General features: G+C 45.1%; 1 protein-coding gene across 1 annotated transcript; it reads left to right on the top strand.

Moving 5' to 3' along the window:
• Nucleotides 1-62,035: 62,035 nt before the first annotated feature.
• Nucleotides 62,036-135,023, top strand: LOC135874640 (pyroglutamylated RF-amide peptide receptor-like). Its single transcript, XM_065399527.1, has 6 exons — nucleotides 62,036-62,378; nucleotides 118,289-118,447; nucleotides 122,733-122,794; nucleotides 127,194-127,429; nucleotides 129,286-129,383; nucleotides 134,617-135,023. The coding sequence occupies exons 1-6, from the start codon at nucleotides 62,036-62,038 to the stop codon at nucleotides 135,021-135,023; spliced, it is 1,305 nt and encodes a 434-aa protein (XP_065255599.1).
• The last annotated feature ends 9,156 nt before the right edge of the window (nucleotides 135,024-144,179 follow it).

The following is a 144,179-nucleotide window of genomic DNA, read 5'->3' as shown; positions in this document are numbered from 1 at the left end:
TGGTGACCCCATTAAAATGGGGTCATGGCCCAATTTGGGGTCCCGACCTACAGTTTGAGAACCCATACTGAAATTATATCCTATTACCTTTAGTAGTCACACTTTGGATTCAGGGCATATTTTTATATATAGTTTATTAAGTGTTAATAAATGATTAATAGGTGTTTCGGTAAATGGTTAATATGTGGTATCAAGTCCAGCATATCAACATGTTGTTGATAACTATTTAACACATTCTAGTGATATGCTGATAACCATCTGTAACACATACTACCATATCTGTAGCATGCTTGTAACATCTATTAAGCATTTATCCACCTTTTATAAACCACTCATAAATGTAGCTATACTATAAAGTGTGTTCTTCTTAGTTAACCCCCCTTGTGCCATAAAACAATTAATCTCCGTCCTTGGCATCTTTAGCCTTTAAAAGTGTAAAGACAGACAGTTTTTATGTTCCGTTAGAGGGAAAACTGGCCCCTGTTACCTCTGAGAAACTGTAGCTCCAGTAAACATCTTCCCATACTATGACTTGGCATTTCCAATGAGAAGACAAAGGGTAAAATAAGGCACAGAAAGGTTAAATGAGCCACCCACGACCACACAGTAAACCAGTAACAGAGCTGGGAATAGAACCCAGGTGTCCAAATTTCCAGTCCCCTACATTAATAACTAGAGAGTATTAGACTGCTGGTATGGACGCAGCATTTCAGAACAGGGCCGGCTCCAGGGTTTTTGCCGCCCCGAGCGGCAAAAAAAAAAAAAAAAAAAAAAGCCGCGATCGCCAGCAGCTCCACCGCACCGCTTTCTTCTTCGGTGGCAGGTCCTTCCCTCTGAGAGGGACCGAGGGACCCGCCCCCGAAGAGCCCGACGTGCCGCCCCTTCCCCTTGGCCGCCCCAAGCATCTGCTTGCTGGGCTGGTGCCTGGAACCGGCCCTGTTTCAGAAACATTTGAACTATGGTTATTAACCTGAGTCACATTAATTCAAGTCAGCTATAGGTTTTTATCACAGGTTAGCTAATGTGAATAAAACACACACCATTTTTCCTAGTGAAGACAATGCATGGGGGTGTCCTGGCAGGACATCTTGGTTGAGATAACAGGACAATTTGTAAGAATCCTGAACTCTCTCTCTCTCTCTCTCTCTGTTGTGGATAAAGAGAGGTCATCAGTTTCCCGAGCTGGCACCTGCCACAGGTATTTAAAATAATAAAATAATTAGAAAAGTTTTCTAATTAGAGAACTCCGCTAATGATGTCATTTATACTGGAGATCCTACTAGCCTGCTTTAGCTAATTTTATTCAGGTTGGAATGGCAGGGTTTATCTTTCTCTGGTGGCTTTTCCTATACTTTGTGTTCAGTGGACATTTTGTTTAATAGAGTCATTTTAAGTGCCAGATTTAACTGAATTTACATTAATTACTCAGACATCAACTGTTCACACTTGGAGAACAGTGGAACTAATGGCCAGATTGATTAATTATGTGTCTAGAGCTCTGGTTAGTTTTCGAGAGCCGATTTTCCTCTCTGGGCACGGCTCATGCCTCTTGGGACAGACTGACAATTTCCTGCAATATCCCGAATGAATTCGATTGCATTAAGTTAAAGCGTATTGAATTAGGGCTAATACCTTTGGGGGGTCCATTGTATTAAAAATGCAATTGTGTATGTGTTACTGGGGAATTATATGCATCTCTCTAGTAGGAAGGGAATGCTAATATACTTCCTCCGTTAGCAGCTCTTTAATTCCCCCACCCCCAACCCCAGGAGAGGTGCACCAGGACCAACAGCCAAAGAAAGGGTTTTTGGATAAATGGCCTGGTTTTAAACTGGCTCATGGCCTTCTTCCCGATCCAGCAAATGGACAGGACCCCTGGTCCACAGAGGGCCCCAATTGTTAGGGTGTGGCTGGAAGGACTGGGCCTGCTGAGGCCCCATAAAACTGGGTGCTTGTTCAGAGCTGAAATTGTGATGAACCTGAAACCACAAGGAATCTTCTTGGGTGGGGATCTGAAGGACTGCCAGAATCCATGGTAGGGTTGGGATGAACCCTACCCTGGTAGGCTTATTAGCAGGCGTCTAGGTTCTTGTATTGTTTTAAATATGTTTTCTCTGTAATGCTTTTACCTTAAGAATCAAACAGGCTTGCATAGGAAGAGCTGTGTGGTAACTTGTAAGTGTTGACAATCACTCTGTTATCAGACTCTGAAGAGAAAACAAGCAAGTGTGCTCGGGCAGCCTGCCTCTGCTGGGAATAAAACAGTCAAGGCAGGGAACTGTGCACCGGAAGATACCCCAGTGTGAAGGGAGTGAGTCGTAGATCTCCACCCAAAAAAGGCAACCTCTGGAGAGCTGGCAGCCTGAGAGACAGAGCCCTTGCTCGACCAGTGAGGGGAAACATAGGCGCAGTTGCACTGACACCTGTCATGTTTTCTAACACAGCCAGCCAGCTGAGAGTATCTTCCTTGTAAGTATGCTGAAGGCTCTGTACTTCAGGAACCCAGAGTGAGACCAGGGACATTAAACCTTAAACCACCACACGACAGGACGACAAGACGGCTCCAACAGACACTGCCTGAATCATCAAAGAGAACCTTCCCAACGGGAGGCCCTCAGGTGACTAATTTTAAGGAGCACCACAATACACTACAATGCTGGACCCTCTCCTCTTGTTTTCACTCATTTCCTTGGGCTGAACACATCCGTGAGGCTAGAGCATTTCCTTTCTGCAACATGATCATTTAGGGCCAGCCCTACAACTAGTGTGACTTCATTGACCTCCGTGGAGCCACACTGATTTGCACCAGCAGAGGATTTGGCCCTTAAAGAGGCACCCTTATTATGAGGCAATGCAGATGTGGAAATTCATGGACTTGGTGTGCTAAATAGTTAGGTTTCACTTCCGCAGTTTTCGGGGTCTATTCATTGACGCTTATGCAAGAGACAAGAAGGGGTGTTACGTCGCATTCCTCATGAGACATCTTTGCAATAGCTTGGCACATCATGGTCACGAGTCACTAACAATTGGGTAGCATCGTTAACTAGCCTTTCCATGGTGGCTCAGTTCAAAAAAGGACTTAGGGAGACATTGTTTGATGACATTTGCCGGCACAGGTTGGGATCTAGAGAGCCAAAGAGATGCACAGAGTCTGTCCAGGGCCAGCAGCCTAATAGAGGTGGATATGAGAGTTTCCCTATCTCATGAGAATTTTCAAGATTTTAATACTTTTTCCCATCCCACATCGGGACAACGTCTCAAAACTTTTCACAAACTGATGATCCAAAAAAGAAAAAAAAATCAGTTTGGATCAATTCTACATGTTTTGAAATTAACGCAACAAATTTCTTTAGACTTTGACCTTTTAAAAAAATTATCCTGGTTTTGAGTAAAAATTAACACAAATTTCAGAAAGCCAGGGCTGTTCCTTACCCCTGTGTGGGAGGTCGGCTGGGAAGAAGCAAGCTCATAACAGTGAATCCTTCTAGACAGGGAGACTGGTGGAAATAGACACACTACTAGCACATCATGGGGAGCTGTAGCAGACAAATAAAATCTAATAACATGACTGGCTGCACATCCTCCCCTCTCCCTCTCCCGCCCCCCCCATGCCAGATGAGGCCTCCTCTTTTGTGGCCCAAACCTGCAAGATGCCCCTTGAGGGGTGCTGTATATCTCTTCAGCTTCTCTTGAAGTCAGTGGGAGCACTCAGCATGCCCCAGAATCCAGGCCTATATTTGCAAGGGAGCGTTTCTATTCAGCACTGGGGAAAGAGGTGAATTAAAAGGCATCCAAGCAAGAGCAGGACTGCAATGTGGGAAACTGAAAGGAGCTCATGAGCACTGGGGTAATGGAGTTTAGAGACTCATTAAGTGAACAGTAATGGGGTCAAAGCCTTATATCTGGGATTCCAGTATCGAAACAGCACCACGGCGGGGCAGCAGTGACAGCCGTACGGTGAGCAATAAGGCCCTGAAATCTGTCTGATAAAGGTAGTGACCAAGTCAGATGAAAGAAGAACCAACACGAATGAGCTTTGTTCCCCTCCCCCGCCCATCCCCACACACAGTTCAAGCAGAAGCTGAAACAAGCCCTTTTCTGCCTCTTTTCGCCCCCCCCTTCTTTTTTTTTTTTTTTTGTGAATTGGATTTTTTGTCCACAGAGAACTGGGGCAGGGATGATCTCTGTGCTGGCAAGCAGTGTGGTCCAGTAGTTAGGGCACTGGCCTGGGAGTTGGGCAGACTTGGTTTTTATTCCCATCTATGCTACTGGTTTATTGTGTGACCTTGGACAAGACACTTCCCCTCCTCCCCACTGACTGCTTAGACTGTAAGGTCTAAGAGGAACTCTCTCTTACAATGTGCCTGTACAGCACTGCAGGGCCCTGATCTCAGTTGTGGTCTCTAGGTGCTACTGGAATATAAAGAGATAGAACAATGTGAGACCTCAGTGCCATCTGGAGATATTAGGTCCTCCCTTAATATAAAGGTTTAATAATAATACTAGAGCAGAAACTAATCTATTCAGAGGCTTCTGACCAACCATTCCATTGTAATAAATTCTGGCTACCTCCAGCCCAAGCTCCATTCAGTTAATACCTGTCTAACTCCCTTTTATCTCCAGTGCTCCTACTGCTGCGGAATCGACTTCCCTGTTTCATTTCATGACAATTCTCTGTGTAAAGTTCAATAAAGTTCATTCTCTGTGTAAAGCTCATTTAATCTAAGTTCATTTTCATGCCTGACCCTTATGTGTTCATTAGAGCCTGGGAAAAATCTCAGATCATCTAGCCTTCCAGTTCCCAGTGGTTTTCAAACTGGGGAACGCAAGCTCTCATCCGGGGGTACATGAGAAAAATCCTGTAATGGCAGACAACTCACTTTATTTAGTAAGACTTGGCCAATCTATATTATGAACCTATCTGAGATGGGTGTTCACAGTGGACTACATTCAGACTACAAAAAGTCTGAAAACCATTGCCTTAAAATATTTGCTTCTCTCACACACAGCAATAGCAACGCTGAATGCAAATGATACAAAACAGGCTAACCTAGTGAGGAGGGCTTTAAACTAGGTTCACCGGGGGAAGGAGACCAAAGCCCTGAGGTAAGTGGGGAAATGGGATCCTGGGAGGAAGCACAAGCAGGAGAGCGCAAGAGGGGAGGACTCCTGTCTCATACTGAGAAAGAGGGACGATCAGTGAGTTATCTTAAGTGCCTATACACAAATGCAAGAAGCCTGGAAAACAAGCAGGGAGAACTGGAAGTCCTGGCACAGTCAGGGAACTATGATGCGATTGGAATAACAGAGACTTGGTGGGATAACTCACATGACTGGAGTACTATCATGGATGGATATAAACTGTTCAGGAAGGACAGGCAGGGGAGAAAAGGTGGGGGAGTTGCGTTGTATGTAAGGCTAGGTCTACACTACAGCGGGGGTCCGACCTAAGATACGCAACTTCAGCTACGTGAATACCGTAGCTGAAGTTGCGTATTTTAGGTCGGCTTACCTAGCGGTGAGGACGCGGGAAAGTCGACCGCTGCCGCGCTGCCGCCGACTCCGCTGCCGCCTCCTGCCGAGGTGGATTTCCGGAGTCGACGGCAGAGCGATCAGGGATCGATTTTACCGCGTCTTCACTAGACGCGGTAAGCCGATCCCCGATAAACCGATTGCTACCCGCCGGATCGGCGGGTAGTGAAGACAAAGCCTAAGAGAGGAGTATGACTGCTCAGAGCTCCGGTATGAAACTGCAGAAAAACCTGAGTGTCTCTGGATAAAGTTGAGAAGTGTGAGCAACAAGGGTGATGTCGTGGTCGGAGTCTGCTATAGACCACCAGATCAGGGGGATGAGGTGGACGAGGCTTTCTTCTGGCAACTAGCAGAAGTTGCTAGATCGAAGGCCCTGGTTCTCATGGGAGACTTTAATCACCCTGATATCTGCTGGGAGAGCAATACAGCGGTGCACAGACAATCCAGGAAGTTTTTGGAAAGTGTAGGGGACAATTTCCTGGTGCAAGTGCTGGAGGAACCAACTAGGGGCAGAGCTTTTCTTGACCTGCTGCTCACAAACAGGGAAGAATTAGTAGGGGAAGCAAAAGTGGATGGGAACCTGGGAGGCAGTGACCATGAGATGGTCGAGTTCAGGATCCTGACACAAGGAAGAAAGGAGAGCAGCAGAATACGGACCCTGGACTTCAGAAAAGCAGACTTTGACTCCCTCAGGGAACAGATGGGCAGGATCCCCTGGGAGAAGAACATGAAGGGCAAAGGGGTCCAGGAGAGCTGGCTGTATTTTAAAGAATCCTTATTGCGGTTGCAGGAACAAACCATCCCGATGTGTAGAAAGAATAGTAAATATGGCAGGCGACCAGCTTGGCTAAACAGTGAAATCCTTGCTGATCTTAAACGCAAAAAAGAAGCTTACAAGAAGTGGAAGATTGGACAAATGACCAGGGAGGAGTATAAAAATATTGCTCAGGCATGCAGGAGTGAAATCAGGAAGGCCAAATCACACTTGGAGTTGCAGCTAGCAAGAGATGTTAAGAGTAACAAGAAGGGTTTCTTCAGGTATGTTAGCAACAAGAAGAAAATCAAGGAAAGTGTGGGCCCCTTACTGAATGAGGGAGGCAACCTAGTGACCGAGGATGTGGAAAAAGCTAATGTACTCAATGATTTTTTTGCCTCTGTCTTCACAAACAAGGTCAGCTCCCAGACTGCTGCACTGGGCAGCACAATATGGGGAGAAGGTGACCAGCCCTCTGTGGAGAAAGAAGTGGTTCGGGACTATTTAGAAAAACTGGACGTGCACAAGTCCATGGGGCCGGATGCGCTGCATCCGAGGGTGCTAAAGGAGTTGGCGGATGAGATTGCAGAGCCATTAGCCATTATTTTTGAAAACTCATGGTGATCGGGGGAGGTCCCGGATGACTGGAAAAAAGCTAATGTAGTGCCCATCTTTAAAAAAGGGAAGAAGGAGGATCCGGGGAACTACAGGCCAGTCAGCGTCACCTCAGTCCCTGGAAAAATCATGGAGCAGGTCCTCAAGGAATCAATTATGAAACACTTAGAGGAGAGGAAAGTGATCAGGAACAGTCAGCATGGATTCACCAAGGGGAAGTCGTGCCTGACTAACCTAATTGCCTTCTATGATGAGATAACTGGCTCTGTGGATGAGGGGAAAGCAGTGGATGTGTTATTCCTTGACTTTAGCAAAGCTTTTGATACGGTCTCCCACAGTATTCTTGCTGCCAAGTTAAAGAAGTATGGGCTGGATGAATGGACTGTAAGGTGGATAGAAAGCTGGCTAGATCGTCGGGCTCAACGGGTAGTGATCAATGGCTCCATGTCTAGTTGGCAGCCAGTTTCAAGCGGAGTGCCCCAAGGGTCGGTCCTGGGGCCGGTTTTGTTTAATATCTTTATTAATGATCTGGAGGATGGTGTGGACTGCACTCTCAGAAAGTTTGCCGATGACACTAAACTAGGAGGCGTGGTAGATACACTAGAGGGTAGGGATCGGATACAGAGGGACCTAGACAAATTAGAGGATTGGGCCAAAAGAAACCTGATGAGGTTCAACAAGGACAAGTGCAGAGTCCTGCACTTAGGACGGAAGAATCCCATGCACAGCTACAGACTAGGGACCGAATGGCTAGGTAGCAGTTCTGCAGAAAAGGACCTAGGGGTCACAGTGGACGAGAAGCTGGATATGAGTCAACAGTGTGCTCTTGTTGCCAAGAAGGCTAACGGCAGTTTGGGCTGTATAAGTAGGGGCATTGCCAGCAGATCGAGGGACGTGATCGTTCCCCTTTATTCGACATTGGTGAGGCCTCATCTGGAGTACTGTGTCCAGTTTTGGGCCCCACACTACAAGAAGGATGTGGAAAAATTGGAAAGAGTCCAGCGGAGGGCAACAAAAATGATTAGGGGTCTGGAGCGCATGACTTATGAGGAGAGGCTGAGGGAACTGGGATTGTTTAGTCTCCAGAAGAGAAGAATGAGGGGGGATTTGATAGCAGCCTTTAACTACCTGAAGGGGGGTTCCAAAGAGGATGGAACTCGGCTGTTCTCAATGGTGGCAGATGACAAAACAAGGAGCAATGGTCTCAAGTTGCAGTGGGGGAGGTCTAGGTTGGATATTAGGAAACACTATTTCACTAGGAGGGTGGTGAAGCACTGGAATGCGTTACCTAGGGAGGTGGTGGAGTCTCCTTCCTTGGAGGTTTTTAAGGCCCGGCTTGACAAAGCCCTGGCTGGGATGATTTAGTTGGGAATTGGTCCTGCTTTGAGCAGGGGGTTGGACTAGATGACCTCCTGAGGTCCCTTCCAACCCTGATATTCTATGATTCTATGATTCTATGAAAACCAATAGCAGCAATAATCCTGCTTTGCAACAGGCTTGGTACTTGTTCCAGATCAGACATTTCATTGTATGGTTTTGATTGAATTCTGTTAAGGCACCAAGCCACTCCAGGGTTTGTGTTTCAGAAAAGAGGTATTAAATTCCTACTTATCCTTGTTCTCCTCCTACTTTAGCTGATGTGAATCAAGTTTCTGCATTGGAAAAAACCTGCCAAATTCTGTTCTTGGCTAGGCTGGTGTAAATCTGGAATAACTCCAGTGAAGTCAGTGGAATTACTATCTGAGGATCTAGTCCTCTGAATGTCTGGGCATTGAATCGTGGATGGGGATATGTATCGCATCATCACTGGTTTCACTTAGCCATGTTCCAAACTGAGTTCCTAGCTACATTTTCTGGAGTAGATCTTCAGCTGGTGTACATCAGTACAGCTCCCACTGACTTCAATGCTGATATACACCCACTGAGGATGTGGCCTTATGGCTTTTTACAAGTGATGGATAAACCTGCAAGGGCTCAAAGTTTGGCTTCTGTTGAGATGAGGATCCAAAAGTCTGCATGCTTTCCTGAACCTTGACCAAACTCCCTTGAATGTGGAGGGTGAAATCCTGGCCACACTGAAGTCAACGGGAGTTTTGCCATTGTGACTTCAGTAGCATCAAGATTCACTCAGATACCCAAGGTTCAAAATCCTCAGCTGGCGTAAATTGATGGAGCGCTGTCGCATTCAATAGAACTATGATGATTTATACCAGCTGAGGATCTTGTCCATCCAGCTTTTGAGGTGGAGTCTGAAAAAATAAAGAAACAAGGATCGAGATAGATTTCACGGGCTTGAATGTCCATGGCCTTGCACAGTCCCCTACAACCACCCATTCTGATCTGATAGCACTTTGCCCAGATATAAATCTAAGTTACTCATATGCCCCCCGCCACTGAGCTATGAATGCCTCAGTCTTTAAGGGATCTCCTTTTGACAGATGGGCTACCGAGGCATGGAGAGGGTAAGTGACTTGCCTGAGGTCACTCAGGAAGTCAGTGGACAGCTGGGAACTGAAGCTGGGTCTCTCAAGTCCCAGTCTAAATGGATTAGCCAAATCACTAGAGAATCCAGCCCCAAGACTCCAGAGGAGGATTCCACCAGAAATAATCTGGAGCCATGTCATAATTAACTCCTTTGTTAGGATTATGCCAATAGACTTTCTTATTACAGTTGGATTTCAAATATGAGACTACAAATACCAGACTTCCCTGTTTGCGGATTCGGCAATAAATCCATCGGAACCCTCTTCCATAAATGAATGAGGGGCTGAGAAGCCTCGCAACGAACTTTCCAATCATTAATCCTTTCAGGTCTTCTCAATATTTATTCAGTGGTGGTTGTACTTTAATTGGTAGTCTTGGGAGGTTATTTCTGAGACCTGCAGGAAACTCCTGCTTCACACACCAAACGCCTGAACGATTCCCAGGTGGTGTTGATTACCTTGTACTGCTTAGTGCCTTGCAGGGAGCATTCACCACCTGGCAGGACTGCGGTCCTGAATTGCTCATAAATTAGGACTTAATTGTGTGGCAGGATTTTTGGCCACTGACCAGGCAATTTGAGGTCTGTTTTCAGCATGCCCAAGGGAAATCAGACTCCACAGAAAGACTGGAGAGAATTAGCATTTGTTATATGTATAACACATCCCGATTTGCACAATATATACCTATGGCTGTTGAAAAGAAGTGAAACCACAGGCTATACCATAAGAGTATGGAGTAATACCAGCTCCATAGGGCTAGTACGTGTGGGAATGATAGCTTTTGTGAGATGTGAGCCCAGATGCAAGTAGTGCTGTAGCTAAGGCGCAGAGGTGGCTGCATTTCAGTGGCAGGTGGAATGACTCCATTACTTAGAGGGCCTGATCCGGAAAATCTTCCACATGCACAATCCTTATTGTCTTCAGTGGGAGCCATAGGATCAGAAGGCTGGTAGAATTCGCTCCCATGCTTTGCAAAGTGGGTAGAGATGCATTGAGACAAGAGCCTAAATTGAATGGTTCACTTTTTGTGACTGTGTTCTGAGACAACTCTGCTGGAGAAAAAAAACAAATGGACTGAAAGAGAAAGGCGGGTTTCTGTTAAATAGAATCTATCCAGAAACCTACTGATCAGTCGATAAACCCATTGATCTATCTGCCCATGCAGAACTCAGCACTGTAGTGACAAAATAATCCTCATCCCAATATAGAGGTAACACATGGGCTCAGATCTTCTCTCCTCCCCATGAAGCAGCTGGGGGATTCTATCTAAGGTATTTACATGGCACCCATCACCATAATATCTGGGCACCTCACAAAGCTTAATATGTTTATCTGAACACTCCAGTGCTATTATCCCAATATAACAGATGGGAAACTGAGCCACAGAGAGGCTAAATGATTTGCCGAAGGCAACTGAACTCTGGTCTCACAAGTCCTAAGCTGGTGTCTTAACAACTGGGCCATCCTTCCTCTCTGATCACTCTTCCTCCTCTTTGTTGCGACGCTAGGAAAGCGAAGTTGAAGGCGTGAGGTCTTCACTTTGTTCTGAACATGGTGAGATCTGTGGCTACATCCATTGCAAGGGAGTCCTAGAGCCATGTCTACACTACAGGCCCTCTGCCATCATAGCTTCTTAATGTAGGCGCTTGGGCAGCCAATGGAAGAAGTTCTTCTGCCGACACAGTAACAGCAACACCACTTCCCTGAGTAATGTTAGCTCAGCCGACAGAAGCACTCTGTCGCCTCACTTGCATATAGGCTGGGGGTTCTGCCAGCAGAGTTAGGTAGCCTAGGGGGTATGAATTTTCGCAATCCTAGCCGACATAGCTATGCTGGCACAATTTCCTAGTGTAGACCAGGCCCTATAGCCTGGGGCATGCTGCTGAGATGCATTGTAAATTAAAAGAAGAGGAATCCGATCACCGCCCAGCGGGGTCTCTCTCCCTGCCTTTGTTAGCACATTAATTGGATTGCTAGGGAATTCTTCTGGGTCCTCATCTAAGACTGAGACATGGGAAATGAAATGCCAAGTGTTTGACTAATAACAAACATTTAAATAAAATTCACCAGTGTATTAAGTAGCCAAACCTGACCTTTCGTAAATAGTGACCCAGTATTTACATCCAGTCCTTTGTTCCAGGCTCTACAGAACCAAACTCTTCTGTGGGATTGAGCCTTAGCAAGGGTGGGTTGGTTTTTTATTCCTTTCTGTTTGCATAAAGTTTCAAATGTCATCAGCGTTATTGCAGTTTTGCTCCAGATTCATTTCAAGGCTTATTTCATCCTGGCTGCCTGCTGTTCTCCCCCGGACAGCTGTAAATCAGCTTGATTGGTTTTATTTTATTGGTGTAAATTTATGGGGTTGAAACTTTTTCCCCCAAGTTTTTTTTTTATTTATTAAGGTGATAAATGCCCGTCTTATGTAACCCATTCCCTGGGAAGAGGAGACAGGAAATAAACACTCGGCAAGATCTGTAAGGCCCCGTTCCAGCAACTCCCTTAAGTATGTACTTAACTTTCAGCATGCGAGCCGTCCCATTGACTTCCTCCCATTCATTGTGGCAGTGAGAAAAGTAAGTTGAAGTTGTGAGTTCCCCACTTGACTTCAGTGGGATTGCTCATGTGCTTAAAGATAAGCATGTGTTTACATGGGAATGTACTGATTACAATTTACAGTCTCTGGGGATGGATGATTCCAGTCAGTAGCAGTCCAAGCAGTCCAAGGAGGAGGAAAAGCTCATCTTTAAACAATCAGGGATGGGAACAAGGGTTTCCTTTCTATATTTCATATGGTGCCTGATCCAATTTCCATTAAAACGAATGATAAACCTCTGATCGACAGCTATGGACATTGGAATTAGGTCCTAGGAAGCCAGAATGGGCTCCTAGAGTTCTTTTGATGGCTCCCCATTCTGGATTTCCTTCAAACAGAGGGATCCCAGGGTGCATTATGCACCAGGACATGCAAGAGTGGGGTGGACCAGAGTCAGAAGTCATGAAATCCCATCTATGAGAGCCTAGATCAGGGGTTGGCAACCTTTCAGAAGTGGTGTGCTGAGTCTTCATTTATTCACTCTAATTTAAGGTTTCACGTGCCGGTAATACATTTTAACGTTTTTAGGTCTCTTTCTATAAGTCTATAATATATAACTAAACTATTGTTGTATGTAAAGTAAATAAGGTTTTTAAAATGTTTAAGAAGCTTCATTTAAAATTAAATTAAAATGCAGAGCCCCCCGGACCAGTGGCCAGGATCCAGGCAGTGTGAGTGCCACTGAAAATCAGCTTGCGTGCTGCCTTTGGCACGCGTGCCATAGGTTGCCTACCCCTGGCCTAGATAATCTTCTCCCCAAAGAAGGGAAGATTCTTCTGTGTGGCAACTCTTGTGCTTGGCGCCAATGTACCTGCATGCCACTTCTTCTAAGAGCACCCACTGTAGACTCCAAGGGCCTGATTCTGATCTGACTGACACCGGTGTGACTCAGGAGTGACTCCTGTGAAATCAGTGGAGTTACTGTGATGTAACGGAGAGGAGAATCGTACTCAGCCCCATATTCCATTTGTCACTTGAGCTGTCAGGCTGGCAACAGTCCCCCAACATGGGTTCACAGCCCCTATTCCTGAGTTAATGATGTTTTCCCTGACTGGGGGCTTATGCTTTTTGCACTGACCTTGTAACTTTTTAAGCCAGATGAGTCTAATGGAGTTTGATCACCAGGTGTTATTCCCAGAGGGCCAATATCAAATAAGGAAAGGTAGGGTTGATGATTTAACAAGTGGAGCTAAAAGGAGAATGAAGCCAGACCTTCACTCACAGCCAGGGCCATCTCCTCAGCTGGTGTAAACCAGCATAGGTCGATTAAAGTCAGTGACTTACACCAATGGAGGATCTGGCACCTGATTCTTAACTGACACCAGAGGGAGTTCTGTGCATAGAATAAACGGCTTGTCCACATGGGGAAGTTCGTGTGCAGCAAACTTGGGTGTCAATTTACAGAGCACTTGCTACTCCACACTAGCTCCTTGTATGGACCCGTTTACTGGGCACTTAGGTATGTCTACACTGCCATGAGACACTCGCAGCTGACCCGTGCCAGCTGATGCAGGCTTGCGGGGCTCAGGCTGCAGGACTATTTATTTTCAGTGTAGATGTTCTGGCTCAGGCTGCAGCCTGAGCTCCGGGACCCTCCTACCTCGCAGGGTTCTAGAAGCCTGGCTCCAGGACTCTCCCACCTCGCAGAGTTCTAGAGCTCCAGCTCCGGGACCCTCCAACCTCGCAGGGTTCTAGAATCCTGGCTCCAGGATCCTCCCACCTCGCAGGGTTCTAGAGCCCCAGCTCCAGGACCTTCCCACCTCGCAGGGTTCTAGAGCCCCAGCTCCAGGACCCTCCCACCTCGCAGGGTTCTAGAGCCCCAGCTCTGGGACCCTCCCACCTCACGGGGTTCTAGAGCCCCAGCTCCAGGACCCTCCCACCTCACGGGGTTCTAGAGCCCCAGCTCCATCTCGAGCCTGGACATCTACACGGCAATTAAACAGCCCCCCGGCCCAAACCCCACGAGCCTAAGTCAACCAGCACGTGCCCGCTGTGGGTTTTTAATTGCAGTGTAGACATACGCTAAAGGGGCAAGCCACCCTGTTACACTACCCCACTACACTCTAGCTTTAATCAAAACAGTGCAACAGTATTACATGCATTAAGACTGTGCAGTGCAACAAATAACTCCCCGGTCAAAGTGCCTGCAAAGATACTGCCCGGCAAGACTGAACACCTGCGGCTCTGTGTGCTTCAGAAAGATGAGCTGTCATTGGAGGGGATAAAAATAAACTATAAAACTAGGGAGAAAAAGGATTGCTATTTAATTAGGGGTCTGAAATATTCTTCATGGCTGAAAGCCTCCATAACGAAATATATGCAATCCCCTCGCACTGTTCTCTCGACTCATATGTCCTGACACAGTTCTCCTCAGTCAGGTTTAACTCTGGCTTATGTCAGCAGAATCACATCCTAGTGTAAGTGAGAGGAAATTCTAGCCACATGCACTCTTGGGGCTGGTCTACACTGGGAAGGAGTTTGTGTTTTTCAGGGGTGTGAAAAACCCACACCCCTGAGAGATGAAGCTATGCTGACCTAACCCCCAGTGTAGAGAGTGCAAGGTCGAAGTGATGGAGTTTGGAATAGGGAGTATTAACCTGGGAATGTTGCGTGGGAGTTTTACTTGTTACTGTCTGAATTAATACTGATGGTGGTGGGATATCAGGGTGTGACTTCACTTGAGGGATGATACTTGAGCAAGTAATGTGAGCCCAGGAGGGGGTTGGGGCCAGGTGATACCTTCTGCCCCCAGAAACTGGACAAAGGCTGGAGGAGGAGCCAGGGTGTGTTGCTGGGGCAGATTGCTGGAGGGGGTTTCAGTTTGGAGCTGGCTTGGGAAACAGAGGGAGGCCCAGCACCAAGGTCTGGGCTCCCTACCCCCAAAATGGACCTGATTGAGGGGTCCTGTTTTCTGTACCTACAAGCTCTGTTTTGGACTGTGTTCCTGTCATCTAATAAACCTTCTGTTTTACTGGCTGGCTGAGAGTCACGGTGAATCGCAGGAAGTGGGGGGTGCTGGGCCCTGACTCCCCCACACTCCGTGACACCACCTCTCTGGGGGAGGTGGATTACCTATGCTAGTGGGAGAACCCCTCCCATCGGTGTTTGCACCTACACTGTGCCCCTGTAGCGTTTTCAGTTTAGACGTGCCTTTAGTAAAAGAGATCTGGCCAGCTACACCCCCAGGAGGAACTCCGTTTCCTCTAAATCCCTAACTCAGCGACAGCAGAGGAGCAGTCCGTGCAAGCTATCCTGGCACTGTCTTGCCAAGAAGTCTCAGGGTTGGTTCCTATCCTTGGTGTATTTGCTGCAAGTGCCAGCTGTGGAGAAGATTTCCATAACCTGACCACCTGTACAAGAGGCCCTGGATTGCCATCCAGCAAATAATCCTTCCCCCCGGGGCTGCTCAACCGCTGTCAGACAGCGGTGGCTTTCAGACACTATTGAACCCGTAACCTACAAGTGAAAGGATCCATCTAATTCCCAGGTGCCCTCAGCCATATCGTCCTCTAGCAGTATCACATTTATGTTTTCACGGGAGTAAAATGGCCACAGCCCAACGTTAATGTTGTTTCTTTCTCACAAACTACCAGGGGAAAGGCCTCAATAACGCTGGAGCCGTTGAACTTTTATTTGCTCGGCAAGTCAGCTACTGATTGGCTTGAGCCAGCGAAAAGTGTTCCATAGAGCGCACATGGACTCTGCGTGATGCCTGCCACACATCTTCATGTGCAACGAGGACCCATATAAACGCCACTAGCCTCAGAGAAATCAGGACAAGCCAACCCCATTATCTCTCAGACAAAGCATAATTAGAGATAAGCAAAACCCTGCTTCCCTGTATTGCTGAACTTTGGGTCTGGATGTGGTCTTTGTGCCTTTCTCTTCACTAATCATTTCCTTTGAATAGCTGCTCATTTGTGAGGCTGGTCAGAACACTGAGCCAGATCCTATTTAAGGTACTTATGTGGCCCCACATCACCATTGCATCTGAGCCTTTCACAACCTTTATCATCAAAACATTCCTGTGAGGTACGGCAGCGCTATTATCCCCATGCTGTAAATGGGAAACTGAGGCACAGAGGTTAGGAGACTTGCTGAAGGTCCCACAGGGCGTTAATGGCAGAGGAGGGAACTGAACTGCTGCCTCCCTCATCCCAGGCTAGTAGGTTAACCGCTGGACCACCCTTCCTCACCCTTCCACTGTCAACAGGTGTAAGTTGGTGCTGGCCATTGATTTCAGCTGAAGTCCACTAGCTGGACAAATCTCTTGCTTTGTCTGCACAGCCTGGTAACAGATACAGGTCCTGACTCTGGATTTACACCCGTGTAATTAAGAAGCAGAGTGATTCAGGGGCTTCGTTGGGGTCACAGAGTATGTCTACAGCTACAGCGCAGTAGCGCAGTACATCGACAGAAGGGGTTTTCCATGGATGGCGTAATCCGACTCTCTGAAAGGCAGTAGCTAGGTCAAAGGAAGAAATCTCCTGTCAGCTAGCTGCGTTTATAGTGGAGTTTAGGTCAACCTAACTATATCTCACAGGGCACAAAATTTTTCACAGCCCTGAGCAATGTTGCTAGATTGACCTAAATTTTGGGTGTAAACCAGGCCTTACACAGCTGTGACTCAGATCAGAATCTACTCTGTTTGGCCTGCTTCGCCTCTCATTCACACACGTTTTAGATCATGTAGCTCTGTGGGCATCCATGGAGTTACTCCTGATTCACACAGGTTTAAGTGAGAAGAGAGTCAGGCCCGTTACTTGAATAATATGGAAGTAATCCCATTTATGCAGCTTTCTCAGTGTGCTTACTTTACATATCTCTGGTAGGAAAGTATGCGATGTGGAGGACTCAAGAGGAGATAGTAGTAATAATATTCGATTACGTTATATAGCAACTATATACATCCCCAAAGCACTCTTAAAATGAGAAGCAAAACTTTCCAAAATGGACATGCCAACAAAAAGTCCCGGTTCCCCAAAATCCTCATTTGAATCTAGGTACTTATTACCCTAATATTAAAGTGTTGACTGACATTTGCATATGCAACAGCTGAACCCATACATTGCTAATTGCTTATATAATTAGATGATATGCATAGCCAAATGGCAGTGTGAGACTGTAGTATGCAAAGGCAGATCAAAGATACATTGTATTTGTAAGTGTATAGTGTAAGTAAGGCAGAGCAGCCAGTAGCCCTGTAGGGCATAATCCAAAGCCCATTGGAGTCAGCAGAAAGACACTTGTTGAGTTCAACAATCTGTGGATCATTGATATGATTTATTATTGTTTGTGTTCCACTAATGCTTAGTGGACCCAACCAGGTTGGGGCTCTATTATGCCAGGTGCACAACGAAGTGTGTGTCACAAAGAGCTTGTAGTCTCAAAGACAAGGCAGGCAAGCAAAGAGACACAGAACAAATAACTAAATAAGTGTGACTGTGAATAAGCAAAATGACTAAAGCTGTACTGATTTACACCAGTGGAGGATCTGGTCCTTAGAACTGTAACAAATTCATTCCAAATACAGGGGCCTAATTCTCCTTTCACTCACATCAGTTTTACACTGGCGTAACCCTCCACTGGTTTGAACTGAGTTACTTCTGATTTACACCAGTGCAGATATCAGAAGCAGCCACAATATGCTTTGCTTTAAAGCATGATTGTCATTTTGCGGATAGAACCAAGGGACATCTACATATAAACAACTAATTTGATCAATATATATATATATATATTTTCTGTTGCTGGAGTTATGCCAGAACAGTAACATTCTCCACGACTAAGCCTCACCTGCTGATGGCTCATGCAGGGAAGACAAAAATCCTTTGTTTATGACAGAACTGTCTGTGGTGTCACAAATCCAGTAGTCTGGCATCACAGCAGGATAGAATCATAGAATCATAGAATATCAGGGTTGGAAGGGACCTCAGGAGGTCATCTAGTCCAACCCCCTGCTCAAAGCAGGACCAATCCCCAACTAAATCATCCCAACCAGGGCTTTGTCAAGCCGGGCCTTAAAAACCTCCAAGGAAGGAGACTCCACCACCTCCCTAGTTAACGCATTCCAGTGCTTCACCACCCTCCTAGTGAAATAGTGTTTCCTAATATCCAACCTAGACCTCCCCCACTGCAACTTGAGACCATTGCTCCTTGTTCTGTCATCTGCCACCATTGAGAACAGCCGAGTTCCATCCTCTTTGGAACCCCCCTTCAGGTAGTTGAAGGCTGCTATCAAATCCCCCCTCATTCTTCTCTTCTGGAGACTAAACAATCCCAGTTCCCTCAGCCTCTCCTCATAAGTCATGCACTCCAGACCCCTAATCATTTTTGTTGCCCTCCACTGGACTCTTTCCAATTTTTCCACATCCTTCTTGTAGCGTGGGGCCCAATACTGGACACAGTATTCCAGATGAGGCCTCACCAATGTCGAATAAAGGGGAACGATCACGTCCCTCGATCTGCTGGCAATGCCCCTACTTATACAGCCCAAAATGCCGTTAGCCTTCTTGGCAACAAGAGCACACTGTTGACTCATATCCAGCTTCTCGTCCACTGTGACCCCTAGGTCCTTTTCTGCAGAACTGCTACCTAGCCATTCGGTCCCTAGTCTGTAGCTGTGCATGGGATTCTTCCGTCCTAAGTGCAGGACTCTGCACTTGTCCTTGTTGAACCTCATCAGGTTTCTTTTGGCCCAATCCTCTAATTTGTCTAGGTCCCTCTGTATCCGATCCCTACCCTCTAGTGTATCTACCACGCCTCCTAGTTTAGTGTCATCGGCAAACTTGCTGAGAGTGCAGTCCACTCCATCCTCCAGATCATTAATAAAGATATTAAACAAAACCGGCCCCAGGACCGACCCTTGGGGCACTCCGCTTGAAACTGGCTGCCAACTAGACATGGAGCCATTGATCACTACCCGTTGAGCCCGACGATCTAGCCAGCTTTCTATCCACCTTACAGTTCATTCATCCAGCCCATACTTCTTTAACTTGGCAGCAAGAATACTGTGGGAGACCGTATCAAAAGCTTTGCTAAAGTCAAGGAATAACACATCCACTGCTTTCCCCTCATCCACAGAGCCAGTTATCTCATCATAGAAGGCAATTAGGTTAGTCAGGCACGACTTCCCCTTGGTGAATCCATGCTGACTGTTCCTGATCACTTTCCTCTCCTCTAAGTGTTTCATAATTGATTCCTTGAGGACCTGCTCCATGATTTTTCCAGGGACTGAGGTGAGGCTGACTGGCCTGTAGTTCCCCGGATCCTCCTTCTTCCCTTTTTTAAAGATGGGCACTACATTAGCCTTTTTCCAGTCATCCGGGACCTCCCCCGATCACCATGAGTTTTCAAAAATAATGGCTAATGGCTCTGCAATCTCATCCGCCAACTCCTTTAGCACCCTCGGATGCAGCGCATCCGGCCCCATGGACTTGTGCTCGTCCAGTTTTTCTAAATAGTCCCGAACCACTTCTTTCTCCACAGAGGGCTGGTCACCTTCTCCCCATATTGTGCTGCCCAGTGCAGCAGTCTGGGAGCTGACCTTGTTTGTGAAGACAGAGGCAAAAAAATCATTGAGTACATTAGCTTTTTCCACATCCTCGGTCACTAGGTTGCCTCCCTCATTCAGTAAGGGTCCCACACTTTCCTTGACTTTCTTCTTGTTGCTAACATACCTGAAGAAACCCTTCTTGTTACTCTTAACATCTCTTGCTAGCTACAACTCCAAGTGTGATTTGGCCTTCCTGATTTCACTCCTGCATGCCTGAGCAATATTTTTATACTCCTCCCTGGTCATTTGTCCAATCTTCCACTTCTTGTAAGCTTCTTTTTTGTGTTTAAGATCAGCAAGGATTTCACTGTTTAGCCAAGCTGGTCGCCTGCCATATTTACTATTCTTTCTACACATCGGGATGGTTTGTTCCTGCAACCGCAATAAGGATTCTTTAAAATACAGCCAGCTCTCCTGGACCCCTTTGCCCTTCATGTTATTCTCCCAGAGGATCCTGCCCATCTGTTCCCTGAGGGAGTCAAAGTCTGCTTTTCTGAAGTCCAGGGTCCGTATTCTGCTGCTCTCCTTTCTTCCTTGTGTCAGGATCCTGAACTCGTCCATCTCATGGTCACTGCCTCCCAGGTTCCCATCCACTTTTGCTTCCCCTACTAATTCTTCCCTGTTTGTGAGGAGCAGGTCAAGAAAAGCTCTGCCCCTAGTTGGTTCCTCCAGCACTTGCACCAGGAAATTGTCCCCTACACTTTCCAAAAACTAGATCGAATTGGAACAGAAGATTGTTAGAAAGGAAGCTGCTATTAAACACAAAAGAGACAGATCTTCCACTCCAATGAGAATCTAGCTCAAATATCTTTGATCATTAAAAGACAAAAATAAGTATCATGTGACTGGAAGTGGATGTAAATTTCAAGCCTTGTCTGTCTGGAAGATTTTCTTGGGCTATGTCTGCACTGCACTTTTGTCATTAAAACTTTTGTCGGTCAGTGGTGTGAAAAAAACACCCCCTGACCGACAAAACTTTGAATGACAACAAGCACCAGCGTGGACAGTGCTTTGTCGGTGGGAGATGCTCTCATGCCAACAAAGTTACCTCCCCTCATTGGGGGTGGTTTTATTTTGCAGGCAGGAGAGCTCTCTTCTGCCGGCAAAGAGCGGCTACACTGCATACCTTACAGCAGTACCACTGTAGACATAGCCTTAGAAGAAATATGGAAGATTCCATTTAAGAGCTGATGGGAACTTTTTCCATCAAAACATTTTTTTAATAGAACATGCCGTTTTTGTTCTATTAAATTAGATGGAATTTTATTTAGAAACAAACTAAATGAAGCACTTTGATTTTTCATTTCAAAACTACTTTTTGAAACAAAATAAATTGCTTTTATATAAAACAGCATTTTAAAAAGTTTTAAAAGGCCCAGATCAGAAGGAAACATTTCAATTTTGTCAAAACAAAACATTGGCCTGAAACAACTTTTTTTTAATTCAGAATTTCATTTCACAGGAAATTTTCAAGTTTTTTGGGTTTTGTTCAGTTTCCCATGAAATGCAGAATCTCTTTCTTGCCCAGTTCTATTCCATTTTAGGCCACCGTCCAAAGTGAGCTCTGGAGTAACCAGTGGTGATTCCTAACAAAATCAACTGGTAATGAAATCATTGACATCAGAAATGAACCTGGCCTTAAACTCCCTTTTCAGATGGATGCTTATCTATTTTTGTACCTACCTCAGAATCCTGATTTGCAAGCATTTCCCTCCCCTGAGCTCCACCAGCTTTGATTTAATTTGTCATTTCCATGTTACTTTTAACAATGCCACATAAGGATATCAATTCCCTGTAGCTGCTTAAAATTTAGATTAAATTTTCCATTTACCATCCACGCAAATGAATAGTATGATAGACTTGTTTTCCTTTGGGGTTAGACACAGTAAATAAGTAGCTTGCCCCCTCGTTAATTTTTATTTTAAAAAGGTGGAAACATCGTCCAATTTCATTAACATTTCTTAAATGTTAAGAAGACCTAAGAACGAATTAAAAAAAGTTTTTGCCTTTTTTTTCCCTCCTGTTTTATGATTAAGATAACCTGAAAGTTTGTTGGTTTGTTTTAAAGTTTGTTATTTGTTTTATTTACACTATAAATTCAGGTCTTGTCTGCCTGGTTTTTCCTGGAAGACTCTAGGAATGACTGGAGAATTAGGTGGTTTATAACCTCGATAACATGGGCCCTGATCCAGCAAAGGACTTGAACTGTGTTTAACTTTAATCACAAGAATAGTCCCATTGACTTCAATGGACTAACTACATGCTTAAAGTTGAACACATGCTTATGTGCTCTGCTGGATCAGTAAGCAAGGGGGTAGAATCTAGTTAATTGAGAGGAGAAAGGATTTTCAATAAAAAAAATGTTTAAAACTGTTTCTTGTTTGTTTTTAACTCAAATGCCTCACAAGCAGCTGGTAGAAAAGCTGTCTGTGTCCATGATTCATCAATTCCATCCCTAGACCATCCAGTCCCCTTCTCTGGGTCATTCAAAAAGACCTCCAGCAAAAAGAGGGAGGAGAAGACTTACTTGTCCTGATATTTCTCAGGTAACCAAAAAAGGCAAACAAACTTTAAATAAAGCAAAATCTTCCTACCCTTTATACAACATGGAGGGACAAAAAAGGGAGTGGGCTTAAACCATTTGTTTGCCTATTAACTTTCAACGTACAAAGTCACCTTTATAGAGAGACACAAACCCTTTCCCCTGAGTTGTACTGTGCACACCTCAGCTTTGGCTGAAGCTCAGGGTCATCTGAAAATATATTGTCACCACTGAAAAAGAGGATTAAGTGTGGAGTCTTTGAAGACTATCGAAAACTGAGTCAGCACTCATACTCGGGCAGTTCCAATGAATGAATCTTTCCCTGACCACCCCCAAGCAGGCTGTAGGAATGCAGTGCAGACCTGGTTCTAAGCTATGCGTTAGAGTTATGTTCTATGTCCTTCTGCACCCTTTATATGTTGACTTTGGACCATGTGCAAACATGGCTCCAGTCACCTTTCTCTTGACTTACTCTCCAACCATGCTGGCATATTTAAAGCCAATGAAGAGCCCCCCCACCGTCTATAGTGCATCAGGAGTGCAGAAGCCTCCCTCTGCAGATGGTTTGCCTGTGCCCACTCTGCACAGCTTTGGCATGGGCCATGCGCCAAGTCTTTGCAGAGGGATGAGCGTCGCACATCAGGTATATTCTGTAAGATGCCAATGCAAAATAATGAAGATCCTGCTGCTATGTACAAACAAACGCTATGCATTCTGCGCTTGCTCCACTAGCAACCACAGCAAAATGGCTTTTAGCCACTGTGAAGATAAGGTTCTTGCAATTTTCGTTAATGTCAGTGATTGTCACAAAACACAGATAAAAGTGAGTGGAAATGAAATCTCTGCTAAAAGCCTTCATTCTAAAATTCTCGATGTAGCTGTTAATAGCAAAACAGGCTGCTAATTAACGGCTGTAGTTGTTTATCCTTTAAAAAGCTTAGGTCAGTAATGGGTGCTCTAGATAGATGGACAAGACTAGCTAGGTAGACAGAAGGCTAGCTCTCTGGCTAGCTAGGCAGATAGAAATCTAGCTTGCTTTCTAGATATATGGATGGATGGATGTCTAGAGAGATGGAAGTCTAGTTTACTGGACAGATGGATGGAGAAATGTCTAGCTTGTTACACAGATGGATGGATAAATGTCTAGAAGTCTAGATGGATAGCTAGAAGGTCACTACATTGATGGATAGATAGAAAGGTGCCTCGATAAACAGAAAAGAAAGACAAAGACGGTAGCCAGATTATTATATTTGTCTGTTTCCTCAGGTTTAGATTAAATCTGGACCACTTTTATTACCAACTGAAGGCAGCTCGCAGAGTACCCGGTTCTCTTATCCCACTTTCTCCTAGGGTTTTTATACTGCTGCCCATATAAAACCAATAGTGAAGACCCCAAATCCCAGGCTGAGATCTCTTTAGTGCTTCCCTCAGAAGGCATAATGAATAAGAATAATTTGTAAACCAGTAGGAGGGCCTGTAAACTTGATCTACTTCCATTAAAATAACTCACAAAGACTGTTCAATTTTTTGGGCCCGTAGTATTGTTCCTAACATAAAACCAAAAGCTGACTTCTGAATCTGCTTGGGAAAAGGCAACCTGCTTGTAATGCAAACAGCCATGTTTTGCCAAGGCTAAAACAAAAGAAGTGCTACCACAGCAATTGAGCTGCTGCCTAAGGAGATGTATTGCTGACTACGAGACAGTGAGATAGAATGTGCCTCGGTTAATTAATGGCTTAGCCTTTTTAGATTCATAGATTCTAGGACTGGAAGGGACCTCGAGAGGTCATCAAGTCCAGTCCCCTGCCCGCATGGCAGGACCAAATACTGTCTAGACCATCCCTGATAGACATTTATCTAACCTACTCTTAAATATCTCCAGAGACGGAGATTCCACAGCCTCCCTAGGCAATTTATTCCAGTGTTTAACCACCATGACAGTTAGGAACTTTTTCCTAATGTCCAACCTAGACCTCCCTTGCTGCAGTTTAAACCCATTGCTTCTTGTTCTATCCTTAGAGGCTAAGGTGAACAAGTTTTCTCCCTCCTCCTTATGACACCCTTTTAAATACCTGAAAACTGCTATCATGTCCCCTCTCAGTCTTCTCTTTTCCAAACTAAACAAACCCAATTCTTTCAGCCTTCCTTCATAGGTCATGTTCTCAAGACCTTTAATCATTCTTGTTGCTCTTCTCTGGACCCTTTCCAGTTTCTCCACATCCTTTTTTTTCTGTTGTGCTGTATTTGGTTGTTTACGTTTCTTATGGACAGTGGGAGGAAATTTGTTGGGAGCCAGTGCCATGAGTGCTTAAATAAAGTAAGAGAGCCTTTTAGATCAGGTTGATCTAAAAAGACTAGAATCATCATGTTTATTATTGCAATAAATAAGGGCCCCAGCTGTGCCACCCTTATACTGAAAGTACCTTTGTTCTAATAGTACCTAGTTGTCCCATCCAAGATCAAGACCTCATTGTCCTCAGCTGTTCATACTTACTACACACACAACGGAGTAAGGTACTATGAGTCATCACCTTGATGGTTAGAATTATGCATGCATACATGCTAGGAGGCACTGTGCTCTAATATACAATTCACACAGTCCAGTGAGTAGGCCAATGGTCTGGGACTTAGGAGAGATCAATTCTATTCTTGGCTCTGCCACTGTCCTGCTGCTTGACCTTTGTCAAGTCACTTTCTCTCTCACTTTCCCCCTCTTACTCTTGTGTGTCTCGATTATTTGGACTGTTCGGTGCTTGGAGCAGGGATTGTGCCTTACTATGTGTTTGCACAGCACCTAACACAATGGAGCCCTGATCTCAGATGGAGCATCTAGGTTCTATCAGAATGAAAAAGAAGTAAATAAACAATAGCAGCTTTCTATGTACTTAGTACCTTTCAATAGAGCAGGGGTCAGCAACCTTTCAGAAGTGGTGTGCCGAGTCTTCATTTATTCACTCTAATTTAAGGTTTTGCGTGCCAGTAATACATTTTAACATTTTTAGAAGGTCTCTTTCTATAAGTCTATAATATATAACTAAACTATTGTTGTATGTAAAGTAAATAAGGTTTTTAAAATGTTTAAGAAGCTTCATTTAAAATTAAATTAAAATGCAGAACCCCCCGAACCGGTGGCCAGGACCCGGGCAGCGTGAGTGCCACTGAAAATCACCTTGCATGCCACCTTTGGCATGCATGCCATAGATTGCCTACCCCGGCAATAGAGGATCTCCAGTCATACAAGCAAGCTCTTAACCTTCCCACTAAGGTTGATATATTATATATAAAATATAAAAATATTGATTAAATATATCCCATAACAGGAGGAAAACAAACAACAGCATTTTCTAACACATTAAATTTTACCATCCAGTCTAGAGTTGTAACCCAGAATTTATTAGAGTATCTAATCTTCTGAGATTCTCTGGACTCAGCACCCAGCTATGATGCAGCCAGCCAGAGAACATTAGTCAGGTAAACATTCACTGGCTGCTAGGCAAATCTGAAAAAACCTGTGCAGCCCTAAAAACAAACTTCTCATTAGGAAGTTGACAGAGCTCATTAGCTGATAACAGCAATGCAAATTGCTATCCTTCCTAATAAGTTCTGGTGGAATCCGTTCCAGGGATGAGTCAGAATGGAAACAGCTGTTTATTCTCCGAACAAGAAGGTTCACCTGAAAGTGATTAATCAAACACATAAAATGATTCTGACAACTAATGCACTCCTGGGGAAAATTATCTTCTCAGGCTGTGACAGGTTATAGGGCCCAACTGGAATAACTATAAGGCTGGTTGAAAATTTTCCACTGAAACTGTTTTTTGATGGGAAAATTGGGTTTGTTTGGGTTTTTTTGCGAAAATGAAATTTCATGCAAAAAACGTCTGCTTTCTGTGGAATATTTCACTCTTATGTCGAGAAACTGAAAACCAAAATACTTTGATCAAAACCCAGAGTATTTTGATTCAAATTGGCACCACAGTGCCTCATGGAGGTTGTAGTATTTTTGCTGAAAAGTCAATTTTCTGCAGGAACAAAAGAAATTATTTTCTGTCAACACTTGATCCTATTCTCCTATGTCCTGGAGCCATAAAAAAATCTCACATGCCGTGTAAAAAGGTAGTGTCTTTATTACAGAAACTCAGTGTCATTCCAAGGAATTGGCCACACAGGACAAGAAATCCTCTAAAAGACTGGTGCCTTATATTAAGCTATCATAGAGGGTGAAATTCACTCCTGTGCAGAGGGGCCAACACAAGCTACAAACACCCACTTAAATCACAGGCAAACCTTCAAAGTAGGACTTAAGTGGTGCCCAGCCCTTGTGTTGGTCTTCTACACAGGACTGAACTTCATCCATAGTCCTCAACAGTATTTACACATGTAAAACTCCCCACCCGGCAGATCAGCTATGCATTTATTCAGATGTAGGCTGCCTGTGAACATTCTTTGATCAGCGTGAGGCTGGAGTGCTAAGTTTTGTACTGACAAAATGCAGTGTCAGCGTAATACCTGCTGTACCTTTTGGCAGGAACCTTGTATCCTGCCCTGGCAGTTAGATGGGTATAACAAGCAAACAGATCTTTTCCATTGCTAATTACTAGAGGATCCTTATTAATTTCCATTGCTAGGAGATCTCAGGCTGATATGCCGGGTTCCACATCAAGTCTAGTCCTTTATTGGTACCAACAGCAGAGGCTTTTGCTCATGACAGTGACTCTCAACTTGCTAATCTTTCAGGGGACAAAGACACCAGACCCGAGAATCTGATGCTGAGAGATAATGGTTCCTTTCTAGTGTATTTCATGACACAAGATCAATGGGGAGCGTACATTCCAAGCTGGTTACTCACAACAGGTTCTATTTATCAGCCGCGGGCAGAGTCACCAGAGAACACGGGGTAACTAATCTCAGCTGTACCCTGCACAAGCACACAGCATGACCCGGTATAATGAGAAACAGAGGTGCTGAAGTTGTGGACCGAGTCGCGAAGTAGCAGAGTCTCAAGCGAAGTGGAGGCCCGGGAGCTCTCACTAGACGGGTACGCTGACAAAATGGCTGTGGAAGGGACAGAGGCATAGCACACCCCGTCATATCAGGATAGCTTTGTCTGTACTTGCCCAAATAGAGGAGTTTCTCAGGCCGTGCAACAGTCTCCCCCACTTAGGGTCTGACCTAGCACTCACTAACATCAAAGGCAAAAGTTCCCACTGAATTCAATGAGTGCAGAATCAAGCCTTTATCACTTCAACACTCGATGGAGAGCTGCCACTTATTATTATTTGCATTACAATTCAAGAGGCCCCAGCTGAGATTGGGACCCTGTGGAGCTAAGAGCTATACATGCAGGAGATGGTCCCAAAGAGATTACAGACTAAGCACACTCAGGGCTTGTCTACACTTACAGCGCTGCAGTGGAGAACTCCTCCGGTTGGCGTAGGTATTCCTTCTCCCTGAGAAGTGGTAGCTATGTAGACAGGAAAAACCCTACCATTGACATTGTGCTGTCTACACCGTGGGACAGGTCAGTATAACTATGTCACTCAGTGATGTAGTTATGCCGACATAAGACAGTAGTGTAGACCAAGCCTAAGATTGGAAGAAAGGAAAGGAAAGATCATTACCCCCAATTTATAGATGGGATCTGAGGCCCAGAGATTGAGGGTCGGATTTTCAAAAGAGTTCAGTAATTGCCTAAGGCCTGGTCTACATAACAAAGTTAGGCTGACGTAAGCTGCCTTGAGTCGACTATTTGTCCATGTTTCTACACTAAAATTTGTCCCCAGTTGATATAAGCCCCTCATTACCGTGATGCAATAAGGCCACCTGCCTGAGCAGCGTTGGGCCATGGTTGGCCTTCTGACGTTGACACAATGCAAGTGTAGACACTGCGTGACCTTCGTCGACCTTAGCAGTCCTCCAGTAGCTGTCCTCCACAATGCCTGACAATGACTCCTGTGGTCACAACTGTGAACTCCACTGCGTGGAGGTCATGGAGACCGCAAGCCACTCCCATGGGGCACTGCATTGTGCATCAACACATGCACTCCTGGTGAGTATGTGCAGTGCCAATGCAAGAAGCCAAGTGTGCACATGCACAAGTGATAGACCAACTGTGGCAGCTTTACATCTATGTATCTTGTGTCGAGGAAAGTTGGTCTAACTCTACTCACATTGATTTCAGCACCAAGTGCTTTGGAAAAATCCCATCCTAGGTGACTTGTCCAAAAATCCCACAGAGAGTCTGATAGAGAGGAATTGAACCCACAACTCTTAAGTCCCAAGCCCCTGTCTTAGCCACACACCCATCCTTCCTCTTGCTGCCGGATGTTGGGACCTGCAGGCTCCAAGGTAGAGTTTCACCACTTTTTTTTCAGCACACTAGGATCATTTATTATTTCTTTTGCAACTTTTTTGTTCACACCATGCAGCATGTTGAGGAATTCTCCTATTTTCCTCTTGCTGTAGCAGCCTGGCCCCAGCCAGGTGTTCCTGCAAAAGCTATAACTTGAAACTTGGTCTCTGCAGCAAAACCAATTCGCCCAGTGAGAGCCTCTCTCTTGTTCTCTGCAGCGGCACAGAGTATGAAATATTTAGCTGTGAAGAGGATTAGATGAAGTAATGTTTGGATAGTATTTGGAGCTGCAGTTTCCTAGCCCTACAATATTACCTTTAATTCAGCTGATGGGCTTCAGGGTACAAACTGTGCCACTTCAGGTTATTTTTGCTGTCCTATACTCTGCGGGCTAGATGTGTGAAGGTACTTAAGCACCCAAAAATGCCCATCATTGCTTCTGTATATCTCACTAGGCCCTGACATGAGTTAGGTGTCTAACTCCCATAGGCTTTCAATGGGAAGTTAGCCCAAAGCAATTTAGGGCCTTTTGGAAAATCTCAGTAGGCACCTGTCTGCAGCTAAATACCTTTCTAATTCTGGCCCTACCTTGTCTAGGGGAAAAGTCGGTTTCAACAATCTCAGTTTGAGCCTAACAACATCATATGACTCCTGGTTTCCCTGCCTACTTTCCTAGTGAGTTCAGAGCCTGATCCAGCCCTTGCAGAAATTCACGGGCGTCTTTCTATTGATTTCAGTGGGAACAGGATCAAACCATTTGCTCTTACAAGAAGTGCCATGTTGAAACTGGAGAGTGGAGAACTTTATCAGCACAGAAGCAGCTGTAGGCAATGGTGGTGCAAGATGAGGATCTAGCCCACTGCTAATAAATATCTCAAGAAATAGGCAACTGGGGACCTGCCATGCGAAAATGGTCATGCTGATTTTCACCTAGCTGAGGATCTGGCCTTGAACGTCTAGGTTCTGATTCTGCTCCCACTTGCACTGGATGGATGTAAATCAGGAGTAACTACAATAGCACAAAAAGGATGTAAGTGAGAGGAGAACCCCTATTAATGTATATTTCCCATCCCCTTACGTATCAACTATTAATCTGGCCCCTGAGTCTAAGAGAGTCTGAGCTGGTGTAAGTCCAATGGCTGGAACGGGAGAAAAGTGTAGCAAGAAGAATAAATAGCAGGAGGTGGTAAGAAGGTGTGAGGTTAAAGTAGGCCACTTCCTATGGGAGATTTGCCTGAATGAACTAAGTGAGGACCTCAGGATCTGGCCATTACTATGACCTGACCTTGAGTCCTTGCTATTCACACTGCCTCATGTGGGTATTTGTGCAGCCTGAATGGTTATACTTGACTTTATGTCTTTTAGCATGTTTGTTTGTTCTTCTTTATCTTACTCCTGCAGCGGAGTCAGACTTGTCCTTTCTCTTGATTTATTCATCTTTTGCCCAGATTTCAGCCTCTCTGGGGTTTGTCCATCAGTCTGTGGATGTATTCACCACATAGTTCCGTCCACTGGGTTTTATGACTTGGTTCCACTGCTCCTTGCCCTGGGGAAGTCTGCTATAGTTTCATGATGAGCTCATATGTGAGGTGTGGAGATTGAGTAGAGACCCTTCTGTGTCTGAGAGCAAAAGCAAAACTGCAAAGCCTCTCACTCTATCTTTCTTTCGGCAGCCTCTACAGCTCCTGACAGTGGATGGGGAGCTTTCCTGGACCTACTCACCTGTCACTTTCTTTGACCCTTGAAGTCAGCAAGTTCTGTAATTGGGTCCCTCGGCACCTCCCTTGACTAGATAAGTGGCATTGCTTCTTTCTGGCCTGAGAGAAAAATCTGCACAGATCTGCTGCTTGTTTCTCGGGATGCTCATTAACCATGAACCAGACCCCCAGCAGGTGTACATCAGCATCGCTCGATTGCAGTTCATGGAATTACACCAATTTACTCTAGCTGAGGATTTGGTTCAATATCTTAACGCCTCATTACTGTATCTCATTATTATGGAGATCAAGTTTATCCAGAATTGTTATAATTAACAACAAAAATTGTAGAATATTGTAGATCTTAAACCTCATGCTTCAGGACTTTAGCCTGTCTCCAAACTAATAGAGACCAGGATAAGATGTAATGTAAGGACTGTGTATCTGCCTCTGCTGCATTCTTACACCCTCTAAAGCATCTGGTGCTGGCCACTATCCGAGACAGGATAGATGCACCCCTGGTCCGATTTATTATGGCAGTTTTCCCGTCTAGACACTCCAGGAGAACAGGGGGTCTGAACCCCAAAGAATAAGCAAATGAATCAACTGGTTGTGTACAGTATTATTGTACTATACAAAAAGAACAGGAGTACTTGTGGCACCTTAGAGACTAACAAATTTATTAGAGCATAAGCTTTCGTGGGCTACAACCCACTTCTTCGGATGCATATAGAGTGAAACATATATTGAGGAGATATATATACAGATATGTATATAGGCAGATATGTATATATATCTGCCTATATACATATAGATATATATACGTATAGATATATATACATATCTGCCTATATACATATCTGTATATATATCTCCTCAATATATGTTTCACTCTATATGCATCCGAAGAAGTGGGTTGTAGCCCACGAAAGCTTATGCTCTAATAAATTTGTTAGTCTCTAAGGTGCCACAAGTACTCCTGTTCTTTTTGCGGATACAGACTAACACGGCTGCTACTCTGAAACCTGTACTATACAAGTGAATTGAGTAAGGTATCATAAAAAATGGTGACACGCTAATCATGAAATCATTGTGTGATGAGCATATGGATGATGTGTAAAGAGTTGTGTGTGTTCTGGAAATAGGTTCCTAAGATATATTTTGTGGCCAGACTTGATAAACAAGTTCGCCTAAACAAAGAATGTTGTTTTGCTTGTGTCTCCAGTGTAAATTGAACAAGGTGATGCTAGAGACAATGGAGGTTACATTTACATACGCGTCACCAGGGGGATAAGAAGTCAACAGGAAACAGCAATCAGCAGGGGAGAAGAACTTTATCTGGGGATATCCTTCAAAAGAATACATTTCAGAGGTTTGTTGAACAGAATGAGGTACACTTGTGCAAATCCAGTGTAAGCAAGAAGAGAATCAGACTCTGCTTTCTCTCACACCAGACAACAGATGTGTATTTTTGCCTGAAATCTTTTCAGAGCTCATTGCTGTCTGAAAGCCTCTATCTATATTTTAATTATTGCTGGTTGAACATGTAGCGGTAGCATCACATGAATGGATTCCTAGCAACCAGGCTTTTTTGTAACCACTGTCCACCTGCTCTATTAGTTAATGGAAAGGCTTCTTATTTTTGAAGATTTCCTTGCAGCAAGAGGATTGAGTAATCTCTCTCTAGCACTAGCCATTAACAGACACTGTACACGCAAGCAAGACATTTCTGCCCTGCTCAGTGGCAGGGAAGAAAACTGGGCATGAATGGAAGCTTTTTTAGAAAGAACATATACATTTGGGAAGTGACTGTTAATTCAGTGGGTTTAAACTGATTGGGGCCAAATTGATACCTTGTGTTATTTGGCATTGCTCCATTGACATCAATGGGCCAGAGCTTCAGATGATGTAAGTTAGCTCATTGACTTCAAAGGAGTTACACTAAGTGCTCAGTTGATGTAAGTCAGCATAGCTCTACTGAAGTCAATGGCTTGATTTACCCTAGCTGAGGGTTCGACCCATACTTCTCTCATTTCTATGATTCTGTTATAGATAGGAAGTGCACACTTCTCTGTAAGGCTATATTTTCTACAAATTTTGCCAGCTTTGTAAAAGGTTCCCACCTTCTAACGGCTTATGAATTCTGTGTAAATCATAGAATCATAGAACTGAAAGGGACCTCGAGAGGTCATCTAGCCAGTCCCCTGTGCTCATGGCAGGACTAAGTATTATCAAGACCATCCCTGACAGGTGTTTGTCCAACCTGTTCTTAAAAATCCCCAATGATGGAGATTCCACAACCTCCCTAGGTAATTTATTCCAGTGCTTAATGTCTCTGACAGTTAGGAAGTTTTTCCTAATGTCCAACCTAAACCTCCCTTGCTGTAATTTAAACCCATTGCTGCTTGTCCTATCCTCAGAAGTTAAGAAAAACAATTTTTCTTCCTCCTCCTGGTAACAACCTTTTACATACTTGAAAACTGTTATCATGCCCCCTCTCAGTCTTCTCTTTTCCAGACTAAACAAGCCCAATTTTTTCCATCTTCCCTCGTAGGTCATGTTTTCTAGACCTTTAATCATTTTTGTTGCTCTTCTCTGGACTTTCTCCACATCCTTCTTGAAATGTGGCACCCAGAACTGGACACAATACTCCAGTTGAGGCCTAACCAGCGCAGAGTAGAGCGGAAGAATGACTTCTCATGTCTTGCTTACAATACTCCTGCTAATACATCCCAGAATGATGTTCACTTTTTGTGTTATTTTGTGTTTATTGTGCTACAAGACTCAGACATTTCCAAGAATCTATTCAATCTTAATACCCAGCCAATTATTTGAATAGGAATGCTGTATTTAGGTAGGCCCCATAGCAATATTATTCCAGTAATTATTTCTTTGACCAGATGTTGACATTGTGAAGGCTCTTCCCCATACCTCCTTTTTTAACTTGGAGTGAAATTAGCATCTTCATGGAGGGTAGAAAATTGTTAACATCAGAGAGGGCCAGCCTTGGGTCTGATTCTTCTGTCACACTTGCTTTACACCATTGTAACTCCACTTGGTCAAATCCTCCATGTAAGTCAGCGTAGTTTCAGGACTCATTGACTTCAATGAAGCTAAGGAGAGTTTCAGCCCCTTGCTCTTCTCACTTTAAAGACCTGATTTTCCTCTCACTCTGTCTTCACATCATCAGCTATAGTGCATGTTCCTCCGATTTATACCACTGCATGTGAGAGAGGAGAAATGGGCTCTAAGGCTTTGCCGTCATAGAAACACTGCTTGATTCTCCTTTCTCACTGACTCCAATGTAACTCAGGAGTAACTCCACTGAAGTCATCGATGTTACTTAGGGCTTGTCTACACTTAAAACTCTGCAGCAGCGCAACTGTAGTGCTTCAGTGAAGATACTACCTGGCCTTAGAATCTATGAAAACAAACCCAGGAACTAAAGGCAGCCTAAATGTACCAGAAATCACCCAACATCCACGTGGGAGAGTCTGGCAGGCCAAAGTCCTTCCAACCCATTCACATGGTTTGGGACCTCCTTAGACAAAAGATGCCATCCATTGGCTGAATCAGAAAGAAGACCCGGACCGCATTCAAAACTCAGCTTTTTATGCCAACCATCTTGCTTTATCTCTTGGCTTCCTGCAACTGTTGAAAATGGGCCACATCCACCCTAATTGAATTGGCCTCATTAGCACTGACCCCCCGCCACTTGGTAAGGCAACTCCCATCTTTTCATGTGCTGTGTATTTATACCTGCCTACTGTATTTTCCACTCCATGCATCTGATGAAGTGGGTTATAGCCCACGAAAGCTTATGCCCAAGTAAATGTGTTAGTCTCTAAGGTGCCACAAGGACTCCTTGGGTTTTTTTGCTGATACAGACTAACACAACTACCCCTCTGAAACAGGTAAAATCAGTCATTGTCCCTTTCCCCCCAGGAGATCAAGCTTTATCACTAGCCTTGGGATTTTGCATTAATCACCTGTGACAGGTTGGATCATAGAAACCCCCTTGGGGCTGCCAACTGATGTGCCAAGACTACTTCTGCCTCTGCTTTCCTGCCCTGGCAGCTTAGGACTTCAGCGCCCTGTCTTGTTGAGCCAGACATGCCCGTCTGCTCCAACACAGACCCACGGTCTGAATTACTTGCCCCAAAGCTGCAGGCTTCACTGAAAGAAGCTTACAGAAGTGTTCTCGTCTTTAACACTCAGATGCTCAACTCCCAATGGGGTCTAAAACCCAAATAAATCCGTTTTACCCTGTATAAAGCTTATACAGGGTAAACTCATAAATTGTTCGCCCTCCATAACATTGATAGAGAGTTATGCACAGCTGTTTGCCCCCCAACCCACCCCCAGGTATTAATACATACTCTGGGTTAATTAAATACAGAAAATAGGATTTAAGTGGTTCCAAGTAGTAACAGACAGAACAAAGTGAATTACCAAGCAAAATAAAATAAAACATGCAAGTCTATGTCTAATACAGTAAGAAACTGAGTACAGATAAGATCTCACCCCCAGAGATGTTTCAATAAATTTCTTTCACAGACTGGACGCCTTCCTAGTCTGAGCACAGTCCTTTCCCCTGGTACAGCCCTTGTTCCAGCTCAGGTGGTAGCTAGGGGATTTCTCATGATGGCTCCTCACTTTGTTCTGTTCCACCCACTTATATATCTTCTGCATAAGGCGGGAATCTTTTGTCCCTCTGGGTCCCCCGTCCAATGGAAAAGCACTAGGTTAACGATGGATTCCAGTTTAGGTGACATGATCACATGTCACTGTATGACTTCATTACCCACTTGCCAGCACACACGGAGACTTACAAGTAAAACACAGCCATCTGCAGTCAATTGTCCTGGTTAATGGGAGTCATCAAGATTCCAAACCACCATTAATGGCCCACACTTTGCATAGTTACAATAGGCCCTCAGAGTTATATTTCATATTTCTAGTTTCAGATACAAGAGTGGTACATTTATACAAATAGGATGACTACACTCAGTAGATTATAAGCTTTGTAATGATACCTCACAAGAGACCTTTTGCATGAAGCATATTCCAGTTACATTAGCATATTTTTATAAAATCATAGAGTGCAATGTCACACCTCCACCTAATGATTCCAGATTCTTCAGGTAATCTCTCCACTGAGTCAGGGACACACAAATATATTAACATGCATTGATACAAAGGACTATGAATATTTCATGGGCTCATACCATCTGGCTCATCTCAATATAATAGTCTTCGAAGTCTTCATACTTTCAGTGTAAAATACAATAATGACAAAATAGGCCTGTGTTCATCATATCTCTCAACTACATAATTCCATCTGTTCTTTAATTTCGGCCATCAAGGGGGTGACTTTTACAGAGATGGGTCTTACTGGGAATACCAGGGATGACATAGAATTGCAATTCGAGGGACCAGTTCCTCAGCTGGTGTCAATCAGCATAGCTCTGTGGATCTATGCCAGCTGAGGATCTGGTTCAGTGTGTGCAAAAAACTGTGCCCGGTAACAATGTCTCAGGGCTATATGCAAACATCTCAGAGCAGTGGCTCCCCAGACAGTGATCCATGAACCAGTGATGGTCTTCGGAGTAGTTGCTGGTGTTCTGTGAAGAACTGGTGCCAGCTCACCTACTTCTACACGTCTCCAGGTGCTTCTTCAAAGAAGAGCCTGGAAGCCTGTAATTGGAAACGGAAAAAAGTGGGTGATGCCAGACTAGCTGTCTCTAGTAGGACTGATAAGGAAAGGGAAGAAAAATCATCTTGTGGTCAAAGCACTAGATTGGGACTAATTAGAGATCTGTCCCAGACCCTTGGTCAAGTCATTTAGGCCACCTATTTTCTTCCATGGGCTTTGGATCAGGTCTGACTGTGACTCAATCATTGTTCCTAGAGGGAATGGGTGAAACCTGTTTTTCTCTCTCCATCATTAACTCACATGGGTGTACAATAAATATTTGCTAAATATTATTTCATGTCAGCTAGTGATTGGTGATCAGTTGTTCAATGATGTATATCTTAATGCATATGCACATGGGGGAATTAGGGTGACCAGATGTCCCGATTTTATAGGGACAGTCCCGATTTTGGGGTCTTTTTCTTATATAGGCTCCTATTACCCCCCACTCCCTGTCCTAATTTTTCACATTTGCTGTCTGGTCACCCTAGGGGGAATGGCTACCCTAGGAACTTTATCTTATAGGTTTTTAACTTTTGTAGATTTTGGATCTCAGAATTAGAGTTCTCTTGAAGTTACAGGGGCTAGTCCCGCAATCTGAGCTAGCTGGGAGTTCCTTTACTCCACAGATGCCGGCTTTTAATTTTCCCTGGGGGTACTCAACCCCCTTCTCAGCCTCAGGCCCTCCTCACATTCCACCCCTCCCCCGAGCATGCCCCATCCTCGCTCCTTCCACTCCCTCCCAGCACCTCCTGCATGCCACGGAACAGCTGAGCCCTGGCGGGCAGGAGGTGCTACGAGGAGTTGATTGGCCAGGCCGCCAGCTGGTGGGAGTGGAGGGGAGGGAGGGGAGCTTGCTGCTGGTGGGTGCTAAGCACCCACTAATTTTTTTCTATGGGGGCTCCAACAGAGTTGGTACCTATGCTTTACTCTCACCCATAGCCAGTTGAAATCATAGAATCATAGATGAATTGGGCTCCTCCTGGGTGCAATGGTCCCTCAGCACAAATCTGTTTGCAGGATCAGGGTCACAGTTCGTTTCAGTTGAGACTAGGACAATTATTATTGGTGATCTGCTTACTCCCAGCATGGTACTGTCTGCTTTACAGGTATACAGGACACAAGGCCCACAGCTCAAAGAGCTCATCGTCCAAAGGCTGGATCTGAAAGCCCATCATGCTCAGTGGGTATTGTTTCATGGGCTTCAATGGGTTTTGGATTAGGCCATAAGGGCCCAGTCCTGCAAACACTTCTACCAGTGGCAGAGCTTACTACCATGGCTGTGGACTGTTCCAGAAGACAAATAATAATAATAATAATAAAATAATACTTGAAGTGCCTAGATCTCAGTGAGATTATGCCATATACAGACAGCAAAAAACCATCTCTGCCCCAAGGAACTTACAAGTTAGATAGGTAGGACAAACAAAGGGTGAAAAACAGAGACGCCGAGAGGGGAAGTGACATGCCCATGGCCACACAAGTGAATATGTAGTGGCAGAGCTGGGAATAGAAGCCAGGTTTCTAGCCTACTAGTCCTGAGCATTATCCACTAGCCCATGCTGCCCTCCTAGGTGCCTGGGAATAAGTGTTTACAGGATTGAGTCCTAAATAAGAGTAATTAATTAGAGTAGGGTGTCCAATTTAATAACCTCTTTTGGTTTTGGATGTGGGCCAGCACTATAAAGAGTTAGATGAATTAACAACTTTTTTGGAACGTGGAGCGTAAAGAAAGGCACCACACTTGGTCGGTAGTGTTTGCCAAACTGGGGCCTATCAGGCTTGCAAGCAGGCCCATTGTCTGATTGAAAAGGGGCACGCTGATTGAGCTGTTCTAGAGATACCAAAGCCGCCATCACGACAAAGCCACGCCCTTTCCCACTAGTTGGGGAAAGCGTTTTGGAAGTATTGAGAGAAAGCAGATAGCTCTCAAAAATACAGGAGGTTTGGCTGAAAACCAGAGTGTGGTTGTTTGCCTTTAAGAACAATGTGGGCTTTTTTTTAACTTCCATGGAAGTGTTTTGAATGAAAGACATATGTTTTTTCATATGCTAATTCAAACTTAGTTTCCCATTGTTTCTTAAATGAGGCAGCATCCCTTCATTTTTCAGTTCTTTAGTGTTGCTGATTAAATCTATCAGAAATAACATTACAGCAATGCAGCATGTCAGGGCATATGGATCTGCCTGTAAGGAAAGTAACAGAGGTATAAAAACATGCGTCTGAATCTCCTCTCATTTACACTAGTTTTATACTTGTGAAACGCCAGTAAAGTGACTCTTACTAGTGTAAATGAGAGGAGAAGCCGGGCCCTGGTAATATCTGTGTGGTACATACAGTTAGCCTCATTCTTATCTTATACAGATGTAATTCAAGAGAAACTTCCCTAAGGTTAATGCACTGGTGTGAAACTGGTGCAAATGAGGGGAAAATCGGGCTCAGCACAGGTACAGGTTGTTGTTCCTAGGTGACCAGACAGCAAATGTGAAAAATCAGGACAGGGGGTGGGGGGGTTAATAGGAGCCTATATAAGACCCCAAAATCGGGACTGTCCCTATAAAATCAGGACATCTGGTCACCCTAGTTGTTCCTCAGCTAGGGAGCAGTACAAAGTGACCTTAAAGCTGTCCTAAAAGAGACATGGGAGGATTTTCCAGGCACAAGTGAACCCTGGCATGTGGAAAGTTTGTTATAGTCATCTGTATAGTAGCCCCTCTGATGCAGGAGGACACTGGGGCCTATTGGGGAAGGGGAGGCTGTCATAACTATAAAGGGAAGGGTGGCAGCTCTCCTGTGTACAGTGCTGTGGAATCCCTCCTGGCCAGAGACTCCAAATCCTTTTACCTGTAAAGGGTTAAGAAGCTCGGGTAACCTGGCTGACACCTGACCCAAAGGACCAATAAGGGGACAAGATACTTTCAAATCTTGGGGGGGAAAGGCTTTTGTTTTGTGCTCTTTGTTTTAAGGGGTTGTTCGCTCTTGGGACTGAGAGGGACCAGACATCAATCCAGGTTCTCCCCATCTTTCTAAACAAGTCTCATATTTCAAACTTGTAAGTAAAAAAGCCAGGCAAGGCGTCTTAGTTTTACTTTGTTTTCTCAACTTGTAAATGTACCTTTTACCAGAGTGTTTATCTTTGTTTGCTGTACTTTGAACCTAAGACAGAGGGGATTCCTCTGAGCTCTTTAAGTTTGATTACCCTGTAAAGTTATTTTCCATACTGATTTTACAGAGATGATTTTTACCTTTTTCTTTAATTAAAAGCCTTCTTTTTAAGAACCTGATTGATTTCTCCTTGTTTTAAGATCCAAGGGGGTTTGGATCTGTATTCACCAGGAGTTGGTGAAAGGAAGGAGGGGGGAAGGGTCAATTTCTCCTTGTTTAAGATCCAAGGAGTTTGGATCTGTATTCACCAGGGAATTGGTGAAAAAGTTCTCAAAGCTTCCCAGGGTAGGGAATGGTGGCAGCGGACCAGAAGTAAGCTGGTAGTTAAGCTTAGAAGTCCTCATGCAGGCCCCCACACTTGTACCCTAAAGTTCAAAGTGGGGATACAGCCTTGACAGAGGCAATGCTGGGAGTAGGAGAGGGTGGAGCTAAAGCACCATGCTCTCCCCAGCCAAAGGAATGATCATTGTCTAGAGGCCCCCTTCTAGCTGGAATAAGTTACAACAGCCCTGTGGCTGCTCTAATTTGTTCCAGAAGCCAGCTCAGCCCTGGCTGCCCCCAGATCAGAGGAGATGTAAAGGTAGCTTTGCCTCCCCCACCACCACCTCAGACACACAAAGCATGAGATCAGCATGCCCTAGATCTTCCAAATATAAACATGAAGATGTGAGACTCAAAATTAAATTAAAACCGGATGAGCTTCTTGTGGAAGGGCACTGTAAAAATAATGGGCTTGATATGAGAAGCTTGCTGCAGAAGCAACCAGCTGCCCAAGCCACATTAATAGTTACATGGTTACAGCTCTGCCTATCAAGAGGCGGATAGGATCTTTGGCAAGGTTCCAGTGTCGGTGTCTGAAAGCAGCCAAATGTTTGCAGAGCCAGTAACGCAAGCAATGCAGTGTTACTAATAAATATGGTCTTGTATGGGGGTGTCAATGTTCCCATCTCCTGCACAGTGAGGAAAAGCCATCATGGGGCTGTGTGGGGTGTTGGGAAGGCTGCTACATCGGGTGCTTTCTACCCACTCCCCCTGCCTGCCGAAATAGCTGCACAGCCAGCCAGACTCATGACTAAGGCCAGAAAGGGAAGTCAGGGCAAGTTTCTTCTTCCAAACAACGTACCCCTAAATAACGTGGCATTAAACAACGCCTCTCTATTCCAGTCACTGCCATCGGGGGGGTCCTTAGACCCAGTTCTCCTCTCACTCATACCAGGATAACTCCATGGGTTTCAGTGGCGCCTTTTCTAATTGACACCTGAGCAAGTGAGCGGAGGAGGGGGCGGGTTATCAGAATGCCACCGCAGGTCCTCAGTTTTGTTGCCATTACAAGCGGGATCCTCGGAAGGGTGTAAAAGGAAAGATTCACCGCAATGTCTGGCTGGGGATCTGCACCAAACCCCAGCCTTAGCAGCAGGTATTCCCAGCTCCTGCTGCTATTGAGGCCTGCTCTACACTGCGGGGGGGGGTTCGATATAAGATACGCAACTTCAGCTGAACTCGACGTATCTTATTTCGACTTACCTCCCGTCCTCACAGCGCGGGATCAATGGCCGCGGCTCCCCTGTCGACTCCGCTACTGCCGCTCGCCCTGGTGGAGTTCCGGAGTCGACGGGAGCACGTTTGGGGATCGATATATCGTGTCTAGATGAGACACAATAAATCGATCCCCGATAGATCGATTACTACCCGCCGATCCGGCGGGTAGTCTGGACATACCCTCAGAGCCATGACTCCAGGCTGGTCTGCATCCCTGCCCATTGCAGAGTGAAACATGCCTCCCAATGGCTGCACTTCAAAGCCTGCATGGATTCTGAATGAATGTATTCCCTTCCGCATGTTTTAACAGTACAGGGGGGAAATATGGGCCATGGTAATGATTACTTTAATACCTAGCAAGTGTAATCATCAAATATTTTTCTAGAACATAACTATCATGTAGTTAAGTATCAGAGGGGTAGCCGTGTTAGTCTGTATCCACAAAAACAACGAGGAGTCCGGTGGCACCTTAAAGACTAACCGATTTATTTGGGCATCAGCTTTCGTGGGTAAAAAACCCACTTCTTCAGATGCAAGGAGTTATGCACTACAGTAGAACCTCCGAGTTACGAACACCAGAATTATGAACTGACCAGTCAACCACACACCTCATTTGGAACTGGAAGTAAACAATCAGGCAGCAGCAAAGACAAAAAACATACAGTACAGTACACTTTTAAACATAAACTACTAAAAAACTAAATGGGAAAGTTTAAAAAAAAAAAAAGAGTTGACAAGGTAAGGGAACTGTTTCTGTGCTTGTCTCATTTAAATTAAGATGGTTAAAAGCAGCATTTTTCTTCTGCATAGTAAAGTTTCAAAGCTGTTGTGGCACTCTGCTCCCCATATTCATCAGAGTGGTATGATTATAATGTAATTGTGACATAACTATGATGCACCTTGTACAGAATGTGCCATGTGAGGTATCAAGGCTGAATCCCCACTCTGTCACTCCAAGTGCAGAAGGGGGGGGGGCCCACAAGGATTCTAAAAATTAATACTTGCCACTCCAGGCTTGTATTAAACTCCCACGGTTACAGCTTTCTCTGACCTTGGCTTGGTAAACGCTGCCACCACCCAAATGCAAAAAAACCACCCCTTGGACCCAGGAAGGAGCACCTGGTAATTCCTCCCTGTGGGGTACCCTTTCCCCCCTCCTCCGGGGAAGAGCTGAGAAAGAAAACAAAGGAAATTAGCGGTTGCCACCAGCTAATGAAACAACATATGCCCAAAGGCATGTGACCAGACCACATGATACTGTACTCCATTTTGATACCTGTATTTTCCCACAAACTGGGCTGGGAACTTGGCTTGAAATAAAGGGGTTCCCACCATATGGAGAGACTATAATAGATGGGGAGTGACATCATCTCTGGGCCTCACTCCCCACACAGGAGAACTCCTAGAAACACCTGAGGGGAAAAAAACTGGGGGAAGTGTTGGTCCCATGCTAAAGGGATTTCTAGCCTGTGTATGAAAACTTGGTGGACTGCTTGTATCATAAGTCAGTGGTACCAGATGACAGAACAAGGAGTAATGTGTTGTCCATCCCATGGCCTACAATGATTTCATGCCATTACTGAAAGGGGTGAAACAATATGGCCTCTTGAGTGCCCCCTCATGGCCTTAGGTCACTCTGCAGCACACTGCTTCCTTTTCCCCCTCTTGGACTATTCAAATAAAATGTCACCCAGGCTTTTTGTGGTCGAAAATACCCTTCCTGACTGAGGAACTGGGTTTAATAATACAAAATAAAATCCAAATAAAACTCAAAATTCCAGAACAAAGTCCATCCCAAAGTTCACCCAAAACAATAGTTTCTCTTCTTCCTTTCCTGTTTTGGCAGGTCACGCCCAGGCCCTACCTGGTGGAAGTCTCAGGTCTAGCTCCCAAGACTCTCTGCTACAGCCTGATCACTCCCAGCAGTTTCTGATCCCTGAATATTCCATCCTTCCCCTTGCAGCTTCCTGCTGCTCTTTATAGAGAAATCACCTGATCACTCCCAGATCCATGCCTTCCAGCCTTTAGGGGCAAGCCACCCTGTTACAAATACCCACCTCTTACATAGCACTTTTCATCAGTACATCGCAAAGTGCTTTACAAAGGGTGTCAGTAGTATCATTGTCAAGTATCAGAGGGGTAGCCGTGTTAGTCTGAATCTGTAAAAAGCAACAGAGGGTCCTGTGGCACCTTTAAGACTAACAGAAGTATTGGAGCATAAGCTTTCGTGGGTGAATGCCCACTTCATCAGACGCAAGTAATGGAAATTTCCAGAGGCAGGTATAAATCAGTATGGAGATAACGAGGTTAGTTCAATCAGGGAGGGTGAGGTGCTCTGCTAGCAGTTGAGGTGTGAACACCAAGGGAGGAGAAACTGCTTCTGTAGTTGGATAGCCATTCAGTCTTTGTTTAATCCTGATCGGATGGTGTCAAATTTGCAAATGAACTGGAGCCCAGCAGTTTCTCTTTGGAGTCTGGTCCTGAAGTTTTTTTGCTCTAAGATGGCTACCTTTACATCTGCTATTGTGTGGCCAGGGAGGTTGAAGTGTTCTCCTACAGGTTTTTGTATATTGCCATTCCTGATATCTGACTTGTGTCCATTTATCCTCTTGCGTAGTGACTGTCCAGTTTGGCCAATGTACATAGCAGAGGGGCATTGCTGGCACATGATGTCATATATAACATTGGTGGATGTGCAGGTGAATGAGCCGGTGATGTTGTAGCTGATCTGGTTAGGTCCTGTGAGCTTCCTCAGCTCTCGTCCACTCACGCCCCTTCTCTACCTACGCTACATTGATGACATCTTCATCATCTGGACCCATGGGAAGGAGACCCTGGAAGAATTCCACCATGATTTCAACAGCTTCCACCCCACCATCAACCTCAGCCTGGACCAATCTACACGGGAGGTCCACTTCCTAGACACCACAGTACAAATAAGCGATGACCACATTAACACCACCCTATACCGAAAATCCACCGACCGCTACGCCTACCTTCATGCCTCCAGCTTCCACCCCGGACACACCACACGATCCATCATCTACAGCCAAACGCTGAGGTACAACCGCATCTGCTCCAACCCCTCAGACAGAGACCAACACCTACAAGAGCTTCACCAAGCATTCTCAAAACTACGATACCCACACAAGGAAATAAAGAAACAAATCAACAGAGCCAGACGTGTACCCAGAAGCCTCCTGCTACAAGTCAGGCCCAAAAAAGAAACCAACAGAACTCCACTGGCCATCACCTACAGTCCTCAGCTTAAATCTCTCCAACGCATCAGTGATCTACAACCCATCCTGGACAATGATCCCTCACTTTCACAGACCTTGGGAGGCAGGCCAGTCCTTGCCCACAGACAACCCGCCAACCTTAAGCATATTCTCACCAGCAACCACGCACCGCACCATAACAACTCTAACTCAGGAACCAACCCATGCAACAAACCTCGATGCCAACTCTGCCCACATATCTACACCAGCAACACCATCACAGGACCTAACCATATCAGCTACAACATCACCGGCTCATTCACCTGCACGTCCACCAATGTTATATATGCCATCATGTGCCAGCTATGCCCCTCTGCTATGTACATTGGCCAAACTGGACAGTCACTACGCAAGAGGATAAATGGACACAAGTCAGATATCAGGAATGGCAATATACAAAAACCTGTAGGAGAACACTTCAACCTCCCTGGCCACACAATCACAGATGTAAAGGTAGCCATCTTAGAGCAAAAAAACTTCAGGACCAGACTCCAAAGAGAAACTGCTGGGCTCCAGTTCATTTGCAAATTTGACACCATCCGATCAGGATTAAACAAAGACTGTGAATGGCTATCCAACTACAGAAGCAGTTTCTCCTCCCTTGGTGTTCACACCTCAACTGCTAGCAGAGCACCTCACCCTCCCTGATTGAACTAACCTCGTTATCTCCATACTGATTTATACCTGCCTCTGGAAATTTCCATTACTTGCGTCTGATGAAGTGGGCATTCACCCACGAAAGCTTATGCTCCAATACTTCTGTTAGTCTTAAAGATGCCACAGGACCCTCTGTTGCTTAGTACTATCATTATCCCCATTTAAAAGTAAAACCATTTGGGAGGGACTACGGAAATTAAGCCTTTCATATTTAGGCCATTGGCACGTTCAGACCAGACCAGGAGCATTGGAACAGGTAGGGGACCAGGGGGCCATGGCCCCATCACTTTTAAAGGTGGAAGGGCTATGCTCTCCCACTTTTTACCAGCCATAAAGGTGAGTGATGGGGTGGGAGGGGAGGAGAGACACAAGCGAGGGCAGGGCCTCGGGGGAAGAGGCGGCGTGGGGGCGGGACCACGGTTCAGGCACCAGTGGTCCCTCCACTTTTAGGAAGGTTCCACTGCTCCTGGACCAGATTGGTAGTGTCTGAAAGTTATTACCAGACAATGACTGGTTGATGGCCTATATGAACATAAGAATTGTCAATGGGCTTTGGATCAGGCCCTGAAGACTGTGCATTGCCATTAACTATTTATGTGCAAGTGCTTTTCTGGACCGGAGTCTAAAAGATTTAGAGACACTGTAAAGAAAACTTGAAAGCATTTCATTAAATTCTAGCATTCATGTTAAAAAACACAAAACAGCCTTTTTGTCTGCACACTTTTCCTAATTTTGGATTTGATTACATGCCTTGTCACAGATTCTGCTAGCCTGGGAGCTTGGCTGTCTGAGTTTTATGATGTACACTGGGGAAGTTAAATATCTTATTTGTGGAAGCACGAAAGCCAATATATTTCGAATGTACCCAGTGCTGTTTGCATGGCGGCTGGGATGATTTATTAGAACTACTGCACACAAGGTTTGTGTGTTTTTTATTGCTCCCATATCTTTTCGAATTACACCAGATCGCAAGACCATCTGCTCCTACCAAGGCGTCCATGTCTAAGTACACAGACTCTAAAACCTGAAATCTCCCCCTAGTCCATTGCCAACAGTAATTAACGTCAGTCAAAATGGTTTTATGGAAAATAGGTCTTGTCAAACAAACCTGACTTCATTATTTGTTGAGATTGGTTGATAAAGTTAACGTTGTCGATGTAATAGACTTTTGTAGACCTAGTACCACATGGCGTTCTGATTAAACAGCATAGCACAATACGGTTCCAATAAAGCATATGTTAAATGGATTAAGAACTAGCTAACCATGATCTCAAAAAGTAGCTGTCAATAGGGAATCATCATTGAATGGGGGTATACCTACTCATGTTTCACAGGGCTCAGGATTAGGCCTGGTGCTATTCAGCATTTGTATCAATGATCTGGAAGTAAATATAAAATCCCTGCTGATAAAATTTGCGGATGACACACAGGGCAATGCCTGCACTAGGAGGTTGGGGGATCGTTCCACAGCTGGTGTAGACATCTTCACGCTGGCTCTCATTGAGCTAACATGCTAAAAACAGTAATGGTAGCGCAGGCAGCTGCGAGCAGCGGCATGGCTACAAATCCACCTGAAACCCGTGGGTACTTACTCAGCACGGCTAGCCCGTGCCGCCGCTGCTAGTCCACGCCCATGCTAACCCTGGCTACACTACTACTATTTTTAGCTCAATGAGAGCTAGCGTGAATATGTCTACATGAGCTGGAATCACGCCCCCTCGCTCCATAGTGTAGATGTAGCCAAAGACTGACAAAGGTGAATAATGGGCAGGACAGGGCGGTCATACGGAGAGATCTGCATCACTTGGTAAGCTGGGCCCATTTAAACCACATTTATTTTAATGCAGCCAAATGCAAACTTATGCATCTAGGAACAAGGAATGCAGGCCATATCAACAGAATGGGGGACTCTCTCCTGGAAAGCAGTGACTCTGAAAGGGATTTAAGGATCATAGTGGACAAGCAACTCAGCTTGAGTTCCCAGTGGGATGCTGTGTCATAAAGGGCTAATGCAATCCTTGGATTACAAACAGGAGAGTAGCAAGGGGCAGAAAGGAAATGATTTTACCTCTGTACGCCGCATTGGTGAGGCGGATGTTGGAATACACTTGCAGTTCTGCTGTTTGGATTTTTGAAAGGACGTTGTAAAATTGTAGAGGGTGCAGAAAAGAGCCAAAAAAATGATGCGAGGGCTGGAGGAAGTGTCTTAGGCCTGGTCTACACTGTGGGGGTCGATATAAGATACGCAACTTCAGCTACGGGAATAGCGTAGCTGAAGTCGATGTATCTTATTTCGACTTGCCTCCCATCCTCACGGCGCGGGATCGATGGCCGTGGCTCCCCCGTCGACTCCGCTACCACTGCTCGCCTTGGTGGAGTTCGGAGTCGACGGGAGTGCGTTCGGGGATTGATATATCGTGTCTAGACGAGATGCGATATATCGATCCCCGATAGATCGATCGCTACCCGCCGATCTGGCGGGTAGTCTGGACGTACCCTTAGAGTGAGAGACTTAAAGAGCTCAGTCTGTTTTGTTTATTAAAATGGAGTCTGAGATGTGTCTTGATTACAGTGCTGAAGTACCTTTATGGAGAGAAAACACCAGGTACTAAAGGGCTCTCTAATCTAGTGGAGAAAGATTGAACAAGACCCATTGGCTGGAAGATGAAGCCAGACAAATTCAAATTCGAAATTAGACACAAACTTTTAACAGTGAGGGTGAGTAGCCACTGGAGAAAACTCCCAAGGGAAGCAGTGGATTCTCCATCTCTTGGTGCTTTCAAATAAAGACCGGATGCTTTAGTCAAACACAAGTTACTGGGCTCAATGCAGAGGTAACTGGGTGAAATTCTATGTTCTGTGAGATACAGGAGGTCAGACTAAATAATGTAACGGTCCCTTCTGGCCTGAAACTCGAATGTATGAAAGGGCCAGATCGCCAGCTGCTGTGAATCAGCATAGCTCCGTTTACTTCTGAATTACAGTGATTTACACCTGTCCTGAAAGGCCCTTAGGTCCTACTGGCATCTATGTGAATGGAGGGCTCTCAGCACTGTGCAGGATCTGACCCTACTGCCTGTTCAACATGTGCCTCTCCTCTCAATTCTCACCTAAGACATCCCTCTCCTGGTCTTAATTTCTCTTGCTCTCTGTTATTGGCTTCATTATGGCTAAATGCCTTATTTATTCATCACACAGTCTCTTAAAAGAATTGTTTTCTTCTAATGATGCTGCATGCCACCCTGCTGTTTTGCTTTAAATTTGTAAAGTGTTTTGGATTACAGTTTGCCTGAAAGACAGTCAGGCAAGCTGAGTGGTGAATCGTCCTTTCTGTTGTCCACTGGAGAGTGCACTGGATTTTGGACTCAGGAGATTGGAGCTCTAATCCCATCTCAGGCACCGACCTGCTGGGTGACCTTGTGTAAGACTTGCCCAGCAAAATGGGGCCCTGATCTCAATTGAGGTATCAAGATGCTACTGTAACATGTAAGCACCAAGCTCCAACAACATGTGACATCAGCCAACCTCCCAGATGCCTCATGATCAGGATTCAGACCAGGGCACAGCACAGAGATGGCTCTACTGGCACTAAAAGACAATATCCACACGACCATGGACACAGGTAAGATCTACTTACCTGGAAGTGTTATTTACTCCTTCTCATAATACAAGAACTAGGGGTCACCAAATGAAATTAATAGGCAGGAGGTTTAAAATAAGCAAAAGGAAGTATTTTTTCACACAACGCACAGTCAACCTGTGGAACTCCTTGCCAGAGGATGTTGTGAAGGCCAAGACTATAACAGGGTTAAAAAAAACCTAGATAAGTTCATGGAGAATAGGTCCATCAATGGCTGTTAGCCAGGATGGGCAGGGATGGTTTCCTAGCCTCTGTTTGCCAGAAGCTGGGCATGAGCGACAGGGGATGGATCACATGATGATTACCTGTTCTGTTCATTCCCTCTGGGGCATCTGGCATTGGCCACTGTCGGAAGAGAGGACACTGGGCTAGATGGACCTTTGGTCTGAGCCAGTATGACCGTTCTTATGTTTTTATACCGCTGGACCTCTCTGGACCACCAGGGGTTACTAACATCCTGACATGCCATAGCAGGAGTAGATAGCCCAGCACTACACTGGCTCCAATCATTCCTCTCAAACAGAATTCGGAGAGTAGTGACGGGTAACTGTTCCTCATCTCTGAAGGCTCTAAGCTGTGGGCCCTGCAGGGATCCATACCATCCTCTCTTCTGTTCAATGTTAACATGAGGCCACTCAGGAAGAGTGAGGAGCTTAGCTGCTGACAGTATGCCAATGACACTCTCAACTGATGCAACCACCACCACTACTAACCCGTCAGAATGCCTGCAGGAAATCAGCTCTTGGGTGAAGAGCAGGTGGCTCAAGCTGAACCCAGGCAAGACCAATGGGATGCCAGTTGGAAAAAGGAAACGCTTTGAAGTGTTGGCCAAGTCATTACATTCCCCTCTATCAAGGGCTCACAGCCCCCATTTGTCCAAGTGCTGCTAAGCCCAGGGGTCCTGTTAGATTCCTCATTAAACTTGGATGACCAGATAGCATCTGTCTCCAAAACTGCCTTCGGTCACCTCCAGATCGCTAGGAAACTTCTTCCCTTCCTCCTGGAGAGAGGCCTGGCCACAGGGATCCCTGCATTTGTCGCTTCCAGGCTGGATTCGTGTAACTGCAATTAGCTCCAGTGATAATGAAAGAGGATGGACAGAGTCCAGCTGGCACAGAATGGGGCTGCTCGCCTTTTCCATGGCTCAGGCCACCATGAGCACTTCAGGACTGGGCCCAAGTTCTTCCACTGGCTCCCAGGCAACTTCTCATGCCAGTTTAAGGCCTAATTTTCAAAGTAATTAATGGATGAACCCCCCAGCTACATCAAAGATGGAAATTCGATCTATGATTGGCTGAGACAGCTGTGTTCCACTGGCAGCAATGCAGAATGCTGAGAGCAGGAGGAAGTGTGTGAAAACTGGGGACAGCTTTGGGGCCAGGATCTGCGCATAGAACAGTCTTCCAGAGGAGACCAGGTAAATCTAGTGTCTGACTATCTTTAGACTATGTTGCAAAGCCTTTCTCTCTGAGAAAGCCTTTCTGCCATAAGTGACACTCACGATCTGAACATCCCTTTTATTCCCACCCCCAAACCCTAATAAAACCAAACAGAAAAACCTACCACAGATAGAGTTCTGAGCCTGTCAAGGGAGCAGTGCCAGGGACTCCATGAAGTGCACTAGTGACTTCACTATTGCTATTGATTTTACATGATGCTCAGATCCTATGTTGATGGGCAATAAAAGCAGATTAGATAGCTATGTAAACTGATGGTCAATATCAAAATCAGCCCCCAAAACAAGCAGTTAATTATTATTATTATTATTATTAATGATTCTTAACAAGCACCAGTATAATGTTCATCTGAGGATCTCAACGCACTTTACACAGGAAGTATTGTTAACCCTGTTTTACAGCTGGGGAAACTGAGGTATGGAGAGATGAAGTGACCTGCCTCCCCAGGTTCCACAGTGAGACAATGACAGAGCTGGCAAAAGATCCCAGGAGTCCTGACTCAGAGTCTGATGCTCAGCCCACTGGACCGTGGTGTGTGTGTGTGTGTGTGTGTGTATGGGGGGGTTGGGAGAAGGAAGGTGGAAACAGAGGCAGACTGGGCTCTCCAGAAGCATTCTGGAGTGTCATGGAGCACAAGATGAGCATCAGACAGGATCTGAAAGGCCTCCCCCATCTCCTGAACAGGAGAGGCAGCATGGGCTAGTACATAGGGCAGTGGAGTGGGACTCAGGAAACCTGGGTTCTATTCCTAGCTCTGACACTGACCTGCTGGGTGACCTTGGGCAAGTCACTTCCTCTGTTTTCCCCATCCACTTTTTGTCAGTCACACTGAAAGTTCTTTGGGGCAGGGACAGTCTCTAATTATGTGTTTGCACAGTGCCTAGCACAATCAGCCCTTCTATCTCCATTGGCACCTCTAGACGCTATTACAACTAATCAGAGATAGGGGGAAGTGAGGATGTGCAGTATCCTGGAGACAAGGGGAAGGCTCTTGAGTTTGCCGCAGTAAGAGCAGAGCCAATCTCAGGTTTGTTTAATGCCAGGCTAACTCTATTGCCTTTTTGTCAAACCTCGCAGACAGGCACTTGCTGTTCTGCTGGTGCTTTATGTCTGACAAGTATCAGAGGTTCTCAAGTTCAGCTCCTGACTGATAAATATATTTATGTTCTTACTCTCCCCTCTCCATATGGTATTAAAGAAATTTAGTGATGTGGAGAAGGTCACTCAGCTGAGAAAGTCTATTGTTCTGAGAAATGAGGGAGGAAAAAAGCCACTCAGTGCCTTCAGAAAAGCAATAAGAAGAATGCTATTCCCATTACACTACTTCATTGATTTCAACTAGGTGGCCAAGGGGACTGGTAATAACGAGATCTAGGCTGCCAATTCAAATCCAGGCTAGGTAGGGAAAGGCTGAAAGTTATTACCGTCTGATGGCTGTTCTGTGGCCTATGTGAAATGAGTCTGGTGGGTCTCTGCCCGGTTCTTAGTGAACATGTGGCTACAGCACAAAAAACGAACAGCAGAACTGGCACCAATTGTTAGTCAATAGGACTGAAAAGGCCACGGTGACTAAACTCTCCCGCTAACCGCACATCAAGTGTGGACTATACTAGCAGGGCAGTGCAAGGGAAGCCCACCCTGCTGCTACCTACACGCTCGGTCTGATGTGACTAAAGAGCGGGGAGGCTTGTCATCTGGTGCCTTCCACCAGAAATCAAATCACACCAAGAAAAAACAACAAAGAAAAGTCCAAACTCTCCTATTTGAACCCTGACACTTCGAGGCGCTCCCCATAAACACCCGCCAGGCTACCTCGCTGTCCTCCTTCAAATCTCTTCTTAAATCTCGTCTTTGCTGTGAAAGCTACAAAAAAAAAAAAATCTTGACAATGGTTAGGCAACTGGCGTGCTTAGACCACAGCCTATCATGCTGACCAATACTGACCCTCTGTTCCATCCATCTGTCTGTCTCCACCTGTTGTCTCTTTTCTTATACTTAGATTGCAAATTCTTAGTGGCAAGGATCTTACGGTGATGAGCATGATATAAGAATCTAAGTAGACTAGATTAGTGTAAATTTAAAAAGGATCATCTTTTGTTTGTACAGCACCTAGCACAACAGAGTCCTCATCCATCACTGGGGTGCCTAGGTACTACTGTAATATAAATAATTAAAATAATACTAAAACCATGCTGGGAATTTTAAGAAACATCAGTGTTGCCATATGGATCAGATCAATGTTTCACTTTACCTGGTACCCTGGCTCCAAAAAAAATCATCAGTATGGGATGCTTCTGAAGAAAGTGTAAAACGCCAATAACGTACACTTGAGTAATAACATGCTGTGAGGGTTCACGCCCCTCGCTGCAGGGCAACACAGCCTAGTGGCCAGAGTCCATAGAATTGCCCCCGGTTACAGGGTAGCACGGCTTAGTGGCCAAAGTCCATAGAATTGCCCCCGGTTACGGGGTAGCACGGCCTAGTGGCCAAAGTCCATAGAATTGCCCCTTACCGCGCCGTAGGACCTTGCCACAGGCTCAGCTGGGGGGTCCTACTGAAACACGCTGAGGCTTACTGGGGTCTAGGTATCAGTCCGTCACCCCCTCCCGGGTCGCTTCCTACCGGCCTGAGAGTTGGGGGCTCCCGTGAATCCCTAGGTCTCCCGTGGATCTCTGGGTCCATTGCCTCCTCTGGCTCCTCCCGCAGTAGGGCTTCATGCCGGCCAGGCAAGGCTTCAGTTCCCAGCAATGTCAAAAGTGGTGGCTGGTCCTCCACAGGAGCTTCCCAGTTAGGTCCTTCCCCTGCGGCCACCAGCCTAGACTGAGCTGAGTTCCCTCCTTTTATACTCCCAGAGCATTTGGAGCATGCCCAGTACGAACAGGGCAGGACTTCCTCCGTCAAAGCTACTGGTCTGACGCTGCCGGGGCTAGTGCAGGGTGGGGCTGCCCCGTCACACATGCCTATGGGGGAAGTTTTTTCCCAACCACAGAGAGTTAGTGATTGGGTTATGCCTTGAACCATGAGAGTCAACAATCATATGTATTAATCTTAGCTAGTATTACCATGGAGAATATTTGAATTTATATAAATGTCTAATCTTTTATCAGAATTGGCTAAACTGCCTGCTTCAGTAATATCTTGTGTCATTGAGTTCTACAGGTTCATTGTTTACAAATAAACATTTTAAATGTGTTGGTTTTTAATCTGATTGCGCATTCCCCCATTCTTTTATCATAAAAATGGTAAATGGAAGCATGTGAAAGTCATTCTCCACATTGTTTTACATACATTTATCATGTTTTTTCTTATTCATCTCTTCTCTCAGCAAAACAGTCCTAGTCTCTGCAATCTCTCCTCATAACAGAGTCTTTTCATGCCTCTCATTATTAACAATGTCATTCTCTGGACCTTTTCTATTTATACTGTATCCTTTCTGAGATGTGATAAACAAAAGAGAGCACAGCATTTAAGTTTATGTCATAACCCCAGCTGATACAACTGAACAATAATATTTCATCCTTAGTCTCTCTCTCTCTCTCTCTCTCTCTCTCTCTGTCCATATACAGTCTAACTTGTTTACTTTTATGACCACAGCAGCATGTTCAGCAGATGTTTCACTGAGCTGCACATAACAAGCCTGCATAATTTCTGGAGGGGATTTAAGAACTCCTCGTTGTATGTGATTAGTTCAAATTGTTTCCATGCTCTGCTAAAGGGCTAAAACTTAGATGTTCAAAGGAGCTTTAGGGACCCAGGACCCCAAATCCAATAGGCTTTGGGAACCTAATTTCCTTAGGGACTTTGAAAATCCTACCATAACTAGTTAGAACTGTTATACATGAGTGACATAGTGTCTTGTAATTTCAGTTAATTACTAGGGGCAAAAATTTCAAATTTAGGTGCTTAACTTTAAACACCTAAGATTGAAAATGTTGGATATATATATACAGAGAGAGAGAGAGAGAGAGAGATACACTGTATATTAGTGAAGTCTAGCTCTCAGTACATTTTGCATACTGAGAGATCATGGCATGAACTGGACCTCTTTCCTTAAAAACACTATCATCCTTATTTAAAATAAATTTTTTTATTTTGTATTTCCAATGTAATTCCCTTCCCGTCATGGAACTCTACGGGCTCTCTCCAGGAGCCAAAATGACACCTTTACATTCCTACCAAGTGGGCTGAGTGGGCCCGAGAGAGAATGACTCGATAGACTGTGGTTAGAGGACTCACCCAGGATGTTGGGTTTATGCAGGGATGGCCAAACTTACTGACACACCGAGCCACATATGACAATCTTCAGACGTTTGAGAATTGGGGCATGTCTGTTGGGGTTCGGAGCTTCAGCCCCGCTGCCGCTGAATCCCCAAGCCCTGGTAGGCACCCCCTCCAGGGCTCAAGCCCCATGACCCCCCTCCTTGCTGGGCAGAAGCCCCTAGCCCCACCACCCAACTGCAGGGCAGAAGCCCCGAGCTCCTCCAACAGTCTGGTAGGTGGAGATTGCAGGGAAGGAGTGTGAGGGGCTCTGCGAGCCACACTTTCACTGTAAAAGAGCTGCATGAGGCTCACAAGCTGTGGTTTGGCTACCCCTGGGTTTGTGTGTGGGTGCAGGATGGGGTTGGTGGCCTGTGACAGAAGAGATCAGACTAGATGATCTCTGGTGGTCCCTTCTGGCCTTAAACTCTATGAGGATCCAGCCCCTCTGCAACAATAACTCTAACTATTTATCCATACTGGAACAGCTACATCAGGAGACTGTGAGGGGACAGCCCAATGGTTACAGTGGTAGATCATTGTTCAAGTCCCTTCTCCTTATTAGGTGGCAGGGGGATTAGAACTGGGGGTCTCCAACGTCCTATGGGAGTACTCTGACCTCTGGCTAAAGGTTATGGGGGAGTTCCTTATTGCAAAAAAACACCTTCGGTGCTTAACTCCAAAAAAGATGCTCAGCTGTGACTCACTAGCAGAAATAACCCCCTGTTGCCATGGGAGGGGCAGGCTTAGCATACATCCTTCTCATTATGTTTTCCCATTGGCTAGTTTAGGAAGCTTCCTGCCTAGCATCCTTGCTTTTGTTAATCACAATCAAAGGTGCCTCTCTCTCCCCATTCATTTTATAGGGAGCCTAGGTACCTAATTCGGGCTTTAGGAATTGCAATGTGTTCCTGTGGTTTTCTAAGCACCTAGAAGTCAGTACCTTTGTGAGTCTAGGCCTAGGTCAGTGGTTCTCAGTCAGGGGTAGACATACCCCTGGGGGTATGCAGAGGTCTTTCAGGGGTACATCAACTCATCTAGATATTTGCTTAGTTTTACAACAGGCTACATAAAAAGCACTAGTGAAATCAGTACAAACTAAAATTTCATACAGACAATGACTTGTTTATACTTCTTTATATACTATACACTGAAATGTAAGTACAATATTTATATTCCAATTGATTTATTTTATTATATGGTAAAAATGAGAAAGGTAACAATTTTTCAGTAATAGTGTGCTGTGACACTTTTGTATTTTTATGTCTGATTTTGAAATCAACTAGTTTTTAGGTGAGGTGTAACTTGGGGATAGGCAAGACAAATCAGACTCCTGAAAGGTGTCCCGTAGTCTGGAAAGGTTGAGAGCCACTGGCCTAGGTGATTTCCCCACAGAACAAAGAATTGAACTCAGGCCAGGCTAGCACCATAACCACTGCACCGTCCATCATCTCCATAAATTCAATGAGATTATTTGCATAGTAATGTACATATCAACATAATTAAGCATGGAAGATCAGATCAGATCATCCAAAAATGCACCATAGTTAAACTTATGTAAACACTTATTGAGGGGGAAAAAAGTACAATAAATGTTAACCCTTAAACTTCTGACATTTTCTAGGCTGCCAGTCAACTGAATTCTTAAAAGGACATTTGTGTGTGTAAAGTAATCAGAAAGATTTCAGTTTACCAAGAAACTGTGAATAAGAGTTATGTGACTCAAAGCATCCATGGCCTATACATTTCCATTATACATAAATTTAATTAATAGGTGGTTTTAATTGCTCACCATCATGCATGGAATAAAATACCAGGAATAATCAATCAAACAAAATCACGCCAACAAGAATAAGATTTTCCTGATCTTTTCGGCTGCCCACTCACTCAGATAGATACAATTGCAAATCAGAACTGTGGTGTTTGAGCAAGATGCTCTCAATAGGTAGCTAAGTAGCAGCTACCTTGTGTGCCCCACATCTGCCCAGGACGGAGGAAAACAATCAAAGAAAACAAAATCTATTTTTTAATGGGACTAAACATTCTCAACATAGATGATGAATAATTTCATCAATCTGATGAATCCCACATGGAGAAATAGAGGAAATTAAAGCCCATTATTCAAGAATACTCTCTGTATTTCTGGGTTCTTCCTCTAGCCATGCCATCCGCAAATGCCTTTTTCTCCAAGACGTCTTCTCTTTAAAACTTATTTGATAAAGGCATAATAAGGAGCAAAATTAGTCATAGACTAATACTGGTTTAACAAAACTGTAGCAAATTCTAACTTCTCTTGGGCAGTGTAAGTGCTTCCAGACATCCTTGAAAATAATTGGCTTTGTCTGATTTTAGCCCTGCAGTTTCCTGTAATTTTTGATGATATCGTTTAGACTAGTATGAAAAAAAAATGCATTCCCCCCCACCCCCATCAACGCAGTTAAAAGGCTAAGCTCACCCTATATTTATGGCAGATTCCACTGCAGAGGTACAGTGAAGGCTGCACAGCTAAAATGCAGATGCAAATTCCCTCTCACTGGGGAACCTGACACTCAGACGCCCTGGTGATGGGCTGGGCTCACAGAGCTGTGTGAAAATTTTCTGATGAAACAGTTTTTCCATCGGAAACTGCCAAGTCAACAAAATCAAAATGGAACGTATGGATTGTCAACATTCTGGATGAAAAATTATTAAAATTTTATTTCAACAAAGTGAAAGCGCGTCATTTCAAAATAAGGCAAAGCAATTCTTTCCCACTCTCCTTTTGATTATTTGATGACATTAAATGACAAAATGGTAATGTCAAAAGGAAGTGCTTCAATTGTATTGAAATGAAACCTTTCAATAAGGTTGTTTCAGTATTCCTGAAATGAAGTTGGGGAATGTTTGTTCTGAGGGACCTTTCAAAATTTCAACTTTTTGTTCAGAATTGAGAGAAAAGGAAATGTCAGAATTTCCCACTAAATGGACATTCTTAGTTTTTACCAACCACAATAAGAACCTGAATAAATTGCAACCAGAGAGAACACATCTCAGAATATGAGCAATATAGGCCTTTTTGGAGCTGTAAGCATAAGTAACAGTATGAACCAAAGGCTGTGAGCCAGAATAGGCCTGGCTTTGGCAAAATAGCACCAGGCATCAGCTAACCAAGTAAGGACATTCCTGACCAGAGAGGATGGTACAAAAAAATACAGTTACTTGAAAGAGCCATGTGAACACATTCCTAAGAACAAGAACACATCAACCCCTCCTAAAATAAGGAGGGAATGACAGGATAGTGAATGAGGATATTTTGTTCCAACTAGCATAAGGATGGTAATTAACAACATCTGGAGTGTAATACATAATTTGTTTGTATCAGGGCCGGCTCTAGGTTTTTTGCCGCCCCAAGCAAAAAAAATTTTGGCTCTCACCCCCACCACCAGTGCCCTCCCTCACCCGCACCCCCTGCCGCCCCAGTCCTGGGCTTTCTCTCCCCCCCCCCCACACACACCCCCTGCTGCCTCAGCGCTGGGCTCTCCCCCCCCACCCCACCCACACCCCTTGCCGCCCCAGCCCTGGGCTCCCCCCCACCAGTGCTGACTCCGCCCGCTCCCCCCTCGCCTCCAGCTGGTTGGGCGCTGGCAGGGTCGGGGTAAGCAGCGGGGCTCCTGGACCGTGCCTCAGCCCAGGGTCCCTCCAGCCAGGGCTCCTGCCTCCAGGACTGGCCGGGACCCGGGAGGGCAGAGCCGGGGGACCGCCCCGGGCGGGGGGCTGAGGAGCCGGGGCAGGGTAGCCCCAGAAGGAGCGGAGCCCCAGAGAGCGGGACGCGAGCCCCACACGGCAGCACCCCGCCCTCTATGGCCCCGCTGCTGCTGCTGCTTCTGGCCGCCCTGCCGCAGTCCCTGGGCGGCACGGGCTGCTTCGCCCAGCCCCGGCTGCGGTGCTGGGGGGTGGCCGCCCTGCAGCACCTGCAGGCGGCTCCGTGTGCCCCGCGGGGTGGCCCCCAGCCTGAGTGTTCTCTGCTCGGAGCCTGCCCGGCCCAGCCACAGCCAGCTCCCCCGCGGCGCGAACTGCAGTGGCCCCAGGGCGCCCCCCATGCATGACGCGCTGCTGCTGCCAGGGCCAGCTCCAGGGTTTTGCAGCCCGAAGCAACAAAAGGATGGTGGCCGGAATGCCACCCCTGAAAATGTGCTGCCCTAAGCACGTGCTTGGTTTGCTGGTGCCTAGAGCCGGCCCTGGTTTGTATGAACATATAAAAGGAGAAGTCATAGGAGGAGCATGTCCGTTCTTGCCGAGGGAACAGCACCCTCATGTGCTGATTGAGCTGGTACCATTGTCGTAAGCATACATGCATTAGTATACTGTAACCACTGAGCTGGGGCACTAGTACTGTGCTTCATCAGCAATAAACCTGGCCAAGTGCCTTCACACCGAACGGAGCCTGTGGTCTTTCTTTATGAACAACACTGAAGTCTGCTGAATCAGCCAGCTGCACTGTCTGCTAGTGCAGCTGACAGCAGAGCGCCAAGGACAGCAGCACTTCGCATCCTTAACAACTCTGCAGCACTAACCGCAGGCAGCACTTGACAAAGAAGGGTGGTGGTAAAGGCCAACAGAGAACATGCTGATTCAATGACTCTTGGGACTGACCCACCATTGTGTGACTCCAGTTTAAGAACTAGAGTTACAGCAGTGAATGAGTCTTCTTTTGAACAATCTCTACTTTTGGGCCTGCTATGGAGCTCTAGCCATCCTATAAACCTTGATAGGAAACTGGGAAGTAAGCTGGAGGTGGTATCAGTTTATCCTCTTTGGAGTGAATCCCAGCCTGCTAGGATGAGGGAACCAGGCTGGCGTGGAGAAGTTTAGTTTACAAGCCTTCCTGTGCTAACTAGTGAAACTGGCCCAAATACTTATTTTCTGAAGGAAAAGTCAACCCTTTATCAACAACAATTCATATTCTAACAGGGCAAGCCCTCCAGAGCATCTCAGTGTGGCCAGAGGTGGTCCTGCAGTGCCCCTGCCTCTGTTTCTCTTCCGCAGAGCCTTTTATCACACACACACACACACACACACACACCATAATATTTCTTGTGGTTGCCCCATCTACCCCTGCCTGGGGCCAGTTTAGTAAGCGCAGCAGTTCAAAAATAATTCTCAAAGTCCCACAAATAAAGTCCATCATCATAACACAAAGATTCATACTCAGCTCCGGTGCACCTCCCAGACACAGAGATATTCTCCTGTCCCAGTTTGCTCTTCGCAAACCACCACTCTCAGCCCTTTTTACCTGGAGGCCAGCCTTCTGACTCCAGCTCCCTTCTCCTGCCAGCATCTCCCCTGTTCAGAGGAAGAAGGAAGCATATACACTGCCCACCTTGGGAGAGCTCCTCCCACTTGGATTCTTTTACATTATGGATCAATAGGGCAGAATGCTTAAGAGAGATTTAAAAGCAGTTTGACAAGCTATAGCAAACTGCAGTACTGTCATATGATTCTTAAATGCTCAAGCTGCCTTTGTTCCCTTTAACTGTCCGTAATTTTAAGGAGCTGACATGATCAAATTCACACCTGTGATAGGAGGTTCAATTCCATTCAATAGAATGTCATTGGCTTACACCAGGTCTGAATTTGATCCATAATGGCCAGAAACTCTGAGCTAAATCTTAGCTGGTGTAAATGAAGCCAATTTAGGGCCTATCTTCTGTACTGCTATGGCTGCCAGTCAAAACAACAACAAAACCCTACCAAAACAAACCACTCCACTGCATACACTATTCTCACCCTGGAGAGCGAACGAACCACATATGACAGATATTAATCACATTGCTTTATGCATGACTGAAAGAAACTCAAATACTACAATGACCAGGGTGGCATAAGAACCTATATAGAACAGGTACCTTTTATTCTGAAATCAGAAAAATAATTGAAATATTATTTTAACATAATTTTCAATTTTTATTTTTTAAAATCTTTAAAATAATAATCAACACTTGGGGCTTGATTCACTACAGTGTTACTCCAGTTTTACACTGGTATAACTCTATTAAAGTCAGTGGAGATACACCAGTGTAAATCTGGAATGAAATGGTGTAACACAGACCCTTGATTCAGGGCATCTGAGCAAAATGTTTTGCATTCAGTGTCCCAAGGCTACACGTGACACTAGCTGATAAAGAGGAGTGAAAGATGGATTTACAAATCAGGCTTTATTGCAGAGCAATAAGCAAGCTAATTACCTGAATGATTTGTTGGGGAAGTCATTAATAAACCTTTAAGCTAAAAACAAAACAAAACAAAACAAAATCAATGACCATGCAGGGATTATTCATGATGCAGCTCGGAAAATATTGTCCCCATTGCCTGTGTGTTAACGGAAGTTGGAGGCTGGAGACTTTATAGAGACTTTTAAGACTTTTAATTTGATGCCCTAAAACTAAGCTGTGCAGGCTTTTGTTAATTCTGGGCTCAGGCCAGAAGTTGCAGTGAACTGTGAGGTCTCCCCCAGGAGTTCTCACAACAAAATTTTTGGTGGCCTCAGAGTGCAGCAACCAACTCTTGCTGATGGCCACTCTGACAATTTTTCCTAAAATACTTAATTAACTTTAGGAAAAACAAATAAATATGCACATATACATGTCCAAATCATTGTAATTGGGCTATGTAGGGTTGCTTTTTGCAGACTCAATAATAAAAATAATGTACAGTTGTCTCTATTCTTTGCTGGACCTAAACAGAATAGAAACACAAATAAGGTGCTTTGAACGTTCTTGTCTTTAGATAGATAGATAGATAGATAGATAGATAGATAGATAGATAGATAGATAGATAGATAGATAGATAGATAGATAGAAAAAAAGACAAGAACGTATATTTGCTAGCTATAAGTAAGTCTGCTGTGAAAAGTGATATTTGTATGTTTGTTAATATCACTTTTCACAGCAGACTTACTCAGCCCCGGCAAGCCCGGGACAAATTAAGCTCTGGATGGGGAGGTGGGTACAGAGGCAGTGGGGGCCAAGGGCGATGGTGCACTGGGGGAGGCAGCAGGGCCAGAGGTGATGGGGGGTGAGCTCAGGCCAGAGCCCGCCACCACACAGCCAGGGAACGGAGCCCAAAGCCACACACCCAGGGGACAGAGCCTAGGGACAGAACCCAAAGCCCCCTGGCTGGAGCCTGTCACCTGGCACCCCAGGGATGAAGCTCAACCCCAGCTCCCCTGGGAAGGTGGGGAACTCACTGGCTGCCTGCTCCTCTGGCTTGTGTGTCTCCAGAGGGGTCCAACCACTGCTGGTGGCCCCTGGGGAGGGGCTGCTGCTTTCTCTCCCCCCCCCAAAAAAATCACTGCCCAGGAAGCTGTGGCTGCAAGAAAATCCCCTGGTGGCTGCATGTGGCCAAGGTGGCTGCATTTGAGGTTAACTGAAAGGAGAGATTATTCAAGCCCTGCTTTCTTTTTCTGACTGGAGTCTAGAGGTCTGCACGTTTAATGAGCCAGGATTGACAGCTGCCTACTCTGTCATTTGCCTGTGATCTCCTCTGCCCCAGAGGAAACTCCTGGTGCCACCAACTTGCCAATCAGCCCAGGGCGCATGGAAATACCATGGGAATGTGTCATGCAGCAATTTCTGTTTCGGGATGGGAATGAGGCTTACTCTGCGTCTCCCTATTCCTGGGAGGAAGAGAGAAACTGCTCTGCCAGAAATGGAGTGATAAGCCATCACTCACGTCTTCAGATCTCAGAAGCGAGGCTACTAAAGGAGAGCGACACAGAGACAGAGAAAAGCAGGCTGCAGCGCACCAAGGCAGTGCTGAGTCCAGCAGCACAACCCCCTAGCAAGCTGCAGCTGCTCAGGAACTCTTCTTCGCCTGACAGGGTGATTATTTTTGCCCGGGGGGCAGTGGCAGGAGGTGCTGTTTCAATCCCAGAGCGCACGCTGGAGCAGAAGGTAGGGCGCTGGCAGTTTGGTTCGCTGGCTGCGCGGAGCGCACAGTTTGGCAGCATGGAGTGAAGAGCGAGCTGAGCAGCCAGGAGAGAAGACAGATGCGGGCAGCAGCACCATGGACAGGGCTGGGACGCGGAGCCACTCCAGAGGTCAGCACCATGGAGAGCGCACCGGTCCTGCGTTAGGCAGCGGGATACAGCCCTGAGCTGAGCGCGCTGGGTGCCTGGATTCAGCACCAAGGACAAGGCTCCGGCGTGAGAGCCCCATGCACCGGGCTCCCACCAGGGACCAGCACCATGGAGAGGAGACTGAACGTGACCCCGGAGGCGCTCAACAGGCTCCTGGAGGAGCACAACATGACCAGGGAAGAGTTCATTGCCGCCTACGGCCTCAAACCCCTCGTGTACATCCCAGAGCTGCCTCCCAGTGCCAAGGTTGTCTTCCTGGTGCTCTACATCATCATCTTCGCACTGGCTCTTCTGGGCAACAGCCTGGTGGTCTACATCATAATCCGGCGGAAAGCCATGAGAACAGCCACCAATATTTTCATCTGCTCCCTGGCTTGCAGTGACCTGCTGGTCACTTTCTTCTGCATCCCTTTCACTCTCCTGCAGAACGTCTCCTCAGAATGGCTAGGTGGTAAGTCTGTCCAAGTGAGCTCACCCCCACCCTTCCCCTTGCTTCTTTCCCCAAGGCTTGAGACCTGCCACAGGTTGTCTACTGCCCATTAACCAACTCCCCCCCCCCCGCCTTATAGCTAAGTTGTAGACCATGTCCATACTTTGCTGTTTCAAAACCAGATGTTCCTTCTCTTTAGCTGAGTAAGCAGAATCATTTTAAAAGCTGTTGGAATAATTCAGTTCCTTCCACACTTAACAAATCATTCCATGAGCCTCTGGGTGTGGGAGGGAGTTGTACTCTGGTAATTGCTTTTGCAAACTCTGTCACAACGCTGTCATGTTGCAAATGGCTCAATAAATTGTGTCTATTTCCGGTTTTTAAAAGAAATTAGGGTCACATGCAGAAAAATGAACCTTCATAACCTTTAAAAAAATAAAAATGCAATAAACTCACACCAGATGGTTTTGTGTTTTGCTAACAATTTGCAATTTCCACCTCTTTGTTTTCTGTTATCTTTGTCAGCTTGTAGTTTTCTGAGTCTCTCTTTGTAGCTACAATTAGGAACCTGTCACTTAGCCTCAGAAAACATGTTATTGTGTCACAAATGAGTTATGAGTGTCCCTTTATGCAGGGTATGAAAGATAATGCTAGTATCCACATTTTATCATTTAAATTTGCATGTATGTGGCTATGGTGTTGTTATATTATTATTTATTTGTATTACCAGAGTACCTCTGAGCCCTACCCATATATTAAGACCTCATTGTGTTATATGGTACCTAGTTATACAAAAGAAAATGTGGCATGCTCTGACATTCAGAAAGGAAGAGTAAATAATCACCAGGACACTAGTCAAAGGGTGGTTAATACTCACTGAAATCAAGCTATGTGTATAAGGCGTGACAAGACTATGATAACTGAATCAGTACATCAAGATACATCACACTGGGATCTTCGCAATTGGGTCTAGAAGTGAAGTTTTCATTAGGCAAGACCAGAGTGAATTCAGTCACATTGCTATTGGCTCTAAGTGGCATGCCCACAAGTGGTAACATTTTCTAGTTGCTGCTTACTGTCAAAAAGTATTTTCCTTTGAAAGCATGAGGGAAAACCAGGGAAAATGTGGCCAATCTGATTGTTAAAATTTGAATGCCCCACTGGTTGGACTGAGGAGCAAAAGTGTAGTCATAAAGTTAGATAGATATGTAACTGAATAATCACTACAGGATCAATGAGGAGGATGTCATCACTAAAACCAGACTCCAGGGCATCCTCTTAGATTCATGGGCCTGTTCTACACTACAAAGTTAGGTCGACATATGCCGCGTTAGGTCAAGTTAATAATGTGTCTACACTACCGAGTCCTTTCTGCCAAACTAAAGGGCTTGTAAAGTCGACTTCTGTACTCCACCTCCACAAGAGGTGTAGTGCTTCAGTCGACATCCACTCGTCAACATGGGGATAGTGTAGACACTGCGCTATGTTATTCGAAGGAATTGGTCTCCAGGAGGTGTCCCACAGTGCTCTTCTGTGACTGCTCTGGAAAGCACTTTCAACTCCACTGCACTTCTGCCAGGTACACAGGAAACAGCTGCCCACCTGTTAAAGCCCCGGGAACTTTTGAATTTTCATTTCCTGTTTGATCGCCATGGAGAGCTCATCAGCACAGCTGACCATGGATACTCAAGGCCGCAAACGTGCTCCAGCATGGAGCACACAGGAGGTGGTGGATCTTATTGCTGTGTGGGGAGAAGAGTCTGTGCAGGCAGAGCTCCGAATCAACAGAAGAAATGCTAATATCTATGCCAAAATCGTGCAGGGCATGGGGGAGAAGGGCTACACCAGGGACACGCAGCTGTGCCCCATGTAAATAAAGGAGTTTTGGCAAGTGTACCAGAAGACAAGGGAGGTGAACAGTCGCTCTGGTTCTGAGCCACAGACATGCTGCTTCTATGAGGAGCTGTATGCAATTCTAGGTGGCAACCCCGCCACTACCCCAAAACGCTCTGTGGATACCTCCCAGGAGCCCCGGGCAACCTTGGGCAACAACGAGGAGGACATTGTTGACAAGGAAGAGGAGGAGAAGGAGAATGCACAGCAGACAAGTGGAGGATCCATTCTCCCCGAAAGCCAAGAACTTTTTTTAAACTCTGGAGCCCATCCCCCCACAGGGCCAGTTGGCGGCAGAGCATGATGCTGGGGAAGGCACCTCTGGTGAGTACACATTTCCAATCAAACTGTAGGGATGAAATGCTATTATTTTAAATGTTGAATCTGATTTTAAAAATTGGGATAGTGGTTATCGGTGGCCATTCCAGCTATGCAGAGGGTGCGCTCCAAAAAAGACTATTTATCTGCCCGGGGATGGCCCGGGAATCTTCCATGGAGATCTCTAGGAAGCTTTCATGGAGGTACTCTGCAATCTTTTGCAGAAGGTTTCTGGGAAGGGCTGCCTTATTTCATCCACCACCGTAGGACACTTTCCTGCGCCACTCCAGTATTAACTCTTCTGGCACCATTGCGGCACACAGCATTGCAGCATAAGGACCAGGTCTGTACCCAGACGCTTGTAGCATCTGCTCCCTTTCCGCCTCTGTTACCCTCAGGAGAGTGATAGCGCATATGGTTACCTAGGAGAAACGGGGGAAGTTTTCAATGCTAGCCCTTAAACCGCAAGCAATTTGATAAGTAATCCACCCCTGTTTGGTGAATTCTGGGTCACACAACCACACTTTCCCGAGCGTGCCCTGGTTGTGGTTGGAAGGAATCACTGCGTATTGCAGCCAGCATTTAAAGAAGGGGGGGGCAACACTTCCTGTTCTTCTCCCTTCCACCCCAACCCTGTGCTGCTTTTGTAACAATGAAACTATTTGCGGGGCTTTATGCTGGTGCCTGTCCTTAAGCATCATCCAAGTTGCTATGGGAAAGGGGGTTGTGCTGAGGTTGGAACCAGGAGGTTGAAGACTCAGGAGGACATGTTCAATGAGTTAATGTGTGCCTCCGAGAGTGACAAGACGGAGCTCAGCGCATTGAGGATTGCATGGTCCGACAACCTGCACAATGACCACGTGGACAGGAGACTATGCAGGGAACACAGGCGTGACACGCAGGATGAGATGGTGTGGATTATGAGGGAGCAAACAGACAAGTTGAGGCATCTGGTTGAGGTTCAAGAAAGGAAGCTGGACACTAGAGTCCCACTGCAGCCTATGCTGAACCTGCTTCCCTCATCGCCAAGTTCCACATCCTCCTCTCCCAGACATCCTAGGATGCAGGGGGAGGAGGGGGAGAGTCTGGTATCCCTTTCACTCAACTCCAGGGGAGGGTACAAGGACCAGAAGGCACCCATTCCCACACCTTTGATTGTTATTGCAGTGCAGTTGTAAGCAAGTTGTCCTGGTTTGTCTCTCTACGCCCTCTGCCCCCCGGTGTTATCAGCCCCTTAGCCCCAGGTTATCTTTGCTGTCCCTCTCTGTTTGTGATCATAAAAAAATAAATGGATTGAGGAGAAAAGGTTCTTTATTCATTCAGCACACAGTGGTTAGTGGGGGAGGAGTTTACAGGGGAGGACATGCAATGAAGGGGACAGCTAGGTAAGGAACAACACACATAAGTGTCACATTACTGTGGGTCATGGATGAAACTAGTTTTCAAAGCCTCACAGAGACACAGTGTGGCTTGATGTGCTCTTCTTATTGCCCTGGTGTCTGGCTGCTCAAAACTGGCTGCCAGGCAATCTGCCTTAATGCCCACGCCACTGGAAACTTTTCTCCCTTTGTTTCACAGATATTATGGAGCACACATCAACAACAATGGGGATATTGCTTTCATTGAGGTCTAATCTAGTAAGCAAACTACACCAGTGGGCTTTTAAACATCCAAAGGCACATTCCACCACCATTCTGCACTAGCTCAGCCTATGGTTGAACCACTCCTTACTGCTGTCCAGGCTGCCTGTGTACAGCTTCGCGAGCCATGGGAGAAAGGGGTAGGTTGGGTCTCCCAGGATCACGATTGGCATTTCAACATCACCAACGGTTATTTTGTAGTCTGGAAAGAAAGTTCCTGCTTGCAGCTTTCTGAACAGACTGGAGTTCCTAAAGATGTGTGCATCATGCACCTTTCCCGACCATCCCACGTTGATGTCAGTGAAATGGCCCCTGTGATCCACCAGTGCTTGCAACACCATTGAGAGGTACCCCTTTCAGTTTATGTACTCTTTGGCAAGGTGGTCTGGTGCCAAGATAGGGATATGCATTCCGCCTATCGCCCCACCACAGTTAAGAAACCCCATCGCAGAAAAATCATTCACTATGTCCTGCGTGTTGCCCAGAATCACTACCCCACGGTAGATTTACCCACTCTGAATTGATTCCCCACTGACCGGTAGCAGTCTGGCATTGCAAGCTTCCACAGAGATATTGCCACTTGCTTCTCAACTGTCACAGCAGCTCTCATTTTAGTATTGCTGCGCTTCAGGGCTGGGGAAAGCTCTTCGCACAGTTCCATGAAAGTGGCCTTGCGCATTCGAAAGTTCTGCAGCCACTGCTCGTCATCCCATATCTGCATAACTAGGCGTTCCCACCAGTCAGTGCTTGTTTCCCAGGCCCAGAAGCGGCACTCCACCATGTCAAGGTGATGTGTGACTGTCGCCAGCATCTGCAAATTGCTCCACTCCAGGGCTTCCAGCAGGGCTGCTTGCGTGGCATCACTTTATTCTGCATGGTGGCTCCTGCTTCGGCTGAGTAAATACTGCAGGGTAAGGCATGAGGTGTTTGTAATGCTCACAACAACAGTGTACAGCCGAGCGGGGTCCATGCTTGCCGTGCTATGGCGTCTGTGCGGGTAACCCAGGCTTAGGGAAAAAGGCATGAAAAAGGCGTGGTTTGTTTGCTGTTGAGTTCAGGGAGGGAGGGAGGTAAGTGCATCATGGGAGGCTAATGCCATGTTCCCATAACCACCCGCACAAATATTTTGGTCCCATGAGACATTGCAAGCCCAACCCAACATTCCACTCTGCTACTGCTACCCACAGTGCAGCGCTCCGTGAGTCGATGCAAGCCCTACTAGTGAGGATGCACTCTGCCAACACAATGAGCATAGGGGGACATGCAAAATCGACTTGCTTAAATCGGAGGCTCAATGTCGACTTAAATAAAATGGACCTAATTTTGTAGTGTAGACATACCCATATATTCCATTGTGATCATCTAGTCTGACCTTCTGTATAGCACAAAGGATAGAAATGCCCTAAAAATAATTCCTAGAGCATATTCTTTAGGTTATAAATGTGATCAAGTCATGATCATTTGTACCTAAATTACTGTTGATTTTTGGTTCTATAATCAGTTCCTCTTTATCTGTTAAGACAAGGTCTAATAAAGAGTTCCCCCATGCTGGCTCCACAACTTTTTGAGTTAAGAAATGATCATCTATTAGTATGGCAACACCCATTTTTTCATGTCCTCTGTGTATATATATCTTCCTACTGTATTTTCCACTGCATGCAGCTGATGAAGTGGGTTTTAGCCCACAAAAGCTTATGCTCAAATAAATTTGTTAGTCTCTAAAGTGCCACAAGGACTCCTCGTTCTTTTTGCTGATACAGACTAACACGGCTACCCCTCTGAAACCTGTAGCCAGTGTGTGTTATACATGTACTCCTCTGTATCTGATCCACAGAAGATATGGGCTTTTACAGCCCAGAGCTACAGAGCCTGGCTTTTCAGCTATAGCTGTAGAGGCTAGGGCTGGCTGGCAAACAAGAATTCCATTTTGTGAACAATGCTGAGCTTTTGGAATCTGTTTTCATTCTGATTCAGAACAAAAACGGAGACCTTTTGAAAGTGATGGAAAAAATGTGAGAGGGGGAAAGAGACCCCAGCAAGCTCAGAATAACCCATAGCCAGGTGGTTATGGCATTCACCTGGGATGCGGAAAAAACAGGTTTATGTCCTAGCTCTGCCTGATTTGAAGCAGGAACTTGAAGCAGAATTTTGACATCTCCAATGAAAGCCTTAACCACTGGGGTAGAAAGTCAGTCTCTCCTATTGGAGCTGTTCCACTTTGTATAAATAATGAAATATTCATTGGGGCAGACCCAGAGACTGATGTTTAGGGCATTCATACAAGATGTAGGAGACCCAGGTTCAAGACCCTGCTCCAAATCAGAAAGAGCATGTATATGGCTAGGGCAACTCCAAATCAGAAAGAGCAGGGATTTGAGTCTCCCCCAACCTGGGTCAATACCTTCACCACTAGGCTATTAGCTATTCTAGGGTCCCTCTCCTTCCCCACAGAAATTCCAGCCTGGATGTGAGAAACCTTCATCATGAACATTGGTGGAAAGAGATATGTTTCCCCAAAATGTTCTTGTTTTGACAAATTGGCATTTTCCAGTGGAAAAAAACACGCAGTCAAAAAAATCCCAGCCACTCCAGTAGATACTCATGTCCATGGTCCCCAGTTCATCCCCACTTTTGGGCCAAGATGCCAGTCACCCCTGGGGCGTGCCTTGACACAATGTTCCCTGTTCATCTCTGCTTAATAGTGACAATGTAAATTGCCTTAAAGGGCCTGATGTACACGAGTTTACTTCTGCAACTCCACTGATCATAACTGAGCTATTCCTGATTTACTACAGTGCAAATGAGGGAGAACTGGGCCCAAAAAACTGCCTGTGTTGGTTATCTTTCCACTCATTTTGTTTCAGGGATGAATCACAGAGAGAAAAACTGTATTTGTTTCTTTTGTCTAGGCAGTATGGGAAGTGAGGACACATTTTATGTTTATGCATCATTCACTTTCACCTTTCATTTTAAGTAGCTGTCCATGTGAGTTACTCACTACATCTTTTTATTCTATTCTGGGGCTTGATTCATTCACCAGAGTGATGAATGTATAATTCTGATCTGGTGACATTTTACACCCATGACAAGGCAGGCAAGAATTAGTCTCAGATTCCTGTCCTAGAGTTGCATAGACCTCTATGACTAATTTACATCGCTTGTTTGCCAGATCTTCCACTATTTCTAGCAGTTGTTTCAACATGGTCAGGATTTTTGGTTTCTCCCTGGGCTTCTTTCTGATCCATGTAATTATTTGGTGTTACTGCTGTTTTATTTTGCTGAAAATAATGTTCCCTCAATATTTCCTTTGGATAAGCCTTCAGGGCTTTCCAGCATTGCAGGTACGGTAACAGATTGGTACCACTTTTCTAGATGCCTATATTCTATTTTTATATTTTCTTTTAATTCCAGATTAAAGATAGATAATTAAGAAAAGTCCAAGATGGTTTGTGGACTTACGTTAATGGGACTATTTACATGAGTGAGACAACAGAATTTGGCTGCTGATCAACACGAACAGGGAGTCCTCACATGTGGGTCCTTATCATAGTCCTGAATTCAGCAACCCATCATTCAGCAAAGCGTATAAGCACATTTTGCCCCTTTAGCTTAATTGACTTCAATGGGACTTAAGACACATGCTTATACTTAAGACACACACTTTAGTGCTTTGCTGAACAGGGTGGACTTATGCCCATAAACGTTTTGCTGAATTGTGCCATGTTTAGGGCAGCGTCCATTGAATTCGTCCCCAAAAGTACATCAGCCCATGGTTCACAGGGTGAGTAAGGCAGAAGCTGTCCACTCGCACTTTTACAAAATGCTCCTCTAACCCCAGGCACTTGATCCATGTTTAACATGGCTCTCTGCCATTGCTGCCTTCTTATTGTGTAATGGCGCTTTCTGGAAAGGAAAATGATTAATCTCCATGACATGGTCCCCTGGTTCTATTTGCCCTCTATTGAAATAATTATGAACTCCCACTTAGGCCATCCTATGTACTTGCCTGCCCACCTCAGTACACTTCATCTCTACTTGAAGGGTACCTCTACACTGCAGTCGGGGGGGGAGGGGGTGGTAGTGAATGGCAGCCCATGTCGATGTACCCAGGCCAGCTCACTAACAATAGAAGTGAAGATGCCACACCCTGGCTGAATAAGCCCACCTGGACCTCCAGGTATGTACTCACTTGTGCAGCCCACATTGATGCCCACACTTCTGCATCCTCACTTCTATTTTTAGCAAGCTAGCATAGGGACTTCTACACGAGCTGCCATTCAGACTCTTGGCTGCAGCGTAAGCATAATACCCTGACTGAGATCCTCACTTTCTCACCCAAGCTACATCAAAAAACCCTGGATGAAATTCAACCCCGTACAGAAATCTATACACCACACAAGTCCTTATGCTGGCCTTCTGCACAGGAGTGAATTCCACATTCTCAGTATCATCTCAATAATGCTTTCATTCTCCGGTGTTTCCCGAAGTCCCATCCATCAGCTTTAAATGGTTTCTCCTCTTTCCCTCAGTTCTCTGCCGAACGTTTTCTCCATGTTGATCTTAAGCTGGAATGACCTGTGCCAAGGTTTCCTGCTGCAGAGGAAAGACTCAGCTGTTTTCTCTCACTTTTAATATCTTTGATCAATGGTGCAGTAGTTCCAACTGTAATAGTGCTCGGTGCTATGATCTGTTATTTAGCAACTGGCAAAACAGTTTCTCTTGTTTTCATTATCGGTTCTTTCATCCCTTAAGGCACATAGAAATATCATAGAATTCCTTATGTTTTAATCAGGGCTTTGTAGCCTTGTCTACAAAAGGTATATGGGTGAGATCCCCAGCTAGGGTAAATCAGTGTACTCCAATGAAATCAATAATATAATGCCAGTTTACCCCAGAGAAGTATCTGGTGTGTATGTGTAGCTAGGCATTTTATTTATATATATATATATACACACACACACAAATACACACACACACACTTTTCATATTAATCCAGGAGTGGGGAAAAATGGAGATAACCTAACATCAGGAGAACATCTTAAAACATCCATTGTATCCCACATGCCGCCTGCTCATCCTCCAGTCCAGAAAGGCCCCAAACACAACCGAACCACTGGGACTCTGCTGCAGCAGGATGCTAGGAATCCGTGCTCTGAGTTTCTGCACTCCCTATGCAGTATGAGGGATTGCTCCTTGAAAGGCTCCTTTAATGGACACGTGCTGGGCTGGAGGTTCTCCTGCCATTGGGGTTCTCTGCTCCTGTCCTCCAATGGAGGGGGATCTAGGGCTGCAGAGACCTCCCCTTCTCCAAATTTGAGGCTGGAAAGTCTGCAGGCAGTACTTGTTTTCTTGTATAATTCGATTCAAATCGGGTTTTTTTCTCCCTATTGCTCTGAGTGCATCATCAGAAAGTAGCTTCCAGCCAATTTGTTCTCTGTTTATTACTAAATGAGGTGATGCATCTCATATGTGGAAACACAGCTCTCTCCTGTTTAATCATGCAGACCATGTGCATTTTTAGGGTGGTGAATGAGTCTCGGGAGCTGGTGTTTCATCTGAATCATTGCAAGTAACGCTCTAAATGAGCAAATCCTGGAAATCCTCTCTGGTCCTTATATCTAAGAAGAATGACTGAGGATCAATTATATTTCCCACGACCAGGAACTCTTATTCTAGTGCCCTCTGTGGAGCCCAGCTGTAGATTGTGAATTGCAGGGCTGTTCCATCCCATAATTTATCTAGTCTGATTTTCAATCACTCAAGTGTTGGGGTTTCTAGCACTTGAGAAAAGGAAGGGTAGGTAAGGCACAGGACTAGGAGTTCTGTTATTTGCCTAATCACAGACTTCCTGGGCCTGATCCACTTACCCTGCACTTTTGGGGTCATTCGCACAGTGCAAAGTAACACACTAGCAAATCAGACTGGCAGCATTTTAACTGCACAAGGCACAGGGCAATGGTGAAACATGCCCCTTGTGAGGCCAAGTCACATCACCTCTTTCTGCTTCAATTCTCCCCTCTATAAAATGGGATACCACCTCCCTCTCTCACAGCAGTGTCGTGAGGCTAGATTCATCAACATTTGCCAAGTGCTCTCAAATCCCTGCTGCACTGTGCTAGATAACTGCAAACCACAAATAATATTATTCCCTTGGAGAAACTATTCCACTCTCTAACAGATCTAGATTCTCTCCCATACCTATTGCAATAATACAAGTTGTTATAAAACTCTTAGCATAGTTGCAATTAGAAGGGAGTCTTAAAGGGGATCTAAGAGTTCAAAGGACACCAATTGTGACAGCCAGAGCATGAAACGTTGGCAGGAGAAGAGGCCAAACCCAATTTTCACTGCCTTGAAGATATGTGGCGCAAGACATCTGTTGCAACTAAAGTCTCCCCAAGCAATAATACCCAGGGCCTAGTTTGTCAGGGTTGCTAAGCACGTCGGCTTCAATAGGAGCTGCAGGCGCGCGCAGGAATTCTGAAAATAGCCTTGCCCCAATTCAGAAGGAACCAATCATCAGCTCTATCACTGGGAGAAACCAAAGAGGAGAGCGACGTATTCTAGGAGTAAAGGCTGAACCTTTAACCTTTCAAGTTACTCGGATACTACGCTGACAAGTGCCATTGAAAGAGGGAACAGATGTGGCTGTAACAAAGGCCGCGGCTCAGCGATATGAAGCTCAGCTTGTCTTTTGCAGAATGCCAAGTTCAGCATCTCGATCAGTTCTTCAGCTTGAACACACTCTCCGCACTTCCTATCTGCTTCCCCCTCCTGCCCAATCACACATCCAATTACGATGCACACCTGCAGTTCCCTGAGCCTCAGCCCCCTGCACCATAGGTTTTGCTACAGCACATGCATGTCAGCTACTGTTTGATGAAAGAACTTACTTTTGATTCCTCCCTGACCGGTAGATCTTCTCCCGAACCGTAGCTTGTCCCCACTGAGAACAATTTTTTACATCTTTTCTAAAACCCATAAAAATCCACTTAGTCCCCAGGGGAGAGCCATTTTCTTTGGCACTGGTTCACTCGTGCAGTTCGTTTGTTTTCTCTGTGTGCGTGAGAGAGACAGAGAGAATTGTTGCTGGTAAAGTCTGCTTGCAAAACTACTATTTCCCCTTGAGCAAGAAGGGAATTGAGACTGTGTCCTTGGGAAACAATCGAGTCTAGAAGAGTAGCAAAGGCTACCAGAGAGTGCACCTCCTCCAGCATCCCTGGAAGGCATTATTATTTCTCCTGACCTCTTCAGGCTGCCTCCAGCTAGTGTCTCAGGCAACATATCCCCTTCAGCCTGGCTCTGGAACTAAGTGCCACTCAAGAGCCCTAATTCAATAAATATTATTTCAAGTTTGATTTATTTAATGATTGGGCTGAGCCAGAGATCCAGAGGCTCTGAAATTAATTATTCTTTTATACAAACCCCAGGTATTATATTAAAAGTACACACTATTTTTGTTTGATTGGCCAAATGGACTAGTTTAAAATGTCTAGTGCCTCTGAAATATTCTGTTGAGATTCAGCTGAGCCAGGGGAAATGTCTTTTTAAAGCAGAAGCTGATGTTTTATAGAAATGTTGGGGAAAAATGCTTATGCAGGAACAATGCTGCTTTCGGTTATGATATATTTTCTTCTCGGTCTTCGTTTTTCTCTTCTCTGTCTTAGAGCTTATCTACATGGGGAAAGTAGTGCAGAATAAGTTAGGATATGAATTTAAAGCACAATAGCTATTCCAAAGTGGACTAAACTAAACCGAACGAATGCACTCAGTGCGGAACAGCGCGTCCACAAGGAGAGGTAATGCAGAATAGCTATGTTGGGCTATCTCCCCATGTAGACAAGCTCTTATTGTTGTATAACTATTCCTCCGGGGGAAGGAGAATAAGCTGAATAAGCTATGCTGGTATACGGCACTTTTATACAGGTATAAATGCATCCACACTAGTGCATTTACTGGTTTAGCTATATCAGTAAAAAAATCATACCCCTTACTGACATAGTTATACTGACAATTTTTCTAGTGTAGACTAGCTCTTAGGCTCAGGGAATCATAGAAATGTAGGGCTGGAAGGACCTCAAGAGGTCATCAAGTCCATCCCTCCCCCACACTGAGGCCGAATTAAGTATACCTAGATCAGTGATACTCAGACTGAGGCTCATGAGCCACAAGTGACTCTTGAATGTGTCTCCTGCAGTTCTTTGCAGCACATATTAAAACACTGTGTGATTGAATTATTAACCAATTTATTAACCAATCAGGAGGCTTCTGCTATGTTATTAACCAATGGTACTTGATAAAATACTTGATCAGTCATTTTACTGTGAGAATGAATATATATAGGTAAAGGAAACAATGAATTCACACAACTGTGGCTCTTTTGGGTAATGCTGATTGCTAATTTGGCTCCTGAACCACTGAGGTCTGAGTATCACTTGACCATCCCTGACAAGTGTCAGTCTAACCTGTTCTTAAAAACGTCACAAACTCCCAACAAAGCACAGCTTCATCGTTCCCAGGATCTCTCCTGTCCTGTTACTTCCATGAGCTAACCCTACCTATATCCCGTCCTCTCACTTAAGATCAGAACTGGTTGAAATTTATTGAAATTTCAAAACTAGTGGTGCGGGGGGAAATCAGGAAAAATACCTATGACAGTTTTGTGATTTCCCCACCCTCTTTTTTTTTTCTACTTAAGAGTGTCTGGGTATTTTTTTCTTCACATCGAAGCAAGGAGAAGTTAATACCAACTTTTATCTCAACTTCACATCCAGCTAACTCAAACCCCACAAGCAAGCATCTGCCATCTTCCCTGATGTGCATTTGCAGAGCCCAGCACTGCATGTAAATGGTGAGCCCTGAACCCCTCCAGCCACCTCCCACACCTTACAGTCAATAGTAGCTACTTCACACAAGTGCCTGGAATTGAATTTACCAAGAGGAGCTGCAAAGATTGCCCGTAAGAGCACTCTGAACCTTCAGAATGCACTCTTTCAGGGTAGGTCACTAAGGTCCAGGTTAGGTGGCCATCAGGTCACATGTATTGCTGCTGATGTTGGATTAGTTTATTTCCTCTCTGTGGGTTCACTTTGCCTTTGTGTCGCTCTGGCTGGTGATATTATAAGGGATGCAACAGTGAGAGTAGTTTTGCAGTCTGTGACCTCGTATACGCCTAAAACTTAGACCGATCTAGCTACATTGCTCAGGGGTGTGAAAAATTCTCAGCCCCGAGACACATAATTAAGGGGACCTAAGCTCCAGTGTAGACAACGCTAGGCTGATGGACGAATTATAGCTACTGCCTCTGGAGGGGATGGATTTACTACAGCGATGGAAAACACCTCCCGTCAATGAAGCAAGTGTCTAGGCTGTGTAGCTGCAGCTGTGCCACTGTATTGTAGACGCAGCCTGGGTCTATTTTAGGTAGCTTGCCCCTGCTTGTACCTGAGATCAGTGGGAGATACACATTCCAGGATCAGGCCATTTATACATTGGTTTAAAAGTCTGAGGATCTCAACGACATTTTAAAGTGGAAATCGATAAAAATAAATAAGCCAAGTGATCTTTGCCAATAGAATATTTTTGTTTCTCTGGAGGCACCAGCGGCTGCAAAAATCTATACTGGCAACAGTAACTTCACTCTATCTGAACCTTTCCCAGCTTGATGAGAGCATCAGTTAAAATGTTTGGATTGGACTCAGGAGGAGGGTCATGAGTAAAATACAGGGGGGTAGTAGCTCCGAGCTGTTGAAGCCGATTAGCACTTTTGGACTGGGAGCAGCATGTTTTTATCCAGCATTTTGATCCTCTTTGAACCAGAATCACGCAGCAATTTGGAAACAAAAAATTGTCAGCAAATTGCTTTGCTGGCCAAGGTATCTCCAGCCATGAAATCCAATTTCGGGGGAGTATTAGAGACTTTGAAAGATCAGATAAATTGTGACTGGGCCCTTTTTCTGGTGGAGTAATCAAGTGGACTCTTGATATAACAGATTACAGTCTGAGTAAGGACATACAGCACGAGTGGTCTCTAACCCTCTGTTCTGTGGCATATTTAACTCAACCTTTGCGGTAAAGGATCAATTCACTTTTGTTTCCAAGGCTCCCATTTAAAACATCGCCTTACCTGGACTGGGAAAATGCATTAACTACATCATTTGATATAATGAGGTTAAACATGATTTTGCCCTTTGTGTGAACAAGGATAGTTGCGTTTCAGTGTGGTTAACTCCGGAGACCCACAACCAGCCAAAACATTTTTAAACACAACAGATCCCTGCCTACACTAAGAGTATGTCTACACTGGAAATAAAATCCCACAGTGCCTCAGAGCCTGGGGCAACTGAACCAGGTCACGGGGCTAAAATTAGCAGTGTAGATGTTTCAGATGAAGCCCAGTCTCTGAAACCCAGCGAGTGAGCATCTATTCCCAGCTTGGCCACTGGCCTGCTGGGTGGCCTTGGCAAGTCACTGCCCCACTCCATGCCTCAGTTTCCCCACTCTGTACCTCAGTTTCCCCATCTGACAAATGGGGATAATGACGTTAACCTCCTTTATAAATTACTTGAAGCCCTACTGATGAAAAGTGCTATTTAAGAGCTAGGGATTATTATAACATTAAGCACAGGTGTAGTAACAGTAAAGTCAATGGTACTGCTCATGTGCTTAACGTTAAGTATGTGCTACAAGGCTTTGCTGGATTGCGGGGGAGAGCAGGAGGGTCCACGAGCCAGATTTTGAAAAGTCTTTAGGTGCCTAAAGAAGCAGAAGGGCACCTAGTGGAATTTTCAAAAGCTCTTAAGACCATCCATGGGGAGTTAGGTACCTAACCTCCTCTGACGCTTAGGAAAATCCCTGTAGGTGCCTCTCTGCATCTTCAGGCACCTAAATATTTTTGGAAATCTGGCCCCATATGACCAAGGGTAAGTCATTTAATTGCTCTGTGTCTCTGGAAGATTCTACATCACAGAGGTGTTCTGAAACTTAGTTAACTGCCTATCATGCTGGCCACTATTGTCTTGATTCCTTGTAGTCCCCCATCTCTTCTGCACCCATCTGTCTCTTGTCTTGTACTGAGGTTGTAAGCTCTTTGGATCAGGGAAGGTCTTCTGTTTTGTATAGTACCTAGCACAATAGAGTCCCGATCCATGACTCAGGCTATGATAATACCATTAATTGTTTGCAAAACACTCAGAGATAGGTAAGGAAAGGTGCCAGAGACATATGGGTTATTATGAATTTATAGTTACAATATTATCAGTATTCATATTTCTCCACTCTGTTCAAGATTTTTTTCCCCTTGTACGCTGACAATGTGTTTTTATTTAATCTTTTAATTTTCCCCCCTCAAATACAAAAAGGAACAAAAGAAGCAAAACCATAAATAGCACAAAGGCAAAAAACTGCCTGAGACTAGGAGATGGAAGATAAGAGTGCAATTCAAGTTTCCAGTGCATAATTAGAACAAATGACGTACACCGAGGACAGCTCTAGAGCAGAAGTTCCCTAACTTTTTTCAGCGTTGCCCCTTGGACACCCATGCCCATGCATGCTCTGCTGCACCCCCAGCCTGGCCCCACCCAATCCCGAACGTTCCACCCCCTCCTGCAGCCTCAGCCAGTTTCCCCTGCCTTGCAGCCAAGCCCCATCAGACTGCACCCGCTGCCTCCAGCATTCAGGCTGGGGTGCAAGGCAGAGGGGCAGGAACAGCAACAGGCAACCATGGGGGCTGGCCTGCTCCCCACTGGATACCCCTGCCCAGCATCAGGCCATCAACAGGGCTGACTTGCTCCCTAGCCACTCTGCTGGATGCCGTTCCCCAGAAAGCAGCAAGGACATGGAAATGCTCCATCCCATGCTTGAGCCCTGTCAGCCCAAGTCTCTTTACCCGGGCTGGGAGGTTCATGCCCAGCTGCAGTGCAGACACACTCATATAGGCCCAGATCCAGCAAAAGTTCTGCATGTGCTTTACTGTAAGCCATTATTAATATATTATTATAATGCCCGGAGACCAACTAAAAACTGGGTCCTATTGTGCTAGGCATTGTAAAAACATACTCATAGACAGTCCCTGCCACAAAAAGCTTATGATCTAACTAGACAAGGGGACAGGGAAAGGGGGGAATACCATGAGTAATCCCACTGATTTCAATCAGATTTCAAGTTAAGCATGTGGCCTGAGTCTTTGCAGGTGTGAGACCCAAGTGCCTAACAGTAGGTATAAGAATGTGGGACTGATGGCATCCTGAAGTTAAACATAGGGTTAAATGCTTTTCTGGGTCAGGACCATGCTTTCTGTAACCCATGCTTTGAAACAATTGTCTCTTAAAAGGCATCAGCACTATTAGCATATAACAAAAGCTGATTCTGCTCCAGTCATCTGGCAAGATAATGTAGGGACAACTTTCTATTGGGCACACATAATCTATCATAGACCTTAGTTCCTCCTGAACGGCTGACACATCGGGCCGTCCAGTTCCTCCACTGATTACGATTGCCCACTACTTGTGATACTTCTTCCCAGGTAATGCCAGAGCATTCACTATCCTCTGTCACTGTCTACTGCCAGTTCTGCCTTGGCCTTCCTCGCTTTTTCATTCCTCCCTTAGGCATCCAATTCAATGCTTGCTTAGCATGTCTCCCATCTCCATAGAGTACATATCCCTCTCCCCTGAGCCATCTTTCTTTGATGATGTTTTCTAACATGGCCTGCTCCGCCAGCTCCCTCACCTCTCGCATTTGTTATTTCATCCTTCCATGAAAGGTATTCTATCTTCCTCGGCCCTATGTGGCAGGCAGCTTCCAACTTCTTTTTGTCATTGGCCTAGTTTCTGCTTTGGCCAGTAGCATGCTCAGTACAATTGTACTGTATAATCTGACCTTCAGTTTGGTGTGGAGACCTCTGTTTCACCAGATGATGTTCATCTCTCCAATGATGGTGCTTGCTTTTCCTGATCTCACATGAACATCTTTATGGCAGCCACCTTCAAATGTCATCACACTCCACAGGTATTACCATTCCTATAAATTGTACCCTGTCTTCCTTGCCAAGTTCATGAAAAATTAACCCCAAGATCCTGTTTTTATCCTTTCCCCTCCTTCACCTTTTCTTACCCTTAGTCTACTCTGTCCATTACGACGGTCCAGATAAATTTGCTAAAGTGCATTCTTCGAGCAGATCTTTATCCAGGTTTATAAAAGGGTTTAGCATGGAAATATACATTGCAACAAAACCCACATGGCTGAGAAGCTGGATGTCTTTCAGCTCCTCATGGTTAGTTTAAAACACACACACACACACACACACACACACACACACACACACACACACACACTGAGGTGCTGTGTTGTGAGCTGCTAGCACAAAGTTTGTTCCAGCCAGAAAGCTGGTTTTTTTTTTTTTTTAAATTAGCTGGTTTAAGACAGACAACACAAGACCCTACTCATCAAGGCCCTCAGCAGGTACAAATCGGCATAGCTCAGCTGAGCATATTGGAACTATACTGATTTATACAAGCAGAGAATCTGGCTCTAAAGTGTTTTGGAGAAGCTCGGTGAAAATTCAAAATGTGATTCACTCTTCTTCTTCCTCCCTTGTTACTACTAAAAGTGAAGAACAGGTGCTTCGTTAAGTGTTTGAGGCTAGGGATTAAGGGCTGGATTCTGATCTCAGTTACTCTGATGCAACTGCAGAGTCAGTGGGATGATTCTGGATTTACACTGTGCTCAGGATCCAGTCCCTGCTTCTGCAGCATTTGCCCTGTTTCTTCGGAGTCTCGGCTAATTGTACATGATCTCCTGCATTTAGAAAAGAACCTGTAAGCTACATAAGTATGCAGTGAGGGCTCTGAGTTTTATGGAGAGCACCGAGGTTAATAACCTTATCTCTAGTGCTGCTTCTCCGCCCTGAATGTCACACACTGGGTTGAAAGTATCCTATTTACACGGTGTTTAGGGAAATAGATATTTGCTACCTGCTGAAACTTGGTCAACAAGATTCTCTGCTAGTAACACTGATTGTTATTTTGGCGGCAAGAGTACGTGGCTGTGTCATTGGGGTGCCTGGCCCACTGCCCTGCTCAGAACAATGCACAGAGTAATACTTCTGTTCATCCCGGTTCCATGTACTTGTCACAGTTATTAACGTTAGCTGTACAGTGCACATGGCCCTAGGGAGCTCCCGAACAGCCGTGGCGAGAATCCAACAAACAGCCTTGGCAACAGAGCTTTGCTAAGCCAGGAGTCTCCACACTTACAACGTTTGCTTTCATTCCAAAGCAGAATAAGACATCAACATTTGGCGCCTCCCACAAGAGGAAACCTTCCAAGCGATCGCTTTTGGGGTCAGCTGAATCATTTTGTTTCAACATCAGCAAAACATTTTGCTTCAATGGAGACTTTTTATAGTACATTATAAAGAGGATATAAATGATCATACAAATATTAAAGTCGATGCTAAAAAGTCATTTTGAAACGGAAAAAAGTCTAAAACAAAACATTACGGGTTTTTTTCCCCCTAAACGAAATTTCAGTAGAATTGACACATTCCCACAGAATATTTAATGTCATTGAATCAGTGTTTTCCCATGGAAAATTTTCAACCAGCTCTACCTACTAGCAGATGATTGAGGGGCACTTCCAAAAGAACCCTTAACTTGGGACAGATTGCACCCAGGACTCCATGAAAAGGGGGTGGAGCCTTCATGCACCTGCCCTATTTCAATCTCTGTACTCCCCTGAGTACAAGGACGGCTCTGCAAAAGGGTTGGGACCATGATGCCCACCTCCATTACACGCTTGCCAAGAGAGCAGGGCACACTTCAGCCTTCTAAGGCCCATGGTGCCCCAGCTACATGATTATTTTTAGTACGCAAGCTTCCTGAGAGCTAGTACGAGTTTGTCTATGTGAGCTGGGAATCCCAGTCCTACCTCATAGTGTAGATGTAGCCCATGAGCTGGTACAGCAGGCATGCTCCCCTAGAGCTCTAAGTGTCTCTAGGAGGTGTTCAGCTTGCTGGTGGCATCATCTCTCCTGAAGCTCACCCTGGGGCAGTACAGCTTCATGCCACCCACAGGGAGGGGCTATGTATTAATGTCACAAATAGGTCCTTAAAGAGCTTCTTTGGCTATCCCTTGATGCAAGGATGATGTCTGCCAAGGGGGTTCACTGGTGAGTTTTTAAGTGGCTGAAGAGCCCAATTCTTGCCCTGCAGATTTTCCCACAGAAGTGCCAAGTGTGATCTTGGAGGAGACATAGTTACTGTCTGGAGTGTTGTGCCTTTTTCTTTCCTCCTTTGTCGCTTCTCTGTCTCATGAGCACGTCTGTTCTCCTCAAAGTGAGCTGTGGCTTGGTGTCTGGTGTGGCACCACCATATTCTGTTCTGCGCTGAGTCCTCCCAGTTTGTTGGGTTGATGCCTCCCTTTTTAAGATGTACTTTCAGTATGTCTTTGAAACGCTTCCACTGCCCTCCGCGAGCCCTTCTTCCCTTACTTAACTGAGAGAAGAGTACTTGCTTCGGGAGGCAAGTGTCAGGCATACGTACACAGTGGCCAGCCCAGCAGAGTTGGTATTTCATGACCTGCGCTTCTATACTGTTGGTGTTGACTGCAGAGAGAACACTGATGTTAGTGTGTCGGTCTTCCCAGCTGATCCTGAGAATCCTCCTGAGGCAGCGCTGCTGGAACCACTCCAGCTGTTTGAGATGTCGTCTGTAGGTTACCCGGGTCCCACACCCATAGAGAAGGGTGGGGATGACAACTGCCTTGTAAACCAAGTTCTTGGTACCTGTTTGTAGATCCCTATCATTGAGTAGTCTTCCAAAGGATGTGCTGGCACAGAGGATCCTGTATTCAATTTCTGTGTCAATGCTGGCTGTTTGGGAGAGGTAGCTAACAAGGTACGGAAAATGATCCACATTTTCCAGGGGTTCTCCGCTGATGGTTGATTTGTGGAGTATGAAGAGTAGTTTGTGCAGGTGAGGGCTGGTAGAGTACCTTGGTTTTCCTGATGTTGAGAGAAAGACCCAGGCTGTGATAGGCATCTGCAAAAAGATTTAGGGTGCTTTGCAGGTCGGCCTCTGCATGTGCAAGAATGACACAATCATCTGCATACTGAAGGTCAGTGATGCCAATTCTCATGCTCTTAGATTTTGTTTGGAGATGTCCAAGATTGAGGAGATGGCCATCCATACAATACTCAATCCTGATTCTGTCGGGAAGGCAGTCACAGATGAGACTCAGGGTCACGGTAAGGTAAATGGAGAAGAGTGTTGGGGCAATGACACAGCCCTGCTTGACAACGGTGCGAATGGTGAATGATTCAGTCTCTGAGGCGTTGCACAAAGTGGTTGCAGTCATCCCATCATGGAGTAGTCTGATGATGGAAATGAATTTCTGTGGACAGACAAACCTACACAGCACCTTCCATAGGGCATCACGATTGATAGAGTCAAAGGCCTTGGTTAGGTAAATGAATGCCATAAACGGTTCCTGGTGTTGCTCTCTGCACTTCTGTTGAATCTGTCGTGCCACAAAGATCATGTCGGTTGTGCCACAGGATGGCCTGAAGCCACACTGTGATTCGGGGAGAAGTTCCTCGGCAAGGGGGAGGAGGCGGTTTAGTAGGATCCGGGCAAGAATCTTCCCTGTGATGGAGAGGAGAGCAATACCTCTGTAGTTCCCGCACAAAGATTTGTCCCCTTTCTTGAATATTGTAACTATGTTGGCATTCTTAAAGTCAGGTGGAATTTCTTTGCAGATCCAGATTTTGTCGAGGAGTTAGCAAAGTCTGTGTTGGAGCATTGTTCCACCAGCTTTAAAAATCTCAGCTTAAAGAGCACATGGACAGCTAAGGCAAGTATAAGCAAAGAGAGTTCCCATTCTTCTCCTAGCACAGCACATACACACTCTATTAACCTATCAAGATACACCTAAGCTTTCATCAATGCTTGACTGTTCCTCAAAAGTTTCCCATGCAGGACCTCTTCTATCCTTGTCCCTTTCTCCTTCTGCTTTGGAAAGAGAAACTGTTTTATGCACCCAAGTTGGATCTAATAGGACCTACCTGTTCTGACTGCTAGGGTAAATCAGCAGAGTACCAAGCCCTACTGGTTACATTATGGGCCCCACTCAGCCTGAGTCCCATTGCACTTTGCACTGTATAAACATGTAAGAGGCAGCCCTGTCTTCAAAGAGTTTAGATGTCACAGTGAATTGGCTGAATAGCTCCACAGCTCTCAGGAAGGTCCAGGTATTTAAAAGGCTGTTAGAGCAAATTATAGCTGCCCACTGGTAGCAAGTAAAATAATTAATCCATTTAGACACATTTTATGCTATGCTCCTTTGACTCATACACACAGTTTTTGAGTTACAATAGAAAGCGAATGTGACCTGAAACTATGTTGGACTTAATGCAATAATCGCATTAAACCAGTTAAGCAGCCAAACAATTTTCACTGAACAAAGCCTCCCCATTAAAGGACTGTATCAAAATACTTCTAATTACAGATCCAAAATGCACAGAGCTTGCTTAATTCATGACAGTGTGTCCTGGGAATGCTGGATGATGCTCGGCACTACAGAACTGATTATGCCCACTCTAGGGTGACCAGATAGCAAGTGTGAAAAATCGGGACAGAGTTTGGGGGGGTAATAGGAGCCCATATTAAAAAAAAGCCCCAAATATCTGGACTGTCCCTATAAAATCAGGACATCTGGTTACCCTAGCCCACTCCCTGTTTGTGAGGCCAGTGATTAGCAGCTCAAAGTACAAAGTCATTAATTTTAGACGAGCCCAGTTCCGATGGTTCTCTCACATTAGTCTCACAACAGTGTAAGTCTTCCCTCTTCAGTGGTACGACGGTAGCAAAGAGAGTCAGGGGCTGTATCTCCAAAGGCTCTGTTTTATTTTAATGTGGACTTTTCTCCAAAGTCTGGGGGTATTTGGAGCCACCTCCATTGTCATAAAAGCGGCCAGTAGAAATATCCCCCAAGTCAATGGGGGCTAGGCACCTAACCTGCTTTGGCACTTGTGAAATCCCCCAAGATATCTCTCTGCATCTTTAGGTATCCCACTAAGCATCTCTCTGCATTTTTAGGTGCCTAAATACCTTGGTCAATCTGGCCCTACAGCTTTTTTTGACGGTGGATTGCACTCAGTAAATCTAACAGAATTTTCCCACTTCCACCTACTCTGATCTGATACTGTCAGATGTCTCTGGCACATCCTAATATGACTGTCACTGGTACGATTACATAGGGAACCTGTACTGCCGCACATGCTTATGATCCTTAGCTGGTGTCGATCAGCATAGTTCTATTGACTTCAGTGTGAGTCGTGAGGTTAAAACAGGGCCAGAATTGTCATACAAATTTGGGATGCATTTAATCTGTAACTTCCAGAAAAACAGAAAGAAAGAAAGAAGCCACTCTCTGCTTCTTTGGCAATCTAGTTCCCCATGGCTGAAGATTAAGCTTGGTTTTATAGCCAGCAGAGTTCAGATCCACTCTCGGCAACCTGGCTGCAGTCTCATTTAAATTTAAACGTAAGGAACGCGGCTCTCCAAAAGAAAAAGAAAAAGTGCCTGTACAGCTTCTAAATGTGCTTGTTCTAGTACTATACAGTTGCCACTTCATCAAAGGCTTTAAAAATGGTTTACGGCCATTTATTTTTCTCATAAGTGCATTGGTTGCCATTAAAAAAAGAAGCATTATACTTCTGCTGTGGTAGAAATATAGGCTATCCCATAGTGCAGTATTTGCAATGATTCCCCCTGCTTGTGTTTCAGGAAAAAGCCATCAGCCTTATGTCAAATACATAAGATATGGGAAGGGGAGGGCTGCTGAGAAATACCAAGGAGCTGACTGGAAGGATGGTCTTGTAGTTAAGGCACTATACTAGGACTAAGGAAATATGGGTTTAATTGCTTATTTAGTTCCATGCGGATATGTGCAAAGTCATGCACAATGGAAAACATAATCCCAACTATACGGACAAAATGATGTGGTTTAAATGAGCTGTTAGCACTCAAGAAAGAGATCTTGGATAGTTCTGTGGAAACATCTGCTCAATGTGCAGCAGCAGTCAAAAAAGCGAACAGAATATTAGGAACCATTAGGAAAGAAAGAGAATACAACAAAAAATATCATAATGTCACTATACAAATCCACGGTACGCCCACACCTTGAATACCGCAGGCGGTTCTGATCGCCCCATCTCCAAAAAGATACATTAGAATTGGAAAAAGTACAATGAATGTCAACAAAAATGATTAGGGGGATGGAACAGCTTCCATATGTGGAGAGATTAAAAGACTGGTATTGTTCATCTTGGAAAAGAGAGGACTCAGAGTGGATATGATAGAGATCTATAAAATCATGAATGGTGTGGAGAAAGTGCATAGGGAAGTGTTATTTACCCCTCCACATAACACACAAACCAGGGGGTCACACAATGCACAGTCAACCTGTGGAACTAGTTGCCAGGGGATGTTGTGACGGTCAAAAGTATAAATGGGTTTTAAAAAGAATTACATCAGTTTATGAAGGTTAGGTCTATCAATAGCTATTAGCCAAGATTTTCAGGGACACAACCCCATGCTCCAAGCATCCCTAAACATGTGACTCTCAGAAGCTGGGACTGGACAACAGGGGATGAATCACTTGACAATTGCACTGTTCTGTTTATTCCCTCTGAAGCATCTGGCACTGGCCACTGTGGAAAGCCGGGATACTGGGCTAGATGGACCATTGGTCTGATCCACTATGGCCATTCTTATGTTCCTGGCTCTGCCACAGACTTCCTGTATGACCTTGGGTAATGCACTTAATCTACCGTGTGCCTCAGTTTCCCCATCTGTAAAATGCAGATGATCACACTTCCGTTCTCCCACTTTTTGTCTATGTAGATTGTAGGCTCTTTAGGGGCAGGGACTGCCTCTTACTGTGTGTATGTACAGCATCTAGCACAATGATGCTAGTGTAATGAAAATAATAAATAATTAACAGTCTGATACCCCCAAGCCGCTGAACTATTAAGTTCACTTCTGGTGGTGAGAAGCTAAATCTGTTTCTTTGGCTTCTCTGCCAAGCATTATTGCCAGGTTTGGTTGTGGTCATTTGAACCGCTTGAACCTCTCTCCATTGCAAATTGGATTGAGACCACAGGTCACTAAACAGCTACCCGATAATGGTAAATTCCAGTCACTGCAGACTGGGGCCCTGTACTAGATTCAGATCAGAACTTAGGAATGAAAATTTCTACCTTCCATTGCCAATTCATGGAGCTACCCAGTCTTCCCTGTGATTTATTTAATCACAGTGTTTATTTCCACAAGCCAGGAATTTTATGTATATTATATAAATTGAAATGAAAAATACAAGAGAATTTTTACAGGCATTTAAATCAGCTGATCCCAGTGCTGACCCAAGCCAAACAGCATGAGAATAGCCAGCTGTTACATCCTTTTGTCTGGGTACAGTCCTAAGAATAATAAAGCATTACAAAAAGTTTGCAGAAGAGACTTGGGATTTCAGGTGTCCCATACAAGACACTGTAGAAGGGCTTGTTTTTCAGAAAGTGCTGAGCACCCACCTCTCTGAAAACTAGGCTCCTTAAGGTGGGGACGTGAAAACGGAGGGCACCCCAAGTCGCTAGGCACTTTTCTTGTACATATTCCAGTAGCTTTAGCACTCAAAACAATGTAACCCAACACAGGGGAGTGGAGCTCATAAGGACAGCATAGGATACAGAGTGATCTGTGATCATAGGTGGTTGCTAGCCCCAGTTCTGTAAATCATTGAAGAAAGGCTAACTACATTGCATGTGCCCAGATCCCCACTTCTGCTTCTGGGATAGCGGCTTTGTCTAGTGGTAAGATGTGAAAACAGAAAACTTGGGTTCTAATCCCAGCTCTGCCATTAACTCGTTATGGGACCTCGGGCAAGTTGCTTATAGACAAACTTTTAAGAAAAGAAAACTAGCTGCTTATAAGTGCTTCATTTTCCTGCGCAACTTTAAGGTGGACACCCAAAAAAACAGGCATCAGAATCGATAGCCACTTCTGACAATGTGCGCCTGCCTCTCTCTCTGTCAAATGGGGATGGTCCCTAGTTTCCAGGGCCAGAAGGGTGCACTGTGATCATCCAGTCCTGGATAAGACAGGCCATGGAGCTTCCCCCATTTTGTCACTCATTCAAGGACTTTGGACGAAAGCCATTATAGGTGTGCAAAGTATGTCACTGAGCTACTAACGGGCACCAGGAAACGCATCATCAGGTGACGAAAACCACAACTACTTCCTACTACTGATTACTGTGCCCTACTATTACAGAATGGAGGAAAATACCTTCCCACACTACTCAATTCGTCTTCAAAAAGAGAAACAAGCTGTCCTTTCAAGAACGGGTGTCAGCTTGAGCTGTCTAACATTAAGGCAAACATTCCCAAAGAGTGCCTTCAAATCCTGACATGGTGCCATCAAAGCAATCTGACATCCGCGAATCCAGGCCTTAAGTTGTCACAGAGGCAGACAAGATAACTCTAAATGAGCCACAGACAATGCCTCCCCGAACTGTACCCCAGGTCTGCAATGGGAACATCTGCCCTGGCTGGAGTCATCAATCAAGGTCCCTGCATCCACATGGCACTGATTGTCTATAAGTTCTTTGGGGCATCTCTTTTTCTGTTTGTTCAGGGCCTAGTGCAATATGGGACCTGTTCTCAGCGGGTGCCTAGGAACTGTCATCACATATAATTTTGTGTTTCATGTTGACCTTTAAAAATCTGATTCTGACCTAGCTGCCCTGGTGCAGTGACTCCACTGGAATTAGACCTGGGTAAGTGGGAATATAGCAAGGCCCACAGATTGTAAATTTTGAACAAGCTTCTCTTGTCCTGTCTTGCCAATGATATCTTAGTAAGAGAAAAGTGCTAAAGAACTCACTTGGCAAATGCTTTCTGTCTCCATTCCATTGGACGAGTTAAAGATCCAGTCTCCTAGAGGCAATAAATAAATAAATAAATACATATTTTTATCACATTTCCAAGCTGTAATCTGCAGATGACTAAAACCTTTGCCACCCATCTCCTTTGATAATAAGCTGTCACAGTGATCTGTCCTACACACAGTTCCAATTCTCTTTTCCAGCCTGACAGGCGCTGACCTAAGTTTTAAACCTGGATTTGTACTGGAAGTTTGGTTTCCCGTGACAGTTCTCTACATCTGTGATGTGCAGCCTTTCCGAGCTGGTTTGTTGCTGCTCTGCTCCACTAACTCTCTCATGGTTGAATGAACTGAATCTGTCCCATCCGTTGCTGAAATAAATATTGCCTTGTTTTCCATTTGCTTAAGGGGAATGCATTTAATGCTGCTCAACTGAGGCAGCTAGGTACTGCATGCACCTACTGGCTTCATTGGCAGTTCTCCTGATTTCATTGAATCACATAACGTAGGGCTGGAAGGGACCTCAGCAAGTCATCAAGTCCAGCCTCCTGTGCTGAGGCAGGGCCAGGTCCCTGATGGGTGTTTGTCCAACCTGTTCTTAAAAACCTCCACTGATAGGAATTCCACAACCTCCCTTGTTGTTATGCATCCGAAGAAGTGAGGTTTTTACCCACGAAAGCTTATGCCCAAATAAATCTGTTAGTCTTTAAGGTGCCACCAGACTCCTTGTTGTTTTTGTAGATACAGACTAACACGGCTACCCCCTGATACTTGTTATTACAGTGTGTAATCATTCTCCCATACACCAGTGCAAATTTGCAGATGACATCTCAGCTATAGTACTGCATCCAATTCTGGGCTCCACACTTTAGGAAAGGTGGACAAATTGGAGAGAGTCCAGCTGAGGTCTGACCAGTGCTAAGTAGAGTGGGACAGCTACCTCCTGTGTCTTACATACAGCACTCCTGTTAATATACCCCAGGATATTAGCCTTTTGCACAACTGCATCGCATTGCTGACTCATATTTAATTTGTGATCCACTATCTACCCCGGATCCTTTTCAGCAGTACTGCCACCTAGCCAGTTATTCTGCATTTTGTAGCTGTGCGTTTGATTTTTCCTTCCTAAGTGTAGTACTTTGCACTTGAATTTCATCTTGTTGATTTCATATCAACTCTCCAATTCATCACAATCGTTTTGAATTCTTATCCTGTCCTCCAAGTCCTTGCAACCCCTCCCAGCTTGGTGTCATCTGCAAATTTGCACTGGTGTAAATGTGAGACTGATTACACGTTGTAATATCAAAGTATCTCTAATTACCTTCAAACAGTAGATGTGGCTATTTTTAACAGTAACCACTGCATGGAACATTGTGCCTGCTCTACTTAATGTGTGCGTTGCCTTCTCTCTACATGCAAGTGTGTGACTGGAAAGCATAATTGGGAGTGCAGGGCTGCAAGAACCATTCTTGGCTTATGGGGAGTTTATAGAGAGAGAGAGACAGAGGATGAAAGTCCTCTGATACATATCACAGGGCTATTCACATGAAATCCAGGGTGTAGTAGAGAAGGAGCCTGGAGCATGGGGCCTGGTGCAAGGCCTGAAGCCTGAACCAGAAACTGTGAACCAAAGTCAGGCCACATATTAAAGCAGATGCTTACAAGTTCACTGTCCGATACATGACCTTGGTGAAGGTCCTGCTAGTGTTGCTAAAACACAGGCACTCCTAAGAAGCAACAGACACTGCGTATGTGTGTGAATACACTCAAAAAGATTAGCCCAGGTATATCCTGACCTACCATCAGATAAGAGGGGTTTACAGAAGTGATGAATTGGGAAGTTTTTGCCTGAGACATTTGGAGCAAGGTACAAGGAGAGGTAACAAGCAGATGTCATGAAACACGTAAGGTGGTACATACGTTGTTTGTCCTATTTTCTACCTCGCCTTAACCCTTTGTCCAGCCTAGGGGGCAGCGGAAAGTCCCGCTGCTGACTGAGCTGAGTCCAATGTCACAGACATACACGTGTTAGTGTGCAGCACGTATAGGGCACTAGGACCGTGCTTTGTTGACAATAAACCTGGCCGAGCGCCCTCGCCACTGAACCGTGTCTGTGGTCTTTCTGGGTGATACTACCAAGGTGTGCTGAGCCAGCTACCTGCACAGAGCTGGACAGCACACTGAGGGAATGCACACACTCCAAGCCTACGTCCTCACTACGGGGGGGGGGGAGGTCGATTTAAGATACGCAAATTCAGCTACGCGAATAGCGTAGCTGAATTCGACGTATCGGAGCCGACTTACCCCGCTGTGAGGATGGCGGCAAAATCGACCTCTGCGGCTCCCCCGTCGACGGAGCTTACTCCCACCTCTGCTGGTGGAGTACAAGCGTCGATTCGGGGATCGATTGTCGCGTCCCGACGAGATGCGATAATTCGATCCCCGAGAGATCGATTTCTACCCGCCGATTCAGGCGGGTAGTGTAGACCTGCCCCAAATGACAACATTACTTCCTCTCATTTACTCTGGTCTAAACCCAGAGTAACTCCACTGCAGTCAACTATGCATGAATTTTCTCCCTGGTATTTAAAACACAATAAAGTACAATTCTCTTTCATATCTTTCAGCCGCACCAGACAGCTCATAACCCAGAAAAGAGAACTGAGTTATTATAATCAGCACTGATGTGTTTTCTTTAGCAGAAGTAAACCAAAGATCCATAAAGGAGAATGTTTGAAATACTAAACTCAAATCAGAGAAGACAGATTTTTACTAGAAACGGGGAAAAGTCACAAAGGAGATTCAGCAGCCTTAAAGAATTTTTAAGAATCTGAATCTCTGCATATATGAAAACTGATTGTGCAGAATCATTCTGCGGGGCCTTCAGCACAAATCAGTCAGCAGCATACAGCCGACATAGCTACCAGTGTAAAGAAAACTTTTAAAGTACCAATCAAGTGCATGAGACATGTGTTAAATGAGGCTGGCGAGACAGAATTACCCACTAGAGGATACTAGAGTTCTGCAGCTTAATTCAAAAATGCTTGTAAAGTGCTTGGAGAACTTTCATGGGAAGGAGCCATAAAAGTGCCTAGTGTTTAGATATTTCCACCCTTTTGCATTTTTTAGGGCCTTGTCTATAGTAGAAAACTTCACCGGCATCAATAAATTGATTTAAAAATCAGGTTTTTTTAAATATACAGGTTGCTTAACGAGATCAGTGCATAGGCTCAGATTTCTAGTACAGGTAAGGTCAAAGGGCTGATCTACACTAGCGTCTTGCAACCTGACCTGAACCCAACTACAAATGTCAGGTTTGAGTCTGGTCTGAAAACAAACCAGACCTCTCAGGTTTGGGTCAGGTCGTCTCTGATCACCTCTTCCTGCAGCTGTGAGTGCTGCAGAGCATGTGCTGATGAGTCACACCTTTCCTATGTGCACTGTGAATTCTCCTCCTTTGTAAATATATGTGTGTGTGTGTGTGTGTGTGTGTGTGTGTGTGTGTGTGTGTGTGTGTGTGTGTGTGTGTGTGATGTAAGAAAATATCCAGTTATTAGAAAACATTGCAAGTGGAACAAAACATTTTGTTCGACCCAAAACAAAACATTTTGTTTCGTTTTCAAGCTTTATCATTTTGGGATTTTTAAAAAAAAAGATAAAATTGAAGTACATTTCTGAAACAAAAAGTCATCTTGAATTGAAAATGTTCATGTTTAGAATTTTTTCTGAAGGTTTCCCCCCCCAACTGAAACAATTAGACGAATTTGATATGAATTCACTAAGTATTTTGATCGACTCACATCTGCATTTTCAGCTACAAAAGTTTTGGTCCAGCTCTACAGAAAAGATTGAGCCCAGGAGCTGTACTTCTTGGGCAAGAGAATAAGGAAACTGAACAGATGACAGCACAGGAATAGCCATTGAAACTGGAGTCAATCAGGAGAATACAGTTCATTTAGAAAAGGTCAGCTACATGCTCAGAGCAATGCTGCTGTGATAAATTTATGGCACGGCCACATCACAGTACGGCTGCCACAATAATACACTTAGATAATCCACCCGAGCAGTGTTGGTGTCAAAAGCAAGCTGCCTTGACACGGCATTACAGCAATGCCAAGGGAATACAGCAGCAGGGCAGGGGAATTGTTTATGATCTCCTGGGTGATTCTATTTGGATGAATTCTACATTAACGCGCCATGGGTTTGAAGACATTGGTAATGCTGAGCCAGTCAAATCACTGCAATTAGATGGGGAATAGCAGTGATGGTGACTGAACTGTACAAACCCCTGTGAGTTTTGTGCAAAGCTGGGCAGTTAACTCTTTTTTGGGATGCTACAGTTTAACATTAGACTCCAGCCCTCTGAGACTCATGACTCTAGCAGCAGCAGGGACCTGAAAGTGGTCAGAAATAGACCACTGTGCAGAATAGACCCTGTGCAGAACTGGTGTCAAGATTCTACCACTGGCTCTGCTCCCAGCCCCCAGCATAATGGGTGAGACTAGAGTGCACTACAACACAGTCAGTCTGTTTCTCAGGGGTGCTGGGAAGCAAAGCATAACTTAGAGTAGCCACAAGGCTGCTCTAATTTGCACCAGGAGCCAGGCAGGGCATGGTCCCAGAGTACCGAGAGCACAAAGGTGGCTTAAAGCCACCTTCACCTCAACCCCCTCCATCTCTGCCCCCACACAGGTGACGGATAAGTGATGTCTTGTCTACACTACAAATGCAGAGTTATCTAACGTAGATGCAGCTGATGCGGATAAACGGTTTTTCTGTCCTCATAACAACACCCCTTCCCTGAAGGATATTAGCTGTGCCGAGAGAAGCATTCTACTGTCACCATAACTATGTCTACACTGGAAGTTTTGCTGGCATAGCTGTCAGCTAGGGACTGAGGGGGGTTTTCACACCCCTGATTGACATGCTACACTGACAAATCTTTTTAGCATAGACCTGGCCTGAGAAAGGGCTACTCCACCAAGCAAACACTGTCCAGGTAACTGTGGGAGCTGTATTTGTGAATGTCCCCTGCTGTACAAAAGCACTTGGGCCTGATCTACACTAGCTGGGTCACTCAGAGCTGTGAAAAATTTCTCTCCCTGTGTGATACAGTTCAGTCTAATCCCCGGAATAGACACAGCTAGTTTGATGGAAGAATTCTTCTGTCGACTAGCTAAGAGAGGTGGATTAACTATATCAATGGGAAAAAACCCTTCCGTTAACATAGTAAGTGTCTACACTATGGTGCGATAGGGGCCCAGCTGCAGCACCATAGCTGTGCCTCTGTAGTGTAGACATGCCCTCAGTCTCTGCTAAGGGCTCCAAGTTTGCAACTGAGCATTTGTGTTCTGAATTATACGGGCTAAGGTCTGACCAGGGACTATCCGTTAATTCTCTTAAAAGATGACTAGTAACCTCACACTTGAATAAGGTTTTTAAGGTCAGGCTTGACAAAGCCCTGACTGGGATGATTTAGTTGGGGATTGGTCCTGCTTTGAGCAGGGGGTTGGACTAGATGACCTCCTGAGGTCCCTTCCAACCCTGATATTTTATGATTCTATGATTCTAAGTATTTTGGTCATTTCTACATTGCTGTGCTATGTAAAATCAGAGAAAGAGTGGGTTTTTTATTTCTTTGCAGTTATAACAGTCTGAGCTGTCTGTGTCACATAGATTTTAACGCCACGTTAATCAGCTGGGAGTCATTTATACTGTAATAACGGGACACATGTTCTATAGCAAACGTGCTTCTAAATTTGCCAGCGATCCGGGTCCAAAATAACCCCCTGTTGACCGTTCAGGTGCAATGATTCCAGTCCAACACAGATGAAAACTTCACAATGATGTCTTCAGTTGCTGGAAGCTAAACATTAGTTGCTGTTAAACATCATCTTTGCTAAGAATGGATTTGCAGTTGCTGGACTCCAGCTGATATGCAAAACCATGGGTATTGCTATAATGCCTGCATTTCTGGTTAGGCCCAGTACAGACTTGAATCTCCTGCGTGCTCAAGCCTAGCACCTTTCATAAGCAATAAAACAGGCTTGGAAATATTTACAGGGGAAAAAAACAAATATCCGATGTTTTTCTAGATTCACTTTAATAAGGTATCCAAGGGAGTGAAAGCAAAGTAAAGCCTTAGGGTTGACATTGTATGTTTTGGTCTTGCTGCAGGAAGAACCTGTTCCCGGTCTTTAGAAAGGCATTGTGTTCCAGTGTGGGAGGGTGCTATAAATTAATAGACTCCAATTTGTTCTACTGCTAAATCATTGTACCTCCGTGGGTAAAATGGTCCCCTCCATTGGAACTATAATGGCATCACTGTAATCTGCCCTGTGTTATTTATTTATTTTTACTCTGTACATTACTGAATGGTTTCAGAGAGTTGGCAAATTGCAACCTGCAAATAGCACGCATGTGCCCTCCGGCTTCTCTCTCCTCCTCTAGGATTATTGCCAAATAGCATAATGATTAGAATTCCACAACTGCCAATAGGTGGCTGTTGCTAATGTTTCGCAGCATTTGGAGGATTCATAATTTGAGCTGGAGGAGACGACAGAACGTTAGAATTCCCTGGTTTGTTTTCCTCGCTCACAGAGCCTTGATGCTTGCCAGAGAACAGCATGTTTTCCTGCCTGGTAAATGGCTATGGTTGTTTTCTCCCATGTAAGTCAGCCCCATCTCTATGCCATTTTTCAACTAATTTGGTTTTAACTCCGCGAAGACGCGAGGGGAGAAAAGACATCTCATCAAAGCACTGAAGTGTCTGATTCTAAATTCCAGGGTGTCAAAGCAAGCATAAAGAATATTATCATTTTGAGAGAGACAAAGTGGGTGAGCTAGTATCTTTTATTGGAACAGCTGCTGGGACCAATACGGCTACAACAACACTGCAAACATCATTTTGAGAGTCTTTTCTGTGGTCTGCTTTAAAGATCAATCAAAAGGCTTTTTTAACCTTCAAAGACCAGAGATCAGGGCTCTGTGTTTCCCCTGAAACAGGTAACAAGGAGATGAACTGCTCTGCAGTGGGAGGGCTGATTCCCAATTATGCTGAGGGTATGTTTACACTGCCGTCACTGATGAGATTGCAGCTTGTGTAATACGGCTCTGAGCTAACTAGACCAAAGCAAGGATGGGTTTTGAACAGTGAAGTCACGGCTGCATGGGCTCCAGCACAGATGTACACGTCTGCCTGGAACTTTGGGTAATTACTTGAGTGACTAACCTGCATTGCAATCCATGCTAGCTAGATTAAAGCTATCTCAGGTATGTCTACATCAGGGGTAGGCAACCTGTGGCATGCATGCCGAAGGCAGCACGAGAGCTGATTTTCAGTGGCACTCACACTGCCCGGGTCCTGGCCATCGGTCCGGGGGGCTCTGCATTTTAATTTAATTTTAAATGAACCTTCTGAAACATTTTAAAAACCTTATTTACTTTACATACAACAATAGTTTAGTTATATATTATAGACTTCTAGAAAGAGACCTTCTAAAAATGTTAAAATGTATTACCGGCACGCGAAACCTTAAATTAGAGTGAATAAATGAAGACTCGGCACACCGCTTCTGAAAGGTTGCCGACCCCTGGTCTACATGAACTGCAATGGTGAAGGCATTACAGACAAAACACATTAAAAACACTAAAAGAACCTCCCCACATCCTAATAAGCGGACTAGAGATCACCACCCCCACCCCCATCTACACAAAGGCGGTGGCTGGCATCATTTCCCCCAACCTTTCGCTTAGGATTGGGCCATCCCTTTGGACAGAAGGCCCTGTCCATTTGCTAGCTCAGAACAAAGGCCAGCAATCATTTTAAACTCAGACTATGTATCCAAAAGTCCTTTCTTTGTCTGCAAAAAGAACAGGAGTACTTGTGGCACCTTAGAGACTAACAACTTTCTTTGTCTGCTGGTCTCTGGAGAATCCAGTTTGAATCAGTACATGGGAGCCTCCGTGGGTGGCGGTACCTCTTTGGAGGAGTTACAACCGGAGTGAATTTATCTAATCACCACTCACTGTTTTTAGCTCTTGCCCACAATGATACATAAACTTAATGCACTCAGATCTCCCAAAGATATTGCAGGAAAGACACTACTTGTAACAACAGCATGGGAATGATCTAACATTTTTCAAAGGATTAAAACAACGTTTAATTCAGTGGTGCAGATTCAGACCTGGTATAAGCACATGCATCTGTATTGAATTACAACAACATTTGGCCCAAGGTCTTTGGCCTGGTCTATAAGCAGATTTTATACTGGTATAACTATTGCGATTAGGGGGGTGATTTTTTTTTTAACCAAAATAGTTATAACAGTACATCCCCTAGTGTATACAGAGTTACACTGGTATAAAGGTGCTTATTCCGCTTCCTGTATGGAGTTGAATACTGTTTTAGCTATACCGGTATAGTTAAAGCAGTACAACTTTTGACTGTAGACAAGACCTTTGGCCCACTGTTTTCAGAGCACAGGCATACACTTATTATTTGTACCACTCTTCTGTGGCATCATATTGGAGGGGATGGCCTACAGGACTAGGCATTAGGTTAGGGCAGGGGTAGTCAATAGGCAGCCCGCAGTCCAAATCTGGACTGCCAGAGGCTTTTCAGCGGACCGCAGGATGTGCCCAGACTCGGGGCTTCAGCCCTGTGGGAAGCAAGCCGGACTGAAGACACACACACACACACACACACACACACACACACACACACACAGCTGAAGCTGTGAATCCCGGTGCACCTCAGATGGGGCTGAAGCTGTAAGTCCCGGTGGGGATGAAGCCCCGAGGGTGTGCCTCCTGTGGGGCTTCAGCGTATTAGGACACGGGGCTTCAGCACCACAGAAACTCGCAGCAGGGGGCTTCAGCCTTGGGGGACTGGGAGCGGGGGTGTCTTCAGTCCTAGTGCACCTCCCCTGGGGCTGAAACCCCGCATCCTGGTGCATCCCGCAGTCTGCTGAAAAGCCTCTGGCAGTCTGGATTTGGACCATGGGCTGCCTATTGATTACCCCCGCATATAGGACTATAAACATGAATTACAAGATTTGTGAGAGCACGGGGGGGGGAGGGAATTATTTTTCAATTGATGCATTGGGGGGAAAACAACAACAAATGTATCAGGGGGAGTTTTGGCGGGGGGAGGGGAAGAGGAGTTGTTTTTTGGAGCACTGATGCAGAATACATGGATTTTAATTAAAGACAGAATAATGAAAATCTTCAGTAGAAACACCACAGCCAAAATAATTAAAATGTCAATATTATCAAGATATGTTTGCTGGAGCTGAGCAAAATTCAAAATTTTCATCCCACAGGTCATTGCAATGTTGCAATATTTGTTATCATCCCAAATCAGGACAAAAAGTTGAAATTTCCAAAACGGTCATGGAATGGAAACAGGACAGTGGTTTTATGGCTCATTACAGACCTTTGTAACACACCCTCTGCCTGTTACCCTTAGTTTCGGTCCCTTTATACATAACAATCGGAGCCCCCATTTGCTCTCTTCATTTCAGAGTGATCACCTCCCACGTGTGTTACCTGTTCTGCTCAACAATCTGCCCCAATTAGTATTTAGTCCAATGCTCTGCTTCCTTCCCCAGACCTGAAGAAGAGCTCTGTGTAGCTCGAAACCGTGGACCTTCCACCATGAAAAGTTGGTCCAGTAAAATATATTACCTCACCTACCTTGCCTGTCTCAATTTTACCTTCTTTCAAATGATAATATTAACCATCAGGAATTAGATTGTTCAACTTTTAGTCATGCTTGGGTGCAATTCATCCATGTGCAAAGGGTCAATGCTAGGTCTATGTGCTACTTAAGCCTACCTGGATTAGGCCCTAATTGTTTCAAATATTTCCCGCCTAATAAAATATAACAAAAGTCCATAAGCTGCTTGAAAAAGGCATTGGAACAGAAGTTGAATCTGCCTGATCTGCTCTTCCTTTGCTTTGTTCTCGCCAAGCAGCATTATTGTTTCAAGCATATTAGGAACCATAGCTGCTGTTAGCATCACTTTGCTTCTTATTCAAATAAAGTGTTGCTAATTATCTCTACCTATTAATATCATGTTGTGTACATTACTGTCATCTGAGTGCTAAAGCAATCTGTGGGGGGAACCAGCCATTAGCTAATTGCTATGCAGTTTCACTGTAATATTTCTCTCATTTTTTTAATTGAATAATGTAACATGCTCCAGTAATAGCACAGAGCTCTGTTATTTGTGTTACAAAAACAAACAAAAAAAGAACTTGCTGAAATTCACTCCCGTGTAATGCCATGGGGCTTCTAGGATGCCTAGATCTAATGCTGGCTCCACTGTACAGGGGTGAATTTCATTCATGCTAATGTCTCCAGACTGAGAGGTCTGCTGACTAAAGACTTCTGTTTATGCATAGAGTGGATGCAGCATAAGCCTCTCCCTAAATTCTCGACTATTTCTTAAGGAGCAAAGGGCATTTCAATTTCATTAGAATTCAAAATGACCTGGACAAATTGGAGAACTGCTCTGAATTCAGCAAAATGATATTCAAGACAGACAAGTGCAGAGTACTTCACTTAGGAAGGAAAAATCAAATGCACAACTATAAAATGGCGAATAACTGGCTAGGTGGCAATACTGCTGAAAAGAATCTGGTGGTTACAGTGGATCACAAATTGAATCTGAGTCAACAGCGTGATGCAGTTGTGAAAAACCTAATTATGGGGTGTATTAACAGGAGTGTTGTATGTGAAACATGGGAAAGAATTGTCCCACTCTACTTGCACTGATGAGGTTTCAACTACAGTATTTGGTCCAATTTCTGGGCACCACACTTTAGGAAAGATGTGGACAAATTGGAGAGAGTCCAGAGAAGAGCAACAAAACCGACAAAAGTTTTAGAAAACCTGATCTGTGAGGAAAGGTTAAAAAAAAACCTGAAAAAAGATGCCTGAGAGGGGGCCTAAATGAGAGGGAACCTGATAAAAGTCTTCAAATATGTTAAGGGCTGTTATAAAGAAGACTGTGATCAATTGCTTTCCATGTCCACTGAAGGTCGGTCAAGAAGCAATGGGCTTCGTCTGCAGCAAGGGTGATTGAGGTTAGACATTTTTTCCTAATATCTAACTGTAAGGAGAGATAGACACTGGACTGGGCTTCCAAGGGAGGTGGTAGAATCCCCATCATCGGGGTTTTAAGAACAGGTTGGACAAACACTTGTCAGGAATCGTCTAGATTTACCTGGTTCTGTCTCAGCGCAGGGAGCTGGACTTGATGACCTCTTGAGGGCTCTTCCAGCCCTACATGTCTATGGTACCTCATTCAGTTTCAGCACCTCTATTGAGGCTGCCAACATGCATGGTAGGAAGATGGGGACCAATTATGATCTAGACAGAAGGGGCCAACTCCTTTCACACAGGACACTGAATAGCCATTGGTAACTCTCTGTCACTAATCTCAGGCTGATTCAGCCCAGCAGCCTAGAGGCGAACAGCACTGTGTGTTACCAACAATCCCCCGAGCCACCCAGTCCCCCTGTGCAGCACTGGTGTATAAAGAAAACTGAAACTTGAGCCTAATCTTGCATTACGCTGCACCAACAAACCCAAATGCTCCTAACTGCATCCTACACATAAATGTGAATACAGACGTTGACTGGCAATACACATTGGAGGCCCAGGCTGAGATTGATCAAAGCTACCAAAGGGCTGTGGCTGTCCAATTTTCAATGGGAAATGAGTGCCCAACCCCCCCAGAGGCAGCTTTGAAAATCCCACCCAAGGTCTTTAAAAGCTAATCTCCCTTTTTGCACCCACAAATTGAAAATACAATGATCAGCAACACCACTCACCTGTTGTGTTCTATTCTGTTAACGCTGCTGTGCTGAAGCGACTGCATAACACGCTAACCGACATTGCCTCATTGTTTCCTTATCCTCCCCTGTCTGCCTACATCCACCTGTTGTCTCTTCTCTTATACTTCGGCTGTAAGCTCTTTGTGGCGAGACCATCTTTCTGTTTGTACAGAGGCCAGCACAATGGGCTCCTGGTCCATGACTGGGGTTCCTAGGCGTTACTATAATACAAATAAAGGTTATTATACCACCTTCATCGCTGTAATATCTGAGCACCTTCCAGTAGGTCATGAAGTACCTTCCAGTAGGTCTCCGACAGTGCTATGACTAAAACCTGGCTGTTCATCTTTCATGTTATGTTGATTGAACACAGTGAGCCAAAAGCACCTCTGACCTAACCTGGCATATTCCAAACACCGTGGACAATGGGGAGAGATTTCCTATCGCAGGACCAATGAAGTCCCATGCTCAGCCACAAACAAGGATACTAGGGAGTTCTTAGAAGTCACCACCAATGTCTAAAAGGCTTCACTTTAGCTTAAAGTTATTTTCTTGGGATAAGGCACTATTATAGGTCACTTTATAATTAGGGGAAAATTTTCAACATGCTTCCTTAGCTATGCCTTCAATATTTGGAAGTGCATTCTCCGACCCTGCCCTCCCCACCCCTTTTTTTTGTTGCATGCAACAATGTTGCACTTCCCCATTTTGCAGGTGTAATTAAAGCAGCCTGCTGAAAATCCAACCTGTAAAGTTATGGGACCTGATCCTGCAAGTTCTCACTGATTCAAGAAAGCTTTACTCAAAATACTGCTGTGAACAGTCACATGTACTCACATAAAAATAGGCTTACAGGACTGATGGAACACTGCATTCTTTTGAAGCTAGTTTCCTTCTCTTCTTGGTTTCAAAGCTGCCCCAGTTTCAGACAGCACAGCCTGAGACAGGCTCTGAAACACCAGTTCCTTTGGTCAGCAACAGCAACAGAAAAGCAAATGTGTTGCTGCTAATTAACAGAGGGATTGGCACAGATTCGTGCCTTTTCTTCAATCTGTCCTATTGAAGATCTACATGCTAATGAGTATTAGCTAAGCACGTTAGAATTCATTCAGACCCTGATCTTTTAATTTTCTGCTTTATTTCTGATGCAAATGGGAAAGAACACAAACTGCTGTTACATAAATACACAGGGGCTGATGCTCACCTGCTATAAATCAGCAGAGCTCCGTTGAAGTCCATGGAGCTACCCTGATTTACACTGGCTGAGGATCTGGCCCTTAGTGCACACACTGACAAGTAAGGCAGAGGTGTGACTAAATGTGTGTGTCTCTCCTGAGATTTCTAAAACATCTCTTTATGTCTAGCGGAGCCCTGGGGCTTAAAATTCTTTACAGTTTATTCATGGCAAATTGGCTCTTGTGATGACGGTCTTTGGTGTCTGCATGGTGCCTGATGCATTAAAAGCTAGACTGGACAAAACACTACCCAAAATACAATCAGAAATAACCCGGCATTGATTCTTGCATCTCTAGTCTCTATGGGCTCAGTCCTGCTCACACTGAAGTCAATGGGATCTTTGCTCCTTGCGGCATCAGGCTATATGCTTCTGTAATCTGCCTGCCATTGTAAGCATGGTGCAGAAGTCATTGGTGCTGTAGGGTTTAAGGTTATAGTAGATCACCTGCATGACTTTCCTCTTTGTAGAAGTCTTTCCACCACAGCAAGAATGTCACTCACAACATTACTTGTGGCACCTTAGAGACTAACAAATTTACTCCTGTTCTTTTTGCGGATACAGATTAACATGGCTGCTACTCTGAAACCACTCACAACATTGACTCTCTCCTCTGCCTGGACAACCCCTTCTGCCCCCAAAAAGAAAGCAATTAATTAAAAACAAAAACTTGTAGCAACCAAACAAATCAACTAACCCCCCGCCCACCAAAAAAAAAAAAATGTAAAGAAACAAGCCAAAAAAGAAATATTCCAAAACAGAGGTTTTTATCCTAAAAAGGGAGAGATGCCAGAGATTCCACTCAGGTCTTCACTAGTGTTATTGATTTTAAGGTGCTCAGATGGATGGCAATATAAAACTCTAAGACAGGTAGAACAGCTCTTCCATTTACATCACTCAAGGGAAACTTTGGGCCAGCAAAAAAAAAAAAAAAAAAAAATTGTGGGGGGTTTTGTTTTTATTTTTTTGTGAATCAGGGTGGCCAAGTGGACAGAGTGCTCTACTGGGATACAAGAAACCTGGGTTTTGTTCTATGTTAATATAACTCCTTTTCAATTAATAACACAGCATCCATACAGCATTTGAAATGTTCAAAATGCTTTACAAATATTAACCCTCCAACCCCTCTGTGAGGTAGGTATTATCCCAAATTTTCAAATGGGAAACTGAGGCAGAGAGCAGTGAAGAGACTGACCCACAGACAAACGGTGGCAGAGCTGGGAAGATAATCCAAATGTTTTGATTCTCATTCCCGTGTTTAATCTGGTAGGCCATTGGGCCTCTCAAAATACAAATATGTAGCTGCTAGATGTGTTCTGGCTAAAGTATGTCCCCAAAGCATCTAACTTCTGTAAATCTCTCTGTAGTTCCTTTTTCTAAACCACCATGGCAGGAAGACTTGTATGTCAGCACTTGCTTTTCAGCTGATTTAAATCTGCCAACAAAGTTTTGTTAGGCTGAGTGAAGTTTCTTATAACACATGGAAGTTTCTTATCAGTAACTACAGAACTTCAAACAAATGCAAGGAAATAATTTCAATTCCTGGACTCAGGCAAACTTTCCTCACTCTTCCTTGCTTTAAGCAGATTTCTGATTTCTTCAGTCATCTGCCATTCCTGACCAAGCAGGAGTCCGGGATGATCTGTCAGATTTCAACTCAGTGGGACACCCAAGAAGGCACCTTGATTGAAGTGTTCACTCTGAATAACTGTAAGAGCTTTCCCTGTGATCCTTGCAAGTATCACTGTACTTGCTCTGTAATTGACCTAGTTTCTAAAAGTCTTAGGAACCCACCACGGACTCTTTTTCTCACTGTGATAACAGCGAGAGGGCAAACTAGAGCAATCATTAATTCAAAGCATTTCCAAAACATTCTCAAGGTTTCATGGAATATAATTAAACTTTTAAAGCTACTGGAGAAAAAAAAAAAAAAAGACCAAGATGACTAGAAATGGATGCCTAGTCAGACACCTAGGTCCACATGGCTCCTGATTTTCAAAACAGCTGAGCACCGTGGAGCTCCCATTTACATCGGAGTCTCAAGTTAAGCAGCCCACAAAAGTGGCTTGACCTAAGTGTATTCAGAGTGATTCATATGGTGGTAAGCTTTGAGGACCTAATCTTGCCCCTAGATATGTTGACACGTCACCCACATGCTTGTTTCATGTACCTCCAAGTTCCAGACAGGTTGCCACAGTGCTGGTGGGTGGTTGTATATAGGTTATGTCACAGGGGGTGCTGACATTACTGAGGAAAACATCAAGGGCCTGAAGTGCTGAGCACCTAATTAGAGGATTCATCCCTGATTATGTATCTCAGATACTTCTACAACTCCCATCCTCACACGGAGCCCTGCACAGTGTTCAGTGCATTTATCTTCAAAACTCCAGTGGGAGGTAGGAGAATGCTATTAGCCTCATTTTACAGAAGGGGAACAGAGACATTAAGGCCTCCAAGGAGAGAGATAGCTCAGTGGTTTGAGCATTGGCCTGCTAAACCAGCGTTGTGAGCTCAATCCTTGAGGGGGGCACTTAGGGATCTGGGGCAAAAATCAGTACTTGGTCCTACTAGTGAAGGCAGGGGGCTGGACATGATGACCCTTCAGGGTCCCTTCCAGTTCTATGAGATAGGTATATCTCCATATATATTAAAAAAAAAAAAGGCCAAGAGTTTCAAAAGTCATTAATGATTTTGGGTGCTCAGATTTGGGCACCCAATTTGAGACACCTGAAAGGGGCCTGATTTTAAGAAAGTCCTGGCTTTGTATAAAATGCATCAATTGCCCCTGGCCAGGTAGGTGGTAAGAATGACTCTATAGCATGGTGGTTGTGGAGAAAGACCAAAACCTGTTTTCAAATGCCTATTCCAGAGCAGGGATTCAAACCTGGGTCTCCCCCAGCCTAGCTGAGTGCCCCAACTGGTGGAGTATTGGGTGAATGGTGCCTAAATCACTAGTGAATGATTTGTTGAAACATTTCAGATTTTTTTTTCCTTTCTGGTTTGGACCAAAACAATTTGCCCAAACTGACATGAATTCACAAAATGTTTTGGTCGACCCAAATCTGCATTTTTAGATGGTTGGTTTTTTTTAAAGTTGTAATTGAAAAATTTCACTCAGCTCTACCTATGGGGCTTAATCCTGCTCCACTGAAGGCAATGGGGAGTTTTGTTGCTGGCTTCAATGACAGAAAGATTTGGCCTGCAGGAAGGTCTGATGGCTACCACATTTCTTCCCTCCCCTCCCTCTCTGCACAGCCTTGCTTGGAAATGACAAAGGAAAATATTTATTTTTTGGTGCTGCTTCTTCAACTGACGCCTTAGAGCTCAGAAGTCCCTTTGGCAGAATAGCAGGGGGGAAAACCCTACAAGTGAATATACCGCATTGTGTGCTGCTTTGTGGAAGCACAGAACCAATGAACGATAAAGATAAGAAGCACTGTGATCTGCAAATCAGTATTTTGGGGGAAATAAGCAGCAGCCTAGTGCAGGGGAGATAACAGGCTTGGCACACAACCCTCCAACTGGACAAAAATCTGTGACGTACTGGAAGATACAGTACCAGTTTGGGATGCAACGGGAGGGGTTAAACATTAGGTCACCCTCAACCCCCTCCGAAATTAATCATAGAATCATAGAATATCAGTGTTGGAAGGGACCTCAGGAGGTCATCTAGTCCAACCCCCTGCTCAAAGCAGGACCAATCCCCAACTAAATGATCCCAGCCAGGGCTTTGTCAAGCCGGCCCTTAAAAACCTCCAAGGAAGGAGATTCCACCACCTCCCTAGGTAACCCATTCCAGCATTCATGAGCTGTTCTGTGATACAGCTTTTGTTCTAAGTTGCTGGGGATAGAATCTTTGGTGAGAAGTGATTTAGGGGCCTTATAACCATAGGAAACAATTATTTATATTTCTTTAGATTTGAAAGAAAGAAAGAAAGAAAGAAAGATGCTTATACCAGAGTTCTAAGCACCCTGACACTAATTTAAATCTAGAGCATAATACACCCAAGCAGCTTTAAAAAACAAGCATTCATTCAAATAGGAATAAATAACTCAGCCAGCCAACTAGTTACAAAATAATTCCTTTTCACCCCCTCCCTCCATCATTCCAGGAATACACCCTCAGTGCACCTTCAAACTCCTGCCAAAGAAATGGCTTTTGCATCATGTTTGGAAGGTCATCAAGCTCAGGTTATTTCAGGCCCAATTGGGGTGGAACTAGCTTCAGATTTCTGGGTCACTCAGAGAAAACACCCTGCGAGCAGCCCGCTCTGTTTTATAACAAGAGGGTGTCAGAGATCCACAGGATCGGTGCTATGCCCCCAGCTTTGGCACAGTCTCTGGGAAGAACCCCTTCAATGTGCCAGACCCCAAAAGGTCTCACTCATCCTCAGGGTAGGTCACGTGGCCACAGCACCTCCTGAGACTGAACCTCTGGGACTTCAGCTCTCCAACTTCACACTGTGAGCTCTGCCCAGTGAGTCCAGCTGAAACACTCCTGGCAGAGACTTGTCCACTCTTCAAGGATGAACGCACCTCACCAAGTATTCACAGTGACACCAGGAAGCCTTTTCAAAACAACAAGGTTTATTAGTTAGCTGGAGCACAGCATAGGCAGTCATTAGGTTAGCATAGAGGAATACAAATTAAAGCACAGTCCATTCTGGTCAGCCCAGAGCCCCAGCCAAGCTTAGTGAACTCCAGGGTCAGGCTCTGTCTATCTCTCATTCTGACCTCCTTAGTCAGTTCCTAGATAAGAGCTCCCAAGCTTCCTCCATATTCTGGTCCTTGTTCTCAAGCTGGGGGCTCTGCTCTGCTTCCATCTCCTTAATGACTCTTCATTCCACCCAGACAGGGAGGTGATCACCAACCTATGTCTCTTAGGGTATGTCTACACTGCCGCGCTAGTTCGGCGGCTGGGGATCGAAGTTCCGGGTTCGATTTATCGCGTCTGGTGTGGACGCGATAAATCGAACCAGGAAGCGCTCGCCGTCGACTGCGGTACTCCAGCTAGACGAGAGGAGTACCGCGGAGTCGACGGGGGAGCCTGCCTGCCGCGTGTGGACCGCGTCTGAACCGCGGTAAGTTCGAAGTAAGGTATGTCGAATTCAGCTACGTTATTCACGTAGCTGAATTTGCGTACCTTACTTCGACTTGGGGGGTAAGTGTAGACCAAGCCTTAGTCTGCCCTGAGAGCAAACTTAGTCCTTTCCCCCCAAACTGGGTAGCCATGCAACATAGGGGAAACTGAGGTACACAGAGGCTTCGTAAAAAATATTACAAAAAATTCCCACTTCATCACTGACAAGTGCTTTTGATGACTGCAGCTGCTCTCTGTACTTAGGGCAGAACTCCCTTTGAGACTTCAGCAGGAGATTTCCCTGAGTAAGTAAATCAGGACGTTGCCCCAGCTCATGAAATTACCCAGCCCTCTTGATTTTAAGGCCAGAAGGGACCACTGTGATCTTCTAGTCTGGCCTCCTGCGTGACACAGGCCAGAGAGTTTCATCCCGTGATTCCAGCTGTGGACAGAGTCATTCTTGCCTCCTGCATAACTGAGCTCAATCATTAGTAATTACCACGACATTCCACCTCATTTCACAGACTTCTAGTCATGATGACTTTCAATCCAAAGCAAGAGCCATTCCACTGATGGACAATCTCTGGGTTAAATTGTTTCTAAAGACTCATAAAGCCTTTTTCAATGGGAGCTTAAGAAATACAGCTGAGGGCAGCCCTATCACATATTTAACATCTCCAGTCAAACATTTGATGGTATTATGCTCAGACATACAGCACTAAGAACAAAGAGGAACATTGTTTTTGAGTGGAAAATTAAAATGAACTGCTAGCAAAAATGTTGAATATACTGCATGGCTTGCTCCTGTGTCACAGCAAGTCCTTGAGAGGCTAATGGATAACATCCGGGCAACGGTTTACCAACAGCTAACAGAGCATCTTTTGTTCAGGGTTAAAACTTTGCAGACATTCATTAGAGCTGACAGAATTTTATGTAGCTCAGTTCATGCCCAGTGGCTCACCCTGTTGCAGCATTTTAGGTATAAATTGTGTCTGAGGGCTTGTCAGCACTTGAAAACGCTACAGTGGCACAGCTGCACCACTTAAGCGCTTCAGTGTAGACACAACCTACAAAAATATAGGTGGGGCTCTCCCATGCTCATAGTTAATCCACCGCCCCAAGAGGTAGTACTAGGTCCACAGAATTCTTCTGATGACTTAGTGGTGTCTACAACAGGGGTTATTTCAACATGACTACATCTCTCTGGGGTGTGTATTTTTCACGCTTCTGGAGCCATGTCTCCACTACCAAATTGAGTCAACCTAACTTACATCAGCATCCAGCCACCGGAGTAGTCACATCATTTGTGCACATCTACACTTTGCTCCTTGTGTCGGCGGTGTGCATCCTCACCAGTGCTTGTACTGTCAGTGTGGGGCGTCGTGGGATGGCTCCTGAAAGCCAGTAACAGTCGACGTAAGCAATGCAGTGTCTAGATTGATGCTGTGTCGACCTAAGTATGTTGACCTTGACTCTACACTGCTCATAGAGGTGGAGTTATTAAGTCAGCGTAGAGGGGAAGTTACGTCAGTGGGATTCAAATTTAAGTGTAGATCTTTCCATCGTTAGGTCGACATAAGCTGCCTTGTGTCAAACTTAAATCTGTAGGGTAGACCAGGCCTCAGAGATGTAGCTATGTTGATGCCTTAAACATGGATCTCAGCCTTAAAAAATGGATCTCAGAGAGCTGCTAGTTAGCCTTAGGATGGCAGCCAAGCAAGTATTCCTATTCATACATAAAACTTCTTTTATTCTCTGAGGCCCTGCTCTCATTGAAGTTAGTGGCAGACTCTCACAGGCTTGACTGATGCAGGATCAGGCGCTTAGTAGAGTCCACATTTGGTTTAATTCTTCCCACAAGGTCCCTGGGCTTGACTCAAATCTCCTGTTCCTCCAACAAGGTAGCTCCATTGACTTCAGTGGATTTACTCCTGTTTTACGTCAGTGCATGTGAGAAGAGAAACAGGCCCAAACAGTTCTTGTCTATTAATATTCCCTTGCTCTTATACGGGGCTTTTCAGCAGTCGAGCTTAAAGTGCTTTATAGAGGCGGGCAGTGTCATTATCCACATTTCACAGATGGTGAAACTGAGGCACATAGAGGTGAAATGACTTGTGCAGGGTCACCTAGCAGGACAGTGGTCAAGCTGGGACTAGAACCCAGGTCTTCGGAGTGCTTTATCTGTTAGATTGCGTCTCGACCGACATATCCAATACCAAGATGGTTATTCCATTTACAATATATGTTACGTTGAGTACTTAGCTGCTTCTATAACCATCACATCTAAGCACCTCACATCCATTAATATATTTATCTACAGAAGAACCCATTTTACAGCAGGGGACCTGAGGCACAGAAAGGCTAAGTGACTTTCTCAAGGTCACACAGGAAGTCTGAGGCACAGGAAGGAATTGAAACCAGACTTCTGAATCCCAGCTCCTATGTCTTAATCATAAGGCTGCCCTTTGCTCTCTGATTTTATATTCTTGGGGGCAAATTCACCACTACAATAAACAGATGTCACTGAATAGTGGTTATGTTCCTGAGAGCCCCCCAATGCCAGATGGCATGTAGCAGTGAGCCTAGCTGGCCTGAGCAGCTCACTGCACCTCACACACTGTTGCCATGATATTTATTCAAAAGGTGGCATATAACATATCCTTGGAAAATAATAACTCATTGATCATTAATCCTCTCGCATGAAGTACGTACAGTTATCCTATAGATAATCATACGGCTGTGCTGGAAATATGTGACTAAAATGCGTTTAAAGCAGGCACGTCAGCGGGAGTTGGGACACTGGTTTTCTCCAGTCAAAGGAAAGGTGTCGACAGCTCAAGTCAGGCGTGGCCAGGGATGGTGGGTTATTCGTTTCATAGGCACCGACTTCTACTGGTGCTGGTGAGTGTTCGACCCCCCTACCCCGCCCCGACTCCACCCCTGCCCTGTCCCCTCCCGCCCCCATTCCAACCCCTTCCCCAAAGTGCCCGCCCCAACTCCACTCCCTCCCTGCCCCTATTCCGACTCCTTCCCCAAATCCCCGCCCTGACCTCGCCTCTTCCCTGCCTCCACCCCTTAGCGCGCCACATTCCCGCTCCTCTCCCCTCCCTCCCGGAGCTTGCTACAGCTGTTTGGCGGTGGCAAGCGCTGGGAGGTAGGCGGAGGAAAGGGGACGGGGAGCGCTCAGGGGAGGAGGCAGAGGAGGAGGTGAGGCGGGGCAGGGCGGGAACCTGGCTGCTGGTGGGTGCAGAGCACCCACTAATTTTTCCCGTGGGTGCTCCAGCCCTGGAGCACCCACAGAGTCAGCACCTATGATTTGTTTGTACTGGTGATTGCAGGAAGATCATTTGCATTGTAAAAATCACAAGTGGAGGATAAGCCAGCCTGGCATCTACACGATAACATGGGGTCTACAGCCAGCAGGGGAAAGGAACTTTATCTGGGGACACATGTCAGAAGAATATATTTCAAAGGTTTCCTGGACTCTGAAGAGAGGACAGAACCCTGAAGTTATCCTTCACCTGAGGAGACAGAGAAAACTAAGCATTTTGGGCTCTGTGATCGGATCCTGGCTAAGGCCTAGACAGCTATGCAGGAAAAATGGCTAGGGGGAGAAAGCTTAGAACAAAAATCTCTAGTTTGTTAAGTTGAATGTTAGTCTTAGTAGCATGTTTTCACTTCATTGTTCGCTTGTAACCATTTCTATCCCTATTACTTCTATCTGGTATCACTTAAATATGTACCATTTTGTTAATAAACTTGTTTCACTGTAAACCAGCTCAGGGCAGTGATTGAAGGGAAAGCGGTGATAACCCCAGTTAGACTAAAAGGCTGCTACCTACTGCCCCTAAATAAACAGCAAACTTGATACGCTTTAGTGAAAGTGGCTGTGCCCTGCAGAAAGATGTTTTCTGGGGGAGAACTCAGGGCTGGAAGAGGCTGTTGCAAAGAGTAACTGAGCGGGGAAGCTAGGGTTGGCAACTTGGTAATATTTAAAAACTGACACTCCAGCAGGAGTGCCGGAACCTCCCCTTCCCCACCCCTCCCCCCTGAGGCCCCATCCCTGCCCTGCCTATTCCCCCAAAGCCCCGCCCCTGCCCCACCTCTTCCCCCAAGCCTCTGCCCCTCCTCTTCCCCTGAGGCCCTGCCCCCATCCACTCCTCTCCCCTCCCCTCCCCAACCCAACCCCCATCACTCGCTGCTTTTCCCCTCCCGCCCCCTGCCACCCGGGTCAGGAGGGACTTGCCTGCAGAACCGGGGCTGGGAGCTGCAGCCACCCGACTAAGGTAGGAGGTGGGCCCAGCTGAGTGATGACCCAGCACCTCCCCACCTCCCTTGCTCGCAGTAACCGGACTTTGGGTGTCCGGTCAGTAGATCTGACCGAACATGGTCAGGTCCCCTTTTCTACCAGACTTTCTGGTCGAAAATCGGGCACCTGGCCACCCTAGGGGAAGCCCAGATGAGAGCCATGCTTGTAGGCTGGCTGTTGATTTCAGGGCTGCGAGCCACAGTGGCATGCCATTCTAGGCACTCAGAGTTGCAAAAGCAGGTGGTGACTGAGTCCCTTACTGCCAGGGTGAACCCCAAAGTGTCCCAGCTGTTCCAATGATTAGTTACCCTCCCTTTAAAAATGTCTGCCTTATTTCCAGTCTGAATTTGTCTAGCTTCAACTTCCTGTCATTGGACCTTGTTATATCTTTGTCTGCTAAACTGAAGAGCACATTATCACATTTTGTTCCCCATGTAGGCAATTATAAGCTCTGATCAAGTCATCCTTTGTATAGTTAAGCTGGACAGATTGAATCTAGCTGAAAGTGTTTTAATGTCATATACATGAGAAGTGACAAGGTGCACGGTACCTATTATTAAGCTTGCCTGACGCCACTAAAAGACCCTAGTTTTAATCACTCATAACGTTACCAAACTGCCAGTATTTGGGTTGAAATTTTACATTGCAGGTGTCTGCCTCAGGTTGCATTTTTGGGGGGGAAATGTTATTTCTACATAGAAAGAAAGGGTTAGATGTTTTGCTCCCAGAACCCTGGAAGATTATGGCTGTTTTTGCTAATTGTGAAGTAATGAAGCACTAGCAGTTAAGGAAGAACAAAGTTATCAGAATAAGATGTGTGGGAGTATAGAGAAGGCCTGAAGGACTTGTAAAAGCCATGTAGTCTACCAAGTGGGTAGTATGCTATAAATGATTATGCCGGAAATATTTCTTCCCATAGGTCAGCAAAATAATGCGCCTTTTGGCTGCCGTTCTGTTCCCCTATTGCAGAACAAGAATGAAGTCTACATGAATAGTCTACCCTGCTTTCTTTAGCTTAAGAGCAGAATGTTTGTACTGAAACCAGAATGGGATACAATTTGTCATCACTTTTTTGAGGGAACAAAAAATGGCCTGTCTTCTAAACTTTCACACACAAAAGAAGTCAAAATATCATACATTTGACATTTGGAAATGTTTTGGACGTCAACAAAAAACTGGAAATGTAGGAAAAAATAGTTTTTTGTGCTATGAGTTTAGAAAAAAGGCCATTTTTTGTCCAAAAAAAAATTGGATGAAAAATTTTATCCTTTTCTGGTCCCAACTCAGCATTCTGCTCTTAAGCTCCATTGCCAGTTTATACCAGCTGAGGATCTTTTCCACTCTCATTTGAAGCTTCCATGAGATTGGGCCAGATATTAATCTGCTGTAGATCAGGGCAGCTACATTGAAATCAGAGTCACATTTGGGTTCCTAGAACATAGACTGCTGTATCCAATATGGCTGGTGTTGGGGAGATGCCCAGCGAATCCAAGCCATTGAATATCAAGAAGGAATGTTGTGACAACGTGGGAATTTTCTGTAATATTTTTATGAGTCCTACATGTGCCTCAATTTCCCCACTATAATTTGCACTGCTACCCAGTGAGGGGAAAACGTTTAAGTTTGCTCTCAGGGCGGACTAAGAGATATAGCTGTGTGGGTGTCACCTCCCTGTCTGGGTAGGGTGAATTGAGTTGTTAAGGAACTGATTGAAACTGACTCAGACTACCAAGGGGTCCAGAGAGGCAATGCAAGTTCCAATGACTCAGGAACTGACATGCAACAGCGGAAAGCTCCATCCAGGGAGGCTGTGAACTCAGCATGGCCCTGCCTGGAGAACAAAGGACCGACGTGTCCAGTGGAGAATATGTCTCTCTCTGCGCTAACCTAAGGACTTCCAGTGCTGTGTTCCAGTTGACTAATAAACCCTACTGTTTCGAAAAGGCTGCCTGGTGTCACTGCAAATACTTACTGACGGGCATTAGTCCCTGAAGAGTGGACAAGTCTCTACCAGCCGTCCATCTCAGCTGGACCCAGTGAGCAAAGAGCACAGAGAGAAGCAGGAATGCTGAAGCCCCAGCTGCATGGCCTCCCCTGAAGGAAGAGTGAGACCTGTTGGGGTCTGGCACATTGAAGGGGGGTCCCTCCAACAGGCTGTTCAAAAGCTGGGGCACAGCACCGTTCTGGTGGGTCCGTGACAGACGTCTGGGGCCCCAATCCTCCGGCAAACAATGGAAGTTAGGAGCCTAGATATCTTTGAGGATCTGGGCCTATGTGCCTAACCCCCTCCTCCATCTACATTACCCTGGATGAAATTCCTCCAGCCCCAGAGAGCAGCTCTTTGATGGGCAAGAAGGGGGCAGGGCTCCTTCGCTCCCAGAGGGCAGAGAAAGCAGGAATTGGCTCACTGTGAGCCTACAGAGTAAGTGTGAAGAAAAGTCAACTCATTCCTTCAGAACAAAGTGTTCCTGGTAACATGAGTGATAAGATACAGGAAGGCTCTGATCTGCTTCTGTTGCTCAGCAACACTTAAGGGCACACTGGAATTTCATGCAGAGACCAGGCTGATAGGAATCAGCTTTTAATATCTTGCTTGCATTCCGGACGCCACCATAATTGTTGCTTTCTCTTTGCTAATACCCTCTCGGGTAGTTTGATGCATAGACCCCACTCTGCTACATCTTTCACTGTGCATGGAACATGCTGTATTATCCCATCCCAGCAGGGCATTAGGATGGACTGATGAAAAAAAAATAATGATGAAGATAAGAGAGAGATCCAGGGGAATTCAGCATCCCTAAGGCCATATCCACACTAAAGAGCTTAGCGGGGTGCTTCTGCTGGCATAGTGACACCTCCATGAATAACATTAGTTATGCCGACAAAAGCACTCGTCTGTCGGCAGTTGCATCCACACCGACATAGTTGCTGTGGGTTTTGTCGGCATCACTATGTTGAACATAAGAACATAAAAACAGCCATACAGGGTCAGACCAAAGGTCCATGTAGCCCAGTATCTTGTCTTCCAACAGTGGCCAACGCCAGGTGCCCCAGAGGGAATGAACAGAACAGGTAATCATCAAGTGATCCATCCCATCACCCAGTCTCAGCTTCTGGCAAACAGAGGCTAGGGACACCATCCCTGCCCATCCTGGCTAATAGCCATTGATGTACCTATGCTCCATGAACGTATCTAGTTCTTTTTTTGAAGAACTAGACGTTGGCTACGGGGTGTGATTTTTTCACATTCCTAGCTGACACAATTATGTCAGCACAACTTTGTAGTGTAGACCAGGCCTAGGTTAAAAAAAAAAGTCAAAAAACCTAGGATGAGGAGTGTTCTGGTCCCCTCCTTTCCCTTGGGTTTAAATTAAACACACCCCGGAAACTCAGTCCCAACCGAGAGTGCTGCTATAAATCACAGCAGTCACCGACAAACTTTTTTTTTTTTTTGACAAAAAACTCATCTTGACATAAAATGGCAAGAAATGGAACAGATGAGGCATTTTCAAAAATTGAATGATAGTCGTGGTGGTGAATGGGGCTGGAATCGACAAGAATGAATGAAGTCGTCCGGTTACAGCCCTGATTCACCACTGCCTTGTACCGTGTATAATCATTCTCACTTATGCCACATGCAAAACGTTACCAGATCAGAATGGTAGCAGTATCGCCAACCCCAGTTGTTCAAAATTCATGAGTTGGACCCAAGAAAAATCATGAGATGTTTTAAAAGCATAACATTGGGGGTCTTTTTATTTGTCTTCAGGTGTCGTCATCTTTAGCAATCACATTTTCAAGCATCTCCCCACAGAAGTGTGGGCTAGAAACTTACTTTATTTTAAAATGAAAGCTGATAGTCTCACCTAATAACAGGGCTCCAGGAGCTGGATCTTCAGGAAAAACACAAAATATCAGGTGAAAATCACAAGAATTGGCAACATGGTGGTAGTTCTTGGCACTCTCTTTGCACAAGTGTGAATGATGATGCAAGCTTCGGGGCAGAAGAGAACTTTGATTCTGCCCTCTCTTTTAACCTACATATCCTAACTATATCCAAGTCTTGTCACTTTTTCCTTTGCCACCAGGGCTGGCTCTGGCTTTTTTGCCGCCCCAGGCAAAAAAGCCTTCGGCCGCCCCCCCCCCCCAGCGCGGGGGGTTGGGGGGGAGGGCGGCCAGAGCCCTGGGGGGAGGGCGGTGAGCCCTGGCCGGAGCTCCGCTCTCCCCGGCGGCCAGAGCACCGGGGGGAGGCCGGCGAGCCCCGGCCGGGGCTCCGCTCTCCCCGGCGGCCGGGGGGAGGGCACCGGGGGGGGAGGGCGGCCGGAGCCCTGGGAGGAGGGCGGAGTGCCCGGCCGGGGCTCCGCTCTCCCCGGCAGCCAGAGCGCCGGGAGCAGGGCGGCGAGCCCCCGGCGGCCAGAGCGCCGGGGGGAGGGCGGCGAGCCCGGCTGTGGCCCCGCTCTCCCCGGCGGCGGGAGCCAGAGCGCCGCGCTGCCCCCCTCCAGGTGCTGCCCCAAGCACAAGCTTGGTGGGCTGGTGCCTGGAGCTGGCCCTGGTGATCAGTCCAGAAAAGAACTTCTAATGACCATGGGGACTATTCACTATTTGGCGTATGCAATCCGGTCAAGTCAAGCCACAGCATTCTTATCAACAACGTTCAAGGCACAAAGACCTCCAGGAAGTTGAGTCGGTTAGTATTCACTTCATGCAGATGTCTCTCAATATTCTAGCATCATACTGGGAGATTGGTAGTATTGTACCCAGCATCTGGTATCGGGAACAAAACACAATTTCAACTGATTCTCATGCAAAAGAAAAACCAGATAAAACCTCCATCTACTGACGCCAGCATGGCTGATCCTTGTGTCTGCTTTACACAAGGGCCATGTGATCAGATTCCTTCAGAAGGCCATTCAACTTTGACTTCAGTGTCAAACTTTCCCCTCTTCTCCAACAGAACTAACGCTCTTTAGAGCTTCTCATTCCACTGTTATATTCTGCTCTGTGATACTCATGTAAATCTGAAGTCAAGTGGAGTGACTCTGGATTTACACCAGCATAGCTGAGCAGAGTTTGACCCCAAATCATCATCCTAAAACTTCGCCCTCAATCAACGGAGCGGCACGCTAAAAAGAGATTCAGGAGCTGGGGAACGCTAACCTAAAAACAGTGTTATAATCCTTCAGAGTAGCTTGCTTAACATCCCAGCACGATGACTTTGGTGGCCTGATGAATGATGCATATTCCATAAATTATCTGCCCTAAGTGCCTGATATCCAGTTGCTCTGTTCCTGCCTTTGGGAAGGGTCAGGGAGCATGGCTGAAGGTGGCTTTTAAGCCACCTTTAATATCTTATTACCCTGCTGCAAGTAAAAGCAGCCTTGGAGCTACTGTACCTTATGCTCTGCTTCACATGGTCCCATCAGCCCTGGAAGGCAGAAAATACCCATAGTACTTCTGATCGGCCCCAACACCAGGCTCTGGGAGCAGGTTGGGCATAGAGACCTGAAGGCAGCTCTACACTGGCTGTGAAGGCATTTGCAAAAGGGGGTATTTTCAGGAGACTGTTTCTGACCCCTGCACACGGCCAGAGATGCAGGAGGCTTTAATACACACCACCTCCTGCTTATATAGCACTTTTTGCCCATAGATCTCAAAGCACTTTACAGAGGTGGTCAGTATCATTATCCCCATTCCACAGAAACTGAGGCACAAAGAGGGGGCGTGACCTGCCCAAGGTCACCCCAGCAGCAGAGCTCAGATCTCCTGAGTCCCAGTCCAGTGCTCTATCCCCTAGGCCACACTTAGCTGAAAGGTTAGTGTAAATGAGAATCAGACCATAATCCTAAAATGCTCAGTCCAGCCCTGGCCTGAGCACAAGGCAGGCCTTGCTCTCCCCAGTCTGTGGACCCCAATGGCTGGAGATAGGGTCAGGGGACCCATGCCTGCCCAGATCTCTTTGGGCGGCTCCAGTGGGCTTTTCCATGGGGCTGAGCTCTGTGTACCACCATCCTGCCGCTGTTTGCACCATGGAACCATACGGACTCCACTGCCTGGCGGCATTTCAGACCTGCAGAGCCCAGGGCTCAAGATATGCTCTAGCTTTGTGCACTATATTTAATGTCTGAGTCATACTTCCCTATTACCATTACACTGGGGAGGTCTTGGCTGCTTCGGAATATTGGTCTGACATCAAAGAGGCTTGCTATAGAAGTATCTATATTTAAGGTGGTGCGTGTGTGGGAGGGGTTTTAAAGGTGCTACTATTAATTATTATTAGGTTTTGGGGGTTACCATAGTCGTAAATCAAGATCCAATGGTGCATGGTGCTGTACGGCTCTTCAGGAAACTCTACCTTCCTGCATCGTGTCGTGGAGTCCAGTGCATATCTCTGTAGCCCCCATCCTAAGGGCTATTGTGTTACCCGGTGCTGGGGGAGCACTGGAGCAAAAGCAGTGCCTGCAGTAGGACACGTTGCCTAAAATTTCCCTTCTTTCACAGGGGGCTGGAAGGGATGTTGAGAAGTCATCCCACCCAGCCCCTCGCTGATTGTATGTTTTAGTTCTGAAAGGCTGGGCAGACATCCAGTGGTCGAAAGTAATGTGTCAATTGCACATTATCCTACACCTGCGGGCGGGAAAGAAAAGCATTGAATTCATATTGCAATTAAGCAGAAGCCGGCTGGACACGTGGCTGGATTCTCCCCCCTGTTTTCCTGCCACGTTGCAATGCTCAGGGGGAGCCCAGTGGCAAGAATCTGTCTCTAACTGGCTCGCTGAGATTTTCCCAGCCTAGGAATGCCTGCATACTCCTACTGACCCCGCAGTCTGGTGTAGGAGCATGTCTGGGCGGGGGATAGAGCACACCTGAGCTTGGCCAGTTCTCAGCTGATGCCTGGTCCCTTGGGGACCATACTACCTAGTGTATTTTAGAGTAGCCTTTAGGCTGCTCTGACTTAGAGCAGGGTTGGGCCAAGGCAGCTAGACGGAATCAGGAAGTTACAGCTAGAGTTGTTGAAATAATGGATTTTTCTGTTTGCTGGCAATTAGAAACAGAAAAACAACAACCAACCACCGCCACCTGAGTGGGGGGGTTGTTTGGAGTTGAATGCAAAATGACATTTTCTGAAAAGTTTTGGCAAATCCCAAAGTCAAAAAAATAGTTTGGGGTCAAACTACATATTTTATTTTGACAAAATCATTTGGACAGTTTTTAAACATTTTTGATTTAAAAAAAATTAAAGAAAATTTTGAAATGGAAAGTCATTTTGAACTGAAAAATTCAAACCATTTGCTGTGTTCCAATTTTTCCCCCCGATCAAAACAATTTGGTGAAACCTGCAGGAATTCGTGAAATGTTTCCGTGGCGTTGAATCTCCATTTTTCACCAAAAATAAGTTTTGGCTGAAAAATTTCACCTAACTCTAGTTATCACCAATTCCTTGACTGTCCCCTCCTCTCCTGGGCTAAGTAGCTCTCTGCACAGTAAGGAATCTGGCTCAGGTTCTTTGACAACCCAAAGATTAAAAAGAAGTCCATGCATAGAGGACAATCTGAGTTAGAATTGAGCCACCAGTGTGAATGAGGGGCCTGCTGAAATTTGCTCCTAGGCCTTAGGGTTAGGGTTTATTTCTGCCATGAGCGCCAGCACACTAAAATGTGTCTTTCTTTTCTAGGCCCCTTTGTGTGCAAGATGGTCCCCTTCATTCAGACCACCGCAGTTGTGGCCAGCACCCTTACCATGACATGCATTGCTGTAGAGAGGTACCAAGGAATAGTTCACCCACTGAAGATGAAGAGACAGTACACAAACAAGAGAACCTACAAAATGCTAGGTATGGCTGTGTATATATGTAGGGTAACTGGTAATGGGGCATGGAGTTTTGCACCTCTACAGTCTTGCAAACCCCAAATGTTCAAAGATCATGAGTCAAGCTCACCAAAAGCCATGAGATTGGCTTTCAAATCATGAGATTACATACAAATAATAGATTTGAGGTTCTTTTTATTTGGCTTCTATTTATTTAAAGCTTTTTGAGCCTATAGGGTGCACTGAAGTCACCTTTTTGAAGCTTTCTACATAGCCACGAGGGCTAGAAACTTACTTTTTCTTTTTAAGAATGAAGGCTGAAATCATCAAATATCCACTTGACTCCAGGAGCTGGAGCTTTAAGGAAAACAATAATCATCATGAGACTCATGACAAAATTATGAGAGTTGGCAATGCCACCTCTAGGACATGTTCAAATCCAGCCCGTGTTGGACAAACATAGGTGCACTCCCATGGAAGCTAATAAGGGAGCCTTCCCATTAACTTCCATGAGCATTGGCTTTGAGCCATTCTAGGTTGGTTGGTTTTTCTCCTTCATCAAAAATACAAGTCATTCAGACTGAAAGCACATGGTTTCTTTTTGTGTCTGGCTAAACACAACACCTGATATTCCATCTAAGAGAGGTCAGATCTCTGTCACAAACACACCAGTGCATTACACAATTTAATCCTCACTATTTTCTTGAGTCCACTCTAAGAATCTGATTCTGCTCTCATTTACACCATCTTTACATCAGCATGATTTCAGTGGAGCTATTCCTGATCCCCCACCTGCTCCATCATGGAAGTGTGGGAAGAATCAAGTTTTATATTACTGCTTTCAAGCTCTACAGCACTATAATGACAGTGAGACTGATTCATAGAATCATAGAAGATTAGGGTTGGAAGAGACCTCAGGAGGTCATCTAGTCCAACCCCCTGCTCAAAGCAGGACCAATCCCCAACTAAATCATCCCAGCCAGGGCTTTGTCAAGCCGGGCCTTCAAAACCTCTAAGGATGGAGATTCCACCACCTCTCTAGGTAACCCATTCCAGTGCTTCACCACCCTCCTGGTGCAATAGTGTTTCCTAATAGCCAACCTAGACCTCCCCACTGCAAGTTGATTCTGATCCTCTTACTCACCCTGAATAGCAGCTTGTTCCATGAGTGGCCTCACTGAAATCAGTGCTGTAGGACTGTGGACCACTGTGACAATCTGGTTTACTTTTGCTCTTAAAAACCATCGGTTTCAAAAAAAAATGTCTCATGTCCCTGATGTGTGTTTTTTGTTTTAATTGGATACATTTGTCCTTTTCTCCCACTTGACTAGATACTTAACACCTTAAAATGCCCTTCGCTGATATTCTGCTTCATTATTTTCCTCTATTTTTATTGTCCTAAGGAGGGGAACTCTGGGCAGCACATCCTATCATCCTTCACCCTCCATATAAATATTTATAATGATTCATGCAGCTTTTTCTTGCTATGCGGTTGGCAAAATTAAAAACAAAACAAAACAGGATATTTTGTTGCATGGAGCCATTGAACCTCAGGTTCAATGATGAATGACACTTTATCCTAAATTTATTATATAACTCTTATGTCTGGGCAGAATAGGCCACTGTGCCTTGGGTGATTTCAAATCAGATTGCACAAAAAGCACTGGGAGGACATAATCCATGGATAAACCTGCATGGTTGGGATAGACTAGATGACTTGGTTTTAGAAGTGGTCAAAAATTTTCCAACAGAACATTTTTCCATTGGAAAATGCTATTTCACTGAAACAGACATTTTCTGCAAGAAGGTATCCGCTGGCGATGAAATTTCATCAAGGAAAAAGAATTGGAACGCAGCATTTTGGTGATGTCAGAGTAGAACGTTTTGATACTCAGGCTGTTCCATTTTGATTTCTCATTTCTAAATGACTTTTTGTTTGGAAATGTTCATTTATTTTTAAAATCAAAATCGGACCAAAACATTTTGATTTTCTGGGAACAGGATGTTCTGATAGACCCCAAGTGAACATTTTTCAAAAATTCAGGTGGGCAGAAAATTTCCCAAAAAAGACGTTTGATTTTGTTCCAATTGAGAACGAAAACAAATCTTCATTTTTTGTGTGGAATGAAAATTCCATTTCCTACAGATCTCTACGTCGTGGGACTAGACGAGAGGAATCCGTAGCTAATGCCACATTAAAAGGGGATATGTTGCAGAAGGAGACCTCACACAGGAAAGAGTCCAGCAGAATACCCCTTGGGCTACTGGGAGGAATGTACACAAGAGCAGCAACTGCCCCATTCGTTCATAGGGGACTCCCTCAGCACTACTCTATCCTGCTCTGGGGTGCTCCGTACTACTGATGAGTCTCTGCTGGGGGAAGGTGGTAGGTGCTCTCCTGGGGGAATGCAATGGTTCCTCCCCAGGCGAAAGAGATTGTGTGTGTGTTGTGGAGGGGTGAGCAGGGCTTCCCCAGCCCACTCCCTAGTCTCTAAACACCCATTCATCAGCAGGCAAAAGATAGCCCAGTGGCACTGCAGTTATCTAGTGTGATTTTTGGCTTTACAGCGTTCAGCAGCTTGGCTTATACAATGCTTGATCCTGCCTCCTCTGAAATCAATGACAAAGCTCCCTTCAGCAGGGCAGGGTCGGGCTCACCATAAGAAGAGCTTGTTGGTTCAGGACTTCTTGCATGCTTACGGGGTTTTCTGTTTCCTTCCCCTGCCTGCATAGAGGGCCAGCATACATAATTCTGAGAACTATGTCAATCCTCAAAACAGGGTTTAAGTGGGACTTCAGGGTGCTTAGTCCTCACGCTGGCTCTGCACAGGGCAAAGTTCATCTTCCAAGAGAAAAAGAATCTGTATTACCTGTGAGTTTGTTAAAGGGAAAGAAAATCCTTCGGCCTGAGTTACACCATGCCAGTGTGACCCCTCTGATTTCAGTGGATGTAAAAGGGGGCAGGGTATCTCCCTTTGTTTGCATCCCACATCTGGCTTTGTGCTGGCTTCAGGCAATTTTTCTGAACGATCGATGAGTATTTAGCACTAGACCAAGGATGAGACAGCGAGCTCAAGAGGTGGGGAACTTTGTGAGCTCTTAAATCCCTCTGAAATGAAAACATAATCCAGTTTCCTGGCACTAAAATAATCTGTTGGGGTCTCAGAAACACATGCCCTCACAAAAGGCTGCGGGGAGACCTGGGTGAAGTGCGCAGGCTCCATTCATCTTATCTCAAACCCCACAGTGGGATGACATTTCTTGAACAGTTGTACAGCGGGTGCAATTAACAAGAAAATGCCCATTCACCACCCCCAGTAGTTACATCTAAGGTTTGATCCGACGCCCAATGAGGCCAGTGTAAAGGCTTTTGTTGACTTAATTGACATTTCCTCACACCCACACAGTTATTTCCCAATATAACTATATGGACTGTTGTGCAGATGAAACAATACAAAGTTAAGCAATATGGAGTGAGACACTTTTTTCCAGTCCTTTTTTAAAAGGTATCCAATATATTGGGCCAAATTGGGCCATGATATACAGTAGCTCCAATGGTATAAATCAGGGCAAAACTCATATTTACAAACACAGTGACTTTCCCCATAACCAAAATTTCATTGCATGTGAAATTCACCCCTGTGCAGAGGGCTAACCCAAGTTCTATGCACCACTTACATCCCATTTGAACCATATTTTGAGCACTTAAATGGTGCATGACCCATAGTAGAATTTCAGCCTACAATCTTATTCTGCTGATTTATCAGTCTCCTTTACTCACACTGAGTAGTAGTTTTCTTTAGTATAGCTCCATTTAAATCAATGGCACTATTTGCAAGGCAAGATATTACTAAGCAAGAGCAAGGGAGGCAGAATGAAAGCATCATGTGATTATTAGTTTGGAACAATTTCCTTACTCTGAAAATTTGATTTCAAGTGAATAACATCTGGAGTTGGCTGGATCTGGAGACTGAAATACCTTTCATTTTAAATCAGGAAAGGTGTAAAGGATTAGGTATTAGATTTTTAATCTGTAACTGATTCACCTTGACAACGAGTGAAGAATTCTCCGCAGAGAGAGGTAGAAACGCCGTGTGAGCCCTGCAGTTATGCATAATTAACAAAGTGAAAAAACAAGATGCTTCTTGATTCGCAAGCTCTCAGTTATTAGAAATCTAGAGCCTCCGCTCTTTCATTCTAGCCAATTCACTTGGCAAAAGTAAACACTGACAAACGCCTTGAGATAAATGTTGAAAAGTAACTGTCATAATTGAAAGAATTAATTCTTCCTTTCTTCTCTCTTTAAACAGGATTCGTGTGGACGATTGCAGTCATTGTTGGGTCGCCCATGCTGTACGTTCAGACTCTGGAGGTAAATGCTAGTCACCTATTCATGGAAGAGAATGCTCATCTGAAAACTGCCACCCAGTGTTATTGTTAGGGTATGCCCACCTGCAATAAAACATCCAGGGCTGGCCCGTGTCACCTGATGCGGGCTGTAGGGCTATGAAATTGTAATGTAGACATTCAGGCTTGGGCTGGATATGTCTACACTGCAGCACCTGTAGGCATACAGAGCTAGCTTTGATCTAGCTGGTTTAAATAACAATAGCAGTAAAGCCATAGCAGCCTGGGCTAGCTGCTCGAATACACACCCTGGTGGGCTTGTATAGTCCGTCCTGCCGTTGTTCCACTGCTATGTTATTCTAGCTAGCTAGATCAAAGCTAGCTCAGATATGTCTACACGCACTGCAGTCACACCTCTGATTGCAGTGCAGATAGGCCCTATGAATCCTTGTTCAATAGTCTGATGGCTTAACTCACAAAATTCTTTGTCTGAGATCTTGCCACTAAGAAGCTTATGACAATAGGATTGGCAGGCAGTATATGTAGCACTGTTATCAGATAGAGGGGCCTGATTCTCCTCTCCAGAGTAATCCCAGTGACTCCCGATTTACACTGGTGTGAGAGGAGAATCAGGCCCAGAATGAATAGTAAAATTTTCCAGGGGGAAATCAGCAGGTAGTTTCAAAGAATGATGCTTCTACTGGATGTGAGTCAAGCCACCAGTGCCCACAGTTTGTCCCTGACACCGACTTTAATCACAGTTAACTGGGGTGTCTGAGTACAAAACAACTGGGAACTCCTCTCCTTTCCCTCCTTTCCAATGTGTCATTGTAGAAGTGGGAATTATCCGTGCCCAGTGGCACTGCGCATTGCTGTTCTATATGACAAGCAGAAGTAGCATGCTTTATGATATCAGCACTTAAAATCTCGTTCTGCACTACATTTAATACAGCTTAGACAACGGGCCAGGTCCCCTGCAGTCGTATATCAGTATAGCTTCGTTGTCTTAAATGGCGCTCCACCAATCTATGCCAGCCAGTCCCTTACCTCTGTTCTTCTAGGGTGAATCAGGAACAGCTCCGAGGGTTGGACCCCAGCCTAACTGAGGGCTAGTCTACACTTACCGGGTAGTTCGACGGCTGCGGATCGAAGTTCCGAGTTCGATTTATCGCGTCTGGTGTGGACGCGATAAATCGAACCAGGAAGTGATCCCCGTCGACTGCGGTACTCCAGCTAGACGAGAGGAGTACCGCGGAGTCGACGGGGGAGCCTGCCTGCCGCGTGTGGACCGCGTCGGAACCGCGGTAAGTTCGAAGTAAGGTATGTCGAATTCAGCTACGTTATTCACGTAGCTGAATTTGCGTACCTTACTTCGACTTGGGGGGTAAGTGTAGACCAAGCCTGAGATCAGAAACTGTCCAGATGCAGTTAAATCATTGTCAAGGTTCCCTCCCCACTTTGAACTTTAGGGTACAGATGTGGGGACCTACATGAAAGCCCCCTAAGCTTATTTCTACCAGCTTAGGTTAAATTTTAATACTCTGCCACCACCAAGTGCTTTAACAAGAAACAGGGAAAGGACCACTTGGAGTTCCTTTTCCCCCAAAATATCCCCTCCAAGCTCTTACACCCCTTTCCCTGGGAAGGCTTGGTAATCCCTTCACCAATTAGTCCTGGTGAACACAGATCCAAACCCTTGGACCTTAAAACAATGAAAAATCAATCAGGTTATTAAAAGAAGAATTTTATTAAAAGAAAAGGTAAAATTCATCTCTGTTAAATCAGGATGGAAAATAACTTTACAGGGTAATCAGATTCAAAGAGCCCAGAGGAACCCCCTCTAGCCTTAGGTTCAAAGTTACAGCAAACAGAGGTAAACCCTCTAGCAAAAGGAATATTTACAAGTTGAGAAAACAAAGATAAAACTAACACACCTTGCCTGGCTTTTACTTACAAGTTTGAAATATGAGAGACTTGTGCAGAAAGATTTGGAGAACATGGATAGATGTCCAGTCCCCCTTAGTCCCAAGAGTGAACACACCAAAACAAAGAGCACAAACAAAAGCCTTTCTTCCTCCCCCCCTCCCCAGATTTGAAAGTATCTTCTCCCCTTATTGGTCCTTTGGGTCAGTTGTCAGCCAGGTTACCTGAGCTTCTTAACCCTTTACAGGTAAAAGGGGTTTGGTGCCTCTTTGCCATGAGGGATTTTATAGTATTGTATACAGGAGGGTTGTTACCCTTCCCTTTATAGTTATGACAATCATTATGGCAAATGTCAAGTGTGTAAAACTAGTGAGTTTTCATAGAGGTGATGAACCAGTGAGCAGATATTTGGGTGAAATGGACACTGTTACATTAGTTACATGCATAAAACATAATGGGGAAAAAATCCCATTAGCAGACAGAGAGAACTATATCTCAGCTGTGCAGCTTCACTGAAGGCATACTCCATTCCATACTTATGCCAATGGACCAATGCCAATTTACAGCAGATGACGAGCTAGCCCAGAGTAATTTAAATGCCCTGCTAGGAGAAGAGCTTTGTGTATGTTCGAAAGCACGTCTCTTTCACCAACAGAAGTTGGTCCAATAAAAGAGAATACCTCACCCACCTTGTCTCTACTACGAGAATTAATTTTACAGATCTGAGTGCTTATTTAAATACCTTCCTGCCAGTAGCCTTTAAAAAAGAAGGTATTTACGTTTTCCAGACAGACAGCAAGGATGGGCATGAAATGAATGATTAACTCCCATTCCCTCTGCAAAGCCAGTTTCTCTGCTGCATTTTGCATTGTTCCCTCTGCCTCTTTATAAACATCGTATCCTAGCAATTAGGGGCTTCTTCAGCAGTAGCACATCAGTTTGTAAAGCAGCATCCTCACTGATAAACCATGTCATTCATTTTCCACTTTACATGGTCATCAATATATGCTAAGTGCCAGGCCTGTCTGAGTTTTATCTCACTATAACTCTACAGCAGACAGAACTATAAAACAGCTACTCTAGTCTGTAACAGAAACTTCCAAGACACAGTATGTAAGTAAAATTAAGTAGGGAGCCAGCAGAACTAAGCTATTGCTGTATTCATCAAGGGGTGCCATGCAAGGGATTTGACATCTAGAGCAGGGGAGACAGGGAAGGCAAGATTCCTGGGTCTATTTCCTGGTTCTTCTTGTGACTTTGAGCAAATCACTTGGCCCTGAAAATGATTCAAGGGCTGAAAAAAAAAATACCTTCCAGCAAGAGACTTAAGGAGCTCCGTCTGTTCAGTTTATGAACAAGCTCAAGAGTTGACTTGATTACAGTGTATAAATACCGACACTATAGGGCTCTTTAATCTAGTGGAGAATGGCATAGATAGAACAAGAATCAATGGCTGAAAGCCAAAGGCAGACAAATTCAAATTAGAAATAAGGCACATATCTTTAACAGTGCGTGTGAATAACCATTGGAACAAATGGAAAAGGTTCAAAAAAGGGCAACAAAGATGCTCAAGGGTATGGAATGGCTTCCAAACGAGGAGAGACTAAAAAGATTGGGGCTGTTCAGTTCAGAAAATAGAGGGGCAGATTAAAAAGGTCTATAAAATTATGAGTGGTGCGGAGAAAGTGAATAGGGAAATGTTATTTAACCCTTCACATAAACACAAGAACTAGGGTCACCCGATGAAATTAATAGGCAGCACATTTAATACAAATAATAGGAAGTACTTTTTCACACAACGCACAATTAACACCTGTGGAACTCCCTGCCTGGGGGGATGTTATGATGGCCAAAAGCATAACTGGGGTCAAAAAAGAGCTAGATAAGTTCACGAATGATAGGTCCATCAATGGCTATCAGCCAAGATGGTCAAGGATGTAACCTCATGTTCGGGGAGACCATAAACCTCTGATTGCCAGAAGCGGAAGACAGGTATGGATCTCTCCAAACTGCCCTGCTCTGTACACTTCCCCTGAAGTTTCACTGCCAGAGACAGGATACTAGTGGACCATTGGTCTGACCCTGTATGTCAGTTCTTATGTAAAGTGACAATTTATATATAAGCAACAAAAATCTTTTAAATCTTGGTGTTTCTGGTTTGGGTTCAAATTTCAAGGTGTTGTTCTATCTATCTACCTACCTAGCTTGGGGTTTTATACCGTGGCCCATCACCATGGTATCTGAACATCTTCTACGTAAAATCAATAGCAATAGCAAAGTTCTCAGTGGACTACATAGTGTCTCTGGCACTCCTCCCCCCTTCTTGGCTTTTTGTTGGTTTTAGATTTGATTCGTTTCCCCTTTTTTATTTATTGTCAGTGTTGTGTCATTCTTGTTCACATTGATGTTTATTTTCTCTGCCACTCCCTATCTGATGCATTGATCATCTCCTGTAAGTCTCTGATCTTGTATCTTTCTCCACTCCACCCTCCCACCCTTAGGTGAAATATGACTTTCTCTATAATATTCATCACGTCTGCTGCCTGGAGTCCTGGCATAGCATTGAGCTGCGCCGAGCCTATGCAATCTTTATCCTGGTGGCCTTGTTTCTGGTCCCACTCACTGCCATGCTGATGCTCTACTCCCGGATAGGATACGAGCTGTGGATCAAGAAACGGATTGGAGACTCTTCGGTGCTGAATGCCCTGAGTCGCCACGAAATGGCTAAAATAACAAGGTGGGTGGCCGCCTGTCCTACTGGCTTTAAATGGCACAGAGATAGGGTATGTCTACACTACCCGCCAAATCGGTGGGCAGTGATCGATCCAGCAGGGATCAATTTATCGCGTCTAGTCTAGACACGATAAATCAACCCTCGAACGCTCTCCCGTTGACTCCTGTACTCCAGCGCCGCGAGAGGTGCAGGCAGAGTCAGTGGGGGAGCAGCAGCAGTCGACTCACCATGGTGAAGACACTGTGGTAAGTCGACCTAAGTACGTCGACTTCAGCTACGTTATTCACATAGCTGAAGTTGCGTAACTTAGATTGATTCCCTCCACCCCACCCCACCCCAGTGTAGACCAGGGCATAGGGTTGCCAACTTTGGTTGGATGAATTCCTGGTTTCATCACATGGCATTATCTTTAATTAAAGATTCATCTTTAATACCTAGAGACTCCAGGACAATCCTGGAGGCTTGGCAGCCCTAGACCAGAGGAGAAGCATCACAGCTTAAGCATGCATGCGAGAACTAGTAGGCAATGTTGGCAAGTGGTTAGAAGAGAGGACTAGTCATCTGGACTCCTGGGTTCTATTAATTGTTCTGCCACTGACTTACTGTAGAACCTTGGGTAAGTCCTGTAGGGCTGATCCAACCCACACTGAAGTCAATGAGAACTCTTCCCATTGACTTCAGTAAGTGTAGGATCAGACCTTTCATTCCCGTAGTACCTAGAAGCCCCAGTCCTGGGTCAGGACCCCATTGTGCTGGGTGCTGTACAAACACAGAACAAAAAGAACTCAATCTAAGGAGTCGCTCTATGGTTCAGTTTCTCTCTCCGTTGCATAGGCCTGCCACTTAACTCCCATGGCTGTTGGGAAGCTCAACCCAAAGAACCTTCCCCAGAATTTTGGCTGCCGTTTGTACTACACCTGTGAAATTCTTTTAGGAGGTCAGATTCCCACTCCCACCCTTTTCCCAGGAGACCTACAGAGTGATGCTCAAAGGGAGAGGCATGAAAGCGGCACAGTCAAATGGAGAGCATATAGTCGTGGGCACTACTAGTGGGCACTGATGCACCATAGAGGCCTATTCGGCTAACCCTGAAGAAACAAAGGGAGAAGCAAAGAGCTGTCAGAGGGAGGGAGGAAATTTGGAGTGTCCCAAGAAGGAAATATCCAGAGCCTGGGAAGCCTCTAGGGATTCAGCAATTCTGTTGAGGCCCAAATAAACACCTTGTCCTGATTCTCCTCCAACACCCGTTTTGCATCAGTGTAACTCCATTTGCTTCCGTGGATACCTCCAGATTTACATCAGAGTCAGTAAGAGCAGAATTGGGCCTCTGAGCTTTCTGGGTGCTTATCCAACTGGAAGCAAAGTTGCAAACCTTTCAGGCATTATCCAACCCCTCTAGAAAATATATCAATTTCCTGGCAGATGAAAAAATGTTAAGCAGGCTGGTATAACGGTCATAAAGTGGTTGTGATGCAGTCAGAAGAATTCCCATACTAGTAAACCAGTGTTCAATCTACTTCAGAATTCTGACTCTGACAGTGGCCGGTATTAGCTGCTTCAGAGGCCTTGTGGCAATGAGTTCCATGGGTTAATTTTGCATTGTGTAGGAAAAAAGTGTTTCCTTTTATCGGCTTGGTAGGGTTTTTTTTATTGCCACCTTTCAATTTCATTGACCATCCTCTTGTCCTTTATCAGGAATGTGAATGCTTTACAGTGAATGCTTTTTACTCTTCTAGCATCTGAATGCAATTAGCCTATTTCTCTCAGTACAAATGATCAGGTGCTGAATTTCTGCTTGCCTCCTGCTATAAATGTCTCCTTGTCAGCTCTCGCTTTCTGTCTCAAACGGCTTCCTCCAGGAAGAAGAAACGAGCCGTGATGATGATGGTTATTGTAGTGCTGTTCTTCGCTGCGTGCTGGGCACCTTTTCACGTTGTCCACATGTTGTTTGAATACAGTGAGTAGATATAAATTGAACTGATAAAAGACTGTGTGTGTGTGTGAGAAAGAGAGATCCTAAAATTCCTGAAATGACCAATACAAATAAAACAAGAGACATTCCCTTGAGAGAGTAGCTTTGCTGCCATTTCAGAATAGTCCATTAGCAGCAATATATACTTAGCTCTTCTAGTCATTCTTCATAACTGCATTGCTTAAGCCCCTTGATTTTTTTCCTTAAAGATCTTCTCTGAACTCTTGTCTGTTTGTCCATATCTTTCCGATACCGCATTGTCCAGAACTGACTGCAGTATTGCAGGCATTGGAGATGATAGCTAAGGGATAGTGTACACAAGGAAACTATTCTGCAAAAACTATTCCCAAATAACTCCCTATAAGGACACTGTATTCTGGAATCACTCTATTCCAGTGTAATTACTGCATTTCCAAAAAGCAGTAATTATTCTGGAATAAAATCCCTTTAGGCTCAAGAGAAGGAGCAATCAAGTCTCTTTATGGGTAATGACAGCTGGGAGGCTACTGCCCAAGGCTCTAGGCTGCGTGCCAGGTTACAGCTAAGCTGTGTGGACTGAGGGGTTCCCTGACTGCAAACACATGGCTAGGATATGGGCAGCAGACTCTGTGTTGGAGCAGAAAGCCTGGGGATGGAGTTGTGAATGTGGCTCTGAGAGGAAGCAGAGAGACAGAGCTTCTTGGGCACAGTGCTCATCAAAGTGGCAGACTTGGGAATTTCTGAGCAAGGAAACTGTCTACTGTTGTTTCAGAGTAGCAGCCGTGTTAGTCTGTATCCGCAAAAAGAACAGGAGTACTTGTGGCACCTTAGAGACTAACAAATTTCCAGGGAGATAGGACTTGGTGTTGTCTGGTTTATTTACAAAAAATGTACACAAAGAGTAGACCTGACTTGCAGTAGCAATTTCTCATCCTAATGGAAACAATCCTGCAAAGTCCTGAACTTTAGCTAACAGCTTGGGACAGAGGGGAAACACTATTATCTAAATTGAGTAGAATGCCTGATCCATTTGTTTTTGCCTGGCATATGACTTTGAGGACAGCCAAGAGCACCCACTGTTTTGGAGTTACCTGCATTACTCTTTGTATTTAGACATGAGCTTGACCAAAAACCTAATTCCAAATAGTCTTACGCTCTTTGGGTGGCCTGAAATCTAAATCCATTTGCAAATGTTTCAGTTTCTATAATGGGCGGGACCCATACACTGAAGCCAAGATCAAACCAGATCCATATTTTACAGCTTGAGTCCAACTCCAATTATTTTATAGGGGAGGTCTCCAGCCAGAGTGGCCCTTTTGCTCTCTTAAAAAAACAACAATACTGCTATGGCTAAGGACTAAATACACCAATTACACCCACACACTCTAGCTTCTCAGCAGAATTCAACATAAGAATTGAATGCATCGGATGAATGAATATGATGGATCATTTCTGCTCTCAGGTCCACCATCCTAAATCCAAAGTAATTTCCTCTCCCCACACCCCTGCAATCAGTGGTGTTATTCTGGCTTTGTGCTGACGAGAATGAGATCTGAATCTGGCCCAGGTTTACAAGTAATTGAAAGCAGTAAATCACAGAACAACGAGCCAGATGGTGTAAATCAGTGTAGCTTCACTGAAGAAAATGCAGCTATGCCAGAAGAGGAGGAACTGGCCTGATATTTGCCAAACTTGTCTTTCCACATGCACAGCTGAGTTCTCCTTCCATCCCCTTGGGGATGTTGAACATTATAAAAGAGAAGATTCTCAAATAGCTGGCAAAAGAGGCCGCCTTGCCTCAGAACAGCATGTAATTCACTGATTAGTACAATGTGACCATAGACAGCTCCTCAAAATCCTGCCAACTCAACAAGGTCTCACTCCACACATGAATGATCAGAACGTCAGCTGACAGCCTCTGTTACACAAAAGGCATTCCAATTCATAAATGCAGCCTATCTCCATATATAAAAAAAATGTATTCAGGCACATTAGTCAGTCTGTGGCGGCAAGGCAGCGATGGGTGGTTTTGTAACAATACCCATGCATGCTGTGTTATTAAAGTTACTTGAAAAAGTGGCTTGAACTTAGGGATGGAAGCTAGGGAGTTTCCTGCAGTCTAATACTAGTTCTGCCACCGATTCACTGCATAGCCCTAGTCAAGTTCTGCAACTTCTCTGCCTCATTTTCTCCAGCTGTAATATTGTGATAACATTTTCCCATTGTAAGTGGGGTGTTGTGGAGATTAACTGGGGTGAAATTAATACTATGCAGACAGGCAGCACAGTCCTATTTTGAGGGATTCAGTGGGACTTCAGTAGAGGATAGGCCAGCTCTTAACAGCCCTGCCATAAACACTCCCTGGAAGGTCCAGTTGTGATGCAAGTAGTGTTGTGATCAAGGGGAAGGGGGGGAAAGCAACATTTTCCCAATTTAGCCCTCAATATGTTTGGCTGGGCCTGTGATCAGTTTCCCAGTTCTCTTCAAATACCAGCATTCCCCACCTCAGCACAGTACAGACATAGGGCCTGATCCTGTAAACCTTTACTCAAATGAGAAGCTCAGCTAGTGTCAATGGGACAACACATACATGTAAGGGCTCTAGCCCTTGTTGGTATACCACCTCTCCTAAAAACTAGATCAAAGTTAGGATTGGCCAAAAATTTAGCAACAAGCCTAGTTTTCAGCAGAAAATTGGGTTTCTGACTAAACAAAAACAAGGAGTCCTTGTGGCACCTTAGAGACTAACAAATTTATTTGGTCATAAGCTTTCATGGGCTAAAACCCACTTCATCAGATGCATGGAATGGAAAATACAGTAGGCAGGTATAAATACACAGCACATGAAAAGATGGGAGTTGCCTTACCAAGTGGGGGGGTCAGTGCCAACGAGGCCAATTCAATCAGGGTGGATGTGGCCCATTCCCAACAGTTGACAAGAAGGTGTGACTATCAACAGAGGGAAAATTATTTTTTGTAGGGACCCAGCCACTCCCAGTCTTTATTCAGGCCTAATTTGATGGTGTTAAGTTTGCAAATTAATTCCAGTTCTGCAGTTTCACATTGGAGTCTGTTTTTGAAGTTTTTTTGTTGAAGAATGGCGACGTTTAAGTCTGTTATTGAATGTCCAGGGAGATTGAAGTGCTCTCCTACTGGTTTTTGAATGTTACAATTCTTGATGTCTGATTTGTGTCCATTTATTTTTTTGCATAGAGACTGTCCGCTTTGGGCAATGTACATGGCAGAGGGGCATTACTAGCACATAATGGCATATATCACATTGGTAGACTTCAACGAGAAACTGCAGAACTGGAATTAATTTGCAAACTCGACACCATCAAATTAGGCCTGAATAAAGACTGGAAGTGACTGGGTCACTACGAAAAATAATTTTCCTTCCATGCATCTGATGAAGTGGGTTTTAGCCCACGAAAGCTTATGCTCAAATAAATGTGTTAGTCTCTAAGGTGCCACAAGGACTCCTCATTGTTTTTACTGATACAGACTAACACGGCTACCCCTCTGTAACCTGACTAAACAACGTTTTTTTCGTTCAAAGTGTCTGCTTCCCGTTCAATTTGTCACAAAAAAACCTGTCAATTTTCTGTGAAAAATGTTGACAAAAAATTATTATTAAAAAAAAAATTCCATTGGTGCAGAGGAAATATTTACCAACCAGCTCTAATCAAAATGCTGAAATAATAGTACAGTTGCAGACACAAATAGCAGCAATGGGGGAGAGGAGGAGGATTCATGCCAGTATTCTTGCCAGCAAGTTAAACAAGTATGGGCTGGATGAATGGACTATAAGGTGGATAGAAAACTGGCTAGACTGTCAGGCTCAACAGATAGTGATCAATGGCTCAATGTCTAGTTGGCAGCCGGTATCAAGCGGAGTGCCCCAGGGGTTGGTCATGGGGCTGTTTTTGTTCAATATCTTCATTAATGATCTGGATGATGGGATGGATTGCACTCTCAGCAAGTTCGCAGATGACACAAAACTGGGAGGAGTGGTAGATATGCTGGAGGGTAGGGATAGGGTCCAGAGTGACCTAGACAAATTGGAAGATTGGGCCAAAAGAAATCTGATGAGGTTCAACAAGGACAAGTGCAGAATCTTGCACTTAAAACAGAAGAATCCCATGCACTGCTACAGACTAGGGACTGAGTGGCAAGGCAGCAGTTCTGCAGAAATGGACCTGGGGATTACAGTGGATGAGAAGCTGGATAGGAGTCAGCAGTGTGCCCTTGTTGCCAAGAAGGCTAACAGCATATTGGGCTGCATTAGTAGGAGCACTGCCAGCAGATTGAGGGAAGTGATTATTCCCCTCTATTCAGCACTGGTGAGGTCACATCTAGAGTATTGCATCCAGTTTTGGGGCCCCCACTACAGAAAGGATGTGGACAAATTGGAGAGAGTCCAGCAGAGGGCAATGAAAATGATCAGGGGGCTGGAGCACATGACTTATGAGGAGAGGCTGAGGGAACTGGGCTTATTTAGTCTGCAGAAGAGAAGAGTGAGAGGAGATTTGATAGCAGCCTTCAACTACCTGAAGGGGGGTTCCAAAGAGGATGGAGCTCGGCTGTTCTCAGTGGTGGCAGATGACAGAATAAGGAGCAATGGTCTCAAGTTGCAGTGTGGGAGGTTTAGGCTGGATATTAGGAAACACTATTTCACTAGGAGGGTGGTGAAGCACTGGAATGGGTTCCCTAGGGAGGTGGTGGAATCTCCATCCTTAGAGGTTTTTAAGGCCCGGCTTGACAAAGCTGTGGCTGGGATGATTTAGTTGGGGTTGGTCCTGCTTTGAGCAAGGGGTTGGACTAGATGACCTCATGAGGTCACTTCCAACCCTGATCTTCTATGAGTCTATGAATTGGGGAGAGAGGTAGTCACAGGGGGGTAAGATTTGAAAAGGGATGAACTGGAGAGAGGTCAAATGGCTATTCCAGATTGCAGGAGCTGCAGAGAAGGTTGCCTCACTGCAGGTGAAATTCACCCCAGTGAAGAGGCCTTTGCAACCTCTTAAGTCCTGTCTGTAAGTACTGCATAGGCCTCATGCTGGCCTCTTGCACAGGGGTGAGCTTCAACCTACTTGCAGTGGGAGCATGTTGAAGGACTGGAGAGGAGGCTGGTGAATGATAAGGCAAGGAAGCATCTAGTGTAGCAAACAGAAAGATGTGGTTCTAATAGATAAAACCCTCTGGTTGGTTCTTTCTAATCCATTCCCTTGCTCCCCAGATAACCTGGAGGAAAGCTACGATGACGTCACCGTAAAGATAATCTTTGCCATCGTCCAGGCCGTTGGGTTCTTTAACTCTTTCAACAACCCCGTGGTCTACACTTTTATGAACGAGAACTTCAAGAAGAGCTTTGTGGCTATTCTCTTCTGCAGCTTGCGGAGCCCCGAGCCAGCCGACAAGCAGGAGAGCCAGCAGCTGGAAAGGGCCAAAATGGGACCCTCGAACTGTGGCATCAGGAAGGAGGGCAGAAGCTTGCACAGCCACCTGAGTGCAGAGAACCTGGAACTGAGACTCTGTGAGCGGGTGCCGTCAGCGAAGCTGGAGTCAGTGCTTTCAGTGGCGGTCGTTACCTACCCCATGGTGAGCACCCATAAGGAGATACTGCCCAATGGACAGTCAGCGTGATCGCTACTGACTTCAAGTACACACTGTGCTTCATGGACCAGAATAACTTTGCTTTAGGGAGCAGTATCCAGTATGCAGCTCAAAGTAGTATCCAGTTCAATGAGAACCAGCAACACTGAGTGCTTTACTATTTCCAGTGTTCTGTTTAGTCGTTGGTTTCTATATTTCACTCTAATTTCTGGCTGCCCAACTCTCCAACTCAAATGTAACCTGTGGAATATGGGACCAGGTATGGACGGGTTTCAGAGGATAAAAGGCTACCAGTTTTCCAAATGGATGGGAAGAGAGGGAGGTAGAATGTTCCTTTTTAAATTATTGTTGTTTTATTCATCTTCCTTCTTGAGCTGATGGTTCCATCCAATCCCAAAGAAATCAGGTTAATTGGGGCTGGACCAACAAGGCTTTGAGCACCTTTGGCTCCTTGTCTTTAGTAGGTGTTGAAGGTGCTTTGCACCTTGCAGGATCAGACACACACCGCCCCCCCCCCCCCCCCCCCCGTAAATTAGAAGCTGGAAATGCATGAACCATGGAAACCTAGTTTTAGGAACCATCTGCTCTCGCCTGACTCACAGACATGGGGGTGGGGGTTAGCATGCTCTATGCAGAGGGCCTTTTTCACGGACTTTGCTCAGGAGTCCACGCTGCTAACAGCTGCCTGAGCTGACAAAACAATGTTGCATCCCATGGAGCCTGCTGCTGCTCTCACACAGATCTGACACCAGTGTGTGGAGCTGGGCAGGAAACGGTTTCTCCAGCCCAGGCATGTTTTTGAGATTTTGAAATTTTTTCCCATTCCGAAAAGTCAAAATTTCCAAAATTTTCACGAATAAAAAAATCTAAAAAAAATAAATTAATTCAGATTGGAACCGTTGAAATATTTTGTCGTGATCATTTTTTCCCTAACAATAAAAATACTTGATGATTTAGCTAATAACAAATTTAACTAAAATTTCACACGCACAAAAAAAAGCCTTTTTGAACCAGAAAATGAAAACTTTCCTTGTCAAAACAGGACTTTCCAACCATTTTGGAAACACAATTCACAAATGTTTTGAAATGGGAGATTCCTCAGCAGCGACCCTTTCCTGTGCACTGCTTCAGTTTTGACGAATCAGCATTATCAAACAAAAAGGTTTTGGCTGAAAATTCCTGACCAGCTCTACAGATGTTGCCCCATTGACTTCAGCGAAGTTACTTCTCATTGCCACCAGGATGAAAGCAGACTAAGGCCCCATAATTCTGAATGCCCGTGAGGCTGTTCTGAAACAATAGGGAATGACCAGCTTGCCACATCAGCACAGACATTCATCATGTGCCAGGAGGAAAGGCTGATGCTTGTTTTATACTGGAAGCTACTCTTCTAGTGCATATTGCTGCTGCACTTGCCTGCATACTCTAAAGTCAATAATGTACCTGCCTCGCAATGCTACATAGTAATTACTGATTTGAGGTGGGTTTTAAGTGTATTGAGATCTTTTCCTTATTGTGAACATTCACTAGCATCCATGCCTCTTACTGTTGTAAAGCCTTTTCTTTCCACTGAGAAGAAAAACTTGCTTTTGAAATGCTACATGGAATTGGCCCCTGAAGTAAAAGTTTACACAGCTTTGAGGCTTTTTTTGTTTGTTTGTTTGTTAGGTCAATTGTTATTCTGGGTTCTATGTCAGTTACATGTTTGCAGAATAAACTGATGACTGAGAACACCAGCACCAGCCATGTAGACTATTTCATGGGTAGATCTCAAAGCACTTTACAGAGGTGCGTCAGTGTAATTTTCCCAATTTTACAGTTGCAGGGGATTATGGAAGGAGGAAATGAAACACAGGGTGTTTGGGACATTTAAAATGATGGATGTCAACGAACAATCTTTGCTATCTCACCCCTTCACAAGGAACTTTCACTAAGGAAAGAACCATCAAAAAAAAATCAGACAGAGAAAAAAATCCAGTATGGATTAAATATTATATGTATTGTGGTAGTAGCTAGGAATCCCAGTCATGGACAAGGACCGCACTGTGCGAGGCACTGTACAAACACAGAATAAAAAGGTGGTCCCTCCCCCAAAGAACTTACAGTAAGTAAATATGTATTCAGAGGTGATGTGTAAAATGACAGGTGGATTAGGCCACCTTAGGGTGGGGAACTGTTACCACAAGGGGCCAGAAGAAGGTGGCTATCGAAGTAGGAGATGCCCTACTTTAACTCCCACCTTCTAACACCTTCCTGGTAGCTGCTTTTCCTGCTGTCTCCTGCTTTTATTCTTGTCCCTTTGGGACAGAGTTTCACAAGCTCAGTTCCCATTTAGGGTACATCTACACTGCAATAAAAGACCCACTGCATGGCCACAGTGGGCCTAGACTCAGGCTCCGAGGTCTTGGGCTGTGGGGCTAAAATTTGCAGTGTAGACATTCAGACTCGGGTTGTTGTTTTTTATTGCAGTGTAGGGGTACTCATAGGTACCACAGTGAGTGAGCAGAATTCCACAGCTCAGTACAACTGGTGCGGAATGCTTTTGAAGAAATCGGTCCCCGGTTGTGGGAGCTGAGAACAAGAAGAATCTGGCTGTTGGTATACAAATTACAGTACAGTGGTTTAGGTCCCCTTTGTCCCATTCCCACATCACCTCTCCCTTGGTCCCCTCATCACATACTCTCACAGCCTTTATACCCATTTGGAATCACTGGGCCAGATCTCTGGCTGGGGTAAGTCGATATAGCTCTAATGAAGTCAGTGGAACTACACCAGTGGAGGATCTGTCTCCACTGAGTCTCCATGTCTCTTTCAGGAAAAAAAAATCAAAAATTTATGGAACAAAAGGGGGGAAAAAGCAGGGTCTGGAGTGGGAGAAAAGTGAAAGGGTGCAGAGGAGGATCTCAAGAGAAGGAAAACAATTCAAGGTTTTTTCCTGGTCCTGCTTTCAGGCAGAGGCTCTGGAGGGAAGCCTGTGATCAGAGTGCATTCAGCAGACAGACAGCCTAGAGTAGGATGGGGTGAGTTTTGCCTCTCTGTTTTAAGGAGCAGCCTGCTTCATCTCTCTCTGTTTTGGGTGGTTGTGTGTGCTCGTTCTGAATTGAGACAAGATGGGTGAGGGGATATCTTTCAGTGGACTAGTTTCTGTTGGTGAAAGAGACATGCTTTCAAGCTCCACAGAGCTCTTGTCTCTCTCATATCCTGGGACCAACACAGCTACAACAACACTGCAAACATCACTCTGAATTATAAGAAATAAAATAGTGTTACATTGCAAGCTTCCAACAAAAGTACTTTTATCTATCTCCTCTGTTTTGTATGCCATGAACATAGCAGACCCAAAGGAAGATAGAGACAGAACAAAATAAGGAGGGAGTTAAAAAAAAGTAGAAGGAGAGAGAATGGAACAGAGAGAAGTGGGGGAGTAGAAGGTGAGGGAAAGGAATAGAGAAAATAGGAGAGCACTCACCTACCTCTAAGGTTAGTCATGTGTATTTGTATTCTGTTTACTGGTATTCCTGAGAGATCTAACACTCAGGCTGGCAGGACAGAATCTATTATCATGCACTGCTGAGCCTTCTTCTTCTTCATGCTTTTGCATGGTAGATGCCAAAATATCCATTGCCCAGGACCCCTGCAAATGGCCCTGTCTCTCTCAAGCTGCTTCCCAGCACAGACAAGTAGCAACAGCTACACTGCTGCAAGCGGCACTAATTGGTCCTTATGTTGGCAGCCTTAGAAATCTAGCTATTTAGTTACTTGTGCTGTAGAAGGACCCGGGAGGCCATACCTGAGGCACATCAACAGTTTGCACTTCTGCTACCTGTTGTCTGGATAAACACAAGACATGGGGCACATCTACGCTGCTATAAAAGACCTGCAGCACAGCAGTGTTTGGCCTGGGCCAGCTGACTCAGGGTTGCAGGGCTCAGGCTGTGGGGCTATACAATTGCAGTGACTTTGGGACTTGGGTTGGATCCTGGTCTCTGGGAACCTTCCCCGTCATGGTGTCTCAGAGTCCAGGCACCAGTCCAAGCTCGAACATCTACACTGCAGTTTTATAGCTCCACAGCCCAAGCCCCCGTCAGCTGATCCAGACCAGCCGCAGGTCTTTTATTGCAGAGTAAACACGTTGTCCCCAGGTCTCTCAAGCCAGCGCTATTCTGCAGCACTGAATTCACACAATTTTTAAACAACAAAAAGTTAGAGAAGAATCATCTGTTTCTTATCTGTATTAAGTAGCCCCTAGATGCCCCAGCAAAACAGAACACCAGCAGCCATCCTCAGTGGTTACAAATCACAACTGTACTGGAAAATATTAACTGTTCCTGATTCAGCGCAAAGCCCTATTGTCTCATATAGACGCCCATATCAATGAATCTGCACACCCAAAGTTATATCTGTATTACGATAGCAATTATAGACCCCAAATGAGTTTGGGACCCCATTGTGCCAGACATTTCACAGACACATAGGTCTAGACAAGACAGACAAAGATGTATAGACTCTTGGGGGCATGGACTGTCATTTACTATGTGTTTGTATAGGGCCTACTACAATGGTGGCTGTGACCTTTAGGCATTAAATGTTAAGTAAGAAAGGGAGTATTAATAGCCCCATTGTACAGATGTGGGAACCAAGGCACAGGGAGACAGTGACTTGCCCAAGGAAGCCTGCTGCAGAGCTGGGAATTGAATCCTGGGTCTCCTGGTCCCAGTCCAGCACCTTAGCCACAAGCCCCACCTTCCGTTTGGTTTGCCTATGAAAATGCTTGTTTCGTTCCCACTGCGAGGGAAGCTGGCATTGAAGCAGGGATGGAAAGTTTATCCCTCTGCTGCTCTATAACTATGCAGAGGCCACGCACAATCTGAGCCCCCGTACTTAGAACATGCTACGCGTTGAGGTTCTGTTGTCTGTGAGCACTAACACAAATTAGAATTGGGGTGACGTTAGTGAGTGTGGTGAACAGCACCTGGCTCCGGTATCCACAGGAGAAGAAAGCCCATTTGCTTTGTTCCACAAGTTCAGAGTTTTTTTTGCTCGGGTGGTTCTGGACTATTACCGGCCTCTAAGGTGCCTTAGAAATGCTATTCTACATCAGTTATTGGACTGCTCTCATTACCAGAGTATCAGAGCACTTTCCAGTAGTGCATTAAGCGACGTGACGAACATCTGTCATGTGAGGTTCATTCTCTTTCTCTCTCATTTCGCTCAGAATTGCTTGTGCAGTGGAGTGGTTTGTTTTGGTAGGGTTTTCTTCTTCTTCTTTTTTTTTTGGATGGCGTTGGTTTTTTTGGTTTACCTTCCCATGTTCTCAAGCTTCAGTGTTCGCATGCAGAGCCCTTTCCCTAACTGCCAGGGTGGCACCTCCCTTCCCCATGAGAACGGGGGAGCACACCAAAATAGAATTTTCATCTCCTGGTTCAGGTGCTGCTGATCTTCAGAACTGTATGCTGGACGGATCTTAATGGCATTAAGGCATCAACATAGGGCCAGATTCTCCTCTCACTTACACCCGTGTAAATCAGCAGTAACTCCATTGAAGTCAATGAAGTTAACCCACATCTAACAGAGAGCAGGGCTGGCTTTTAAAGTTTTAGATGCGAGACAACTCTTCCAGTTAGCTCTCTCTGCGTCAAGAAAAATACAACTGGAAGGAATACGAGTTTGACTCCCTGCCAGCTGTAGTGTCAGCTTCCCATTGTGCAGCCTGCCAGCTTGTACAGACAATGCTCTCTGTACCTTCTGGGGAATGAAGAGAACTACTAAATCCTACTGCCTGCTTTGCCTGCTGCAAACCCAAAGTATGAGCAAGCTCCTGCAGCTCTCCACTGCCAATCAGTCCCCTCGCAGAGTGAATTCTTTTCCATATTCAGCAAAGAGTCTGCAAAAGCCGGCTCATTTTTACACTGAGCCAACCCAGTCCTTCACTCTTCACTGACTTTCCAGGTTTCATCACAAGTGAGAGAGCTGCTATTTCTAGCTTAGATTGCTGCCTATTGTGTTACAGTAGGGTCTCTTCGAGTTGAATTCACTCCTGTGCAAAGAGCCAGCACAAGGCCGATGAAATTCCACTTAAACCTTCAAAAATGCGCTTGTGTGGTGCATTGGCTTTGTACTGGCACAGGTGTGAATTTCATCATGTGTGCCCCTATGAGATGTGGGTCAAAATTACCAAAGCACAGTGATAGGCACTACAGAAACACATCAGAAAGGAGTCCTTTTATATTGCATTTGTATAAACCCAGCTCTTCTTCTGGGTAAAGCTGCACTGATCTTAGTTAACAGGGTTTCCGTTAGGACTTCTTGCAACATGGAAAACAAGAACCTAAAGGTGATGTATTTTTAAATTCTGCATCCACAGATGTGGGAAAGAAGGGCACCCCGCTATCATAGGGGGTCATCTCTATCCCCCTGCCAATGCAGGATTAAGTCTGTTCCCATTTGTGCATTAAATGGGTGGGGGGAGCAATCCTGACCCTACAAGCCACTATCCTTTCCATTCAAAAATCAAATCCCTCTTTTTATGGACATTGCATAGGATGATTGGCCGCCTTCAGTACCAGATACTAATCATAGTAACTGAGGTATCATTAGCTGAGTGACGTGAGACCCACCGCTCACCATGATGACACTTTTCTTTTTGTCTATAACACGATAAAATCAAGATGATTATTTCCAACAATTTCTTTTTCTCCCTGCTGTTTTCATTTAATGGTTTTAATGGAGTGCGGAATGCCCTGCGGCACGGCCTTTCTGAAAGGACTCTCTCCTTCCATTATGTCGATAGTTTTCACCTGCTTCCCGTTCATTTTTTCGTCCATAGCAGCCTCTCCCAGCATTAATACAATAGCTTGACCTTTTGAGGCTATAAAATAAGCCTCAAAATCTTGACAGCCTTAAAAACACAACAGCACCTTATGACCACTGAGTTATGATCCTTTTCAATAGCTTTTGTCTATTTCACTGCTCTGACGACACCACGTCATATTCTGTGCATTTAAAATGAATATTCGAGAAGGGAGCAGCTTGACTTACAAGGAGATTTTTTGCATTTTAAGGATACTAGGCCAGATGGTGCATTCTTTCTATTCAATGTGGGGCATGGGAAAGAGTGGGAAACCGGTACCTTTTAAACCACCTTTGTGCTTCCCTAATTCTGTACCCAGCCCCTGGGGCAGCTCTCAGCTACACGGGTTTTGCATGACTGCCACCGGAGAGGCACAGTTCTGGAGCACAGCACTAGAGCCAGTCAGGAAATGGTTTTCCCATCCCAGAAACATTTTCCAGGTTTCAAAAATGTTTCCCACTCTCCCCCACCTCTTCAAACCAAAATTCTGTGAAGTGAAAGTCCGATTTTTTTTTTCAGATCAGTCAAAATATTTCATTCCCGTCATTTTGAAATGCTTCCTTTTGATTCGGACCTTTTTAATTTCTTTTTACTATAAAGTAACTTCCATTTCTAAACCAAAGGCCATTTTGAACCCAGAACAGAACTTTTCCTTTCAAAATGTGATGTTTCCACGGCTTCTCACCATTTTCCAAAATGGGGAATTCATCAGCGTCGACCCTTTCCCAAGAAAAGTTTCCGTTTTGACGAATTGGCATTTTTTTTTTTTTGATTGAAAACATTGAAAAATTCTCAGCCTGACCACACCCCTTCCTGCTATTCCCAGCCACTCCCTGCAGACCAGGAGCCGGGATAGGGGAAGTTGCATGGCTCTCTACCTGCCCCTAGTGGGGGACTATTCTGCATGGAGAATGTGCTCTCTCCTTTGCAGCCTCTTTATACTACAGCAGCAGTATATCTGTGTCTATACTGCAGCTGGAAGCGAGCGGCCCAGCCCAGGTAGACTCAGTGCTTGAGCTGGCACACCAAAAAGAGCAGTGTGGACACTGCAGCTCTGGCTCGCGAGCCCCCCCGACCCCCTACGCTTGAGAGCCCTTGTTCCAGTCTGAGTGGCAACGTCGTCTCTGCTATTTTGAGAATGATACACTAGCAGGGCTTGAGTTGTGTCTGTCCGCCCACATAGCCAGACTCGCAGACTCAGGGGCAGTGTAGACCTGCCCACGTGTTCTGGCCCGTTGAGTGCTGTATTTTGTGTCATCGCTATAGTTGCTCCCTTCCCATGGGGGAACCCACCAGAAAGGGCCTGAGAGAAGGAGAATGGTGCAAGAGTGTCCCTTAAGTGATTCTGTGGGGCCTCTGCCCTGTGGAACGAGCTGCTGTTCTGATCACAGACTCGATGAAGGCTGGGGGCAAAACGGCCTCTCACGGTGGCTCTGGAAACCCAGGGATTCCCTCTACGCTACCTGGCATCCTGGGCTTTGACAAGGAAGTTTCCCCTCCTATGGACAGGGACAGAGGGAAAAGGTATGTTTCAGAATAGATGGGAACCAAAAATCTGCCCTTACCAACCAGGGTGTTCTCCTTTTGCTGTGCTCCTGGGTGTGCTATTGTAGGGTTGCTCAGGAATGTTGGGCTGCTGGCGCTGACCTTTTAAGAAAAAAAAGAAAAGGAAGCATTTGAAGAGGTGGGAGAGGAGGGGATGTCACCAAAAGCTTGAATGGAAGGGTGGTGTTGTAGGGAAGATACCTAACCCTACCCTTGGGACTCCTCTTACACTGAGGCTTGGACCAGAGTCTAGCTTTCTCAAAGATGGTAAATATAGCCAGCTTTGCTCCCCCTCCTCCCCAAGCGACACCAAGATCAGTTCAGGTGCAGTTCACAATTGGTGCCCTCTCATTGCGATTTGGTAGAGTTGCACACCCACTTTGCACGAGTGTGAATGACCATCCCAGTCACAAAGCAGAGGGGAACGGGGACCAGCGAGCGTCAATCTCCACCGCCCTGCAGCTAGTGCACTTGTTTACACCAGCGCAAAATGGGTGTGAAGTGCCACCTGATGAGTATGGCAGCATCTCCCCCCCAACTTTGCAGTGGCATAAGTGACCACACAAGGTGAAGTGTAAGAAAGAACCAGGCTGAAATGGATCTATGCAGAGGAACAGTGGATCAACCCATTGTTCCTGATATATTTGCCTAGCTGGCTCTCATCACAGCACCTTGTGTCTTATTACTGAAGATGCACTTCGTATTTTATACGGCCATTTAATAGAACCTATTCACAATTATTATTTTTTACTTTCTTGCTCACCAAAAGCCTTGTTTACCCCAAAGCCTGA

Source organism: Emys orbicularis, chromosome 2 (genome assembly GCF_028017835.1).
Source record: "Emys orbicularis isolate rEmyOrb1 chromosome 2, rEmyOrb1.hap1, whole genome shotgun sequence".
NCBI classification, from domain to species: Eukaryota; Metazoa; Chordata; order Testudines; family Emydidae; genus Emys; species Emys orbicularis.
This window is presented reverse-complemented; position numbering and strand designations above follow the sequence as displayed.

Excerpts from the sequence above, each read along its gene's own strand:
- LOC135874640 (XM_065399527.1), top strand. The coding sequence starts at position 62,036 with ATGGAGAGGAGACTGAACGTGACCCCGGAGGCGCTCAACAGGCTCCTG. Across the intron at positions 122,795-127,193 it reads TGTACGTTCAGACTCTGGAG|GTGAAATATGACTTTCTCTA; the intron begins GTAAATGCTAGT and ends TCCCACCCTTAG. Across the intron at positions 129,384-134,616 it reads CCACATGTTGTTTGAATACA|ATAACCTGGAGGAAAGCTAC; the intron begins GTGAGTAGATAT and ends CTTGCTCCCCAG.